Genomic DNA, 144,179 nt, shown 5'->3' with positions numbered 1-144,179 from the left:
TGTCCACCCAGCGCTGCGCTGTCCATTTATTGTGGTTTTTCCTCGCTGTTCGTTGCTTTATTAATTTATAATAAATTTATCTTTGTTAATCTTTAATCTGCCGTTGCATTTATAACACTTCCCACTTTTCTCACGTCGGCACTTTGGTTCCCACGGTGTCCTCCAGTTCCCACCTCCTTTTAAATAGGCCTTTATTGAACAGGACAGCTCTGGGGTGGGGGCCCGAGGGGTCACGCACCCACTGGACGTCACAGGAGAGAAGGATCTGGGCAGTTTTGTCACTAGGGCAGAGCTGAATCTTCCTTCCTCACGGGAGTCCTTACGAAAACTGCTTTACCAGCTCAGAGTCCAGGGGGGTCAGTCCTTTCCAGTTCTTTGAGATCATGGCGACCACTTCTAAGCAGGTTCAGATGGTGTAGGAAGATGGTCTTCCTTCTTAGTTCACCAGGATATGTTCTTTTGGTCCTTTATTTTCCTGTTGGCTCATTGTTGTTAGGGGTTTTTGTTTCCCGGCAGCACTCAGTCCAACCTCATTTGCTTGCAGCCTCAGGCGCCATTTTGGGGAGCATTTTGGAGTGGCGTCACTACTCAAGGGGAAGGGGATACAATGTAAGGGAAAAGTAACCATAGGTGACGCAGGGAGAAAACAACCAGGGGTAAAGGCACTAAAAACTCCAACAATTGATCAATCAAATATTAACAGCGACCACCTCCTAATTTAACAACTCATAACTTTAGAATTTCATTTCCCACCCCCCCACTCCCCCCAGGGCATTTAGTTTTCACCCGTGCTGTTCTGCTGATTCCTCATTTCGCTGCCACTGCCCGTATATCTCTTTCAGCTTCTTGCCTGTATCTTCCTCCTTTTCCCTGTCCTTCTCACAGTTTTTGTACAGCCTCCACGAGTGTAGTTTTGGTGATGCTTCCACTCTCTTTTTGCAGTTTGCAAACACCACCACCAGCCCATCTTTATTCCAAATTCTCTCCGTGTCACTTTCTACTTGTCTCCATCATTTTCTCCCAGATGGATGCCTGGACTGGAGCTTCAGGGACATGGCCTTCTCCACTTTCTCCACAGGCAACGAAATAAAGTGCTTCTACACTCACACAAACTTTTTGCCTTACTTCTCTAAATTTCTAAGAGGATGCTCATTGGAATGAATTTCAAGAGGATAGCTTAATTATGTTAGGGCAAATGTATAATCAAGACACTGACATGCACTTGATACTTCAAATTTATTTTCAGTGAAGATGTTAATTTTTTCTTCCTCAAGTTAATTTCAGAGTTTACTGAAAAATCCATTAAATAAAAAACTACAGCATACAAGCTGTGAAATGTACTATGATAGAAAATTGCCAATGTTTTCCCCTGGGTTGTTTATTTTAATTGGAAAAAAAAAATAGAGTAATCTCATTTTTCCTTTTCTTGCTACCAATTTATAATACATTTCCTCTGCTTCAGTACTTGAAGTCTTTTCAGTAATTATGTTGGAAGAAGTCAATCCACCAACTCAGGTAACAAAAACTTTTGCATGGGGAAAGTAATTTCTGCCTCTCTACGTTCTCTGAATTTATATCATCTTGGTGTAAATTACTATTTTATAGAACTTAGAACAATACAGAATCACAGATTGGTTGAGACTGGCTTGTTCTTCATGTGTCTGAAAATCCAGGATTTGTTGCTCCATAGCTTTCCCGTGGATCTAGGTGAGGCTGACTGGCCTGTGATTCCCTTGGTCCTTCTTCTTGCCCATGCTGAAGACGGGAATGACATTTGCTTTCCTTCAGTGTATTGGGAGTTGCCTTGCAGTGACTTGTCCCAGCTCCTTCAGCATTCATGGATGCATCCCATCAGGGCCCATGGACTCATGCGTGTCCAATTTGCCTGAGTATTCCTTGACCGAATCCTCTCCCACCAAGGCTGCATCTCCTGTGTTACAGCCTTTCTCTCTGCTCTCAGGGACCTGGGATTGCTGAAGGCTGGTCTCGCTTGTAAAGACTGAGGGAAAGGTAGATTCACTACGTCAGTCTTTTCCGTGTCCTGTGTCACCAGGTCCCCTGTCCCATTTGGTAGTGGGCTCCCATTTTCCCTCACATTCCTTTTGCCATTTCTGTAAAGAAATGCTCCTTTTTCCCTGTGCCACCCTTCACCAGATTAATTTCCTTTTGGCATTTCATTTTGACATAATCCCTGAGTGCTTGGACAGTGTTATAAGGAATCTTTTTGTTGAACTTGGGAGGTTAATTAAAGTTGTTATTGTTGGAGAGTTAATTAATATTATGATAAAAGTTAACTATGTTTAATTATGTTGTAAAGTTGTTAAGATGATTGTTAAGTATTTTGGAGTGTTCGGGGTTGATATTGGATTGGGGTCGGGTGGATAGAATGGGGGATTGGTAAGAGATATAAGGGGGCTTATGGGGGCCTGGAATAGAACATTCAAGATTATGATGTCATCAGCACTGCGAGAAATGATTGGAAGAAACATCCACCAATCATTCGATGCCCTGTGAAAATGATTGGACCAGGATGAACATGGCTGTGGACCAATTAGAGCCCAAGAAAGCAGCCAATCCTGAAATGGATCCAAAACGGACCAATCCAAGCCTAAGGGCGGGTATAAAACAGGGTGTTATGTGTTAGCAGGGGATTTTTCTGTTCAGGAATTTGTTTGGATATGCTGTTGTTGTCCCAGTTTGTAGCATGGAGCACACAGGACTAGCCTGTGTTCTCCTTTGGCTGCAGCTCAATATTAATAAACAAGCCAGGCTTTAATTACATCAAAAAGTCTTGACCCTCATTTATAACAGACAGTGTTTTTGCATTCCCCCCAAATTACACATTCCCTTCTTCCACCCTTCCTCTGCTTTCTTTCTAGGTAAACGGGAAGCTCAGACCCCATAAGTGTAGGGATAATTGCGTATTTCTTAATTAGATGGTCACAAAATTCTCTTCTCACAGGATGCTGCCTTTTTTCAGCAAATGAGCTGGTTTGCAATAGTCCATTTCATCCTCCTCACTTGATGTGCAATTTTCAATATATCATGTTGTCTTGGTTTTAGAAGACAGGTGTGTTATAAATTCAATAGCAAAATAAGGTTAATATAGACAGCGATTTATTATGAAACAATCACAAATGTGAGGAAAAAACCACAATAAAATAAATCAGCGCAGCGCTGGGTGGACAGGGGTCTATACCCAGAGGTACAGATTTACCCAAATCCACACGGAGAGTTGACTGTCCGGGGTTTTTATAGGGATTTTGTGTCCTGAGGCCAAACTCCAAGCAGTCACTGTTCCACAAAGAGTCTAGATGGTTGGTTGAATGGATTTCCTGGAACTGTCGAACTGAATCAATAGACAACTGGGCAGAGTCCTCTCGCATGTGAAAGGTTCTGATTGCTTCCTGATTGTATCTTCGGTTGGGCTCTCAGGGTGAAGTGTCCAGGTCCGGTGTGGAGCTGATGGGTATCTCGGCTGGGCTCCTCTCATTGTTTAGCCAGATTGCTTTTTCGGTCGGGGCTTACAGGGTGGAGTATCCAGATTCGATGTGGAGCCGGTGGGCATCTCGGCTGGGCTCCTCTCATTGTCTAGCCTGATTGCCCGTGTTCTGCTCTTTCTCTCAGGCTGATAAGCGTCGCCTAGGGTCGTTATCGCCTGAATAGGTAGTACTGCTGGCTCTGGGGAGGAATCTTTAGGCCACACTATATTTTTATGTGGTCTACATTGTTATAAATACAGTTATATACTTATTTATTCTTTCACGGATTTTTTCCAAAGTTACATTTATCACAGTCCCCCGCCTAATAATGTATCACATAAAAAATTCGTGTCATTCCATTCATTTCTAATGAGGGAGAACTGTGGAGTTTTAACTACATTCGTCCTCTTCCCAGTCTGTAAGTGAATTCTCACAGTATTCCTGAGAAGGGTTGTTTTTATTTTCAAGTTTCCTTAAGGCTTCAACTGCTTTCTTGTTCTCTCTTTTCTCCTCTAACTTCATTAGTTTGGAAAAAGGAGTGGGTTTCCCTTGTGCCTTTTCTGGGTCAATTGGAAGGGTGGAAATCTGCATTCCTTGCACAACAGAGTGGATTAATCTGATGAAGCAAGGAATCAAACATGGGAGGAAGATGATTCCGGCAATTGAACAAGATATAAAGAACACTAACTTTTTCCACCAAGCCCCCTGCCCAAATATTTGGTCCCACCAGGAAGCCTGCAGAATCGAGTTCCATTTTTGAACTGGTACATGTGCTACTTTCTTTATTTCGGCAGCTAGTCCTTTTATTGTTTCTCCATAATCATCTATTTCCATGCAACATTCGGATTCATTGTATTTACCACACACTCCTCCTTCCTCGGCTAACAAATAATCGAGAGCTAATCTGTTTTGGTACACAAAAGCTCTCATTTGCGAATGTTGCTTCGCTAGGAGTTCTAGGGCCTCTGAGGTGTGGTTGGAAACTACTTCTACTACCGCTTGTAACCTGATAAGCCTGTTGGGAAGGTAAATGGGAGTCCGGTAACCCCAACTGCCATCATTTGCCCAAGTGGCAGGCCCATAATACTTAATGATCCTTTCAGCAGGCCATTCTTCTTCTTTCCATTTCTGACTGCCTCCTGCCATTGGTAGTTCCCATTTTAATTCCCTCTTTTGTCTATTTAATGTTTCAAAGAGGGGAGCTCCCAGTAATTTACTTTCTGTTCTGGGTAGAGTAAAGAAAAAGGGCCTAATTATTCCGAGTGTGCAGGAGCCCTTCCATTTCTTAGGTAGCTCACTATATGCTTTCTTGCCACATATCCAGTAAATGCCGTCGGGAGCTTCCCAACCTTTGTTTGTTCTTGCCGGATCATCCCAATATTCTTTTAGGCTTTCTAGTGCATGGAAGGGATTGGCCCCGGAGTTTTTGTACCAACATAGTTCAATTATTTTGACCCATTCACAGTGATTTCCCCGTGTGCGACTCCAATAGCCCGCGGGTGGTTCAGGTTGCCACGTTTTTGATTTAATGTCAGAATTAAATGACATTTAATTCTGTGAGTGTGTTTATACACGGGGTATAACCTACTAAGTCTGTGAATTCTTTTCCCTCTCTGCTAATGCAGACGGTACCAATTATTCTTTGGTCTATCACCCATCCCTCGGGTCTTCATGTCGTTTTTGGCATTTTTGAGCCCTCCCATTTTAGGAGTTGCTCTGGGGTGAGTCCCTCTCCCTTCCAAGGCCACCTTTCAGCCGACTTTAAACCGCCACAGATCCAACAGTTAGATAGATCTAATTCTGTGGCTATTTCTTGCATTAGGTCTATGAAAAGATTCTGGTCGGGGGCTGGTAATCCCCAGTTACTGTATTGTCTTTCTAATTGCTCATAGTGCTTGCTAAGAGAGTTAAGTCTCTCTCTTTCTAGTGTCTTTTTCTGAATTTCTACTTCTTGCCTTTTTAATTCTAGGGTTAGTTGCTTTATTTTGCTTTCAGGGTCCATCCCTTCCTCATCTCTGGAGAAGCAGAACACTTGATCAAATTGTAAACATACTTGGTCATCATCACTTTTTAACAAATCAAGAATTATCGGTTCATTACTAAAGGAGGCTTTTTCTTCATGTTTTAAATTTTTACTTTCCCAATACAATTTTCCTCCTGTGGTACACGTTTTTAAGTTTGCTTTATTGTAACACAAAGGGTTGACTTTATAATATGCTAAAAAGGTGGATTGTCTTTTTCCTCCTATCCAGACAGTTTTGTTGCATTGGCTACAGATGGGAATTGGAGGAAGCATTCCCACTTCTCTCTTATACCTGAAGTGGGTAGCTTTGGTTTTTCTTCTCATAGGAGTCCTAGACTGCCCATCCTTAAAACCTGCCCCTGAGTGGTAACACCAGACCTCCCCCTTTAGTTCACAGAGATTATACTGAGTGCCGTTAGACAAACAAAGCCCCTTTTGTCATTCTAGAGGACAGTCAATTATTCGTCCCGTATCTGTGGCAGTTCGACACTGCTCACACTTCCCCAGGAGACGCTCCCCCGGAGGTACCTCGGGACTCATTCCCTCGGCCAAGCACACGGCTAGACTCAGGATGATCAGGATTCCCCACTGTTGTATCCCTCTGCCTTGCCCTTCACCCGTATAAAAATATACAGCGGGGATTACCATCTTCTTGGCAACAAGGATATTCTTCAGGGGCCCTTGTAGTCCTTATGGCGTACCTTCTCTTGAAAGTAGCCCACCGAGACGACTTGATTGTGTCTGTCCTGCACGGTACCTTAACTGTCTTTAGGCACTCAATTTCCAAAGCTTCTGCCTTGGAGTCTAGTTTACCTCTTATCCCTTTTTGAAAAAGCAGATACCACTCAGGAGAGTCAAGTTTTAAAAACCCTGCCCGGGTGGCAAGTATTAAGAGATGGCTAGTCTCCTCCTGTTCTTTTTCTAGACACTTGGTACACAATCCCTTAGGCTTGTACCCTCCCCAACAGTGGGTTACCCAGATCTGTTTACAATACGCGCACTTAAAATGTATAAACGGAAAACAGTCACATTCAGGGTTGATACAACTTATCTGGTCGTCACTGGTCATTTGTGATGACGCTGAAGTTTAATTTTCAGCTCTCCCGGAGGGGTGGTGACTTTCCACTCGGAGGCGTCGTAATCCTTTACTTTTTTTACTCGAGATGAGTGTGTCCAGCCCCTTTCTGCGGTCCAGACAGCTGTGTCTGTGGTCAGGAGAACGAGGAACGGTCCTTCCCAATGGGGGGTGAGGGGAAGCTCCTTCCAAGTTTTGACGAGGACTTTATCCCCAGGCTGTATCTGGTGTATAGCAAATCCTAGAGTGGCGCTTTGGGGAATTAGTCCTCGTTTTCGCAGGTCCTGTAAACTTTTGCTGATAGCAATGAGATAAGGTTGTATTTGCACATCCTCCACTTGAGGGTGTCCCACCGGCATTCCATGTTTGTATGGCATTCCATACAACATTTCAAAAGGTGACAGACCTGTTTCAGAATGAGGCATCGTTCTTATATTTAGCAGAGCAAGGGGGAGACACTTAATCCATGACATTTTTGTTTCTATCATGAGTTTAGACAATCGGGATTTAAGTGTTTGGTTCATTCTTTCCACCTGTCCTGAACTTTGAGGATGCCAAGGGGTGTGGTATTGCCATCTAATACCCAGAGCCTCTGAAATTTGTTTTATAATTTTTGAAGTGAATTGAGTTCCTTGATCCGAATCAATACAATCTACTATCCCGTACCTAGGGATGATTTCTTCTAATAAAATTTTAGACACTGTTTGGGCTGTGGCCCTTGCTCTAGGAAAGGCTTCCACCCAGTGCATTAGTTTGTCAACTATTACTAATAAAAATTTGTGTCTACCAATTTTTGGTAATTCGGTGAAATCTACCTGGATCCTCTCAAATGGTCTGTATGAGAGAGGACGCCCTCCCCAAACAGTTTGTTTGAACCTGGATCGATTCACCTTTTGGCAAACCACACATCCCTGTACCTCTTGTTTAGCAATTTCAAAGATCCCCTTGCACCCGAAAAATTTCAAGAACTGATCGGCCAGTGCCCGAGTTCCCCAATGGGTCTGTTTGTGTAGTCTTTGTAATACCTTCCTTGCCACTCCCTTCGGAATTAGTTCCCTCCCATCAGGTAACCACCATTTTCCCTGTTTCATGACTCCCCCTATATTCTTGAATTCTTCAATCTCCCTCTCTGAAGGGAGCACGGGGATTTCAGGCGATTCCTCTGGAGTTACCTCGGGAATACTTACAGTGAGCAGAGCTGCTCGCTTTGCCTCTTTATCGGCTAGGTTGTTACCTCGGGTTTGAAACTGCAACCCCGTCTGGTGTTCTTTTACATGGACAACTGATATTTCTTCCGGCTCTCGGACAGCCTCTAGAATCTGTCGAATTATTTCTCCATGGATTAAGTCTTTTCCCTTAGTATTTATTAATCCTCTTTCTTCCCAAATCTTCCCAAAAGTATGTACCACCCCGAAGGCATACCGTGAGTCTGTGTAGATGGTCCCTGTCCTTCCTTTCAGCCTCCGGAGGGCTCTCAGGAGAGCATAGAGCTCACAAGCTTGTGCGGACCAGCTTGCTTTCAAAGGACCCAATTCTACAACTTCCCCGGATGCTCCATCTATTATCGCATACCCTGACTTTCTCTTTCCCTCAATAACTTTCGAAGATCCATCTACAAACCACTTCTCTCCTCCTTCTAACTCCTGATCTTCTAAGTCCGGTCTTATTCTGGTCTGCAACTCCACGATCTCAGTACAATCATGTACTAATTTCTCTGGAGGTTCACCGAATAGAAACTGGGCAGGATTTTGTGCAGACGTGGTTTTTAATTCTAAACCAGGTGAGCTGATTAAAATGGCTTCATATTTCAGAAGCCTGGAATCAGTCAGCCACTTCTCTGCCTTTTGTTGCAATATGTTTCTCACATCGTGGGGAGTGTAAACTACCTGGGGAGCCCCAAAAGTTCGTTTCTCCCACCAACAGAGCCACTGCTACAATTGCCTGTAAACATGTAGGCCAACCCCGACTAACAGGATCTAAGATTTTTGAGAGAAACCCTATAGGTTTCCTTTTGCCTGCCCACTCTTGGGTCAGGACTCCCTGTGCTGTCTGTTCACTCACGTCTACAAACAACTGAAATTCCTTGTTTGTATCTGGTAGAGTTAGTACGGGAGCGGTCATAAGGACATTTTTCAATTTCTGGAAATTGGACTCATCCTGTTAAGTCCACTTCAGCCTGTCAGTCTTCAATCTTTCATACAAAAACTTCACTTTGTCACTGAAACCTTCAATCCATTGCCTGCAATATCTCAAGAGCCCTAAAATTTGTCTAATTTGCCTTTTTGTTTTCGTTGCAGGCAATGCAAGGATGCCTGCCACTCTTTCAGGGTCCAGTTTCTTTTTCCCTTGAGAGATCTAATGGCCTAGATATTTTATTTCAGGCTCTGTGAATTGCAGCTTGGATTTTGAGACTTTCAAACCGCTTTTTCCTAGAAAATTCAACAAAGCAATTGTACTCTTCCTCACACTTTCCTCCATTGATCCAGCTATTAACAAGTCATCTACATACTGCAGAAGCTTTGTCCCATCCTCAAGAATAAATTGGGTTAGCAATTGTTCTAAAGCCTGCCCGAAAAAGTTCGGAGATTCTACAAACCCCTGGGGGAGGACCGTCCACCTTAGCTGTTGCTTTCGGTTTGTATCTGGGTCCTCCCACTGAAATGCAAAATAATCTCTACTCCTTTCATCCAGAGGGCAGGTCCAAAAAGCATCTTTCAAATCAATCACACTGTACCACACATCTTCCGGTGAGAGTCTATTCAACAAGGTATAGGGGTTAGCCACCACCGGGAACCTAGTCCGGGTTCTAGCGTTTACCGCTCTTAGGTCCTGGACCAATCGAAAACTGCCATCCGCCTTTCTTACAGCCAGGATGGGGGTGTTACGTTGTGACATGCAAGGCTCTAGCTACCTCCTTTTAAGAGGTCATCAATTGCTTGTTTCAACCCCCTTCTCTCTTCCATTGGGATGGGATACTGTTTAACCCTTATAGGGTCCTCAGGGTTCTCAAGTTCTATTTTGATCGGTTTAATATATAGCTTTCCTACCTCTCCTTTTGAATGCCATACTTCAGGGTTTATTTCTTCTTCATCTTTAGGAGTCAGAATATTTTTTACTACTAATTCAGAATTTTTAATCATGATATTAATTCCTAAAGTGACAATCATGTCCCTTCCCAACAAATTGTAATCAGCTTCTTCTACTAGTAGCAAGTTTCCTAAGCAAATTTTATTTTCAGATTCTATTTCTACATCCTTTATTACGGGCACTTCGAAGGGGTCTCCTTTTGCACTGATTACAAAAACCTTTTCTCTGCTGGCCACACATCCGTACGGTAATTTCTGCAGGGTACTTCTCTCCGCCCCAGTATCCACAAGAAAACTTACCTCCTGCCATTGGGGGCCCACTTTTAATTTTATCAAAGGCTCCTTGGATGTTCTGGTCCCCAAATTAAAGAGCCCCCGACACCCCTAATCTTCCTGGAAAATTTTCTCATCTTTTATTCTTTTTCTACAATTCCGCTGAACGTGTCCTACCTGTTTGCAGTAGTAGCATTCAGGGGGTTCTTTCCGTGGGGTTGGGGCTGCCCGGTGAGAACCTCGACCTTTTCCGGGCAGTGTTTTAAACTTACCCTGTGCCTGCTCATGTTTCTGGACCTCTTTCACTGCAGCTACTAAAACCTTAGCTTGCAATTTCTGCTTCTCATCCTCTCTCCTCATGTATACCTTTTGAGCTTCCCTTAGGAGCTCTTGGAGGCTTTTATCTTGCCATCCCTCAATCTTTTCTAATTTTCTCCTAATGTCTTCCCAAGATTTAGCAAAGAATTGTTTTCAACAGCACCTCCCCCACAGGAGAGTTCGGGTCAGTTCCAGAGTAAATCTGTAAACTGCGCCTTAATCTTTCGACCCATTCAGTGGGTGATTCCTCTTTCCCTTGACACTCTCCAAAAACTTTGCTAATATTCTGGCCCCTAGGGACCGCTTCTCTTACACCTTGGACAATTATGCTCCTTAAATCTATCATATTCCGTCTGCCTTCCTCTGTCTGTGCATTCCAGCTCGGGCTTACGCTAGGCCATTTCTGGTTGCCTGGCGTCCCCTGTGGATTGCGTCTGTCCCAGTCTCTGATATCAGCTTGTTTAATCATCTCTCTTTCCTCCTGATTAAACAATGATCTTAGGATTGCCATAAGATCGTCAAAGGTATAAATACTACTCCCTAAAAATTCGTCTAACCTCTCAGCCACACCAAAAGGGTCATCCAACAACTGCCCCATCTCTTTCTTAAATGCCCTTACATCTCCAGAGTTAAGGGGTACATTCACAAAACCGATCACTCCTGGGGCCGTCGGTACTTCCCTAAGAGGGAACAACCAGTGCCCTTCTTCACTCTCTCCCCACTCATCTCTCATCATTCTCGCTCTCAAACGGGTTCTACTTGCGGGAGGGGAGTTGGTGATTGTGGGTTGCTTCCCCGTTATCAATTGTGGGAACTCTGCCGCCACCCGGTTGACGGGGGGGATCCCCTCCGTTATATGGGAGGGTCCTGGTTGTGGCGGCTGGACCGGCAAGGACGGATAGTGTGATCCCTAGCCTTGTGCAGGAGAAACCTCCGAAGAGGCTCCTGTGGCTACGGTGCTTGCAGGCGGGGAAAGGGGATGGGCTGCCAGCATCGCTGCCGGCACCGAGTCTCCCGCTTGAGACACATGCATCTTAGTGGGTTGGTCTCGGGGGCCCAAAGGTGCTGAAGGCACCACTTGATCTGCAGAGGAAGGCCCAGCCGGTCCATGATATGGGGGAGGTAAGTGGTCGAGGGGTTCCCAGGATTCAGCTCTTGACTCACGTTTTTCTTTTTGTTTCATTGGGAACCGCCCTACTCTGGCGTTTAACCAGAGCTTAGCATATTCCTTCTCCTCAGGATCCGAGGGGACCTTGTTCTCCACATAGGAGAATAACTTATTACACATCCATTTTTCAAATGTGCCTAACACTGGCCAAGTAAGGTGACTTCTCAACTCTTGTCCTCCCCAAACCTCCATACAGTAATGTATTAATTTTGCCTTTGATTTCCCCTTCCTCTGGGGACAATCTTCCCAGTGTTTTAACATCCACCCCAAGGGACTTTCCAGCGGGATGTCTAGTGATCCCTCCTCCTGATCGGAGGGATTTTTCCCTGTGCTCTTTGTTTGTAGCTTACTCTTTCTCTGCCCCATACTTCACAAATATATAATTTCTTACCTGTCTTCGACTCCTCTGTGAGTCTGTTTCTGTTTCTGCGTTGTGACCTTTTTCGCACCTATTCGAGGAATCAGTTTTTGCTGACACTCACCCTTCAACAAGCTGAGCTGAGGTCTCTTGTAATCGTCACTCTTGATCCTCTTCTGGACCTATACCTTGATCCATTAACTAGAAGCGTTTACCAGTTCCAGAGGCCGACAGGATGTATCCTTCCCCTTTTAGTTCCTTGTGATCAGTCCCCCGAGACACCCTTTGGTCTCAGGTTTTTACAAGTGTGTGTCGTGAAAAAAAAACTTTCACTTCTGGATCGCTTCCTTCACGGCCGGCCAATTCCCTTGCGGGAGGATGGAAACACGGCCTTGAAGTCCACACTCACTTCGTGATCAGATCACGTCTCACATACTCGCCTGATCAGCCACTCAACCAGCAGTACTTACAGCTATTTTCCTGCGTGGATGTCTTCGTGCACAACAGATGTTTTACGAGCAAAACAAGCCGCGGCTTCCCGAAGGCTCTGTGCCTTCCTGAGCTCTCTGCTCTGGATCCGTTTCCTTTTTATTGTGGTTTTATCTCAGTCTAAATTTAGTTCGGATGTCAGAACGAGCTACAGGGGTTCTCAACTCATCAGACCGCCAAAATCAGCGGGGGTACCCTTCCAGGGCAGTGAGATTCCCCGCAGATTCTCCGATCCGAGTCACGGCACCAAATCTGTTATAAATTCAATGGCAAAATAAGGTTAATATAGACAGCGATTTATTATAAAACAATTTCAATCACAAATGTGAGGAAAAAACCACAATAAAATAAATCAGCGCAGCGCTGGGTGGACAGGGGTCTATACCCAGAGGTACAGATTTACCCAAATCCACACGGAGAGTTGACTGTCCGGGGTTTTTATAGGGATTTTGTGTCCTGAGGCCAAACTCCAAGCAGTCACTGTTCCACAAAGAGTCTAGATGGTTGGTTGAATGGATTTCCTGGAACTGTCGAACTGAATCAATAGACAACTGGGCAGAGTCCTCTCGCATGTGAAAGGTTCTGATTGCTTCCTGATTGTATCTTCGGTTGGGCTCTCAGGGTGAAGTGTCCAGGTCCGGTGTGGAGCTGATGGGTATCTCGGCTGGGCTCCTCTCATTGTTTAGCCAGATTGCTTTTTCGGTCGGGGCTTACAGGGTGGAGTATCCAGATTCGATGTGGAGCCGGTGGGCATCTCGGCTGGGCTCCTCTCATTGTCTAGCCTGATTGCCCGTGTTCTGCTCTTTCTCTCAGGCTGATAAGCGTCGCCTAGGGTCGTTATCGCCTGAATAGGTAGTACTGCTGGCTCTGGGGAGGAATCTTTAGGCCACACTATATTTTTATGTGGTCTACATTGTTATAAATACAGTTATATACTTATTTATTCTTTCACGGATTTTTTCCAAAGTTACATTTATCACAGGTGTCTACTAGGGAGGGCAGGAGCCTCCCTTGGAATGAAAGAATGTAGACCCCCTCCCTCCGAATTATTTTAATTCTGAAATCAAGGGGCTTTCAGGCAGAGATCTGGGGATAGGAATAACAGTTCTTTACTAGTAGAACCAGGCAAACAAACAACAATAACTACAGCATTAGCAAGAAAACAGAACCAGGGACCCCGTGACAGCCTTCTCGGCTTAGGCGAGATGGAGGAGAGGCTTTGTTCCCCCTTGGGCGGGCAGTCCCAGTGCTCCTGCAGGGCTCCGAGGAACAGTCGGCTGGAACAGCAGGGATGAGCAGAGATCCTGGGCTGGTGGATGAGGTGTATTCGCAGCGGTGCCTGGCACTGCCACACGTCCCGGCAGGATAGGGGGTGTGAGGCCAACCAACAAAGAGGGAAGAAGAAGCAGCAGCAGCTCTGTCTGGGTGATGGCAAAATAATTCCCTTCTCTCTACCGCAGCAGCTCCGTGCTCCATAAAAAGAATGTCTTTCCCCCGAAGCTGAAGAAAGCCCGCCCAAACTGTCCCCACCCTCCTTTCCTGCCCTCTTCCTCCCCTGGGCCCGGCCAGTCTTTGTCCTTTGTCGAGCACCCACTAAGTACCCACAGTTAGGTTGTTGTCGTTCCCGTCCCACCCCCCCCCCCCCCCCCCCCCCCCCCCCCCGCAACTAATGGGTAAAAATTCCACAGGCAAGCCAGAACAAAAAAAGGACACCTAACCCCCAACACACCCAGCACATAGCAAAGGTGGTCACTGAGGGATGTGTAATTTGCCAAAAGGTAGATCAAAATGTCATGAGAAAGACCATACCTGGGAGAAGAGAATTGTCTCTTAGACCGTTTCAAAATACACAGATTGACTTCATTGAAATGCCTGCAGTCTAAGGCTATAAGTACCTGCTGGTGATAGTTGACCATCTGACACGCTAGGTCAAAGCTTTCCCCACAAAGCAGGAAACTGCGGAAGTGGTAGCAAAAATAATGAACAAGACCTTAAAAAAATGTAATAACTAAATTAATCATAGAAACTCACCTAAGCTGGCTCAAGTGCTTATCACTCGCCCTTCTGAGAATTCACATGAGACCACGAGCAGACATAGGGGTGTCTCCCTATAAAATGGGAGACCTACTCACCCCATACAGCATGGGAGACTATCTAGGAGAGGCCTTAAACTGCACATATCTGGAAACTATCAGCAAAACCTTAGAAAGTCTATGGAAAAGAGAGCATCTTCCCCAAACTTCTCCCCTTGATGTGGATGTTCATCAAATTAATCCTGGAGATTGGGTTTTAATCAAATCTTGGAACACCACCCCACTAACCCCTAGATTTGAGGGTCTGTTCCAAGTACTGCTGATATCCCACACCACTATGAAAACTCGAGAAATAGGCTGGACCCATATTACCTGGGTGAAAGGACTGATATCCCCACCTGATGACAGACTGAGCTCAGATGAATCACCAAAGGTTCCCTTTCAGTGGATTGCCACCAGAGATCCGACCAACCTTAAAGTAACTCTCAAGAAGCAGCCCAAGGTGGGCTGAGGAACTTACAGACTCAAATATATTAACAAGAGACTGAAAGACCGTTGTAACTGCAATTACAGTTGCTATTAATTGGGTACTACAGTTGTTGTTACTTGTTGCTATTTTAAGTTTTTATACTATAGTAAAAATTAGCTTCTCCCACCGAGCATTTCTTAACGGCTTACAAAAACTACTAAAAGTGGGAATAAAAAGAAAGGACTCCACCATCTTCATAAAAACACCTTGTCCATGAGGCAAGACTAAGGTGAGGCTAAGGAAGCGAGTGAGCCATGAACTTGCTGCAGGAAAAACAGCTCATACCGGACTCTTGGAAAGATTGGTGTTAAGCTTGCTTCTAGGGTATGTGAGAGGCAAAGATCTCTGCACAAAATGCTATCAACCCCTTTATGATGGGGAGAACCTGGGATCCTTAATGAAAGTCCATACAAATATAAATCCCACTTGCTTTGACCTTTCCCAGTTGAACACATGCCAGGAGGATGGGAAAACATATTGGATCACAAAAAACAAAGCTGTATTTAGGCAACGCCTACTCAGGCAATGTCTGGTTGGAGAAGCTTGGTTTTGCTTTAAAAATGAAGGAATAAGAGACATAATTAAGGAAAAACCTTATTTATTAATGGTAAAGAAAGATGTGGATGAACCTTTAGGAAAAAAATTGTTTATAGACCTGATTGAAAAGATTGGTAAAGACCTAAATTTAACCAATTGTTTGGTGTGTGTAAACATGCAAATGTCTGAGGTCTGGCCCTGGGAAGGAATGGGTTTAGGTTAGAAACCCAGGAGCCAGACCATAGAACAGCCCAAGAAGTGTACAACCAATACCAAAAGCTAAGAAAATTTTACTCCGAAGAGTCTGAAACCGCCAATTGATGCAGGTTTGAAAAACCTGATCAAATATATAGAGGGGGGAATTGTTATGAATAAAAACTCTCCCAAGAAATCCAGCCCAGTTAAAATATTGAAGTGTTTTAAGAGTTCTCTTATACCATGTACCTCTATCCCCTTTCCCTTACTTACCTGTCACTATGTAACAACCCTGCTCCCTACACTCCTACCTTCCTTCCCCCATCAGGAATCACTGCTGCTGCTCCCAGGGGGCTGTGCACCCCAAGTCATATGCAAACTAAGGTGTTGTGAAGTGCCTCAGGGAGGCAAGGAGTTAGTTTCAGATAAGCATTGTGAAAGGAGAGGAATGGCTGTAAGCCATGTGTGTGAATTTTGACCCCCTGTGTTGGGGGATGGACATGTTAGCCCTGGATGAAGTTACCCCACCCCAAACCCCTTGTGAGGGGCAGCCTAGGAGTTCTGATTGGGTTTAAGTCCCTGGGGGGTTTCTCCCTTGCTGTGTTTCTAGTGGTCCCTGACCCTGAACTCCACCCTAGTTCTGTCCCTCAAAAACCCCTGCTTGGCCTCCGTTTGGGGCTCTCTGTTCTGGATCTGAGTTCGTTCCCATGCTGAATAAATGGTTTCATGAACAGAAGCCCGTCTCGTTGATGTTCCATTCTGGTCCCCAGAACCCTGCGGCTTCTCTGGATGTGATCTTGCAGTTGCAGACTACAACACTAAGGCACACTAGACACTAAAACAACGAGCTAACAAAGGAATAAAAGGCCAAAGCAACACATCCTAGCAAGCTACGAAGGAAGATAGTCTTCCCGCATCACCTGAGCCTGCTTAAGAGGTGTTGCCGTGACCAAAGACGACTGGAAAAGAGTGACCCCCTTAGACAACGAGCCAGAAAAGCAGGCCTCCTGGCTACTCCTGTGAGGATGGTTATAGATGTACAAAACACTCGCTTGCGGTGAGAGACTTCTCCAAGTTCAAGCTGTTCAGGTATAAGCAATTTATTATATGGCTAGAGGGAGGAAGAGACCCATACCCACCGCCATCCTCAGCATACACATGGTCAGGGAGGGAGAGAGAGTGGAGCAGGGAGAGAGATTAAAGAGAGAGGGGGTAACAAGAGTAAGAGAGGGAGAGCAGGGAGAACAAGAGAGGCTTAAGAGAGAGGGGGGAGCGAGAGCCTAAAGAGAGCTAGGAGAACAAGAGCATTAAGAGTTTAAGAGAGAGAACACAAGAGAATTAAGAGAGCTAAGTTCTCATTACAATACATTATATCCTTTCCTATAGTGAATATTCCAATTCCCAGTAACCAATCACTACGAGACACACCCACTAAAGAATTTACATACAGCCTATAAGAACTACTACATTACCATACAGTGTTACATTTCAAACTCTACAAGCTTTACAAATTCTTCTCTTGCTGCTTGACCTTTGGATTCTCCATCAGCAGGACATTATTTCATCAACAGGGATTCTCCTTTAGCTGGCTAGGCTATTGTTCTTCAGTCTACATAGTAACTAGTACTCAGCATCTTATGACTCAAAGTGAGCTTTCATTTCTATTTCAATTCTAGGCTTCATATTTTCAGAATCTTTTGCTAAACAATCATATTCATAAGGTTCCCCTCTTTCATCCTCCCCAACAGACGGTAAGCCTCAGCTCTGTAGTGTGTGCTGCAAAGCTGAGTTGTGCCTCCTCCTTGGAGTTGCCAGTGTGGGAGCACCAGTGGTGTGAGCAACCCCTCAGGCCCCCACCCCAAGGCTGAATTCTAATAAAGGTGTAAAATGGGAGTCCATCTCCTGGCCCGCTTATTTCAGTAATTTATGGGATAGTCACAAACAAGCGTAGTCCAGGGTACCTAAATTTCACCTCAGAAACCCCTTCCTCAGCCACTCACGCTGAGCACAAACCATATCTTAACCAATAACTCCTATAGCACAGAGACCACACACACAACTGCACTGAACATATGTTTGCCTGTGCTACAAAACAAAAATGGAGATTGGCAGAGCCCCCATCACCTCCCTGCTTAGTCAGGGCAGACAAGGGTGAACTGTGAGCAGCCACAGAGGTCTGCGGGGAGCTGCAGATCAAACCCCAGGCAGAGTCTTGGCATGAGCAGCTCAGCTCAGAACTGCACATGCTGCCTTCCCCCCTCCAACATTACTCTTGGAAACGGCTTCACCCTTGAATTTCACAGCCATTGTCTGCCTTTGCAATCTTTTCCAAAGGGATGGTCTGTGCGCCACTGTGGGAGGCGCGATGGCAGGAAAGCTCAGGGTCAGAATGGCAACCTGGGCCAGGCTGGCATCAGAGGGGGGTCACCTTCAGGCAGCCAAGTAGACATATTTGTAGGGAAGAAGGGCCTTAGTGGTACCACACCAAAGATGGCAACCCAGCTGGAAGTGGCTTCTGCCAGCACAAAAGATGGTGACGAGGGGTTGGTGTCACATGATGCCATACCAAATATGGCGTCTTAAACATACCAAATGTACCAAAGATGGTGGACTAATCAGGTGGTCACGTGAGGCTACGCTAAAGATGGCGTCTCATCAGAAAGTGAATTCTGCCAGCACCCAAGATGGCGGTCTAAGGAGGAAATCACGTGATGCCACACCAAAGATAGCCGGTAGGCACAATGTTTATTTGACCTTCTGGAAACAGCTGCACTTTTTGCGCATGCGCCCCTGTGTAAGGATGAGAATGGTGCCCAGAAGGACCCTCTCGCCTCTCAAAGGTGTCTCTTCGATTGCCTGAACCCGACGCTGACTTCACTCTTTCAGCACAATTTTCTGCGGCGTTTCCCGGTGTGAGGACATGGACTCTGGGGCCAGCAGCACCGGGGGTGGGCAGGAGCCTGCGCGGGCAGCGGCAGGTAGCAGTGATAATGCCTCTGTTGCAGCCACGCCTCGCCACTATGCGAGCACTCCCCGAGGCCACATAGGGCCGGCCCGGGTTTCCCCCATACCCCTTGGCCTGGGGAAATGCAGGAAAACACAAAAGCATGGAGGAAAAACAGTCACCGGAGCTGTCTGAGCCATCTCCCTGCCCGCAGTCTAGCATCTGCCCAGAGCCAGGAGTACCCGGCAGGATGCAGCTCCTCTTTCCCAGGAGGTGAGAGCTGCGGGGGCCACAGCTGGGGAGGCAGGGTTTGCCAGGCCCTGTAGCAAGGACAATTCCAGCTCCCAGCAGCTCGCTGGGAGTACTGCATGGACACTGGGCTGAGGAGGTGGGAGGTGTGGATGGTGTTCATGTCCTCAGGAGCTGCTGCTGAAATAGCAACTGGCAGCAGCCTCATGTGAGCTGGGAAATGAACATAAGCAGGCTGAAAACAAGCCACAGAAATGGGTTAAAATGCGATGGATTTCTCCCAAGCATCTAAAAATAAAAACACTTTTTGCTTTTGTTTTAGTAAATCAACGCTGCAGTGATTCTTGAGTTGTTGGCATTTCTTTTGCCATAGTTTTGATGAGATGCTGCGTCCCTGCCTTTCTCCCAGCTGCTGTTGGCTCAGGAGGTGCCCCTGATTTCCCTGTGAGCTGCTGGTTTGTTCACTGCTTTTCCGAGCCCAGTGGTACATTGGAGACAGCTCATGGTGTTCCCAAGGCAGCGTTTCTGCCTGCAGGGACAGTTCTGGTGCCATTGGAGCCGTGGTGAGAAGCGAAGGGTCAGCAGTGAGAGGCTTGGGATGCTCTTCCTGTGAGTATGCACATTCCTTCATCCCAGGCAGGCTCTTGGCTTGGATTCTTCAGCTGTTACTTGCCAAGCACTGGAACGGTCTTACTTGTGCAGGGAAAAGAATATTTAAGGGGAAAGCAAAGCTTTCCATACAAAGGGTATGTTCTGGCTTCAGAAAGATCCTTTCACAGAAGGAAGGGACAGTGAACTGGTCCACTGTGCCAAAAAGAGCAAGTGGGATGTTAAGGTGTGGGACAGTCTGGAAGATTCCTTCTGCCCAAAGGATCATCTAAAGCTCAGCACTAGAAAAGTCTCAATCTTGGAGTGCCTTTTGTTGGCTTGTTGAGCATGGAAGAGATGCTGAGTGTGAAATTCCAATGGAGCTGCCATTGCTGCAGTGAGAAGCAGTGGAAGCTGTTTGCTGGCTTGTTGCCCACCTTCCCCTCAGTCCCCTGGAGCTCCTGGTCACCACGCATCACCTTTGCTTTACCAAGGGTTTTTATGCTGAAGGGTTTTTAAACATGGCCATGGGCTTAGCTGCAGCTGGATTTTATTTGTTTCAGGAAGTGTCTCCTTGTCTGGTTTGTGATTTACCACTTCCCATGCCAGATTAACTGCAGTAGAAGCAAGTAGTTGAAGCCCAGAGTCTAGACTGGGATGCTCCAGGCCCCTGCCAAGCACAGGGGTTGTTGCTTGGTGTTGATTCTCCGGTCCTGTCTGCTCAAGCCTTTTTCTGAACTGCTCAGCCATAAATGCCACTGCAAGAAGAGCAGAAAATCCCCTGACTCCTGTGGGTCACTCATCTGCATTGACGTTGTGCTGCAGCCTGAGCTGTGGGGCCTGAACAGCCTCCAGACAGCCAGGATTGCTCCCCGATGCCATCCCCCGACTTGACAGGGTTGTGTTCCTCCAAGCCCAGGTGCTGTTTTAGTGGTGCTGGAGAGATTGAGGGGATGGGAAGCTGTGTTTTGGCAGCAGGAATTCAGTGAGGAGGGGAGAGGGGAGATCCCCCAAAACTGGTTAAAGCAAATTCTGCTGGGTTTGGGTGCCCTCACCCCAAAAAATGATCCTGGTTAAAAGGAACATGAGGAAACAGTGGGATATGCTGGGAGGGCTGTGCTAGAAACCCCCAAACCCTGGTCAGGGATGCTGGGCAGTGTCAGCTCCATAGGGACACTATAGAGGGGCTCTGCTGGGATCCCCAAATTCCAGCCAGAAATACTGGGCACTACCAGCTTTTGGGGACACTGCCTGATCCAGAGAGATTTCCCATTATTTTCTTTCATGCTCAGCACCTGGCACTTCATTAGAGTCCCACAGGCCAAAAATCCCATGGGAGCAGCAGGGGACGTGTGGGTAGGTTAGGGTGGACCCCCTCCTCCTGACTGGGGCCCAGATGATGTGGGGGTGAAGCAGGAAGGGAGAGGAGAAAAGAGAGTATAGAGGAAATGAAGTACAGAAGAAACGTAGAAGAAAAGTACTATAGAGAGAAACATACAAAGAGCCCAGCCCAGCCACAACCTCCCACGCCGAGCGCCGAGGATTAAATGGTTGCAAAAGTAATTCCCGGGGGTTAAATCCCCTCGGCCCCTCCCCGCGCAGCCACTCTGAGGCCCCGCGCATCTGAGCCGGCCCCGCCCCACCCAGAAGTTCCGGCGAGTCCGCGCCCGCTCATTTTAGCGCGGTGTATGCTCAGCCCAGGGTGCGGCGGGATCGTCGCTCGGAGCACTGTGCGGAGCCCAAGGCGCTGAGATGGGGCCGACACTGGAATCCGGCCCCGGAGACCTGGGTCCGGGTCCCGACGGTGTCCGCTGGGGGTCCCGAGCGGAGCCGTTTCTCCTTCGGCGGGCGGGATGCAGGATTTGAGCTGGGATGAGGACTGGGATCGCCGCAGGCGGGAGGAGCCGCTCCGGGACGGGTTCCGGGGTTGAGCCCGGCGCTGCCACTCCTGCTTCCGCCGGTGCGTGGTTGGGGTACCGCTGGGGCTCCGGGTGCGGTCCCGCTGCTGCCACGGGGAGCGGGGCTGTGCCCGTGCCGGTGCCGGGAGGAGGGCAGTGGCTCCCCGAAGCAGGAAGTGGGCAGGGCGTGGCGACCGCCGGGCCCGGGCCCGGCCCCGGCCCCGGCCCCGCCGCCGCCTCCTCGTCAGCGCCGCCCGTCCCCTGGCGGGGCGCCCCCTGGCGGGCAGGAACGGCGAGCGCAGCGCCCCCTGGCGGGCAGGCCCGGCCCCGCAGCCCCGGAGCGCTCTGGGCCCAGCTCCGCGCGGAGCCGCCCCCGCCCCGGCACCCCCGAGGCCACCGCGCCCTCCGGACCGGGCAGCGCCCGCCTCCTCCTCCCCGGTGCCTGCACCCCCGGGCCGAACGAGCGGGGCTGGATCGCCGCAGGCGCTCCGGGGTTGGAGCTGAGTCCGGCGCTGCCGCTCCTGTTCCGGCCGCTCCCGCTGTGGGACCACAGTCCGCCGGGGCTCAGTCCTGCTCCAGCTGCTCATCCGACACCTGTTGGGTGAGACTTGACACTATTCCTGCTCTCCCCTACTTTCTATGTGCCTTGCACTCTCCAATGGAAAAAGCTGTGAGTTTAAAAAGCCAGTGAAAACTGTTTGCTCTTTATTTCCAGAGGACAGGAGGTTCTGAGTTGGAAACAGCCATGAGGATCATCAAGTCAAGCCAGGGGCTGCTCTGAACAGGCACCTGGAGATGCTTCAGCCCAGACAGACCCCACCCACACCCCAAAAATACCCCAAGGAACAGCTGGCATTACCTGGGAATGTTGGCACCGTGCATTTGCGGAGAGGCTTAGGCAGCAATTCCCAGTGCTGACCTCCTGGAGCTCCCACACACCCCCAGGTATGTCCCACCCACTCCAAATCTTTTCCCTTCCAGCCTGGGGACATCATCTATCAGCAACATTAAAGCCAAGAGAATCTTCCCCCATACAGAAATTAAACCCTTAGCAATAGTCCTCAGAAATGACTTAAAATAAAACGTTAGCATGGGATGAGGTTTTGTTTGGATTAAATTTGGAGTTTTTCAGGAAGCCAGCTGGACCTACAGAACTGATGGAGAGCTTTCATGGGGGGATCCCACTGGAGGTGTGCTGAAAGCAGGGATGTTCATCCCTGTCCTCAGGGTAAAGAACTTCCAGAGGCCACTCCAGAGGTTCTAAAATGAACTCAGCTTCTTCAGGGGGAGATGACCTCCCCTGGGCCCAGGAGCTGCCTCAGCACGGGCCAAGAGTGTGTGCGGCCACTGCTGTCTCCTGCTTTAAAATATCAACTGACCTCAGGGGGATGAAATTGGCTGAATTCCAGGGAACTCTGTCCAGTGTCCCCCAAGGACATTGGTGGGGCTGGGGAATGAAGGGTATAAATAGCAAATTCTATGGATTATAAACCTGTTTTTGTCCTGATCCCACTGAGCTTCCCTGGAACCGCTGCTGGTTCCTGACACAGCTGGTGTTAAAGTGGCAGCTCTGCATGGGAATATCCACATTCCATGAGGACTGTCAGGTTATTCCAGCAGGAATTTGGGGCTATGGGTATCATTCATCTGAACTATGGGTGTAAGACCTTAAACTGCACATTGTCCTGGGGGACTGTGACTGGGAATCCAGCAGGGAATTCATTGTTTTACAAGTATAAACTATTCCAGGGAGCAGCACTGACAAGGTTGGGAGCTGCTGCTTCACCACACAGTGTCAGCAAAAGAGAGAAAACACAAAATGTGCATCCAAAAACAAAGATAAAATGGTTCCTCCAGCTTTTGGTGGGACCAGGGTTTATTCTGCCGTGAAATGACAAAGAACTGCATCAGACCTCCAGAGACCCCTTGAGAAGCCAAAGTGAGGAAGGAAACAAACACAAACAAATAAACCTCTGCCTCTCCTGGGGACAGCACAGGTCCAGCTGTTCCTGGGGACTAGGAATGTGTCTGGAGCTAAAAGCAGCTTACCAGGCTGGAGGTGCTTTCCTAAAGCACCACCTCTGGGAAGCAAACTGTAGAAGTAAGGCCCGGTGCTCCGAAGATAACGGAATGTAACGGAAAGATAGTAACCCCCCCCCTCTTCGTTAGTATGGTAATGCCTCCTGCAATTAGCCAATAGCACCTAGCTGTGATGAAAGCAGATGGGAGTAACACAGTGACCCTAGGTTATAAAATGTCAAATTCTCCAGCAATAAACGCCATTCCGCCATCCATCACATTGGTGTCTGTGGGCAATGGACCGAGTGGCCGGGGGGAACAAGGAACAGCAAGGAACACCATGCTGTTCCTTGAACCAGGGTGTTTGCCTTGCTTAAAAGACAACATTTGGTGCTGAAAACCCAGGAAGAAGCAGGATTCAAACCTAGAAAGCGAGGATTACCTGGAAAACGAGAGCGGCGGTCAGGACTGGCTGGACTAACCCTGGTGAGGGAGACATCTCTACGAAGATGGAATCATTGATAAAGGTTGTATCTGAATTACATAAACAGTGGGGGGTAGATTGCAAATCTAAGGATTTTACGCTTGCTATCACAAGGCTTTTGCATATTTGGGTTATAGAGCAACCAGTGGACATTCTCCACCCTGAGGTGTTGGAGAAATGTACCAGAGCTCTCGCTAATGAAACTATAGATTCAGGTAGTATGAAACATTTTAAGTCATGGGGTAAGGTTGTCAAAGCTTTGAAAAAAGCTAGACAAAAGCAAGAGACCTGGACAGTGGCAAAAAACTGTCTGTTGGCCACCCCGAAACTGGGAGTCAGTGCCACTACACAAACTTCAGAGCCCCCAGATGAGAGCAGCTCAGCTGAGTCGAAGGGGACACAAGAGGGCGATGAGTCCCCTCAATCCCCAAACCCTGATCTGCTCTCAAACAAACAGCAGACAGCAAGAGATTTTTGGAGAAAGTTAACAGAAGAAGCCAGAGGTGTTGCAGACAAAGTCAGGGGGGAAGTATCCCCCCAGGGGCTTAAAAATGGTGCTGAGCAAAAAGACATACAGCGGGAAAGGAATGTCCTTAGGGAAAACAGAGAACAAGTGCTGGCATTGAGAGATGAGAACAGTCGGGAGGTTGGGAGAGATAAGGAATGTGAAGAAGGATGAGGGGGAGGTGTAAAGAGGGAGAGGGAAAAGAATGTAGAGAATAGGGGGAGCAGAGGGAGGAACAGAGCATGGAGTGAAGGGTAGAGCGAAAGGTGGGGTGAAAGGCGGAGTGGAGGGTGGACTGAAGGGCAGGGAGAGCCAGGAGGGAGGGAACAGCCTGCCCACAGGGGTGGTAGGCGGGGCCGGAGCCCAACAAAAAGGCATGGGAAACAGGAAGTAGCTAGCCAGTAGAGCTCTGACTGCGATCTGGCCGAGTCCTCAGAAGAGGAAACAATAAAGATAAACAAGAATATACCCCTCCACATCAAAAAAGAACTGAGAGAGGATACCCCTCTCACAGACTGGGGTCAGATAAGAGCAGAATGTGCCACCTGGGTCTCCCCAGATGCTCTAGTATTCCCAGTCCGTGTGTCTGAGCGGGGACAGAGAGTTTACTCACCAATAAATCCTAAAGAAGTTAAAACGATTGTTAAAGCAATTTCAGAAAAAGGGCTTAATTCTGCCATGGTCAGATGGTCTTTTTGGAGGTGACAACCTGCTCACTTTTGATATAAAACACACTTGCAGATTGTTTTTTGATGGGGCAGGGATGATTGTTTTTAAAACAAGAATGGGAAGACAGCTGTGCCAGATACGTAGCCCAGATAACTGGGGCAGACCATCTGCTACACGGCTCCAGCCTGCCGCGGTTAATGGGCACAGATCCAGCCATGGTTACACCTCAGGCACAAGGCCAGGGTATGCGGGCCCACAAAGTTATGACAACCACTCGTCGGCCAGAGAAGCTATTCGCTCGGCCTCTAGAGTTGTTGCTAAGCCATCACCATGGGCTACCATAAAGCAAAACAAAAGTGAGAGCTTTACACAATTTGTAGACTGCCTTCAGGCAGCTGTTGACTCCTCAGCCCTGCCCCCAGAGGCAAAAGGCCCAGTCATGGCAGACTGCTTGCGTCAACAATGCAATTCGATAACCAAGGAAATCCTCCAGTCATTACCGGCAGGGACAAATATCGCAGAGATGATTAAGCATGTTGCGAGGGAAGAACAGGTAGCTCTGATTCAAACTGCAGTCTGCACAGCAATCGCTAACGTGATGGCATGTTTCAAATGCGGTCAGGCAGGTCCACGTTCCTGCAAATTGTAAAGGTGGGGGGGCCATAGCAGAGCCCACCTCACAGCAGAACCAATTTAAAGGGCCATGCTGGGCTTGTGGGAAAAAGGGGCACCTTGCCAGAGAATGCAGATCCAAGGCTCAGGGAAACGGGAGGGGGAGGGGACAGCAGGGCCGCACACAGTCCTCTCCCACTTGGGATACGAGGCGGCCCAGTTATGCCAATCCTGCAAGGACCGAGGTGCTCCCAAATCCATTACCCTCCCGAGAGGCGACCACTTTCATGACTCAGCTGGTTACTCAGCCAACCCTGCCTTATTTGCCTCAGGGGCAGCAGGGATCACACTCGGGGGACATGACCCCAGGGTGGCCCTGGCAGTAAGGTGTGACAACCACCGTGGTGGTATGCGGGATCTGCACCCTTTATGACACCTCAGGTGATCAAAGTATCCCCTCTGGATCTATCAGTGTTCCTTTTCTAATTGATACTGGGGCAGATGTCATAGTCATTCCAGAGACAGATTAGCCTCTGCTCTGGAAACTAGAGGATGCCCCCATGGTAGGCGGGGTTGGGGGGCTGTCACGGGCTCGGAGAAGCGCACAGCTAATAGCCATTACACTCCACACAGAAAAAGGGCCAGAAAAAACTATTGCCCTCTTCCTGTATGTCATGACAGGAATCCCAGCCCTGCTAGGGAGGGATGCCCTAGCCTTGCTAAAAGCCAGGGTGACAAATTTACCCTAAGGGCCGCTGCCACCAATCAGGCTTTCTTGGAAATCATCCGACCCGGTGTGGATCGAGCAGTGGCCCCTGTCCAAGCCTCGATTAGATGCCCTTCTTGAGTTAGTTAACTGTGAATTATAACAAGGTCACATAGAGCCATCTACTAGCCTGTGGAATACCCCTGTTTTCGTAATCCCTAAACGATCTAGAGAAGGGTTTCACCTCCTCCACGATTTACGTGAAGTAAATAAGAAAATTCAACCCATGGGACCTGCTCGAACATTGTTACCTATGAACTCTATGGTGCTGGAAGGCCAACCCTGTGCTGTTCTTGATATCAAAGACTGTTTCTTTTCTATACCCTTACATGAAGAAGACAGAGAGCGGTTTGCTTTCTCCGTGGTGTTTCCAAACAGTGCCCCAACCTACGCTTCCAGTGGAAAGTGCTGCCTCAGGGGATGGTCAACTCGCCTACAATCTGCCAAATCACAGTCGATCAAGCGCTAGCACTGATCCGTCATAGCAACTTGACTGCGACCATCATCCAGTGCATGGACGACATCCTGATAGCTGCACCCTCGGGAGGTCAGGTAGACCAGTTAGTGTCAACAATCACAGAGACTCTAAAAACAAATGGCTTTGAACTCGCGAGTGCAAAAATAAAAAAGGGGCCATGTGTAACCTTTTTGGGGGTGGGGATCACAGACTCTTGCATATCCCTTCCCCAGATAAAGATCCGTCGAGACATCAAAATGCTCCATGACGTGCAGCAGCTGGTGGGATCCCTGCAATGGCTCCGCAACATCGTCTTAATCCCACCCGGGAAGATGGCCCCCCTGTATGATCTCCTGAAAGGGAAATATCCATGGGAACACAAAGCCCTGACAACAGAAGCAATGGACTCTCTTGAGTATTCTGCAAAGCCCCCTTGGACTCAAGATGCTGGCTGTTGTCGACATGGACCTACCACAAAAGGTCATGGACCAGGCCCAGCCAGGACCAACAGTCTTCACAGAAGCATCCTCGACAACCTCCACCGCGGCTGCAGTGTGGCAATCAGAGGATGAGTGGCACTGCGTCAAAGCGACTGATCGTACACTCAGTCCAGCAACTGGAAGTAGCAGCTGTGGTACTGGCATGTGGACTGTTCCAAACAGAGCATCTTAACATTGTAACTGATTCAATGTTTGTAGCCAAGCTTTGCCTGGCTATGTCAGGACCCGGCATATCGACATCTACAGCAGCTCTAATGCTAGAAGAAGTGCTTTCCTCTCGAAAAGGTACCATATCAGTCATCCGTGTTAACAGCCACAACCTGATCAAAGGGTTCTTCCAAGTCGGCAACGACAAAGCAGATGCTGCCGCAAAAGGATTGTGGACTTTACAAGAAGCTCATCAGCTACACGAAACCCTGCACATCGGAGCCAAAGCACTAGCAAAGAGATGTGAAATCTCAGTTGCTGATGCAAAATATGTAGTAGCTTCATGCCCCCACTGCCAAAAGGCATCACTGTGGTCCTGTGGAATCAACCCCAGAGGCCTAAAAGCCTCAGAGATATGGCAAACAGACTTTACATTGTGCCAGCTGTTAAAACCCCGAGCATGGCTTGCAGTAACAGTAGATAGGTACAGCGGAATAATTGTAGCCACGCAGCACCTGGAAACCAACTCCAAAGCAACTATCCAGCATTGGCTAACAGCCATGGCTTGGCTCGGCATCCCTAAGCAAATCAAAATGGACAATGGTGCAAATTTTTTCTCAAAGCCGAGCCAGGAATTCGCCTCCAAATGGGGTATCACTCTGGTGCAAGGCATCCCGTACAATAGCACAGGACAAGCCATTGTTGAGTGAGCAAACCAGACCTTGAAAGCCGAGCTAGAAGTGTTAGCAAAATCAAAATGCTTTAACAATTCCATTCCCCAGGCAGACCAGGCGCGCTTGCTAGCAACTGCACTGTTAGCACTGAACCAGTTCCCTAGGGGAGATGAAACTAACAGTCCCTCCCAAAAACACTGGGCAACTCGAGCTCTAGAAGAGGGCCTGCAGGTCATAATCAGAAATGAGTTAGGAGAGTGGGAGCAAGGTTGAAGATTAGTACTCACAGGGCGAGGGTATGCTGCAGTTAAAAGAGATGGTAAAGTGGTGTCCACTTAAGTCAATAAAACCAGACCTTCAAAATGAAACTGGCAAGAACTCTGAAGTTTTGTTTGCAGGACTGGATCATTGGGCGCCCGTGTGATGCGTATGCTCCAGTGCCAGAAAGACGCGATGAACCACCAGACAACCTGAAGACGCCCAAAACTCCTGAGCCTGTGAAACCCAAGCGACAACAACTTATGTGTGTAATCTTTTAGGACTTGTTAGCAGTGAGCAGGTTAGTGCAGAACATAACCCCCATCAACCATTCAGGTGGATCTTATGCCGTGGCTTGTACGAGATGATTAAAGAGGTAGTCACAGCAGGCACCCCAAAGTTCTTTGTGCTCATTCGAGACATTTTCCCTGGTATAGTAACTCATAACATCCACCCTCGCTTTGAGCTGTACCAGTCATACTGGTGTCCAGCTACCAACCCAGGCAAAGACTACTGCCGCCAGCTAGGGTATTGGTTTTGTGGCTATTGGGGGTGCGAAACAATAGTCCTGAGCAACCAGTGGGCACCACCAAAAGCAGATGAGTTTCTGCAAGTAACCTGGGGTCCAGCAGGCTGTATACATCCCAGTTTCAACTCCATAGGGCAAGTGTTTTATGGCTTTTATGATGACCAATCTAAAGTCTGTCATCAAATGATCATACAGGTCCTGCAGCCAGCAGATGTGGGTTGAACCACCGGAAGAATGTGGTCAGTAGTCTTGCACAAGCCTGGCAAAGATCCCGGTGAAGTAGTACAAATTATCCGACTCCCAGTCATGACACCTGAAGCAATTGGCCCCAACCTTGTGGTACAGGCTGAGAACCCACGATCTAATAGTCTATACCCGCTGCATAAGCGAGAAGCTTTTCCCCAAAGATCTGAAGTCACTGCTTTTGATTCGCTCTATCAAATGTCAGAGGCCACCTTTTTACCTCTAAATCAATCTAACCCCAATGCCACAGAATCCTGCTGGCTGTGTTATGACACACAGCCCCCTTACTATGAGGCTGTGGCCCTTAACAACCGGCTGATGTGGTCTAGTGCTGAGGCCCCAGTCCAGTTGCAGTGAGTCACCTTCTCGCAGAATCACCATCAGCCACATGACCGGGCGAGGGTTTTGCATAGGCAAAGCCACTGTTATTGACAAAAAAGTCTGTGCGACCACTGTGCAGGTGGACAAGTCTAAGAAATGGGCAATCGCCCCCTTGTCTGGCATGTGGGTTTGCAACTGCAGTGGGCTAAGCCCTTGCATCTATACCCAAAGCTTTAACTCCTCTGCTGACTATTGTGTATTAGCTGTTATCATCCCCAGGGTCCTATACCACTCCAGAGAAGAAGTGAACCAGTACCTGGAGCGAGCAGGCCACCTTCAGAAAAGAGAGCTGCTGACAGGAATGTCGGTAGCAATGCTGCTCGGCTTGGGAGCGACCGGTACGGCCACTGGTGTCTTCGCCCTGGTAACCCAGAGTCAGAGTAACTTCATCTCAGTTACAGATGACTGTAGATGAAGATCTACAGAGAATTGAGAAATCCATATCCTTTCTAGAAAAGTCAGTCTCCTCACTCTCTGAAGTTGTTTTGCAGAACAGGTGTCCTGGGTTGATTATGATGTTAAATTGTATCCCCATTCTTCCACCTAACCCAGACACAGGTTCTGTATTCTTAAAAGTCCATCTGAGAGTAAAAGTGAATGGAAAAGAAGCACCAAGTCTGTTATCAGACTGTACTTGCTCCCCCTGCATCGGGAGTTTTGACTACAGCACAGACAGACAACAAGACACAGATCGCCTTGGCTTTCCAGCTAGCCGGAGCAGAGAGGTCTTCCTGGACTGTTTTCTTTCCCTTTTTTTGAAACGAATCGAACCTGCTCTGGACTGGGGACTCGGGGGAGCACCGGGAGCTTGCACCCGTGGACTGCCGGGAGCCCAGCCTGGGCAGCGGCATTTTCCAGCGCCAGAGGGACTGATAACAGAGCAAACACCCCCAGGAAAGAGACCCTCTGAAGTTTGTCATCTCTTCTGAAGGGCGAGAGGTTTTGTAATTTGATATCATTCATTTTTGTGCTGGGTAGTGTTGTGCCTGTGAAATAAACAGGTTTTTTCCACTTCTCTCAGAGAAATCTCTTCCTGAACCGGTTGGGGGGTGGGGGGAAAGGGCCACGTGGGTTTGCTTCCCGGGGGGAGCCCCACTGGAGGTTTTCTCCCAAATTTGCCCTAAACCAGGACAACAGGCAAGGTCTCGACCTTCTATTCATGAAGCAAAGAGGCCTCTGCATCGCCCTGAAAGAGGAGTGCTGCTTCTATGCAGACCACACCGGAGTAGTGAGAGACACCATGGCAGAGCTATGAGACAGGCTATCTCAACGGAAGGCGGAGAGAGAAGCCAGCAAAGCTGGTTCCAGTCTTGGTTTGACCAATCTCCATGGCTGACCACCCTGGTGTCTACCCTGATTGGGCCAGTTGTGATGATTTTGCTTGTGTTAATCTTTGGACCATGTATTTTAAATAAGCTTGTGTCCTTTGTTAAGAGCCAACTAGAAAAAGTCAACATTCTGTTTATAGAAAGGCAACATATGCTCTAAAAATACACTTGGTCACCGCATGTGCCTTATGCTTACTAACGAAAAACTGCAGTATCTATTTTATAAGTTTTTAGCCTTTTAGTTAAGTATAGTGTACCCTATATTTTACTCAAGTTTATAATATCTACTTTTAAAACTTTTTATAATATAGATAAGTTAGACAAAATGTTTAGAGATAGATATATAGAAAATAACGTTAGAACTTTTTAAGACTAATACACCTTATATTCTAGCAAATTAATTATGCATAGAGAGGGGGGAATATGTAGAAGTAAGGCTTGGCGCTCAGAAGATATCAGAATGTAACGGAAAGATAGTAACCCCCCCCTCTTTGTTAGTATGGTAATGCCTCCTGCAATTAGCCAATAGCACCTAGCTGTGATGAAAGCAGATGGGAGTAACACAGTGACCCTAGGTTATAAAATGTCAAATTCTCCAGCAATAAACGCCATTCCGCCATCCATCACATTGGTGTCTGTGGGCAATGGACCGAGTGGCCAAGGGGGGTCACCGTGCTGTTCCTTGAACCAGAGTGTTTGCCTTGCTTAAAAGACAACAGCAAAGGGCAATGGAAGAAATGGAGTGGTAATTTACAATAATAATAATAATAATAATGGTATCAGGAAAGAGCAACAATGGGAGCAACAATAATTCCAAGGGCTCAGGGAGGGATGCTGAGATTTAAATAGTGTTTGAGTGAGGCAGCATGTCCTGGGAGTTGTAAAGCACAGCTCCAGGTCTGGGATTACAGGAGCAGTGCAAACTCCTACTGTCCAATCCCTGGATTTGCCTCCTGCCAGCACTCTGCACCTTGGGCATGTTGGGGTGCACGTGCTCCAGTGCTGCTGCCTTGAGGGACTGGGAAAATGGGTGTTAAACCCCTTCCCACAAGGCTGGCTCTGAGCTCTGGCTGGGGAAAACATTTGGCAACCCTGGCATTTCAATGAAATCAGTTTCCAGCGTTTTGGAGATACACTGAGTAAACCCAAGGCACACAAATAAACGTTTATTTGTTTATATTGTTGTATTCCGTAGGGACAGCCCTATGGAATACAAAATTATTCCTATGCCTGCAGCGAGTATTCCTCGCCAGCAGTGAGTTTCTGGGGAAAGACTCCAGACTCCTGTCTCCTTCCCTGGCTGTAAAACACTTGCAGAGGCTTTGGAGTTCATACAGGCTTGTCAGGATTTGGATACTTCATTTAAATTCCATTCATGGTAAGGAATTGGAAGTGTCCTAAGGGCACCTCCACTCATACTTGAATTTTAACTCAGTTGAATTTTAAGCCTTCTACCACAGATGAATTTGGATGTCCTTTTGTTAGGAACATCCCACCTCTGCTTCTTTAAGTGCCTCCATATGGGAGATAAAACAAATGGGGACAAAAGTTTTGTACGCAGCTTCCAAGTCAAGTTACCTGCTAGGAAATGACTCCAGCTCTCTGGTACCTCAGGTTGTTTAACCACAGCCTGGCCCTCTAGGACTGTAGACTCTGAGCTACACAACTTGGGAGCTGGCAAGTAACAGCAGCTGAGGCCTCATCCCAGCTGTACAAAAAAATAGGGATTGGGCTGCATTTGGATACATGCAGGCAGGTTTGGGCCACTTCAGAAAGCTTCAACCCTTGTTTTTCAGAGATTCCATCAGGGATAATGCCTTTTCACAAATCTCTTCTAAGGTACATTAGAACCTGAGTAGGAAAATGGACTCAATCCCTTTGATCCATTGGCCTCACACCCCAAATTCCAATGGGACAGACAAGCCCTCTCCTTGGAAGGCAATGTCTCCTACCTGGCCCTGTGCCTTCCCTAGCCATTGGTGGCTGTTGTCTCCATCCTCCCATATCTCCTCATCTTCCTCCTTGGCAAGGTTGGCTTCCTCATCCTGCAGAGCAAACACAGACATCAGCCTGCTCATCCCAAACGTGGGCAGCAGGGGTGGACTGGTGGGACTCTAGATGGTCGCTGCTCTGCTGGGCACCATCCCTGCTCCAGGGTCCGTTCCCATCACACAGGTAATATCTGCTTCCAAATGGATTGTTGGAACAATCAGGTAGATTTAGTCGTGCTCGATCCGTAACACTAGAATTTATTACAATGAGTTATTCTTGCACAGAATACTTGGTTGCAGGGATATATTCCCATTTTTCTTGCCCAGGTTCCCAGATTAAGACAGTAATGTCTTTCCCTGGAGCTATGACTTCAGCTTGTCCAGGAAGGCAATTTGGCCTTTGGCTCCATTATTAAGACTGGTGGATCCAAACTCTTTATCTCCACCAACAGGAGTGACTTGAGGTGGACCTCCTCTTTTCACAATTGTTTTTAAAACTATCAATATAAATAACTGTGCTACCCTGCCATGGGTTGAATAATCACATCTTATTCACTACTGTTCTATGTGGAAAAGTGTGAAAGGACTGTAAACTAGTCTTTGACACAGCATAAATAATGCACTCAGAGAAGGGTGTTTGTTGCTGAGGAGGGTCTTCTACCCATGAATGTTTAGAAAGTGAATTTTCTGTAAGTACTATACCTACTAGTAAGGAGGTATAGTACTTACAAGATACATATATCTATAGTACTTACTATATATTTTAAGGATGCGCTGACATCTCTCTATGGCACTGGGCTCTCATCTTGCCTCCTGTGGTGGTTAGAGACCACAGTTAAGAAGCTCCTCCTCTGCTCCTGAGTATGCCATCAGGGTTTTTTTTTGTTTCTTCTCCTTGGGGAATTTCATGGAGATGGTATGTGTCAAAGCAGATTTGGACGATGTGATTCAGTTTTTAAATCTGAAAAGTGCTTTCCCCTTTTCCCCTGAGCCTGTTCCCAACTAGCTGTAATGTAGTATATCCTACAGGGAAAGTAGGTGGGGAGATACACAGGGCAGAGTCAATTCAAGGGTTTGCAGCAAGTCATCAAAGATGATTTAAAAGTTGGAAATGACAAGTAAAGAAGGAAATTGTCTGAGCCACTGTTCAGCTCCAGTGCTTTCCTTAGAAAAGGATGTACTGGAATAAAAAAAAACAATCCTGGCCTACATGGTACCTACCCACAGGGAGGTCATAATTCTGTTCCTGGCCGAAGGAGACCTGCTGGCAGCTAAGTGGTTCAATACTTGGTTGTGTTGCAGCAACATGGAAGGGCTGGACTGGAGGCCTTCTCTCCTTGCCAGTTCTGTGAGCAGAAGCATTGCTGTCTTCAAGTGGTTTTTACCCAGAAGCTGTGTGTAAGAGGAGAGAGGAAGAAATTTGTCACGGATCAACCATAATAAAGATCTTTCTAGTGTTGCCCTCCTTTATCAACAGCAAAATCAAAACACTGACCTTTTCTGAATGATTTTTGCCTGACTCAATGCCCACCTGATCATTTACAAGACACTGGTAGTTACAGTATTACCTGAAGTTTCCTGAGGCCGTGGAAACAGCCAAACAGCCAATGCCGGCAGGATGTTATTCCCTGACAGCACATTCAGAGAGAAACAAAGTGCAGGATATTCTTGTCCAAGCGAGCAGTTGCTTTCCTTCACCTGAGAGAGCTTTGAGGTGCTTCTTGGAGCCATTTTGCTAGTCCTGGCAGCAGGTAAGGCCACAAAAATGTAATTGACACTCAAGATGCATTTTGGCCCCTTTTATATAGACCTGTTTAAGATAAAACCTTGGGAGGGTTCTGGGGGGTTGTTTTCCAAACAAAAGCTTTTCTTCAAAATAAACAAACAAACCCAAAATTACTTGTTTTCAAAATGCAGAAATGCAATATTAGGGGCTGACTTCAGAATGGTCTTCTCCTTTCTATATCCATAATTTCTGTCAGTTATGGTCTGAGCTTAACACTCCACAATGTGATGTTTCTCAACTATGTTTGTCAGTTAATCCATTCCCAAAGCCCTCTCTGAGGGTCCCTTGTCAAAACTTGTAGCTCTTAAGTGAGTAGAGTACACCAAAGATATTTAGTCCAGGGCCAACGAAGAAGCCATTCAGTCAGAGCCAGTAGATGGCAATGGGGAATAAGGAAAAAAATCAAACCTGTAATTGGGAAACAGCAGGTGGGTTCTTTCACTGCAGAGACTTTCCCCAAGCTGGTGCCATGCCCTTTTTCCATGCACAAAGGAATGGTTTCCTGGGGAGCCATTTTTGTCCTGTCTCATGCATTTTTCCCTGGGTGCTCTGGGCACACAGGAAACACCAGCCTATCTGCCCAGCAAATTCGTTTTTCACTGTTTAACCCCACAAAGAAGATTCCCTAAAGAGGAGTTGCAAGCACAGTACCCAATCCACAGGCAGGATCACACATGAGCTGCTGGAGGTCAGCTCCTCAGCACTAACTTTTGGGGGTGATCCAGAAGCTGCACAACAGCTGATGGAGAAAGGGAAGAGTGAAATGTGCACAGCCAGCTAAGGATCTGAGAACCTACTCATCCCCAGTAATGTCTGGGCAGCATATGGATTAATGAATTTTACAGAGAAAATCATCCTGGGACCTTGAGCCAGTGTGGTGGTTGAAGTCCAAACTGTGCACTTTGATACAAAGCCAAACCTTGGGAAGCAGAACTCTCTGGTTTGTTCTCCTCTCCTTTCACCTCAGAAATGCCCTCTTATTATCACATGTAGTATCATGCTCCAGCTATGACATATTTCATAGTTTTATAAAGTGCAAGGAAAATGAACACAGTTATTAAATAATAATCAATATTGTTACTGCAATTAAAATACATTAGAAGTCTAAATATATCATGTTGATCCTTTTTCTCTCTGTTTTACAACTACCACCACTTGAGAGTCTCAGAAAAATTTGCATGGAAAGGTCAAGTCCCACTCCCCCCTTAGAGTGGAGGAGCAGGGCTAACTTCAAATTTGGATAAAATCACTCAGATTTTCTTTTAGGGTTGAGAAATCTGATAAAACCCTGTAGCTGGGGCAACCAAAAAGCTCTTGAATGGCAAGGGAAGTCTCAGTCATGGCAGCTCTTTAAGCTATTCCCTGACAACCATCATTCAGTTCTGTGCCCATCACAGGCTCAGAATCTACAATCTACTGCCCACATGGTGTCTGACCTTCACTTTGCATTGTGCTTGTTTAAAACATAAATTGCAGTGTGTAAAGCAGGAATGCACAGGGATACCCAGACAGGTATTTAATACCATCAGTGTCTTGTCTCCTGTATCCAGGTTCTGTTCGCTCTGACCTGGGGAGGTGGCTTTGTTTGCCAGCTGCTTTCTGAAGTTTGAGGATCAGCAGGGCTCTGGGGGAGTGTTAAAAGTGAGCACCAGGCTAAGGTGTGGATTACAGGAGATCCTTGTGGATTATAGGAACCTAACAAGTTTTGCATTAGAATTGGATCTGCCTGAGGTTAGCTGACAGTGCTGGAACAAGGGCTGTGGCTGAATGGCAAATCCTATCCTTAAGGTTGGGTAAGTGCTTGGACAGCTGCAGGGAAATATCAAAGCCAACAGGTCTTGGTCTCCATTTATGTGCATTTATGTTTGTGTCATGTGGAAACAGAGCCATTCAAGCCTTCTCTGCAGGCAAAGTCTGTTTTATGGTTCCACCATAAGCTGCAAGGGCCTTATTGACTAATTCCTGACTTGGGAAGTGGAATGAGGAGGGCAAGGAGCAGAGATGGAATTGAAAGGTGGAAGAGAGCCCAGCAGGGCTGTGCTTCCTCATCTTGCTGTCCCTGAGGAAGATGGCACATTCCTGAGGAGGCTGGCATATGCTCCCCACTGGCACAATCCTCCAGTAAGCCCTCAAGTACAGAGCAGCAAACCTGGACTTCCCATGCTGCAGCAGGGGCAGGGCCGTGGCTGTTGCTGCTCACAGGAAATGTCTTGTTAGCATCTGAATATTGTAAGTGCTTTGTTTACTTATGTGCTTTAGTGAATAATAACAATTAAAAAAAGCACATTTCCTTATGAGTACTTTAGTGTTTGTCTACTCTAAAGGATGTGGCTGACAAGATGGAAAGGAAAAGAAAAAAAACAAAGCAAACCCAACTGAAAATAAAGCACCCTCAGAGTCAGTGGAAAGCGTTTTCAGAATTGTACCAGTGTGTTCTGGTCCTGTGACCAATTCTTCCACCTCATCTCAGAGTCCAAAAAGCTCAGCTACAGTTAAAGCAGAGTTGTGCTTGATGCCAACAGCTTGTAGCAGTGCCTGCTCTAAGGGAGGTAAGTGGCAGGGTCACAGATCACTCTTAGCACTGTGCAGGGCAGGACTATAACCTGCTCTCCAAAATTACTCTGAGGCAAATAATCTCTCAAGGCTTTTCAGACTCCATGCAAAAGATAAACAACAAAAAAACCATGAACTCAATCAAAAAGATTACAAGCTCACATCATTCAGGAATCAACACTATCACTACGTTAGGCAAGGAATTTTTTAACATGTCACAGGAGAGGGGACAGTTGGTACTAAATCAATTTAGCAGAATAATTTCATTCAACAATTTAAATACCACATAACCACTTAAGCTTGTAGAGCATAAGTAAAAACTTATCTTTACTAAAATTTAAAAATAATAAATAGACAATCCATATCAAAAATTGGATAGGATCTGTAACTGAGTCAAGATAATCAGTTTTTCAAAGTGTCATTTGGGGAATTTACCATCAACTTAAATGCACATGGTATATTATATTTACTTAGATGTGTCTTACCTTTAAAAATGTTTAACAAACCAAACGAAATATTCTCTGAAGTTGGTGATGTGAGCTATATTGTCTAGAACATGATGTGAAAAACAACGTTCACTGTTCTGGTAAATTTTAAGAGGTTTAATAAAAATAAAAAGACAATAGAGGACAAAGACAATAAACAAAGTGTTAAAATGGCGGGATGCTTGGGTGCTGCCAAGAGCACATTTGGTGTTGGGAACACTCTTTATATACCATTTCTACTGCATAGACTTTATGCATATTCAGACTTTTCCAGGAACTGTTTTGCATGGCCACTCCTTGGGTCTGCCTTTCTAGAGCATGCGCATTTCTTGGCTTTGTGGTTTTAATTCCTTTTTTATCATCCTTTGATTTGGGCTTTGGCTCCTTCTTTCCACAGGCAGTGAGTGTTGATAGCAGCCTGGGCCCCATCATCTGTTCACTAGAGGTTATCCTAACTGGTCAGGCAGTTAAAACCCACTATATTGACCTATGCCTAAATTCTTGCTAATAGCAGGAAAAAAAGAAAAAACTACATTCACACAGCAAAGCCATTCTAACATTATACATATAACATTCATCTTAATACTTGCGAAAAGCCAACATCACAATATGCATTTATGACAATGACTAATACCAAATTAATTAATTCCTGGGAGAGTTGTGAGATCAAACCTGCTGATGTTTCTGACTTTCCTTCATCTCTGTCTTTGCAGGTCAGCCAGGCTTCCCTGCAGTGTTATGGAGTTCTCTGTGCCTGAACTGGTTCTGTCACACTGACCCCCTGAGAGTGGCAGCACACAATGTGCTAATGATACCAGCACTAAAATCCTACCTGGCAGCTGCTGTGACTACAAGGAGAGACAGATCTACTTGAGCAACCCACCTTAAAGAGTCTTGCATGGGGCTGAATTCAGTACAGGGGAACTGTCTGAGGCACTCCATCCTCAGGATTTCCACCACCACCAGGTGTGGGTGGTACTTTCTAATTCTTTTCTGATACCAATACAGAGAAAGCATCACAATGGCCTTACAGAACTAACTGGTCTCTTAGACACAGTGTGAGCAAATTACAGGACCTTGCAAAATACCTCCTCTGTCATAGGCCCTTTCCTTGATACACCTTCTATCCCATTGCAAGCACAAGTTTTGGTTTCCCCTCCTCTCCATAGACTGGGTTATCCAGCTGTCTAAATAATCAATTCCAAAGCTTTGCCCCCCAGCCTCTGCTCTGCACCACCTTCCATGCCTTAAATACAGCAGATTCATGACCTCCCCCAGCAGCTCAGAAGCCCCAGTTCTTAGTGATCTCTGGGGAAGTTGTTCAGGGTTGTGACACACATCACTGCCAGTCCTGGCCATGCTTCCTGAGGCAGCCACAGAGGAGAGCAGTCCCGAGCATTGGGGCTGGGATCTCTGCTGGAGCATGTGCCAAGTGCTATCCCCATGCTGGACACTCAGTGGGACAACCCAGAAGTGTCCCCTGGAGCTCCTGGCTTATTTACAGGAGTCAGGCACTAGTTATCCTGGCAAGGATTCAAGGATTTAAAAATTAACCAAACCCAAACTCAAAACCAACCTAACAAAAAAACCCCAAACCAAACCAAACCAAAAAACCAAACCCACGAAAGAAAAAAAAAAAAAAAAAAGTGGTACAATCTTGCCATTTAACTGGAAGTCAACATCAGAAAAATAAGGTGCTGCCACTGCAGCATCCTAAGACCCTAAAAATGCATCTCTGGGAGTCATAGGCAAGTAACTCCACAGGAGGGCTGGTTCCTCTGTCTTTGCTGACCTTATATCTCAGGAAGTGGTACCTCTTTGTCTCAAGCTGGGATGTCAAAAAGCTGCTGCTGTTCAAAGCTACATCTTGCAGGCAGCCCAAAGGTCTCTATCCAGGCAGCCAGAGGAGAATGAGCCTATGGCTGTGCTCAGAAATACACAGTACCTCTGTCCTAAGGCCACACTTTGCAATTTAACTTTGTGGCTGTGCATGCTGGACAGATTCCTGCTGCAGACTGAAAGCTCAGCTGATTGCTAGGAGAGGAACTCTGGACAAGATGGAATGAAAGCATTTCTGTGTGTGAACTGGAAGGAGTTCAGCAGGTTCTGCAATCACATAGCAGCCTCTAGGTTGTGGAAGACAGATAATATAGAGAATGGAGAACATGAAGGAAGGGATGAGCTGGTCCATCTCCAGCAAGGAAAGGGCAGTACTTACAATTCACTGGCTGCACTGCACATTGAGTAAAGAGAAAAAAAGCCCAAAATAAACCCAAACAACCAAAACACAAAAAATACCCCAAACCACTCAACTTGCCTTCTATGGTGGCTGTGGATTAGGCACCGAGTGTTCTCTATTTTGGTGAGCAATACAGGTCCTTACCCAGACCCAGTAGCAAACCAGCATTATGAGCAACACTGACTCCCCTGGCCTGATACCGTTTATGTCCTAAACTCTCACCAGAGTTTCATCTTGACAAAATCTGTCCAAGACCCACAGATTCCTTCCCTGGTATTCATGATATGTTGTGCTGTCATTTTCTTTGCCATGAGAATGAATGCCAATTTTTTCAAGACATTTTGGAAACACCCCCCATATCCTATTCTCCTCCTAATGGTAATTGCCCAGGCCCAGGGCAGAAGCAAAGTGGTCTAAATAAAGGAAGTCATCAGAACAAACTGTGAAAGATGATTAATTTTTCTAGGGAATAGAGGTGGGTCTCTCATTCTTCAGCAAGTTTGTGATTTGAGTGGAGTGCAGGAAGAGGGAAGGCACAGTGAGAGAACAGCAGCAGTGGTGGGAAAATGGCCTACAAGTGCCCCTTTGCCAATTATACCTCAGTGTGGCAATATCACATCTTGGTGGTGGTTTCCAAGAATGGCCAGAACGCATCTTCGTATTCCCAGAGCACAGGGAACCCCTTAAGAATTGTTTCCATATCAGCTGGTCTGACAAATAGATATGTGGAGGAACACTGTTCTATGTATATGCTCAGAAACAAACACCTGTGAAGTGCAGCCTGCCCTGCATTAAGAGCCCTATAATCATGTGCAAATGAGAGCAATTCACTGCCAGAGTGTGATGTTTTCGGTTGCTGGTTTGCAAATCAAAAACCAAGGGCTCTTAATTCATACTAGCCCAGAACACAGTTCCAATTTGGTACGACGATTTCATGTTGTTATAAATGAGTAGCCGATTTGATTAATAAAAAAGAATTTATTAAAAAATACAATTGTGAAAAGCCATAAGCAAAATTCAGTTCAACACTGTATCAGGTGAACAGCATCAGATGAGACAGGGAAGGGCTTGCTAGCACTGCTTCACCATGCTTCACTAACTGCAACTGTCCCAAGGTGCTTTTTATGTTTTCAGGGGTTTTTTTGGGGGTCTCTTGGAATACACTTCTTGTAGACAAATATTCATGTTGTTTTGGCTGTATGTGTTGTAATCTTGTCAGGTTTCTTGGAAATACACTTCTTCCAGATGAATATTCATAAGTTATAATCTTGTTGGACAGACGTTTCTTGGAAATATGTTCCTTGCAGACCCATATTCATGTTGGCTTTCCTGCATATCACTATAACCTCATCAGAGAAGGTTTCCTGGAAATATTCTAGGATTTTTATCAGACAAGATTATAACTTCAGCACGAATTTATTTATGCTATGCATTACAATTGTAATATATTTTGGTATAATTTGTGTTTATTGTACACATATATAACTCAAGTATAATGGATAAAACATGAACAACTGGGGATTGCAACAACGGCGACTGAGAACTCAGGATTTTTGCAACAGGACAAAGGGAGCACCAAGAAAAGAGATGGATCCACCCAGATAAGACGAGCCACTAATGATTCAGCAATCAGCGCATGATACCGATCCAGTCGACCATGCATCTCAATGTTCATTTCTGAAAAACTACTCAGACTCCCTCTCCTTCTGGGAAAAAGTCACCATGCTTATACATCTCAATCCCATTTCCCGAAAAACTACTCAAACTTCATCTCCTTCTCAAAAAACTCATCAGCAGTTCAACAGCAAAAATATGAATATGTAACAACACATCTTGGAGGAGAAAACTGAGACTGCATAGCCTCAGGCTGAAAAAGCTGTATAAAACTCCGACAGACAGTTTGTGAACTTGGGGAAATCAGTGTGATAGAGGCTGGTTCAGAGATCACCAGATGCCAACCCCAGGCACAACGTTGACTTTAGTTGTGGCTGTTCCAAAATTTGATTTTACAAATTTTTCAATAAAATCCTTATTGATAAAATTTGGCTGAATTTATTTATAACACAATGATGAGGACAATTAGACATTGGAGCAGTTTGCTCACAGCTGCTGTGGAAACTCTCCTGGGAGGTTGTCAGCAACATTCTGCAACCTGTTCCAAGTTCAGTGTTGAGCCGGAGATGGGACTGAAGACATTTGGAGGCCCTTCCTCCCTGACTGATCCTGTGCTAATCCTCCCTTTTCTGCACAGCCATTCTGAAATGGAGGGGTCTTCCTGTATTATTTGGTGGATACACATTTTTTGGGCACAAGGACTGCTCTGTGAGCTGATGAAGCACAGGCAAGATAACTTTCTCCTACTCTCATCTATCCAACTGCCACAGCAAGTCTTAGGCTCCTGAAGCTAGCCAAGCAGCCCTGCTAGGGCATATTAAATACAAGGGAGAACCATTTGGGATTATCTCCTGAGAACAGTCTGTTCTTTGGCTGATTTGGTAACCAGAAATTGGCACTTGAATCTGCCTGGAGTTAAGTGGTATTACAGCTTGAGTGGACATCTACTTTTTCAAAGCTTCAAAACATTTGCTGCCATTTCCAATCCTCAAAGCTTTTAGTTCTATAAAATTCTATCAGTGCTGTTTGCCAGTTATTAACAAGCCTCCTTCCTTGTTTGCTTTCTCCTTATGGTGCTGCTGGGAAATGGTGGGATATAGGTACAGACCCATGTCATGCCAGCTACATCTTCACTGCTTTTCAGTGCCAAAGGGTCCCTTAGGTAAGCACAAATTCTGCTTGATGCCCTTCGGAAAGCTTGGTTTGTCTAAACAAAGTTTGTCTCTGCTCACAGCTATGTTGTAAATATGTTGCCTCATTGTCGTGGTTTTAAACCAATAACTAAGAAAATTACTTACTTCTTGCTGTGAGATATGGATTAGAACAAGAGCAAAACAGGCATACAACTTAAAAGGGAAAAAAAAAGAAAGTTTATTGACAAACCACAATAATAAGAACACCAGAATAAACTTCCAGAAAAACCTTTTCATCCCCTATCTACCCACTATTCCCTTGTTCCCATGACAACAGAGACAAAAACTCTGGAACTTTGATGGTTAAAACAGTCCCAATTCTTGCTAGTCTTTTCACCAGTCTTTATAGAGAAACAGAAGTTTCTTCCTGTTAATTTATGGAGTTTCTCACAAGAAAACTATTTTTGTTATAGTTTTCTATTGCCCTAATGTTAGCTGCTCAGAGCTGCTATTACTAGAGTTCACTCCTCCCATTTTCACATCACTCTGAAGTATGTATGGGCCATGAGTCTAGAGATAGCATTTTTAAGGATAAGTTATTCAAAGGCAAAAAAAGTCTTCTTCATCTGTTTCTGTGAGCTTCACCAGAAAACAGTTTTCTCATTGCCTCTCAAGGCTTCAAATCTCCCAACAGTTTTCTCATTGCCTCTCAAGGCTTCAAATCTCCCAGCACTTCACTATACTATAATTACTCTTTACTCAAATTTACACTTTGAACACTATTCCTCTCTAGATCCTGTATCATGAATTAAAGGAGTTCTTTTCAGGACTTCATTGTCCATCTCCATAGTTTTAACAGAGAGATATTTCAGCTTAATTAAAGCATCTTCTTAATTCTCTACCTTTCCTGAAGCTTCTTTTCTTTCCTGTCACTGGTGGTTTATAAAGTCTCTTTTCATGTTGATCTCTCTCTCTCTCTCTCTGGATAAAAAGATTAATCCGCAAATCTCATCTGGGTAATGAAAGAGTTAAAATCTTGCCCAGGCTTTTGTAGATGGTTCGGAGATCTCTGCCGAACAGGAGCTGGAGCCGTCTGCGATGGAAAGTTCCTCATGGCTGCTCTGGAGCGTGTAGTCGCTGCTCCAACCCGCTGCAAGTCCAGGGCCTCCCTCTTTCTTCATTCGGCAGTTTCTAGTGAATGTAGTTACAGCAAAACCTGCAGCCGAGCCAGAGATCGGCTCGGCCCGGCCCGGGCCCGAGGAAAACCTTCCCCAGGCCCCCCCATCTCCCGGCCGGGAGACGGGGCAGGCCCGGCCCCATCCCCGCCCGGCCGCATGGCCTGGGCAGGGAACGGGAGGCCTGGAGCTCCGCCACCCTTCACAGCCAGAAAACAAAGAGAACCCAGAGAGCTCTTCTTTTACATTTTTAAGGTAGGGTTCACAAGTTGATCTCACTTTTCAATGGCCTAAACTGCTGTCAATTCCCAGCAATGACCGATAGTTGGTCAGGAGCAACTCCAAGCACTTCCCAGCAACTCCAACTCCCTTAAAGGTAAAGTAACTCCATGACACTCATCTGCAACTGCAGTTCATCAGGCTTCAGGCCAGCCCTCTGCAAATGGTAACCTCAAGGGCACAGCAGGGTCACAGATGTATCACTGCAGTACAAATAATTCATACAGAAAAAAGCCTTCACTGGAAGAGAAAGCATTTGTAGTAAAACATTTTAACAGAGTAAAAGCATGATATTTTAGTAAAAGCCTGTCTGCACAAGCCAGCCTTTGGTGTATAAGTGATGATATTAAAGGCAGTGTCCTTGAAACTCTCCTGAAGCAGTGAGAAAGAAAGAAAACCAATAGCCTTGTGTATTGGGGAAAGAATGTAAACCATATGTATTAACCAATAGTAACTTGCTAAGCCCGCGGATCCTGTCCAACCCTATAAAAGTGTGCTAAAGATAGAAATAAATGACGTTTGCCATACTTCTGTGAAGACTTGGTGAATAGTCTGGTGGTTTCTCAATATCTGGCGCTCCGATCAGGGACCCTTTGCAGGCAGAGGGATTTGGAAGGTCTGGGAGCGGAGAGACGGAAACGCAGGCTGGTGGAGCGGATCTGTGCACGGGAAGACGCGGACATGGATCAGTACTGGGTAGACGAGTCTGTGCCCGGGAGGATGCGGACACGGGCCGCTGGGGGAGACCAAGGCTGGAGGAGCTGGGGTGAAGACCAAAGGCGAGTGTGCATCGGCATCCAGGAGGAGGGGTTGCTCCCCTCCTCCCATCCGTGGCTGCAAAGAATGGATGGGTTTGTGGCAGCACAAACTGCTTCTAAACGTTGTCATTAAACAAAGTGAAGCAGTCAAGGATATGGACCTTGGAAAGCTTGTTTTATGGGCTAGAGATAATAGGTGCAGGCATCCCCAAGTCCTGCTGCTGCCTTTTGTAGCAGAAGAATGGAAAAACATAGGAGATTTGTTGTGGAAGACAACGATTACAGGGAAAAGGAAGGACAATCTGACTCTCGGTCCAACTTGGCAGATTGTAATTAGTACCTTAAAAATCAGGAAAGTGAGATATGCTCAGGCTGCGAGCGCCATAATTCTACCTGCGTCACAGCAGCCATCTCTACCTCCCACTGCTGGGCAGCATTCCTGTCTATGCCACACTTGGATAGAGGGAGGGAAAGAGAGAAGAAAAGAAGAAAGAAACTCCACAACAAACGCTGAAACAACGAACAGAATCTGTTCAGCAACGGAAGGATGTGATACATCCTGAACTATTTGCTCCACCTTTGGAGACACTTTTAACACCATAATCTTGATTCAAGTTCCAACTTTACTACCCTGGAAGAAGAAAAGATACATGTAGATTGGTTTCTACCTGAACCAGGGGCACATGGGGAGAGCACTGAAGTGTGCGCAGAGAACAAAGGCATCCCCAGGGCAGAGGCAGTGCAGAAAAATCTCCAAGGCCACGCTGGACAAATATCAGCAATTACAGAAACAGTTGAGCAGAAACAGGTGGCTCAGACAGCTTCAAAGAGAGACAAAATACCCAAAAAATCGCTAACAATATGGTAGCCAGTTTGAAATTCATCACTGTAATTAAAAGTTGATAAGCTGCAATGGTCACCTTTGTTACCACCTGGCCCTGAGAGGCTTTTCGTGTAACATTGCTTGTTTTTGTAAAATCGTGCCCTTTTTCCTCTATCTCTGAACAAGAGAAATATTGAAAGAAAGAACTGCAATTGTTAAAGTTAAGTTTGTGAGGTTTTTTTTCTTCTCTCCATTTTTTCCCTCTGCAAAAGTATGTGGGGGATGTGAAGAAAGATAACAGCAGCAGAGCAGGAGCAAAGTGGGCAGTTCACCCTCCCCCCCACTCCCTCTCCAAGAAGAGTCACTGGGATAGTACCCAGTTTGTTAAAAAGTCATGATTCATTGGTTTTTTAAAATGTTTTTATATACCCTGTCAGAGTTAATTTTGTGTTTTAAGTAATTATGAATTTATGCAGTTGCAGTTTTTTAGTTTTACTAGAGAATTTATTGTGATTCTTTGAAAGTTCAAAAAGCCCCTTTTAAAAAAGTGTTTAAGGTGAATATTAACAGAAGTAAAAGCCACCTTGCAATAATTAGTTTTAAAACTTAATGTTAAAATATTGAATGATTTACAGTTGCTAGTAAAACAACCTTCCAATTAATGTTATCTTACAGAAGATATTTATGGTTTAAAAAATAATTAGCTAGTAGAACTTTACTGTAAAAGACAAAGTTAAGTTAAAGCATATATTACACATTTGCTTGTTTTTTCCACAATTTTAATAAGGTAATTTCAATGTGAGTCCTTTTGTTATAAAAAACATATATAACAGCATATATACCAATTTGGATTTCAGATTTTAATTAAGAATTAGACTTGATGTTTCTAAAAAGTGCTACAAAAGCTGAATGGCAACTTGCCAAATCCTGTGTTGTTGTGGTTTTTCTCTAGAAAAACTGCACTTTAAAATCCTAACCAACTTAAGCATATACTAGGCAAATTCCTGTTACGAATAAGTATTTTTAATAGCATTTGCAATTATTGTGTATTGTATTTTTAAAGCCAAATGACATAGAATTGTCATGTATTTGTTACATTTTTATAGTCTTTATAGTAAATCCATGTTACTGTTATATTGTGTTTAAAGAGTATATACCAAACATTTAGTTGTCTTTTTGTAGTAACAGAGTAAAATTAAGTTATGCTTTTATTTTATATAGATTAAGTGTTAATAGAATTAAGCAAAGTTAAGTTTCATTATGTTTAAGTTTGAATGTTTTTAAGTTTTATAACTTTGATATTCTTTTAAAGTTAAGTTTTATTATTTCCTTTTGTCATAATTAATTTTTACCAGGTTTAAATATTGTTTAATTTAAACTGTTTTATGTTTTATTGGAGACACTTGTTTAAACTGCAAAGTATGGTTATTTTCCTAGAGAGATGAAGATGACTACAACTGAAACAGCTGTGATAGAACACTAATGAACTTGATGTTCCACTGAAACTGTTTGTGGATAGAAGTGAATGTAGTCTGTGACACCCCTGATTTCATTGGGAGTTCTATTGTTTGTTGCAATCTCTGAAGTTTTTGTTTTTTATAGCTTTATTATTTTTCAGTGTTTCCAGAATTCCAAGAAAATGTACCATCACTGAGGGTCAGCTGCCATGGGAGAGGCTTCAGATTAAACCAACTGCTGCATGGTTTAATTGGTCTGGTACCTAAGGCTTCTGATCATTTGATTTGTACAAATGCATTTTAACAGTTTGCTGTGCTGTAAGCATCTCATAGCTGCTACTGTTGAGAACCTTGTTTTAGAAATGAGTTAAGAGGCATCTTTCCAGTTTAAAGCCTAAGGCCCTGACCAAGCCTTGACTTTACCAGGACAGAATGTTTGCCAAGAGATCCAGATGTCTTCTGTACCAAATCAGTATTCAAGTCACTTTTTTGACTCCGCAATTTGACCCTATTAATATGACAGCTGGATCCATTTTGAAGCAGGCTTGGAGAATCATTTCCGGAGGTGGTCATCCAATCCTTCACTGATTTTGTTGTGTGTTTGCAGACTATGAGATGCTGGTGCAGTGTGTATCTAGTGGTTAATGATAGTTCTACATTACATATGTTATTAATTATGTTTATTATTTGATTGATTTTTTGATTGATTGATTGATTGATGCTATAGGTTTTTATTCATTGTGTATATGGTTTTGTGTTGATTTTGATGTGTACGACAGAAGTACATCTCATTAATTTTTTTTTTTAAAAGGGGGGAATTGATGCCCTAAAAGCATTTGATTAGTGTAATATGTGTATTAGAAATTTGGACCACAATAATGAAATATTTATATTGAAAGTTTAGAAAGATCATATAATCTAAATTTACAATTGGGTGTACCACAGCTAAGCCAAAATGATTCATTAACTTTAATGGGAGAAGTGTCTGTGTTTTGTTAACAGGTTCAAAAAAGTCACCTGTTCATCTGACCAGACTGTCTGCCTCTGAAAACATGAGATCCAGGGAACAGAGAAGTCACCACACAGCTCTGAACATCGATGCCCTCAGTCAGTCACCGATCAGCTGCCAGCTGACATGATAGGAGCAGCGGATGTTCCAAGACTGAATTGCGTTAAATCATTGTTTGTAAGAAGAATTTTGTAGAAGATCTGAAAGAGTATAGAGACTCCATCTAACTGTATATAAAAGCAAATTGTAAATGCATTTTACCCTTTAAGCAAATTGCTTTCACATTTAGATTGCATAAATACCAGAGCACATGTGTTAAAAGTAGTTATAGTTTAAGATTAAGAGTTTAGCTTGTGTGATAATTGTTATTTGTAGGTTTTTGATAAGTTTAGAAAATATATTAGTATAAAGTGTAAGTATTCCCCCTTCAAGAGTTAAGGTTATAAGAGCATATTTGAAAGTTCATTTAACTTTAAACCTTAAAGGAATTAATTCAACAAATTATAAAAGCCTGATTAGCTTTTAGATTCTGCAGGCATGGTGTTATTTATGTGGAACAAACTGCTTATAGTAATTGTGTTGTGTATAGTCCCGACCAACTGTCTGCTAACTAACATCCAAAAGCGACAGAACATATGGGTCACTCTAGCACACTAGGCAGGCCAAAAATCAGTGTGTTTAAGCCTAGCCACACCTGGAGATCCCTTTTGCACCTGTCTCATAGGAGTCCCTGAATGGGATCCTCAAGCATTTAAAAGTTTAGTTATCAATGAAACTCGATTGAATGAATTGGCAATGTTATGAGAGTGCAATCGCACTGTTGGCTTCACGTCAAGACAACTTGAAACCTGCTGACAAACAAAAATTATTGAAGTTCTCAATGTTAACATAGGGCCCCCAGAAGAATTGGACTTGTTAGGCTCCACCAATACCTCAGGTGGATGGATAATGTTTAAGCCCCCCTCCAAAAGCCACTCCAACAAAGAGATGCAACACTAAGCTATAGTTAACTCTATCGTTGATCTCATTACTAACACCGAAAGTAAAGCTTTTTATTCAAGGTGCAATCTCACAGGATGATCACCAGGGTGATTACCTAGTTCAGTAGTCTTAATCTGTGGAGATAAGAGCATGGAATGGAATTCCTGCTAGCCCACATGGAGGACCCTGTTATCTTAGGAAACTTACTTTGTTCCATCCTAACTTACACCAATTACTGAATATAGCTGGTAAAATAAAAAAACATCAAATGGTCAAAGCAAAGCCTGAATGAATTACAATGTGATGATGTTAGAGACACAGACTTTTAGGGTCGTGGTATAATATGGCTAGCCTCCTTTTTACTCCAGGAGCAGCTGCTGCTAAAGGCTTGTCAACTCTAATTTTGCTGGATCAGGAAAGAACTGAACTTAACATCAACAATGTTAAGTGAACTTTCAGCTGATGTGAGTGGTGTACATCACGCCGTATTGGAAAATCAAGCTGCAACTGATTTCTTGCTCTTAGCACAAGGACATAGTTGTGAAGTTTGAAGGTATGTGCTGTTTGTAATACACAAACAACTGAAACAGCTACAGAATGGGTTACATGCCCTGAAAGAAGATAGTGACCCCATTAGAAGTTGGTTAGACAACTGGGGCATCACTGGATGGTTGAAGTCTCTTGTGCTGAAAGGGGAATGAATTTTACTTAGGTTATTAATAGAGATAGTTATTTTAAGTTGTATGTTATCTTGTGTCTATAAAAGTGTAAAATGAATCACGTCTAAAGCCTGGCTTGTGCGAAAAGAGAAATGGGGAATTGTAGAGAAACATTTTAACAGAGTAAAAGCATGATATTTTAGTAAAAGCCTGTCTGCAGAAACCAGCCTTTGGTATAAGCGATGATATTAAAGGCAGTGTCCTTGAAACTCTCCTGAAGCAGTGAGAATGAATGAAAAACAGTAGCCTTGTGTATTGGGGAAAGAATGTAAACCATATGTATTAACCAATAGTAACTTGCTAAGCCCACGGACCCTGTCTGACCCTATAAAAGTGTGCTAAAGATAGAAATAAATGACGTTTGCCATACTTCTGTGAAGACTTGGTGAATAGTCAGGCAGTTTCTCAATAAGCATTCAAATGCTTCTCCCAGCACATGGAAATGAAGTTTTGGATCTACATTAAAAACCAGTTGATGAAACCAGTTCAACTTTTTTATTTAGTACTAATGCAGTGATAATATCATGAAGCATAACCACTTCAAACAGGTGAGGTTTCATGGAGCTCTCCACTCTTGGAAGTGTCTACATCCTAACACCGTTGCTCAGTGCAAAGCCAATCTCTTGTTATATACTGGGATTTGCAAGCAGCAACTATCAGTTGCGTGAGGATGCTGTTTGCACCAGCAGTGCAGGGGACTTGCAAAGCTCCAGCTGCATCCCTCTGCAAAACCCACCTGCATTTATCACGTTTTATCTCTGCCTGGGCAATCAGATTTCAGTGTTTTCTGCATATGGATTCTAGAAGTGTCTATCACCACCACAGTACTCCACAATTGATCTGGTTTTTTACCTTGCAGGAGATTCAATGTGTCAAGATGATCTAGCTGAGGTAACAAGTGACTTGGATGTTCAATGAGTTCTTGCTAATGTCCCTGATCAAAGATGAAGTGATCTGCTATGAAAATAAATGAACATTTAATCAGTTACTGACTACAGTAACAAAAAGTGGGAGGATATCTGTGTGTCCCCAGAGGGATTCCTGTTTGGACTTGTACATTTATTAAATGGTTAAGTAGAAAGAAGGCAGCTGATTATTTATTGATTATTTAATAAGTTACTTATGATCACAGAAGTGTAAGACAGCTGCAGAAGTACCTTACTGGGTTTGATAGGTCTTCTTGCCCTTGGGGACAGCTCATTGCCCACCAGGACCCCCAGGCCCTTCTCTTCGGAGCTGCTCCCTGCAGGTAACCCCCAGCCTGTCCTGGTGCCCAGGATTATTCTTCCCCAGGTGCAGGACCCTGCATCTGCCTTTTCTGTATTTCAGACAGCTCCTCTGCCCCCATCTCTCCACCCTGCTGAGGTCCTTGGGAAGGGCTGTGCAGCCTCTAGGGGGACTGGCTCCTCCTTCCAGCTCTGTGTCACCACCTTCCCCTCACCCAAAGCACTGATGAATGTATTAAACAGTTAATACTGGTGGCCGCCACTGGTCACAGGCCTCTGATTAGGAACCTCTGGGATCTGCTGTTCAGCTGGTGTTGATGGGTAAGATGAGGTAAAACCCTCAGCCAGCTGTCACAAACAGAACTGCATTAATCACTGCCAGTCAACAAGAAAACTCAAAAGGCAGGAAATATTCAGATACTGTATTTAAAAAGAAATAAAAACTTAGCTGCTCACCCAATCTATCTGAGACTTGACACCACCGCAGACAGCAGCATTACAGTAGACTCTGCATACCCATAAAAGACTTTCCTCTTCCATGAAGATTTTGCTGGAATGTTTTGCCAAGAATTCCTGTGCATGGCACCTCCCTTTTTTGCTAATGGCACACTGCCACCCATGTCACACTCCTGGTTTGTGGTTCTTTTACACAATGCAGATTTTGTCACCATGAATTGCAACGAAATGCATAGATTATTTTTTATAAGACTATTACGACATACATTAAAATAGTAAAAGGTGCATTCTATGTTTTTAAGAGATTAACAGATTTTATTGTTTTCTAAAGCATTTAACAATACAGAGACCCAAACCAGTAATTCCTGACAATTTTAGCAACTGTCTTGTGGATGAACAAATATGTTGGTAGGTTTTTGTTGACAGACAAGTACATACATCCACTTTCTAAGCTTGCACATTTGGATTCACTGAAAATGATGACTAAATATATCTATAAGCTCAAAAAGAAAACTATAAAGTCCAAGATTACCAACAGTGTTTTATAGTTACCTCAAAAAAGATTTGTTAACCTCATTACAGTGTAGCTTCCTAATATGGCATATCTACTTACCTGATACTTAGTTTTAACACAGATCTGCTGTAGTTTTACAACCCAGTTTTCAAGGTCACAAATGCATATTTGACACTAGTACAGATGGCCAAGTTGTAACTGCAAACAAATATAGATTTTACAGTGTTTTGCTACAATAATACATGTTTGGACTAAAGCTATTTTATATTTTGACTCATTAATTTATCCACAAATACTGATTTTGAGTACATTAGTGTATTTACTGTACTTTGAAAAATCTAATCACAGAATACTTTGTCTATGGTACAATAATGAATGTGGCAGGAAAACAGATTTAAATATACCTATCATTTAATCTCTTAAAATAGTCTCAATCTTATTGACACTAAAAGGCTTGATAACTAATAGCCATGCTCTTCATATTTTGGAATATCAAATTATATGTACATATACACAACATAGATAGGCTCTTAATAAAAGCATTTAGTCTATTTTACAATCTTCTCTGTTCAAGATAATCAGCCTTCACAGATTTAACATTTCAAATCACCCAAAAATCATTAGCAGTTAAAAGGAGATTATTTTTTTCCTGCAAACATCTGCTGGAAATAGCCACTCTTCTGGGGCTTATGCATAATTCATATTTCTTTTGAATGCCACTTAAGATCTAGATGGAAAATTCTTAGTTCAAGTGTCAATCTATGTAAAGAACATTTGTAATAGAATCCCAACACATGACACCTGCAGATAGCTCTGCTACAAATAACCTTCTGTAATAGACATTTATTAAATACAGTATTTTGTTTTACAACTCCATTTACAACTTCAAGCCACGCTGACAACACAGAAAGATTGCTACAACATGGGAAGAGCTTTCATTCAGTCAAGTGGTGACTAAATCTATGTCATAATTTAAGTATTAATTGATAAAGCATACAAAAAGGTGCTTAACTACATGGCATTTAAATAAAAAAATACTGCATCTTTCAGACATTGGTAAGAACAAATAAAAAATTAACTGTAATAACCTTTAAAATTCAAGTTGCAAGTTACTGAAGGTCACTTAAAATAACTGATTAAACAAAAGTGAGCGTAAGCCACATACTGGGGTAGGATGTGGCATAAGCATAGAAAATGCAAAAAAGTTTAGGATCCACAATAACAGGCCATATAGGAAGAAAAAGTTTAAAAAGTGTTTTTCCTATCATGCTATTTTTTCAACCTAACTCCTTTCCTTTGCATTGTGTAAAAGTTGTGAAAACAATGTCAAGGTTTTGTGTTTCATTCAGCCTTATTTCAGTATCAAGCTCTCATCTTCTCATTAAAATATATACACTCTATATATCCATTCAGTTTTCTCTCACTTCACCTAAATACACTGTACAGGCCTACAGAGCTCTTGTGACACTTCTGTGTTTATTTTGTCCTTTGTCACTGGATTGGTTCCACATAGTTTGCTGGGTATAAACCGACTTGTCCATTGTCCAGGCGTCCTTTGCACCAGCCCTGCTCATCTTCATTCTCCATTTTGGTTAACTCATCCCCTGAAGAAAAGAAGGAACATTTTGCCCCACTTAGTGCAAGTAAAAGAAATGCTGCATTAGGCTTAGTTCTTAAGGTTTTAAGGGAAACATGGAAGAAAATGCTACAAAGACTAAGTAACTCAGAATTTGCTTGCTAACTTCCAGACTATCCATTCAGACATTTATGAACTATAAGTTCATTTTGAGAAAAAAAACACAACTTTGAGGGCCTGCAGTCTCCAAGATGCTCCATAGCAGCAAAGGAGCAAAGGCTCCACTTCAGCCAGGCATAAAAGGCCGCATTGAGTAACAATTATTTCCTCCTGTCCAACTTCTTTGTGTCAAATGATTTCCCTAGATAAAACTGATTTGTGTTTTGTCTTAGCAACAGGAAATAGATGATGAAGGTATTAATCACTTATTATTAAGTGATTAATAATCACAATAAAATAAGTCCCAAACAGAGTCTTGGTATGATTTAGGAGAATATAAACTAGCCTAAGGAATTTAAATTCTTTGGTAAAACTGGACAAGCTTCATATTAAATCTTCTCAAGACACCTATCTTTTTAGCTTTTCTCTTAAGATGGGAAGGTTAAAGCTGCATCTCTTCTAGTTTTTAAGCTTATCAGAAAACTAGTAAATACCCATTATGAATAAATGTTTGGCATTTCAGACTCTACTTGGTTTATAGAGACATTACAATTTTCCCACTTTTTCTAGTGCTGAAGAATTAGGGTGTACAATTTCAAACCTTCCATTAAGTGTATGTTAATAAAGAGTGAAAACAAAGACTACTAAAATTCACTTTTCAATGACAGTATGCCCTAACAAATGCATTTGTATCAAAGCTTGGGCTGGAAACTCAGTGATCCTGGAGATCTAAGAAAATATTAACGCTTAAAGTGTCATCTGCACAGCAGTTACAATGAAACCACTGTGATGATAAAACTAGAACATATAATAACTTATTCTGACAATATTTCAGAGACAAGATTTACTGTCACTATTCTCAGCCATGGAGGGCCACAGAAGGGTGAGACAGATATATTGTAAATAATTATATCCTGTCCTTTTACCTGCTTATAAAGCCTCTCATAAAATATGAATAAAGTTATTCCTGCTGTTTGGAAGCCTCCCACAGCTGTTTGCCAAGAAACAACAACAACAAAAGAAATAAATCAAAAAACACCAGATGTAAAGGTACTCCACTAAAAAAATGAGTTTCATGTATTAAAGTACATTTAATGGACACTGTGCAGAGCATATATTCTGGAACATGTATTTAGAAGCATTCTGTAGGTAAATTCTTTGAATACCCAAATTCCATGTACATTTGAACAAGCCCTTAATATGCATTAATCGTCTGTTGACAGCTGCTTAGAAACCTAGGGATATCTACAGAGGAACACAAGATTGGGTAAGTTTTAAATTGGCTCCCACCTGACCTAGTGAGCTCTTTTCCTTAGTTTTTTTTATGTTCAGTGTAAAGCTAGTCACATTAACACTTCTGCCTAAAAACTAAGCACCCATCCTATTAATTCAGCATCTGTAAGGGGATTCATAGTCTAGCACATCATCCCTTTCCTACAATTGTATCAATGCCATAATTTGGTGTTGTAACACTCTTTAATGCTCTTCCTTCAAAGTACTGAACTCTTCTAAAGTGAAGTCTGTGTATATCTCACAGTTCATACATCTTCTACTTTATTTCTACAGACCTCACATACTGAGAGCCACTTGGTTCAATGGTTTAATGCAAGTGAGGCAGCTGGTACTCCAGCACAGAACACCTAACTTTGTATTTTACCATTACATCTGTATATATAAACATTGCATAGTTTTGCCAAGGAAAGACTCATTAAACCCTTGCTGCTTCACAGGTACCATAGATGTATTTCAAGAGGATTAGCATGCTTCCGTCCCCTGCTGAGAAGAAAAGGAGCAGTAAAAGTCTACAGAATGAGAAGTAACTTTTAGCTTGTGTGCATTCCACAGAAAGTACCAGATGTTTTGTTACTATATACTTCTGTCAGGGCACAATTCAGCAAAATTCACAGACAAAATAACCTATCCGTCCACTCTGGGAGCTTACAATACTTGTCTACAGAGAAGAAAAGTTAGATGTTCAGTGTTTTCACTAATGAAAAAGGAAGGTGGTGAGTTAAAGGCAGAGCACCACCACCTGGGCTGGGGGGTGTTTTGGTTCAGAAAGCAGAAACTGCATTTAGAGTATGACCTGGGGACACACTATTCTGAGGACTACTCTTCTCCATCAGCAGAACAGACATCCTGCAGCTCCCTGATTAGCTACAACATGGACTGGTTTCCTAACTTTTAGCCCTAATATCTACCTAAGAACCTCAGCAGGTGGTAGAGAAATAGCACACTTCTTACTAACCCCAGCAGAAAGGAAGGCAGAACCAAAAGCTTCCTGGAGTTTCTTTTCAACACTTGAATACTGTTTTTCTATTACAATTAATCTGGGAATTACAGGAGATGGTATTAAATGACAAGCAAATGGGAAAAGAGACAAAAGAGTATCTATCTCTCTCATTTGCACGAAGTGAAGTTTGCTTTTGCTAAACTACTCCTGCAATATTGTTCTGGACTTCCTGGTTGGGAAATGTCTCCTGCAACTTTAGGCAAGACAGTTGAACAACTGGCTTGAAAGTCATGAACAGTCATAAACAGGAGGTAGAGTTCAGCTGGAGGCAGCTGCATCTGTGGTGTGCAGCCATCACACCCTGATGGCACCTTCCTGTGTGTGGAAACAGTGTACGATGGGTCTCCCCCCATCTGCATCACTTCTGCTCTCTCCTGTAACAGTGAGGGGAAAAAAGGGCTTAGGGCTCAAGGGAGATACAATGTCTGAGGAAGGAAGAGGTGTACTAAGTGTACCCTAATATGAAACAGGACTAAAAAAAACAGGTGAACACATTTCCTGTGCTTAACATACAGTGAAGAGGGTTGAAAAGAGACAGTTAAAAAAGTATCTGTCCATGAATATTCAAATATTCAACCCTAAAATGTTAGCATTGCAGAAAGTTGGATGCCAAAAATTGGATGCTTTCCATTTAGACAGAGAAGCTGTCAGCTGATTTAATAGAGTTTCAAGATTAGCTGCTGTAGTATTTTCCTTTAAAAAAACTACTCTGTAGGGTTGGCATTTCCAGACAGCTAAAAAGCAGCAGCTGTTACTGTCACCCAAGAAGAAGAGGGAGAGAAAGGATTTTCAGTTCTGCAGGTCATTTTGTTTCACTTAAGATGATATGAAAGGAATATCTCAGAGGCAGCCCAACACATTCCAAAAAGCTTAGGAGTCAGTGCTGCCAAACAGGGAATACCAAAAAGCGCTGTCAGGAGGGATGATGGTTAGACAGGATCCTGTACGTGGAGCTGTAAATCCAGAGAAACAGGTAACTTCACAAAATAAAAGCTGAAGAAAAAAAAAAATCCCCTGCCTTTCTCCTTCCTGACAAATATTTTAAAGTAAATGTTGCAAACTTACCAGCTTTAAAGCTGAGCTCATCTTGCTCCTGGCCCTCATAGTCATAGAGTGCACGTACTCTCACTTCCATGGCAGGAGGGGTATCTTCATCAAAGGGATTGGTGTCTCCATTTGCATCAGTGGAAGAGAAGGGGTTGTTGGACTCTTCATCAGACCAATCTGTAGGGTAGCTTTGGTTTTTCTCATAGCTGCTAACACTGAAAATCAATGTTGAAATTATTCTTTTCTGCTCTTAAAATGGGGGACTAGAAATACCACTAAATACCCCTAAATATGCTTAAACTCCACTCTAAGGCCCAGTTTTGAAACTTTCTTTCTGGTATCTTCCCATCTATCTTTAACTGATAACGCCTCACTAAAAAAAAAACCAACAAAAAACAAAACAAACCATTCTTGCAATGCATTTACAAAGTTACAAAAAGGCAAAACCAACACACATCAATCTGCCTACAAACTCAAAATACTTCTCTATATATTATATACTATATATATAATATCTATAATATAATCCATATAATCCATGGGACTATTTACTCTGGAAAGGTGAAAGGGATGCCATAGTCAATGAGAGGGATTATCTGGTTTAGGTAAAACATTTAAATTTTTCAATTTGCTGAACCTTCCTCCCAAACCTCTATGCACCTCTACAATAACTTCCAACACTTTTTCTATATTGCAATCCACCAATACAAAACTTCATTATACTGCAACAACTTGATCATTTAAAGGTAAGTTCATTGTTCAGCATGCACATGCCAGTTAAGAGAGTGGAATAGCCCTAGAGTGTACACTGAAGCAACAGGCAGCTGCTCGAGAAGGTCCTAAACAAAAAAAGAAAGCATCTTAAAAGCAGATTTATTCAGTGAGAAGACAGAGAGCAGTAAAGCTCCAGAAGCAGTTTCACTAGAAAAACACATCAGTTGTAATGTTTTATAAGAATGGGAAAGGAAGGGGAAAAAAAGCAACAGCAGTTCTGTTAGCAACTGCCAATAACCACAGTAGTTTGAAACCAAAAAATCAAGCAACAGATAGGGCATCTTCTAGGAAAGACAAGTTAGGTTACAGTGTTGCTTACACAACTGCTTAAAAACACTTCATGCACTGACCAGCATAGTGTTATAGAAACCAAAAAATAGAAAACCCTGGATAGACAAAGTGGAAATGTGAAAACAATTAAAAAACAACGTTTCACCAACTTTTTGATCTTATTGTCCTCCTTTTCACTGACAGTACTCCCAGTATCTTCTTCATCTTCAAAGGGATTGTAACTTGATTGTACTGACTGCACTGTGTTACTCTGGACACTAAGACTGCTAATTTGGAAAAGAAAAAGCATTATGGTGACCCTATCTGTATGAGAGAACACTGTCATTGGTGTCCCATTAAGCAGTTTCTTAGCAGATCCCTCCTTCAGCCAAAAAAAATAAATAAACAACTAAACAAAATCAAAACATCTATCAAATGCAGCATAAGGCTCAAGAAAACTTGGAAAGTCTCACATATGGAGTATTCCTTCACAATTAGAATATCCTTTGTGGACCACAATTTCTTTTTTCCTATTGCCTGCAATAAAACAAAATGCAATTTTTCTGGCCAGCTTCATTCCTTTTTAAAGCAGTTGATGTTAACAGTTTTGTATTAATCAGATTCAGAATTCTGATGTGAATAAATGTTTTGCAAACTAAGATTTTGAAGTATTATTGTTATTTCTGGAGATGGGAAGGTGGAGGAGACCACCAGATCAGGTACAGAAAGTTCAGTTTCTCATGAAGCTTTGTTTCTTTCAGCTCCCAATGGAAAGAGAGCTATAAAATAAAGAATAATTCCCAAATTAATTTGTGAAGTGCAGACATCTCTAAAAATGTTCACAGATAATTATCATTTGATTGAACAGTGACTTTGATCCTGTAGAGCTTATTTGTATTATGTGTATTTGAAGGCAACAATCTTTTCCAATTAGTGTTTTTAGGCATAAAAAAAACTACCTGCTATGTTTGTTAGGCTGTGAAACTTGGTCTCCCGTCTGATTAATACCAGTCAGAGTCACTCCATCAGAAGCCTTCTTCTTTTCTCTTCTACTAAGAGTGCGATTCAGGTCTGCAGACCACTCCTACCAATGAATGAAAAACGTGATTGAGAAATTCAATTGAACAAGTAATTATCACATTTAATTCACATAACCGAGTTATGGAACATATATCTATATAGACAACACTACCAGTAATTACTAAAGATGAGTCACTCTAAATGTTTCATTTATGATTCTCATCTAGTTCCTACTCCAGCAATGCTGCAAACAGGTATCTGTGCTACTCACAAAATCCCAAGGTTACCTGTACTTCCCTGTTTAGTATTCTAAACCCCCTGAAAAGACTTAAAATACCAGACATCTGGCACACAACTGGAGAAATCAAAAGAGCTGGCCAGTACAGATATTTAAAAGATATACTGTGACAGCTCACAGTTTCAAATAATGCAATGATATCTGGCTTTAAAAGGTAACTAACATTCCATTAAAAAAGGTATTGTAAGACAGGGCTTAATTCTCAAGAAACACTCTCAGATGACTTACAAAGAAGCAGCTAATTTAAATATGTGCCTAAGACTTAAGCCCTTAAGGTACTTCACTTTGGATTTAGTGAAATTCATTGTCCTAAAAAGCCATCTATAGGAGTTAAGGTTCAAATTAACACAAGTATTGACAAGACAAATGATGTCACTTGTAGACCCTCCTTGATGTTTTGAACCATTCAGAGGCAGATGGGGCAGGCATGGTGAGACCTAAACACAACTCCTGCATCAAGTTAAGCTTTGATTTCCTGTTATACTAAATACACCTGATAAATACAAAGCAGGAACCAAGAGAAAACAAACTGGAAGCAAGCAAATACCCTATGCTGAGACATGTTTCCTCACAGAAGTCTTAAAGTTAAAAAAAAAAGTCAGGAGAGAGTTTGCTATACAAAAGATGGCATTTTGAGATCAATATTTTTATCAGGAAATGGAAATTTTCAGAGTTGCTATTACTCCTATGTAGCACAGTCAGTCCAGTGTTTTCTGCACATTCTTCAAATACCTCATTATTTTAATGTTGTAAAATACACATTGTACTTCTGAGTTACCACAGTTTAAAGACCACTGACCTATACATATTTGCAGTTTACAATGCAATTTCATAGTCATTTCATCATGACTTTTTTACTTACGTCATCCTTGTAGCATGTAAACGAGAAAAAAACTTGATTACAAAAACAGTAAGAGGAACGTTTAATTTGTTAATTATAATGTTTAAGAAAAAGGATAGTAATTTCCCCACACAGAAGTAACTGCACTTCAGTGTTTCAGGCGAAGCAATTCTACGGTATGGTAATGAATCTTCTTCCTCAAACATCTAATGTAAAGTTAAACAGTATTTTAAAAACAAGTGCTATTTTCCTTTATGGTTAATAAGGGAACAGCAAAACACTCCAGAGTTTATGCTTCCACTCCATCAATTTAATCTCTGGAACTTATTTCAACTAGACTCATGATGCTGGTCCAACTCATTCCACTTCCAGCTATCATACACAAATAGTATGATCTGCACTGACACCTTTTTGTGCATATTTATTGTAGGCTATGTTTATAGAACACTACTTAGAAAAACTCCTTTCTTCTGAAAATGGCATCCAGCAATAAAATGACCAACTGGGTAAAGGTGGCTTTTTAAAAACTGAATTTTAAATACCAATTTTCAAATTTTGACTGTTTAGTTCAGACTTTTTCAGCATCTTTGCAGCATACACTACAATTATCTGCTATGAGCAATGAGATTCAAATTGAAGTCTGTCACCAAAGGGAAGAAGTAAAACATAAAGGATAACATATACAGGTGTCAGAGATGTGTCAACTAAACAATGGCTAACAACTTCAGCAATGTCTTAAGCTTAAAAAAAAGTCATTGTAGTTTTCTGGTTTACCCATTTTCTCTTTAAACAGGTACCCAACATAATTACCTTCAAAAGTTGCGGGATGAAAAGAGCCCTAATGAAAAGTGAGATAAGAAAACTACTATGTCTTGTAAAACAAAAAGATTCAGTGTTGGAAGCTTGAAGTTAAGAATTACACCAGAAAGAAATATTACAAAAAGTAAAGAGGAAAAAAATAGACAAAACAATTCTGGGGCTTAAGTACTGTGATCTTACCTCAAACTGAGGCCAATTCATTGACATCCCTGGACCTTGATTAGCTCTAAACCACCGCAAGTCTTCAACAGCATCTGCTGTTTTGATATTCTGTTCCAGTTCACGGTAGATATTTTTGTAACTGCAAAACAAATTTGTCTTCTAATTTAGTGTAACATTTAGAATCATGGCAAATACCTAGAATTTTTTTTTTTTTAAATATTTGAAAGTTCACAAGAGTATTGAAAAAACTTATAGCAAGATAGACTTTTAAAATCTGACAGACCTGTTACTGCCTGTAAAAAGGGAAGAGTAGCCCAACAAGTAAACTTGCTGAAAGTTCACTCCACCATAAAATCTTTGTTTACCAGATTTTAAAACTATGACTCTTGTGTAAGTTAATTGACTGTCATTAAAAGAAATGTATATACATAGGACTGTATTTAAACTACTGAACTGCAGTCTCAAGGTTTCTTGAATTTCAAAGGTTATCTACAAGACAGTAGAAAGTGGTTTTGTGCTAATTCCCTAGGACTCTGTGAAAACTTCTCAGTAGTCCAATGAGAATTGTAAGCAATAATAAAAACAAAACCCCCAAAGCTAAACCAGAAGTGAATGGGTTACACATTTTCCTATGCAGGTATAATATCTGCTAACTGCTTTTACTAGTTTGGGTATTCTCTGATTTTACTAATTGCACCATTTATATCAAACACTGAAAAAGAACCTCACTACTTTTTCTTATCTCTTAAGTCTGCTTGTTTTTCATTAAGAGAAGTCATGCTCTGATCCCCTGATCCCAGTCCATTCACTGGAATGTGAATCACACTGGTAATGCGCATGACTGTACATTTACAACAAAGCCACCAATACGGTGCAATATGGAGTACAAAAAGATCTCAACATAATACTCACAAGGCTTAAAATAGATGACACAGAACTGCTATGATATTATTTTATATATAGTTAAGATGTTATTATACTCAAGGTAGAGAATTTGCAAAAATCCTTCCAGACCAAATCATACAAAATTTAGAATAAGAATTCATTAGTGCTACATTGTCAAGGAGTCAAACTTTCTGAAATAACACTTCACCATTTCTCACTTTCTATATAATACTTGAGTGCTTTAACATATACATAGTATGGGTTTTTTCCTACACCAGCAGTCATTTCAATGTATTTAAGCAATAGAGAAGCATGTATTTTGAGAAAGGGAATACATCATTTTGAATGGCTTACTAGCCATCAGTTAAATCAACAGTAAACTTTTGGTCTACATCTCTGGAAAATGTGTCAGGCTATTTTCTGGACTGTGCTCTTTAGCATCATTAAATTTAAAAATCAAGCTATCTCTCTACTGAAACTGGCAAAGATAAGGAAATAGATAAACAGCTATAGCTGCTTTTCCCCTAGTTTCACCCTAATAGTTCTGGTCTTTGTTTGCACCTTATTATGACCAGTCCTGGAATTCTAAGTATCTTAAAAGGAAATCATTGCCTCTCCACTTGGTCATTTTCTGAGGTCTTCCCCCAACCTCATCCATTAAGTCAACTATTTCTCATTTATTTCTGTTTTGTAGTTTCCTTTAATCTGATGAAACTAAATTAAATGGGAAGTAATTTTACCATCTATCTACTCTAAAAAGTAGTAAAAAGAAAAAGAGTAAAAAGAACCTAACTCCCACAGCAGTTCCATAAGAGTTTCGAAGCAACCCAAAATGGCAATGATGCCAAAATAAATGGTTTTGCCCTTACCTATTGCTTGCTCTGTTTTTGTTCTTGCCTCTATGTTACCCCTTTCTCTCATGCCAGCATTAACATTTGTGTGACAGCATAGTAAGCCAGTTTGGGACACTGTTCAGGTTAAAACCAAATTCTGCTCTTCCTTTTCTCCTTGCACTTGAAGTGCTAACCACAGTGCACGTGACCTCTGCTGTTAGAAGTGGGATGTAAAATACCACCATGGTTACAGCACTCATTGTGCGTATTCCTGTGTCTGGAACTCCCTAGCAAGAGTTTAGCTTTCTTGGAATATGTTGAAGGCTCACGCAGAAAGAACAAAATACAAGGCATGCTTGATACATATGACAGTATAAAGAAAAGACTTTGAAATACAAAAGTTGAAATTAAGACGGACAAGAGTTCAGCAGTGGTTAACTTATGGATATTAAATTTATCCCCATATTAAGGTAATTTCATTACTGAGCTCTAATATTTTAACAATAAATATATTGACTATAAATTTCATGCTGTCCTGCACTAATAAATTCTACTTTGTTCTCCAATAAACATACAAGACACATAATACACCAAAACCCTCTTTTCCCAATCTTTGATCCAGCATTTTTTTGTTCTAAGCACTGAATCCTTTCTAACTGGAACATATTTGATTATAAAATACCACAAGAATGAAGGTTTGTTGGTTCTGGCAAATGTTAGAGATAGGTGCTAATCTCATTTTAGACAAAACAAAGCATTAATCTCTTTCACTTACGCTTTCAAACTGAATCAACACATTAGAAAGAAATCAGAACTCTGATCTACTTGAAGCATTTATTACTTTTCACCGAAAAGTGTATTAAGCATTAATTTTGAAGTCTTACAGTTTTACCTTGCAACGTTGGACAAATCAAGGTGTTTCTGAACTTCCAGTAACACTTCTCGGAAGAAACGCAACCGTTTCTCCTCAAACTGCTGGCACTGTTCAAATACCTGCTCCATGTTCTCCATATACTGAGGAGTAGCATTATCTAATTCTTTCAGTGATTTTTCATACTTTTCTTTTGTCTGGGGGTACAAAAACAAACAGCAATATATTTTATTACTGCCTTACAATATACACTTATCAATGCAGTAATGACCAAGGTTTAGACAAGAAGTTGCCAAGCTCCAATCTCCTCTCACAACCATTGTACCCACTTTAGGGCACAATGAGATTTATCTAAGTAAACTGAGGAAACAGTTCCAATAAACCTCCAAGCCTCTTCTTTGGCATTTTAACAGAAACCATGACAAATGTTAATGTAACATTAAGGTAAAAACCAAAGGAGCTACAGAGTAAATCAGAGCAGAAAGTCTTTCAGTTCATTGAAGGTATTTGGAGATCTTTTAAAGCACTGTCTTTCTTTAGTAATTTACACAGTGCACTGTGAGTTATGACCAAAACCCCAAACATTGTGTACATCCTTGTGAATATAAATTGCACACACTGTGAGCTCTGCTAACAGATACAACCTCAGACTGCACTAATTTACAGAAGTAGTCCATAGGCAGAAATTAAAAGATCCCAGCTGGTGGAACACAACATTCCAGATCCCAGAACAGCATTCTCAAAGGAAAAAGACATCCTTGAGGAATCACACATTAAAAGCCTCTCAGCTGCAGCCCACTGAAGAGATAAAGCAAATTGTGCAACAGAACAGCATTTATTTAAGAGGATTATATCAGCTTCATTTTTTAAAAAAAATGCATTTTGCATTAAAAAATGACATATTTAGTTGTCAGCAAGTTTTAGGCATCTATCTCTCAGATTCTCAAGTGAAATAGCTCAGCTCTCACTAGTAAATAAGTAGAACTCTGCCCTAGAAGTTTGTTGGCTTACTGTGCTTAGTTTCCTTTCCGAAAGAACTTAAATTAAATAGAGGCCATACATTATTCATTTTCAGAGAAGAAAAATTTGGCAAGAACACATTCTTGGAAGAAAACTAAACTTTGGTACAGGACTGGAACTGACAGATCTATGCAAACTGGTGCTCATAGCATATTCAGGAGGAAAAAAGAGCTTAAATATGCACAAGCTACAGGTTAAAAAAACATCCAGTATACCTTTAGTACATCTTGTTTGCTTCTCTCCACCTTGTCTTGTAATTTCTTGAGCTGTTCAGGATTCAGTGCTGGGTCAGCTTTGCTGTTTGTTTCTCTGGATATAGCCAGCTTCTCCTCCTTGCAGGCAGCATGGTAAGCTTTCTTTGCAGCTTCCACCTACAAAAGAGTTTTAAGTCTTTGCATCTGGAACAGTCTACAGCAACCATAAAACCTTAGCCATAAAATCATGTTGCAATGAAGAAACTGTCAGGGTTTTTTTCAGGATGTTTTCTTTTTTGGGTGGGAAATTGTTTTCATTTAGGCCAAAGAATGAACAACACATAAGAATCAACATAAGGAAATTTTTGGAGCATTTTCACCACACAAGAAATGTCACTCATACAGCTTAGAGGAGTACTGAATACTTAGAGTGAGTGTTGAACAGTAATACTAAGTGTTGAATACACTTAGAGAAGTGACCAATAAAAGGTTTATAGAAAGTCCCGACTAAACGCTTTTCCCTCGTGCTCATGTTCACCTGCACCCCCTTCTTCTACCAACCTGTTACTTAAGAATAATGTTATATGAGAGGGGAAAAAACCCACAAACACATTTACCCTCATTTATTTGAGCAACTTGTAACTTTCAATTGCATGAAATAAGATACTGTTAAAATGACAGCTTAAATTCCACTTTTTCCAGATTTTCACTGAACTCACCAAGATTAGGAGAGATCAAGAGAAAAATATTTATTTTCAGAAGAGGACAGAAAGCAAGAGATCTTTAAGAGAAAGGAGGGTCCAGCAGAAAGAATAGGGAGTTTACTCCCTTACAGAGATTTGAAACATTAGTATATTATAACACAGGAAATCTAATACATAATCTACTGCTGTACCTCTTTCAGCTTTTTTGCCCAAGGTTTCTGAGCTTTCCTAAATCCATCTTCTGCTTCTTTGGTTTCCTTAAATCCTCCCATCATTTGTTTATGAAAGGCTTCCTTCTGCCAGTTCTTGATTTTTTCAAAATCTTCATTCATCAGTGAACCTTTTACTTCTAGATGTAGTTCACTCACTTTTTCAGCTTCTGACATAAAAGCACACCAAGCCCTTTCTACTGTTCCATACTGTGGGCCTAAACACAACAAAAAGTGTCATTCTCAGTAACCATCACTCCCATGGAACTTATATTCCCAAGAAACTACCTGAAACTATTGACTTATATTCACTCATAAACAGCAATGGTGATGCAAACCTAGAAAAGGGAAAAATTTCTTTTTGTATCAATTTAGAGTATTACAAACTTTTAGGCCAGAAAAAAATAGTATTCATTTAGTCTGGAGTCCTTACCCCCAGTACCACAATTCTCAGTATTCCACATGTGAGCTCCCCTTTGAACTGCCTTCAGTTTCTCAACATACTTTTTGAAGGGTGAATAACCATGGAAGTACAAACTACTGCAGAGTATATTAAATAGCGTCAGCTTAGCCTTCCATTAGAGCAATGCCTAGATCTTTAATTACTAGTCTTTCCCCCACAGTCACTGCCCCCTTGTTATTCAAACTGTACTGGTAATTATCTAGAAACAGACAGTTCTCTACTACTCAGTAGATCCATCTGCTTCAGCAAGAAACAAGTAAACTTGCAAAAGAGCAGGGCTTTGCTTGGTTCAGTTTTTATCAAAAAGTTCTTAGTCATTTGTCACATTACTGAGCCTCTTGCAAAGACTCCATTTTAGGCTAAAACATACTGTATTTCTGCTTCGTACTTACCAAAACAAAGATACACAGAAACATTTTTTTCCATTTGAGAAAGTTGTCAGAGTTCAAACTCAGCATTACCTTTCTCCACAAGTTGCTTCCACCTTTTAGCCCATTCTGTGAGCTGCTGAGCATAGACCTTCTCTATCCGTGCCCGCTCATGAATACAATTCATAAGATCATTGCAAAGTCTGTGGCCATCATCGATCCGTTTTACTGTTCTCTTGTAATTTCCAACCTACCAAGAGACAAAGACTTAATTTCTGCTTGAAAGGTCTGAAAACAAGACAAATCTCTAAGTAACATGAATACTGTAAACTAAGAGTAAGATAATACAGCAGGAAATAATCAATTATTGAATCAGGTTCATTTATCTTAAATCAATTAATCATAAAACCTAACTGCAACAACACAACAAAGGCTACAAGTTCCCCTGTAAAAAAAAAGTCATTAATTTAAAAAGTGAAAGCTATATTATATTTTATTGAGTGTGCAATGTAATTATGGGCAGTCACCACAATTGTTCTGCATTATTATTTCTTGGTAATGTTCTAGATAGTGGAGAAAATTAAGAGAAATAATAGAGTATATCTTTCCCTCTTCAATGTTTATCAAGTACCTAATACCTTAATTTTATGCTGTATTCAATCTTTCAGGATTAATAAAACTGAACAGACTTGCAAAGGAGCATTGCAACATCTCTATCAACCATAATAACAGCTTTTAAGAATGTGGTCACTGCTGACAAACCACACAGCAATTATTTCCAAAGCATACTCTAGAATTTAGTGTGGGAAGATACTGACAGCAATGACATGGAGTTACCATACTTAGAATTGTAAATACAGAAGAAAAAAAACCCCACGGTTGCTCACGGTACAAGCTACAATAAAATGAGGACATGGAGCAAAATGCACCCTATGTAACAAACATCCATTATATAACTAACACTCCCTTTTCACTCTTGTGCACACACCAACATGGAATAACAAATCTAAATGTCTGAAAGGAAGAGAAGCCTTACACTGCTCCCAGAGTAACATTTCCACTGAATTCAAGGTCACTCAGGTTGGCTTTTGTAAATATTAAACAAGATCTAAGAGCTCTGTTAAGAGAACTAGCACAGCCTATAAAATAACACAGCCAGTTTCTTATCTGCCATAAGAACCTGACTGAAAACCAAAGATTAGTAGCAAGACAGTAGATTAAATATTCAAATACTCAAAGTGCATTAGTTGTTTTTACATATGAATCATATCTGTTTCACATCTGACCTAGAGAAAAACATCCAACTTTTAGGTTCCCGTTTATTCAGAATTTTTTCAGCAGATGTACATGCAAGCCATTTGTTTGAGAAAAATGGTATACAGGGAAATACTATTTAAAGGGGAAAAAAAATCCCTATACTAAATGCTGGAGGAATAAATGACTATACCAATAAATACAGACATATGCTAGTTCTTCTCATTAAATCTGGGCAAAAAATAAAATCAAAGCCATCAATGACATGACAAAACCATTTCTCTTAGACAGTGGCTTCAAAGCATTCATCTGAGAATGTTTTTTTTTGTTTGGAATAGATCCACTTCAACAGATCAAAGTAATTTAGTTAGCATCTAAGTAAGGCATTAGTTAGCAGCCACTGATTTGCCTAAATCATGTAAACAAATACATACACACAGCCCCTGCACATTTAAACATAGCTACAACATAACTGAAGAGAAGTAGCTACCAGAGATAGTCAATACATCCATGTCAACTGATTGCATCTGTTACCAAGAAAGCATGAAAAATAACCTTCTATTTTCAGGAGAAATGGAAATGGAGAAGTAGGCAGTTATAATACGTCATCAAAGTGTTAAGGGAATTAAATACCCCCAAGAATATCTATAGTCTTTGTAATGAAAGACAAATCATTCATCTACTCAAAATTACTCCAGCTGTAGGTTCACAGTCAAGCAGACTTTCAGAACAGGTTATGTTAGCTTACCGAAGCCTTATATTAACATCAGTTTGTGTTTCCAGTTAGGTGCCCTGGGATTTATGTGTCTAGCACAAACATTTCCTTTCATAAATTTTCACTATTAAATTAGCATTTAAATTAGCATTTAAATACTAATATTGGATGAGAGCTGGCCGCCTTGTGGTATATTTGATCCTTTCATTTTGCATTGTCTGGGCAAACTCTAACCTCATGGCAGCATTTAGCAGTTGCCAAATTTCAGGCGGGTATTCAGAGAACCGAACTGAGCTTACTTGTGATGGTCCATTCGCTGCTATCACATAAGGGCACCTTTAAAGAGCTGCATGCACACCACAGATAATTCACCCAACCTCCTCCTCCTCCTCCTAACAGGAGGAGTGAAGGAACTCAGCATCACAGTTTAGAATGAAGAGGAACTACCAAGCTTGCGATGCTAGAAAATAACCAAGTATTGCAAAGAAAGCCTTTTACACTGAAATTTGCCCTATGAGGAATTTTGGAAATACAGCATTTTTTCTGTGTTCTATGGCAGAGAACATAACTTCTATAACTTGGCATGTAACGTTGAAAACCTAGTGGTTTCTTTTAAAAATTGCATTTTAAGTTATGGACACTGCAATGATACATTTTAGAAATGTGGGATGTGCATCCTGCCACTGTAGGACACAAGATTTGAGACACAAGGTCCTTAGGCCACAGAGCCAAGTAAAGTGAACAGAACTTCAGTCTTTATGTGGCCAAGGAACTACTAGATTAACTGTAGATAGGTTGAAACAATAAATGAAGAACTTAGAAATACACTCAAGACACCTGGAACTCTGAAAAACATGATGTTGTACATTATTTATTCAAGACTCTCTTCTCCAGTTTATGAGGTAAAGGGCAAACATTCTGCAAGACTTCCTCTTTCCCCTTCACAAGAAGTATTTGAGGAAATGAAAAATGAAGAATTATTTTATTTGTAGCAACTGACCAGGAGCCACACAAACAGAAAATTCTGTGCTCCTTTATTTCAGTCAGAGCCATATTTACATAATGCCTGGAAATTTTCAGATTTCTCAATTAGCCCTGTACAGTGCATGAACATAGATGATTTTGCTAGTTAGAATAATTTCCTGATCATTCTGAGCATTGGGCTACTTCCTCCTTAACAGACATCAGACGACTAAGACATGAATGAAGTTATGACGTGAAGTTAAAAGTTTTCATGTCCTACAAATAAAATGTTTGTTTCAGGAAAGTGAACTGTAAGATTACAAACTTTCTTACAATTTCAAAAAGTAAAATAGATATTTAAAAGCTATATCCCACTTTCATTTTAACATCAAAACTACTTCCATCTAAAACAGATAGTTTATTTCACAATATCAAATTCAGTTGCTGTTTACTCTTAGATGTCAGAAACACTTCAAAATAACCAAGAGTTTGTTTCTTAAGAAGACCACTATAATGATCACTTTTTTTTGATGCAATCAGTACATTCTGGGAAGATTGTAATTCAGTGTTGTTTCACTTTCCCTACCTGTTCTAATTTGAACTAACCATCAGTTTTAAACCTTTTCCACTGCAAAAAATACTGAGTTATGCTACTAATAAACCTCAGTTGATCTTATTTTGCCCCATTTCTCTCTTACAGGTCTCCATTTAGCTTAAGCAAGGAACCATTCCTTCTGATTTTACAATTTCCTCTCCGGCATGAGCACAGCAAAGGCACCTCAAATTGTCTGCCAAATCTAATATTTAGGGTATCTGTTAACATCCAGAAAAAACACAGAGGCACCCTGTGATGAGGCACTGATAATCCTATAGTTGGCAGCGCAGGCAGCTTTCCTTGGACCAAGGGAGCCAAGCACTGTCACTGATAGGAACTTCAGTGGGGATATCTAAGAGTTTACAACCTCATTATTCTACAATTTTGCAGCACTAAACACAAAGGGAGAATCTTGAATTATGTAGGCTCCTTTATCTTTACTGTTAGACTCTTAAATTTTAAGGCATATTCACAGAGCAGCACAAAAGTCTGGAGTGTTAAACACACCTTGCAGGTTTTTCTGATACACTGAGAAAAAAGAAGAGTACTTTCATTTATTAGCAGTCCAGAAGGTGGCAAACATTCAGCTATTGCTAAACTCCTGTTAGGTAATTACAGCATGCCATGATAAACAGCATACCACAAATACTTCAGGAGTTTCAAATGTCTGAAGATAGATTTGATGTCAACTCTTTTTCCAAGCTTACAGATCTTATTCATAGCAAGTCAGCCTTTATGAACTGGAACCATTCAAAAGAAAGTCAGCAAGGGTATTTTTAGGGGCAAATACTCCTTGGCACGAAACAGAATAATAAGCTTTAAAGGTTCATAGTCAAGCCCACACATACCACTGGCCAACATGGGGATACACACTATTTCCAGCACTCCATTTAACCATGAGTAAAATTTCTTTCCAGCTATGTCAAACAGGAAGCTTCCAAACATTTCAACCAGCAATAACATGTATAACCACTATGTGGTTTTTATATATAAGAATAATTATCTTGGTGCACAATTAACACATACAATCCAAGTACATATGAGCACTAGCTCTAAGTAAGTTTAAGTTTATGCATATAAATCCACCCCTGGTTACAAGAAAAATTCTGAGGAAGCTCTTAAACACACAAAATCTTAAGGCAAATACACCATTAAAGCAAATACTGGCAATATAAATGAAAAATATTCCACTGCTCAAAGTTAGGAGGAGATTTAAAAAACAACTATGTGACAGGAATCTATCATTTCAGAGCCCAAGTATTTTTTATCCGGAGTGTTACATTTGGGCCTTGCTTTGGTTGGGTTTTTGTTTTGGGTAGGGGTGTTTTTGTGGTTTGTTTTGTTGGTTTTCTATGTGGTTAGGAGGGGGCAGGGGACAATAGCAATGCAAACAGAAGCCAAATTTGATTCATCCATACTACACAGGGGATCAGCTTCCACTTTATGAGGCTGAAAGTCTTATATTACTAATGGATTCTCAGCAAATCCTTCAGAAAGCAACGGAAGTCCTGTATTCAGCACTTCAAAATGCATACCAGGTCCTGTCCTCCAAGGGAATTACTCACAGGGCTAAAATAATCCCAGCTGCAGGTTTAGCAGCTGTTCGGCATAACCATTTCTGTTTGGGTAAGTACGTGTTTTAAACACCCCTGCAATAAATGGGCTCCATACTGCTGATGTTAGCAGAAAAAGTCAGGGAGATAAGGAAGCACACCTAGGGGATAAGGAACACACAGACTCTGAGGGACCCAGAGCTCAATTAAAATAAGTGCCTCCACAGGCAGGGTAGCTGCTCCTTTTGATGTCTTCCCTTGCAAGATATGCATACACTTTCACTTTACCTCTAGGAACACTCACTCACTGGCTTTCTTACCTTCACAGGTATGTAACTGAACAAGACTATTGGTCTCATCTTGCCCAAGGCATTTTTCATTTAATATATCCCCAATAGTGATATGCTTCATAGCATAAGGTTGGAACTTAATAAACAGAAAAGCAAACTTTATTATACATTTTGTTAATTATTAATATACTAAAATCTTTCATGGGCACTCCAAAATGTCTAATACTCCTGAAAGAGAAGGCCAATTGTCCTCATGCCCATTTCTCATGTTTAACTAAAACAATCCAATATTGGAACTAACCAGTTTTGCCACAGTCTATTTCTGGATGCAGAAAGTGCCCTAAATGATAATGATGCATTTACAGCAGTCATGCAAATGTTTAGACTCCATATGATAAATGAGGACAAAATAGAAAGGCTTTTAAATTGTATATTTTCCACTTTCCCTTGGAAAACCTGCTGCCACCCAGCTTCAGGCTATCAGCAACAACCTCTGATTACCCAAAGCACATCAGCCTTGTCAGCTACGTAACACAGATGAAGCAATTCCTACTTGGAGCTTATAAAAAAGATTCCTCAGTCTCTAGCATTTCTGCACCCAGAGAGAGTTATGAGCTTAACCAGACACATCAAGGCACATTGAGGCTTGACAAAAAAAATAAATTAGGAGAGTGAAATTTCCATTTCTTAGGTAATTTAAGACACTACTACAACTGAAACTTTGATGAAATCCTCCACTGCTGTTGTGGGAAATATTCTTCAGAAAGCCTTTTCTTAGTATTTTGCAGTTCTTTGCTCTCTAAGCAATCTATTTTAAAACATCTACAAAATCCTCTGACTCCCAAAGTACTTCTATTAAGTAAACACCTGAAGAAATTAGAGGGGAAAAAAAGGTTTTGTTCTACTGAAAAGGATTTGTCATTCTGCTAGAAGACAAAAAAACTTAAAGTTTTATCTTGGGTTTACCAAATATGAAAAAACCACTTCAATTTAATTATGAAAGCTGTTGCTTTCTTTGGCAACTGTTGTTGCCAAAAAACAACAGTTTGGAAAGCTGCTGTTGTTCTTTGGCACGCTTAACAAACGTGTAATTCTGAAAGCCTTTTTCTTTCAGTCATATTGGCTGTTCTGATTCAACATACTACCCCTGCCTAAGCCTTGACCTACCCACATTTCTTGACTCCCTGATCTACAGTAAGCCATCAATATGAATACAAGTCCAAACAGCAACTTGTCCAATTCCCTTTCAACAAGACAACAATTTTCCAACCACAAAGCAGAACCTGATAACAATATCTGTGTTGTAATAAAAAATACTAACCTTTAGAGGAAACAAGTTACAATTTGTATTGTATTTCCAGCACTGAACTTAACTCTCAGTGCTAGAACTGGAAATTTCCATGAACAGTATTGAAATAGCAACTTAATAAAAAAAAGCTTAACAGATAAAGTAACCTGCTCCATGGACAGTCTGAACATATGCAACCAGACAAGGTTAGAGTAGTAAATCTAGTACCAGGCAACTACAAACACTAGATTCACACATTTTAGTAAGAAACCATAGCAAAGGCAATGACAGTTCCAAAAGAAACCAAAGCCTTCTAGAGTCAGAAAACTGATAAAGAAGAAAGTGTTTCATGTCCTAAAGACAATGAAATTTCTGTCAACAGCAATGGCAAAAGCTTTGAAGTTCACTTGTCAATATTTCAGCAGGTACAGATCACATCAGCTCAACAGAACAAACAGCTTTTAACAACTAGAAGTGTTTTAGTTTCAATAGATATATAGTCAGCAAAAAACAGCTTTTGCAGTCAGTTTTTCAGCTAGGTCCCACAGCCAGCTTCTTTACTCTTTCCTAAATGCCTTTACGAAAAAGATGGGCTTTGCAGCACAGTCCAAAGGTACACAAATCTGAGCTATTTTGGATGTGAGGGAACCTGAAAGCTCACCCTACCAGACTGTCACTTCTGTACCACAAAGTTCAAATGTTCAAATACATTTATTGCTTTCAGCTGCGGCAGCAAAACATAACAAGGTGGATTTTAACAAACTGCAAGCTGACTTTAAAAACAAAGAAAAAACTTACTGTGTCAAAAACTTTGAAAAACCTCTAACAAGAGCATAAATATCAGAATCTGTAGTAACAAAACAACTTTCAAATTGATTAGGAGTTTTTTACCTCCCGTGACTAAGGCATGAAGCACTCAGCTGGCATTCCAGAGGCACCACATCTTTTCTACTCAAATCAAGCAAAATACATTGATCAAAGCTGTTTAACCCTTTTGAGAAAGATTAAGACCAAAATTCAAAGTTGCAGTCTTCAGAAACAAAACAACCAATTCCGAACATATAATAAAAGATGAGTTTTAGACTAAACAGCAGTCAAATTTAGTTTGGATAGATGACTCCAAACCAGAAGTATCATGGAATGGCTTGGGTTGGAAGGGATCTTAAAAAATCATCGTGTTTTAACCCCTCCTGCCATGGGCAGGGACACCTTCCACCATCCCAGGTTGCTCCAAGCCCCATCCAACCTGGCCTGGAACACTTCCAGGGATGGGGCAGCCACAGCTGCTCTGGGCAACCTGTGCCAGGGCCTCAGCACCCTCACAGGGAACAATTTCTTCCTCATATCCAATCTAACCCTGCTCTCTGTCAGTGTGAAGCCATTCCCCCTTGTCCTGTCACTCCAGGCCCTTGTTAAGAGTCTCTCTCCATCTTTCCCGTGGGTTCCCTTTAGGCACTGCAAGGCCACAATGAGGTCACCCCAAAGCCTTCTCTTCTCCAGGCTGAACAATCCCAATTCCCTCAGCCTTTCCTCCCAGCAGAGCTGCTCCATCCCTCTGATGCCCTTGGTGTCCCTGCTGTGGCCTGGCTGCAGCAGCTCCCTGTCCTTCCTGTGCTGGGCCCAGGGCTGGATGCAGCCCTGCAGGGGGGGCTCAGCAGAGCCGGGCAGAGGGGCAGAATCCCCCTCCCCTGCCGCCCTGGGGCTCTGGGTGCTGCCCAGCACAGGAGCATTCTGAGTTGGGGCATGTCCTGCTCTCACCCATAGTACTCCCAAGCCCATTCCCACCTGGATCCATCACGCACAGGGATGTGCCCTACACAGGGGCAGCACCAGCACTTGGTCTGGTTAAACCTCATGAGACTCCCATGGGCCACTGCTCGACCTTGTCCAGGTCCCTCTGGATTGCCACTGCACTCTCAGCCTGGTGTCATCTGCAAAGCTGCTGAGGGTGCCCTCAAGCCCTCCAAGCCATTAATGAAGATATTAAATAACAATGGTCCCAGTATGGAGCCCTGAGGGACACCACTTGTAACCAATGTCCATTGGGATTCTGAGCCACTGACTGCTTCCCTCTGGATGTAACCACCCAAGTAATTCCTTTTCCATCAGCAATCCACATCTCCCCAGTTGGAAGAGAAGGATGTTGTGGGGGACCATGTCAAAGGCTTTTAAATAAATAAATAAATAAATATTTTAAATAAATGACACCTGTATCCTTTTTCTTGTCCACTGATGGAGCCATTCCACTGGAAAAGGCCACAAGGTTCGTCACACAAGATTTGCCCTCGGTTGTCCCAAATCACATTCCTGTCCTCTTTATGCCTTATCGCAGTTTCTAAGAGTCTGTCCTATGATACTCCCAGGCACAGAGGTGAGTTGGACATGTCAGTAATTCCCAGTCTTCCTGGGAATTCCTTTTAAATTTAAAATTAAATTTAAAATTTAAATTTAAATTCCTTTTAAAGACAGGTACAATGTTTCACTCTTTCCTGCCACCTGGAACTTCACCTGATTGCCATGGCTTTCCAAATATCCTTTTAACTACAAAGAACAATATTTGTGGTTATACATCAAAAAAGAGAAAGCATAGAAAAATCTATAATGAAACCAACTGATTGCTATACAGAAGCCTAATATTTCTTTATCCAAGGATAAAGAAAGGTATGCTCATGCATTATACATTAGTCTACTCACACTGCTCATGAAACAGACTGCAGTCCTGACCTTTTGGAAAGAATACACTGACAAGTCCAAAGAAACAGACTTAAGTAGTAGTGTTTACAAAACAATGTAAAATAAGTCACCAAGACCACAAACACAAATAAGCCACCTATAATAAGCATCAAATACATTTAAACAAATCTTCATGAAGGTCCTCTTTTAAGTTAATTGCCATTTCTGATCATCCCTTATTGGATTTAATTCTTTGAGTTCAAATTTGTCCAAACATAATCATCCTAGTTTACAGAAATTTTCATTCTTATTCACTCAGCTTTTATGCTTCCAGACATGATTATCTGATGGAAGGCAACAGCTTGGTACAGGAACAGCCAGCCAGAAATCATGTTCTGCTGCCAAGTATACGATGCCCAGCAGACATCTTTTCATCCAGAATTCTTTTTTCCTGACTGCCTCTTTATTTCATTTTGAAACAATTCTAGCAAGGAAGCCTGCTCAGGAAGTTGCCTCAGCATAAAACAAACCACACAGCAAAATTAAGGTTGGAAGGACCCTCTGGAGATCAGGTAGTCCAATCTCCTGCTCAAAGTAGGTGTGATATCTCAGATTGCTCAGGATCATAGCCAGTTGAGAGACACCTCCAAGAGCAGTAGTTCCCAGAGTCATCATTCCCACCCCTTTTAAAGACAGGTACAGTATTTTACTCTTTCCTGTCACCTGGAATTTCACCTGCTTGCCATGGCTTTCCACGTATCATTTTAACAACAAAGAACAATATTTGTGGTTATACATCAAATGATCCCACAGCCTGTCTGTAGTCATGCTACAGAGTACCCCTACAAGAGGGGTCAAAGCTTAGAATACAGTGATTTTAAAAAAACTTCTTTATAAAGAAGACAGACACTTAACATAATAGTAATTATATCTCCTCAAAAAACTGTAGCTATCTGCTCAACCAGAACCTCACTAGCATTAGGTCTTTTAGAAAATATATTGTAAAAACATGGGAGATCATGGGAGATATGCATTAAAATGTAATATGCTGTCACCACAAACAGCACAGTTTAGTGGTCTAGAAAATCTTACATTTCAAAGGAAGTACAGGTCACCAAAATCAAGCTGTCTATCATAGGTCTCTGGTAAATCCAGACTCCCCTGAGCTGTTTTCATGTTTGCTATAGTTCAAACTCAAAAGAGCTCCCTCTCAAATGGTAGAAGTTTGTCCTACTGAATACAGCTAATTTGGACAGTGTACTTACCTCCAATTGTGTCAGTACTGACACTGCCAAACTTTTCTTTTTACTTAAAGAAAAATACTTGTTTTTGTAAAAGTACTTCTGCTTTATGAAGCTTCCTTTCTTTAGAGCTTAAATTATCCCAGCATCTGAAAGTCTCTGTCACATTGGGGCAGCATAACTTGCTGATATTACAAAGTACTTTATATTATCTTTCATATGTATACTTTTACACTGAGACAAGAATAACTTGTCTCAAAAAAGTTTATACTTATATCCAGATACAAACATGAGACAGGCAGTATATCCACACAGTATCTGTTGTAATTTATGTACTCTTACAGTAGCTTGGAAGAGTTACTTCATATTTAACTTTGATCATTTTAAAAGCTACTAACACGTGGCCTTCCTTGACAATAAAAATTGGCAAAGGTTCAATTCTGAATCCTGTACCCTACCCAACTGGATGATCCTCAAGTTTATGCCCATTAAAGCTCTCAACAGAAGTAGGTCAAAATCCAAAAGGTTAATTTCTACCCTGAAGGCTATTTCTGCAGATCACAATAATGATGGTGGATTGTATTGCAGCTCTCTCCATAATTCACAGTGCACAAAAATCATATTTTCAACAATACGAGTAAAAAATAAAATCAAAATATTAAATAAAACATATGGATTACCTCCCAGAAGCTATCACTAGAAACTTCTACTCCAACAGAATCATCATATGAGCCAGACATTGCTATGTATGAAGAGCTTGGAATTATTCAGAGCTTAAACACCTTCAGAATCTGTAGAAACAGAAAAAAATCCACATTTATGAGCATTAACAATGAAGTGGAGTTATGAAATTATGAAAATACATAAAGCAACTTCATTCAGTATTTTGATATCTAGATATTTTGATATCCATTAAATAAAAACAAGAGGTAACCACAAAGAGCATTTTGGAATAGAAAACTTCTACCACACAGTTTGTAGCTCTTATCATGACATTGGTTGTCCAGAAACTACTCAGTGCATCTGCTTACATCATGTTTCACTAGTCTCTTGAGTTTATTTAATGATAAAATTTCCTATCATGATCAAAAAAAAATATTGAGCAATGAGATGCTTACTCATTAACTACTCCACTTTCAAAGCATTCCTATGAGACAATCAGCTGATCTTTGCTTCAGCAGCAATAACCTGCACTGATTTCTATTCCTTTTCCACTGGAAATCTGTTATACAATGAAACCCACTGGAAAGGCCAAAATTCGTTGAGTTAAAGAAAAATAAATGTATTCTTGTCATTGCTCTATTTTAGCAAAACAAACAAACTGAAAACTCATCAGCTTTGAATTCTGAGCTTTATTAAAAAGTAAGTCATTACTTTAACAATTCAGGAATTTTCACCTTTATAGACGCAGCTGCAAGGAAGAAAAATATAATCTATCCTCATCGAAGCAGATGACTTAATGAATCACTGGGTATGAAAAAAGTTAGGGCTACCTTAAGCTAACATGTAAGATTAACATCAAAAACATTACTGAGACAAAAAATCCAGGCACTTGCATCCACAAATGCAGTTTGTGGGCTGGAGACCAAGAGGTAGGAGAGAAAGGAAACAGCTGCCTCCCAAAACATAAACACACACACAAATCCCTGTCCCATTTCTGCAGATATTTCACCAGGTTCTCCGGTTTGGATGTCTCCTGCCAAGTTTATCTCTAACTACTACCAGGGATACATACAGGTAAACAGATTTTACCACCCTTTGTGGGATGAATACCTTCATCAGACTGTAAGTTGTAGCTCCCTCTCTTTTTTTTTTCTGCCTTGTCAATCATGCTTCCCTTAAAATACCATGGGCCCTTCAAAAGGGGGCAGAAAACATCTCCAAACCTGACCTTGCTGCCCAGTGATTATGACAAGCTGATGAGAGAAACAGCATTGAAAGCCTCCCAGGCAAGGAAAATTCAACACTAAATTAGAATTTCTGGGATATACTGAAAATAACTGCTATAAGGGTAGGCACTTGTTCATAACAAAACCCAGCTACTTAAACGAAACAGTTCTTTGGACAGTTGCAGCACAAACATAAAAAAAATACTCTGGCTGGGAAGACAAGATATTTCTTCTTATCAGTTTTTCATCCAATTAATTTATCTAATGCAATTCACAAAAAGCTTACATTAATGCTGAATATGGAACTAAAAACCACAACAGGAACATCAATTGTTACAATTTTATTTTTAAAAGACAGCCAAAATATAAGAAGAGTTCTGCAAAATGGCAAACTAGAAAGGAAAATCATATAAAGGGAAATTATTTTTACATGTTAGTGCAACAATCTTTAAATTACATAATTAGTAATTACAAAAAAACCAGTTTTTCCATCTGTACTTTCACTGAGCCAAGAGGGAAAAGTTTAAACACTATTCAATTGTCAGGTTCTCTAGTAGCACATCTTTGCATGAAATGTGTTCTTTCCAGAAAAAATTTGTCCCTTGCAATTTTTACAGTTAAGGTAAGCAAAGATCACATTTCTAAGTGTATTTTTTCACATCCTTTTCTAGACAGCTAAAAGCAGCATAAGGAGGAAACTGAAGTGCAACAAAGCTTGCAACTAGCAGGACCAATTCATAAAAATAGTTTAAGATTAAACAGCTGAACATGCCATGCAGAACGAGGGAGGAATGCAGTTCTGAAGGTCATCAGGAAGGGTTAGGGCAGTTCTCCTCCACTACACCCAACCTTTCAACCAAAATGTTCACTGCCATTTGGAAGACGTCTGGCAGACAGCTGTAGAGTTCAGCATCTTGGAAAAAGAAACCCTGAAGTACAAACTTAAAGGAAAGTTTCAGCCCATCCCATCCAGTCATCCATCCCACTCTCCCAAGCCACACCAGCAGTATTTTTCCCCTCCAATTACAGATAAAAAAGACAATGAAAGTGTTCTGATGTAATAATACAGTGTCCACTTACCTCTAACAAAACAGCTTAAACTGAATCATTCCTGCAAATTAAGTCTGAAAAATTACATAGAAAGATCGAAAAAGCTCAAACACAGGAACATTTTCTTAAATGAAGGAACAGGTTGTGGTAACTGTGGTACCTTTTATTCCTCCTCAACTAGAACTACATAACACATGGAGTTATCCTTTTTTTCCATAGAAAAAATGATCAGCACTCAGGAAATACTGATGGAATTAAGGTTTTAATATGCTAAATACTATGCCGTGAGAAAGTATGAGCAAGCGTATTTAGGGAAATATTGTGAAGTCATAGCAACAACTGGTACAGAAAAACACTATTTACACAGTCCTACTTAAAATAAACTGTATACTGAGATAGGAACATTAAGTGGTGTGAGTCATGCTACCCTCACAAAATAGAATTATTATAGCAGCCAGGCCTTTAGCACATTTTTTGTCAAGGTTTGGTCATCCCATCCTCCAAGTGAATTTGCAGAGGTTTCACAAGTTCATTGCACTTTTTGTTTTGCAGGGTCTTCCATTTCTCTCTAAAAGTAAGCCAGTGAACAACTACAGCTTGTTACGTAAAATCTAGAAAATTTAGATGGAAACAACAAGAAAGATGAGGTCTGCGCAGACTATCCACAAGTGATCACATGCATCTCACAGAGCTGGGGGTTCTTTGGTTAGCTGGATTGCAGCAGAACCAATAACTCCATAGAAAAACACAGTGCTCACACACACTTCCTATGTTACCACAACAGTTTGGCTTCATCCACTCTTTTTCTTCTCATTCCACAACTCCCAGGCCCATCTCTTTAGCACCTTTTTCTTGTCCCCCAGCTTCTAAGCAAACAGTAGCACAGTGCTGTAGCTACCAAAAACAGCAGCCCAAAGAAAGCCTTACCAGTTGAGAGCTCCTGCTACCTTTTGTCACAAGCCACAAGAGCTTATATAGGCTAAAAATAAACCACAAAGTACAACTGCAGAAAGTAACTCCATCCTAAACAGTACATGCTGTAATAGCCAAGGAAATGATGCAAACAAACAAGGCTCCAGTTTCTTGGTCCTGCCTTTTAAGTAATTCTTGTAAATTAGGATACATTGATCTTTGACACAGGAAAACATACCTTAATAAATAAATGTGGCTTTTGTTTTTTTAAAGCTTCCTCTTAGGGAACATTCTAGCCATGCTTTATGCTAAAGACCTTGAATTTCTTCCTCACAGCTAGTGCCCCACTATGTGAAAAGAAGTGCTATAAACATCCTGAGGGCTTAACACACAAGGATTTTAGAAAATATTAACTAATAATGAGCAAGTAGACCTTCAGATACCAAACACAAAACCAGCTGAACACAAGATGCTGCCTCTGCTCTCATAAGTTGGTTTTGATATTACTTTGAAAGCAATTTGAAAAATTCCTTGCTCTGTTCATGCTGAAATACTTTGTTGTTTTTTGTGGGTTTTTTTTCTGTGAAACAAATGCAGACTATTAAGCTAAAATAATGCAGAGGATCCCAAAATTTCTTCTAAGGCATTTTTCAACAGTAAGATGGGGAAAAGATTTAAAGAAATCCTGTTGTTAAACCACCTCAGGGTTTTAATAACAAATAGCTTTAATGAACTCTTACTGTGAAACAGGTAGGATTGTTTAAAGTGAGATTTTAACATTCTGATTTCTTTTGGAAGATTATGCCTATTTTGAAAATATATTTCACTATACTCAAAAAGATGGCATAAAAAAAAAATATCTAATTACAGTCCCATGTACTGTAATTAGCTGCTTTAAAGCATGGCAATCACTAAACTGTGGCCCTAGGCAACAAAATAGTCCACAACAGAGAAACATCCTAGAATCACAGCAGGACCAGCCCAAGCTTCTAAGCATGATCAGCCCAAGTTGTTCAGGGCTTTTATACGGATGTATCTTATAAGCCACCAGGGATGGAGCTGGCACAACTTCTCTGTGCAACCTATTCCAGTGATTAACTATCCTCAAGATGAGATACAGAAGAAAAAAAAAGTAATCCATATTTAGAAAACCAAATGGTGTTGCCATGCATTGTCTCCAAGGACTCTACAGATGAAAGCTGAGACAGAGACAGTCTATCAGCATCCGGAAGAGAAAAGCACCTGGTCACACTACCTTTTGAACTTATTTTTGGATTGACAGCATTTGTCACCATAGATCTGACTTGTCAACAAGATTCCAAGTTTCATGACTAAGAAATGAATCACTTACATATAAGGACATGACTCAACTTCAATTAGCTGCTTGTAAGAACTTTCAGCTGTAATATTTTTCCTTATTATTCACTGAAGACTCAGGTTTTGTTCCACACAAGATAGGAAAGAAACAAGACTTGTACAGAAATAAATATAATCTATGCTTTAAGTATGAACTACTGTGGTTGGCTACCAAGTGTACCTGCCATGAATATGCTCAATCTCGTATTCACTGGTTAAATGAAGCAATTTAGATACTACTTTCTCTTAACTTGCTCTATAAGAGTTTCCAGTTTTCAGGGTTGCAATCAGTTTACTATTTACATAGAAAAAAGTGACATAACTTCTTTAGCAATATGTGAAATCATGTAACAAAAGCTGTTAAGAATCACAGCTACTGACACTGCAAAGTCCATAAATAAATATGAAAAGTAAATACAGGAAAAAAGAATGCTTTGGTTTACACATTCAAGTGACACCAAAAAATTCCAGCCCCTGGGTGCAGGGAAGAAATGCATCAAACCATGATTAATCACTGCTAGTCAATGCTGTAAAGTCTTCTAATTGCAATCAGTAGACATGACTGCATTTTAGCAATAGAGGGTAGGCCTTAGATTTTTAAAGGTAGAGGCTCAAATTGATGGCTTGGACCTAGTTCTTCTTCAATCTATAAAAAAGGGAGAATAGCACCCTCCTCCACAGGGATCTAAAATAATCCCTTAGTCTCCACTAAGAAAACAACTCCAGCAACAAACACCAGAGAAAAGTCCGTAAAAGGAAACTGAATCACTATTTTTGGGGAATTAAGCCTCTATGTTATAGTTGGCAGAGCCATGCACCAAATGATATTTGGAAAGAAGTTTACAGCAACCTATTTGGTGAACCGTGAGCACTAAAGGAAGGAATCTAGGAAATGCATGCTGTTATAGACTCGGCAAGCTTATTTCCTACCAGGCACACTTCTCTGAGACAGAGCAGTGCTTATTTCCTGGACTTTCTAGTTTGGATAACTGAGTAATTTGCCACCTAGACATTTTTCAGTTAGCAAATAACATAAATTGACATTAAATAACAAAAAGCTATCAGATCATAGTAGTCATTCATAACCTTGAATAACAAGAGACTCATGGCTCTACTCAGTTAAGGAAATCCCCTTTGTTCAAGGCTGCTTGGTCCACAACAATCTCGTTGGTATTGGACTATATTAGCCATGCCCATGTTTGTTAAATGCTGAATGTGAAACCACTGAAAGTAGCACTCATTCACTGCCCTAAATATACAAGCCATGAACACACATTCAAGCCATAGTTTCAGCACACATCAGAAAATCACTAAAGAGATTAAACTTCCATGATAATTACACATGTAAAAAAATCCCACACAAATAGTGAGGAGAAAGTCTGTAAAATTAAACTCTTCAGGCGCATTAACACTGTGTATTGCAATCTTACAGCAGATAGATCTCATAATAAATAATAAAAAGAATAAGAACAGCCATTTATTTCATTAAATAAATGAAACTTATAATTACCGATCAATTTGATTAACACACAGCACAAGTGTACCTGAAACACGAAACAATGACCCAACAAACTCAAAAAGACTTAGCCTGCACATTTTGTTTCATCCATGTACAAATACTACCTCACTATCACACTCCAAAGAAGACTGGCAGAGCCCTGGAGTTAGCAGCTCTTATCTCCTGTCCTCCTTCCCCATAATTAGTGGCCAGACATGCTGGTTAGACATGTTGCTGTTACACATGCTGGTTTTTTGCACACTCACAACCTAACCATCCCTATGAGCTCCCACATGCTACCAGCACAGCCTCCCTCTAACTAATCCAACTAACCAGGAGATACCTGAAATAGCAGAACACTGACTTTGAACAAAAATTCATTTTTAGTCTCAGCTTGACAAGCCAATGCATGTAGGTGTATTATTTTAATTGTGTAATTTTTGTTCTGACCAGGAAATCTATTGTCTTCAGAGGCTTTGCAGGAGTTTCTATTTGTAGTTAAAAAGACACTGACCATAGAAATTATTGCACACTGCAAAATATATGCTTTAAATTGCATAAATACCAGCTAAGATGCAAAGTTGATTAAGTGATGTGGGGCGCTTTAAAAAATTTGCATCTGTTTAAAACAAACCATAACATTTTCAGACCATACTTTTTTTTAATCTGGAATTATGAGGGAAAAATCTACACTAATGTTTTCTTCACTGCAAAGGAAAAAGTGCATAAAATTTGGCTTTGAGTAAGTTTTGCCAGAAAACCAGCTGAAGAAGTCACAATTATTTGTCAATTAAAATAACATTAAAAAATATTCTTCGACTTTTCAAATTGAAAGTTTCCTACTGTTTAGGAAAAAGTGATTAAAATGATAAAGTGCAGGAAGAACCTTAATTTAATTAGAAGTGCTCACCTCTTCCGAATGTTAATTTTTGTAATGCCTGTGACATCACACACTAATTTATATGTCCTGTCAAAGTCTCCTAAAATGAAATTTTCCATAATATCTTGGCATCCTTCCTAAATAAATAAAATCAGGATAAATATGCTTTTAGGTTTGTTTCAAAAAAAGCATGAAGGGGGCAAAAGAACACATCTTCAACTTGCAAATTATACTTTGTAAGCATTTAGTTAGAAAGAAACCTTTTTAAAGTGTCCAGATATTTTAAAAATTAATAATTGACCTTTTATCTAGTGGAATTAGATGACTTGTTATATACACTCATAATGAAAACTTATTTTCATAAAATGTCAAGGGAAATACCTAAAGCATATACAGTTAATATTTAGTTTCAGGAGAATTTTACAACAGTGCAAAATCAAGGACAATGCAGAGGAGTGATATTGGTGGATTCTTCAGGAGAGAAACCATGAAACAGCATTTACAGCTGCACTGACAAACAGTAGCAGAGAGCAGTGACATGTACACAACTGTTCTAAAATGGCATTAATTAAGAAGCAAAATAGAACATTACAAGAAGCACTGCCTCAGACATCAAAACTTACTTATGTAACCACCCAGCACGAACACTGCTCTACTTCAAAACAGAAATCCCACAAAGGGACATAAATCAAAAGCAATACAATAACCAATCTAGAAATAGATACATGTTGTGGACAGCAGGCTGCATGAGCCCCGAACCATCAGTCCAAACATGATAAACAAGCTCCCTTACATTCAAACAAACATTGCAAAATATCACACCCAGCCAAAAATACTTTTTTATCAGCTGTGTCACGGTAGAGTACATTTTGGTAGGAAAAAGCAACTATGACAGTTGTTTGGAAAGTCATTCCACATTCTGTTTACAAGCTATTTACTTAAAAAGGCATGCCTTAATTTACTTGTATTTTTTCCAACTATTGAGCTGGGCTGCGTAACTGCACAGATAACCACAATACCTGCACAGCACTGCCTGACCTCCATTTCCACAAACACAATTCTCTCATCAGTGTGTACTTTAGCACTTCCTGTGGGCTGATGAAAACCTTGTAGCTCAAGCTAATGTCTTGTTTATCCTCCCTCCACAATGCAGCACTCAAAACAACACTGGGTTTTCAGTCATAATATGATTCTGTATAGTTGCAAAGCCGAATATTCGGTGTACTATACCAAATACTATACTGTACACCTTTAGGAAAGGTCATGAGTAGCCCATTTTAAAGGAAAGTATTTTCAATCAATACAACTGGCTTCAGTGGAGGAGAGTGTTTTTAAATATCTCAGTGAAACACGTAGGCACACTTTGCAGATGAGTCACTTAGGAAACAGATGTGTTATTTCATAGTCAAAAGCCGTACTTTTCCATCCCAGGAAATACAGGGATGTAATATTAATTAATGAAATACTGACGTCATTGAATAGAAGTAGATCTAAACCCTTAAATGAAGGTGAAACAGGGCAGTCTTCTTGAATCTGAAGGTTGCACTGAGGAGCTACTGTTCTTTACTTCAGGAGAGAACCAATTCAGATACCTCACCTGAACCAAATTGAGCCTGGTCTTTAACAAAGACTTGTTTCCAAAGCCTAAATCACTGTTAGAAACTAAATCTGTGCAGTAACAACACATCAGAATTCCCCATCCTCTGCTCATTTTAGAGAGATACAGAGATTGGCAAAAACTAGGAAGGCTGACTGGGGCAGGGGAAGCTGCATGGGTGAACCCAGGAAAATCTGTGCACTCTTCAAGTGGATTTTTCTGTCACTTTTTGGAGCTATAAATAATAGGAAAAGGGGAAGTGATGATTTCCTTACCATGGATAAAGAAAAAGCATAAAGAAAACAGACCTTCCTGTAGAGTGTCTCAGAAGGACACTGCTGAAGGTGAAAGAGAAGACCCCCAGACACAGTAAAATAACAGACTGCAACGTACTCATGTTATACTTCATATAAACTACAGAGACATCACATTTCCACACAAAACTCCTTGGGGCTGAATGGATTTTTCTCTAGTAAGCAAACCCAGCAATTTTCTAGGCTAGATCCTCAACACAAATAGCCTATGACATCAGAAATTATTTGCTAGTATAGCTTCTGCTCAAGGGATAGCCAAAGCTAGAAGAGAACTGAACCCCAGGACTTGTACCCTAAAGCAGAAATTAAATGACCACTTCCATAATGGCTGGCTTAGATCAAAGCTGTGAAAAGACTCTAAACAGTAGTTTCCATAATTACCAAATCTTTCTGCATTTATTATCCCCTCACTGCCATAGCCCTGCTGACAAAAAGCAGGTCAAATCATCATGCAACATTCCTCAACTCACAAAATACATTAAAGGGTAGTTCAGTATTTGAGGAAAACACTATCAATGTAAAAGAAAGATAGCCTTACAACTTAAAAGCAACACTTTCAGCTGTGATAGTCATCAGATTATGCTCCATTTAATCTATTTCTGAAGCCGAAACAAAATGTACAGACCTCTGCAGAATACAATTCATAAATGCAGAAAAAAACAACCACAGACACATTTAACTTCAACTATCCTTCTTTACAGTAAGTCAAATAAGTAATTATTCATTTAGGAACAATAAAAGATCTGTTCAAGTGTTTAAAAATCAATGCTATACTGTAACAGTATAAAAGACCATGTGACTGCATTTCATATTTAAGATTAAATAAGATTAATTCAGATTTTTAAAGCAAACTGAATGCAGCTTCTAAAGAACTATTACGAGAATTTAAATTGCTTGCTTGTGTTAAAGTTGGAGGGAAAATTACTCAATACTTAGTTTCATTAACATGGTCACAGAAGAAAGAGACTCTTGAATTCTATTTAAACAGATTTTCAGCTCAGTGAATCTGAGGTAAACTTTAGCCAGGACTTCTCATGTTTCTAGGCAATTAGATTTTCTGATCCTGAAATGCATTACTGCATTATTGCAAAAATGTCAGAAGACCTCTACTTACAGCTTACTAAGCTAGACAACATGGGCTGCTGACTAAGTAGAATTAAACATTCCCTAAAAATATGTAAATATTTTTTTAAATAAATACAATGAACTAACTCCTTACATATACTAAACTCACTGGTCTAAGCTCTCTGGAAGTATCCTTCTTAAATATGAGGACCAGAGATCATATTTTACCGCTTTCCCTGTACATGTAATTTGACAAGGAAAGACAGAAGGGGGTGGAGGTGGGGTGGTGCTGGTTCTGGTTTGTTTGGGCTTCTTTTTAAACACATATCATACACTTACACCTACTTTAACCCTAATGTAACTGAAAAATCAAGAGTTTTCAATGTGCAAAATAAAGTGCTGCTTTAAAAGAGGCACATGAGATTCAGGTTAGGTAAGAGAGAAGATGAAGGTTTCTCTTTGGTTTGCAAAAGTTTCACTAATCTTATTAAGGGTATAGAAAAGAAAGCACAGCAGAGCAGCCAGTCTTGCCCATGATTTCCAGCAATCTGGATACATGTTATGTGACCTTATACAGCTCTCAAACACACAAATCACTCAAATGTAGAATCCCTAAACATAATAATGTGAAATGAATGCTTAAGTTTAATTAAATAACCTCACAAAGAGTAGTCTTTTCTACTCTGCTGCCACTTCTCAGGAAAAGCATTATGTCATTTTAAATTAATCCTTGACCAAAGTATAAGTAGGTCAGCCATCTACTCTGCAACCTAAATTGGACAGAAGTTCAAGCAAAGTGGGACAAGAGGCCACATGAACTAACAGTTCTTGCACTCACCATCACCATTATGTTTTTGCAGTTAATAAAGCTGTGCCATCACTGACTGTGAAGCACTGAAACAGCTGCAAGTAACCTGAATTTGGGGAAAAATCAGAAGACAGAAAAAAGAAAGGTACATAACCCAAACCAAATTCAATTTAGTGCTCTCTGAAGGGCAATCTGAAAAACTGCTGTTGAAAATTCAAATACACAAGACTAATATCAAATAAGACCAAAAAAGATCATGGTTTTGAAACAAAGTCTTAGAAAAAGCAAGTGCCTTTTTTCTCATATATGCTGCTAACTAGCTAACTAGCATTTTAAATGGTTACATAAGGATTCAAAATCAATTGCTACTACAGGTACAATAACACACCTTTTTTCTTTTTGAATTTAACTTAACTCATATGTCCATAATCCCTACACTCACAAAATAGCCATATGATAGTCATAACAGCTGAAAAATGCAGGCACAAATAGCTTCAGAATAGTGATCAAATTTCTTTAGCTATTTAGTTTACTGCAAATCATTCTACACATAATCATAAAACTGCTGAATGTCAGACTCTAGGAAGTCTGAAGTCATTATATTCAAATGGAACATCATCTTTTAAGTGAAAATAGAATTCAATTGATATTTTTGCATGATGTGTAATAACATGAAGTAATCTCAGTAGAAAAAAGTTAGTATCATGTAATAAAATCATTCTGGAATTAAACATCCAATTTGCACACACTCAAAACAAACAGCTTGAGCTGGATGCCTAACATGTACTTTTTGCATACACCACATATATATAATGGTATATATGCACACAAACACATAAACCCAGATACAGGGTTTTAGCCTAGAGCTATGTTTAACACGTTGGGATTTTCAGCCATCTTATAAAAGGCACTACCAGAGTCCACCTCCAAGAGATTTTACTACTTAGTAAGTGATGTCATGCTTCTGAGTTCAGCTTGAATTTCTCACTAGATTCCATCCCACATTTGTCTCCCAAGGTTTGTGTTTGAGCCGACAGCTGGAATAGCCCCACACTCCTGTCCAAGACCAGGGCGGGGTGACAATGAACACAACAGAACTGTACCATGACCCTGCAGGCAGGGCTCTGTGTCCCTGCTCACAGTAATATCTCAGCCAGTGCTTTACAGTAGTTTGTGGTGACTGAAACAAGTCACCTGTCTACATATGACTGCCATTATAAAGTTATATCTCCATATGGCTTGTCAGTTAAGAAGCTGAGCAGCAAAGGAATCAAAGGATTAAATGGTTCAACAGCTGAAACAGCTGCAAGATGAGAGCTTCAATTATACAGAAATACCTTTCAAGTTTAACTGAAAATAAGATTTCTATTTCCCCAAAAATAAGAAAACCAAGTAATGTGCTTACTCAACAATAAATTTCATATTTAACTATCTTTATCATATGGTAGAATAAACCAGATATATAAGACTTTGAAATACTGCAGAAAAAGGTATCAGACAATGAAGAAAACATGACAGAAATTGAAGATAGAAAAATATTATTTATAATATTTTACATGCAATACATATGATGCTTTTCATAATCACACTCTTTAGCATCACAATTCAAGTCAAGTGCATTTCAGCTGAGATTTCACCTATGAAACTTAAGTACAGACATTTCTCACTTCTGGTTCTGAAGGCTTAAAGCCTTAATATAAACATTATGAGAAAAAGTAGGCCCACCTCTAGTAGATCTCCTAAACCCACAAAGCTAATGCCACCTCTAGTAACCAACAGTACCCCTGGTAACTCCTTGGTCACTTTAAGCCTTCTGGAGAAAGTGAGAAGTTTCTCTAACCTATGAAGAGAATCCCTTCAGTAGCTCCAGCCATGAGCTCATTGACATTTGTTCCTAATAAAGGCAGCTCAACAGCTGAAGAGTCAGGGTCACAAGGAACTTCACACAATCAAGTCATGTCTCAGACCACAGCTGTTTCAAAGTTGCTTTGTCCTTACTGCTGAAGCTTAAGGGCACACGAAAGAACAACTGTAAAAATTATTTTAAAAATATACTTTGCAGTATCTACTAAGCTTATCTCAGAATAGGCATAGTCATGTTCAGATAAGTCATTTAAAAAGAAAAGACTAAAAACACAAAAGAGATGGTGAGTCTAGCTGTAAGAGTTTTCTTGTCATTAAGTATTATTAACCTGTGTTACAATATCTAAAGGCTACACACAAATATACTCCTATAGTGGTTTCGTTCTTTCCTTTTGTGTTTAACTTGAAATTCATTTTATACTGAAAAAACTTGTGCAACTGTCCATATCTGAAAGATAAGAGCTGCTTCACTGAGGCAAAGTATCTAGCTGATAAATCAGAGTCACCCAAAATTATAAAAAAAATATCAATACACTTAAAAAACAGATATATTTTACACCTAAAAACCAGCATTAGTAAGGAATGTGCTATGTAGAGTATTCAAAAGTTTAATAACCTTGATTTATTAGACAACATGCATTTATTCTCTACCTTGTGAGTTATGAAACTGAAAATGAAATGTCCAACTCTTGGCACCTTCCAGCAAATTGCCTACCTTTTCCCCTTTTTAGAGCTATGAAGAATTTGAATAGTCAGTATTTTTCATGGGAAGAGAAAATACTTTATCATCTACTTCATATTTGTCACACTATCTGAAAAAGCCTGTAGCCATAATTCCACCTGAAAAAGCCAATTTCAAACCAAGAAAAGCTAATGTTTATTGATCCTGTCATGGGCCAGTGACACGTTAGCATTGGAAATTCTGCTCATTTGAGTCTGACAATTGATGATCTAGTTAACTGTGACAGTGAACAGTCTAGCAGACTTTGCTTCCATCAGGAAAAAAATCCATTACTTTTCAGGTCTACAGAAGATAAATGTTAGATATGTTTGCATTTTTAATGCAAGATTTTAATTGTGAAGTCAACACAATAACTGATGAAATTGGGAAAAGATGAAAATTATGGTGAGGGTCACAGGACCCTGAAAACAAGTGCTGGGAGCAGATGAGGCTGGACTACCCAATATATCTTCAAAGAGTGTTCAATAGCCACACTTTGCTACAGTAATCATATCCCATAAGAAATAATTCAGCTGAGTATCTGTCAAGTTATAACAATCACAGAACTGTGCAACAGCCTGACCTCTCTAGTCCAAGCTTTCATGTGAAAGGGAGCCTTGGTGAGATTATCTAGCACCCTGCCCAGTCACAGCTTGAAAGTGTTTAGTGGTAGGGACTCTACAATCAATTACCTACCAATTCACAAAACATGACCCAGCTTCTTAAAGAAAAAAGCTAGAGTCTCATTCTCATGGCCAGTTACATTTCAATTTCTTCTTTACCTTCTGCACACACACAACTCTAGTGCATTTTTCTTTTTTTTTCTTACGCTGAAGCACAAGGCTACACAGTTGAGTCTTGCAGCCAAAGCCATTCACTAATCCTTAACCATGAATTCTAATATGTAAAGAAAAATTTCATGGTACTGGTACAATACAATAAGTTCAAACTATACTTAATTAATGTAATGACATAGGTTTTTAACTGTGGTCCATTTTGCATGGCATAAATTGCAGATACTCAAGTATTTAAGCTTGAAAAAACACTCATTTGGTGCACACACACTTAACCATTAGTCTTTGTCTTGGCCATGGTATGTGCTGGTGTAACTATCTGTTCCTTATCATATGAACATATTTTTATTGTAACATCCACTGGTATTAGATAAAGCTCTAAATCCGAACTATTTCAGACTTGCATTTACACCACTGACACCTAAAACTTCTTTCAAAGGAAGACAGCTATTCTTTCAGAAATATTTGTGTATCTATTCTTATTGATACACAGATTGAAGCATTTTAATGACACCAAACCAGTCTAGCCAACGTTTTGTTAAAACTAACATCCACCTGCAGTTCAGCTTTAAGAACATCTTCTAAAAGAAGATATAGTAGCTGCCACACAAATCTTCTGGTGGTCTTCACTCTGAAGCTCTCAATAATGATGCCTCATACCAAGTGGAACAATTTAGAACTGCAGCATAATTATGCAGCAGTTATGCAGCATCAGAAAACTTCTAAGGTTTTTTCAAAGTTCTCTCTGGTTGCTTGTATGAGAATACGTGAACTATATCCCTACAACGTTCAGCGAATAAAGAAGTTTCTAAAGATAGCTTCTTTAACCTAAAAATAGAGTAGCAATAAAGTAGGCCATTTGAACAGGTTTAGTGCTGGCTCACATCTGTGACTAAGTCCTAGCAAAATTAGCCTTAAAATTACTTTACTAACTCCTCCATGGTTCAAACTGACAATCAAAATGCTTCACCACTACCCATTTTCTTGTGTCTGGGAAGGTGAAAGTCAATGGAAGATAGCACCAGCATAGATAGGTTGGAAAAAAGTTCCTCCTAATGTCACTGATACAAAGTAATCAGGACACAATGATACAGAAAGGCCTCTTTTACCTATGGGTAAAATTTTAGGGTTCAAGGGTTCCATCCAATATATCCAAGAACAAAGCCAGCACTTTTGCCTATAAGATAAAGGCCCTGAAAACTCACCCAAATTATAAAAACCTCTAAATTCATATTTTACAGTCCTCTAGTTAAGCATTTCAACAGTAAAATTCTAGAACATATTCAGTGACTTCAGGATTTGGAGGCAAGTTTTTGCAAGGTTTTCTTAGCTTAACACAGATAACCAGTAACTCTGCATCAAGTTCTGAATTCTAGACAAAGCGAGAAGAAATCAAATAACAAATTGTTAAATGATTTTTTCAAATACCTAACTTCCTGCTTAAATATTTAAGTTTCAGCAGCCTAGTAAGTTTCAGCAGCCTAGCTCTATATAAAATTCCACCAGCTGCTGCATTTTCATTTTACGTATTTGACATATATATGCCAAATCTCTACTAGAACTTGTCTTTCACCTGAGATGATTTTTTTCCCCACCCCCTTAGGACAGAAAAACAAGTGGGAAACAAGACATCAATTATTGGTGTTCAAAATGCTCGCTCACGGTGAGAGACTTCTCCAGGGTCAAACTGTTCAGGTATAGGCAATTTATTATAAGGGTAAAGAGAGGGAGAGACCCGTGTCCGCCACCAGCCTCGGCGTCCACGTGGTCTGGGGGAGGGGAGAGAGTGCAGGGAGAGCAGGAGAGGGACAAGTTAAAGATGGGGAGGGAGGGAACAAGAGCAACACAGGGAGAGCAGGGGAAACCAGGGAGGCTTAGGAGGAAAGACCAAGAGCTGTGAGTAGGGAAAAGCTATGAGGTGGGGAAAGGGGTAAGAACTAAGAGAGGGGTAAGAAGTAAGAGAGATAAGAGCTAAGATACTGAAGTTCTTGTTACAATACATTATATGCTTTCCTATAGTGAATAATCTAATTCCCAGTAACCAATCACTACGAGATACACCCACTAAAGAATTTACATACAGCCTAGGAGTTAATCCCCATATTAACATACAGTGTTGCATTTTAAACTCTAAAAGCTTTACAAGTTCTTCCCTTGCTTCTTGACCTTTGGATTCTCTATCTGCAGAAGGACATTGTTTCATCAGCAGGAATTCTTTAGCTGGCTAGGCTATTGTTCTTTGGTTACATAGTAACTAGTACTCAGCATCATGACTCAAAGCAGGTTTTCGTTTCTACTTCGATTCTAGGCTTCATATTTTCAGAATCTTCTGCCAAACAATCACATTCATAAGGTTTCCCTGTTTCATCCTCCCCAACAATGTCTTTTAAAACTTATGTAGTTAGACTTCCAGCAGCCTTTTCAGTATTCACAGCTACATAAATTCTAGTGTCAGAGCCTAGGTGCAATATGCTATTCTTTGCACATTCCAATAATCCTCACAAGCCACTTCAGCAGACTAGAGAAACTAGAGAAAGCAGCTCAAATATAATTCATTCTGGGAAGCAACATGGAGATCCCTGGAGGATTGTAACAACAGTTGACAAAGCAATTTAACAAGACCTGTAAGTTCTACATTGCTTATTTCTCCTCACTTGCAGGGTTGAACACTGAACAAGTTAATTGCTACTGCATTACAAAGAGTGTTTCACAAGATTTTCATAAAAGCTTTTTTTTTTCTGAAATGAGATTACATAACTTTGTTCTCTAACTATTCACTGCAATAAAAAAAGTAAGGATTAATGTGATACATTTTTCCTTGGCAAATTCAAAACATATTTTGAGAAGCATTTTTACAAAAAACTTCATCTTTAAAGAGTCAATTTGTACAACAGATTTTCATGGTATTTTTCCTACCTAATAATAAATTGCATTCCACTGAGCTAGATAAATTAGATGCTTTACACAACCCTGAAAATTAAAAAAAACCCAAACACTATTGTAATAAAGAATTGGGTGAATAAAAATTCGGAAGAAAAGATTTAAATAAAGTATGTGTAATTATAACTAATGAAAATATGGAATAAGGAATTCTCCTCCAGGTCGAGGTAGAATTCCTTTTCCAAAGTCACGGATTGCAAAAGAACCCCCCCCAGATAACAAACCTCAGCAGGCTCATCAACTCGGAGGAAAGGACAGGACAAAGACCATCATAGAAACAAAAGAACTAGCCTGAAAGTCTACCTCCGGACCAAGGCAATGCCCGGCCGATTTCGGCAGGAGACCATCAAGCAAGACAAAAGGGACGAGCCTCAGGAAAATGGTCGTTGCCAGAATTGAACACCACACCCGCCAAACCTATGCTAAAGTAACTCAATCAAGAAGGACAAAGAAGAGACTACTCCTCCGAGATATCCATCGGCACTAGCCCGGATCCCTCGACTCTGCTGTGATGAAATATGTTAAAATACATACAGACTCACTTTGCATTTGAGGAGACTCTGCCTCTTCTAAAGACACTTACTGACTCAATGTTCTAGGCCAGGAAATCCATTCACCCGACAATCAGGGACACTTGGTGAATGGAAACTGGTTGGAATTCTAGCCTGGGGACATAAAATCTCTATAAAAACCCAGGCCAAAGAACCCTCAGACGTGGATTTGGGAACACCTATACCTTGCGTATAGACCCTGTCCACCCAGTGCTGCGCTGTCCATTTATTGTGGTTTTTCCTCGCTGTTTTGCTGTTTTGTTAATTTATAATAAATTTATCTTTTTTATCTTTAATCTGCCGTTGCATTTATAACAGATTGGTGCCGTGACTCGGATCGGAAGAAACTGTGGGAGAATCTCGCTGTCCAGGGGGGTACCCCCGCTGATTTCAGCGGCCTGGGGAGCAGAGACCCTCCGCAGTTCGCTCCGATTGCCGAACCAAATTTAGGCTGAGGAAAAAACCATAATAAAGAGGAAACGGATCCAGAGAGCTCGGGAAGGCGGGGAGCCTTCGGGAAAGCCGCAGCTTGGTAGCTCATAAAAAGTCATACGTGCACGAAGACGCCCTCGCAGGAAATTGCTGTAAGTACTGTGAGGTTGAGCGGGTGATCGGGCGAGTTTGTGAGAGACGTGACCTGGTCACGAAGCGAGTGTGGACTTCAAGGCCGCGTTTCCATCCTCCCGCGAGGGAATTGGCCGGCCGCGAAGGAAGCGATTCTGTGTGAAAGGGTCTCTCTTTCCTTACTCGTAAAGCCTGAGGCTAAAGGGAGTCTCAGGGGACCGATCAAAGGGGGGCTGAGAGAGGAAGGAACGTCCAGTCGAGCTCTGGAACTGGTAAACTCTCTCAGCCAAAAGATTTAGAAAGTCGAAAACACCAAGAAAACCCCGGTACAGCTAACCGAGAGGTAAGTATTGGTGCGATCTAGGACTTTCGGAAGCGAAAAAAGAAAGACGAACACAACGCAGAGCAGGTAAGAATCGTAAGAAAATGGGACAGAGAAAAAGTAGAGTGCAAAAACTAGATAACGAGAAAAGCCCATCAGAGGAATCAAAACAAATGCTAGACATCCCACCGGAGAGTCCTTTAGGGTGGATGTTGAGAAATTGGGAAAGTTGTCCCGAAAAACAAGGGAAATCCAAGGCAAAAATGATTTATTACTGTGCCGAGATTTGGGGAGGACAGGAATTAAGAAACTGTCTCACTTGGCCAGTATTGGGGACATTTGATAAATGGACGTGCAGGGAATTACTCGCACACATAGAGAAAAAGGTCTCGTCAGACGCTGAGGAGAAAGAATATGCCAAACTCTGGTTAAATACCAAAGTACGGCTGTTTCCAGTGAAACAGAAAAACGAACATAAAACAGAGACCTGGGAACCCCTGGATCACTTACCCCCTCCGTACCGCGGGCCAGTAGAGCCTCCGGTGATGGACCAAGTAGTACCATCAGCACCCGAGGGTTCCATGGGGCAACTAGCAGAAGCACGCTCCCCTCAACCACCGGGAGTAGTGCCGGAAACCCTCACTACCCCCCCACCTGCAGAAAACCCAGCCACCGCACCCTCTTTGGAGTCGGTGTTGGCGCAAGGATGGGGCTTACCCCCTCCACAAATCCCGGTCCGGCCACCACAGCTGGGACCACCGAAAGTATCAGAAGGGAACCCTCTGAGTCACTTAGCTGCGGCAGACATCCCGCCAGCAATGAGGGGAAAACCTCCCGCAAACTCCAGTTCCCCTCCTGCAAGCAGGACTCGGTGGAAATCAAAAATAGGGAACGGAGAATGGGGAGAGACAGAAAATGGGCATCGAATGTTCCCTCTCAGGGAAGTGCCAACCGCCCCCGGAATAATTGGATTTGTAAACGTGCCCCTTAACTCAGGGGATGTACGAGCATTCAAGAAAGAAATGGGGCGACTGCTAGATGACCCATTTGGAGTGGCCGAAAAATTAGACGATTTTCTAGGGAGTAGTATTTACACCTATGAAGATCTCATGGCCATCCTGAGATCCCTGTTTAGCCAGGAGGAGAGAGAAATGATTAAGCAGGCGGGCATCAGAGATTGGGAAAGGCGTCACCCGCAGGGAACACCCGGCAACCAAAAGTGGCCGAGTGTGAGCCCGAGTTGGAGTGCCCAGACCGAGGAAGGAAGAAGAAGTATGATAGATTTAAGGAATATCATCGTGCAGGGAATAAGAGAGGCGGTCCCCAGAGAACAGAACATTAGCAAAGTATTTGGGGAATGTCAAGGAAAGGAAGAATCCCCTACCGAATGGTTAGAAAGGTTGCGGAGAAGTCTGCAGATTTACTCCGGGACTGATCCCAGTTCCCCGGTGGGGGAGGTCCTGCTTAAAACGCAGTTTGTGGCTAAATCATGGGAGGACATCAGGAAGAAACTTGAGAAAATTGATGGATGGCAGGAGAAGAGTCTCCAAGAGCTTCTAAGGGAAGCTCAAAAGGTTTATATGAGGAGAGAAGACGAAAAACAGAAACTTCAAGCCAAAATATTAGTGGCTGCAGTAAAAGAAGTTCAAAAACAAGAACAGAAACAGGGTAAACCGATACCTAAGAAACAAAAGGGATCTCAGAAGGAGGAAACTCCTCCTCGAAAGGATCCTCCAGAGTGTTTCTACTGTAAGAAAGTAGGACACATAAAAAGGGATTGCAGGAAACGGATGAAAGATGAACAAATATTTAAAGAAGATTAGGGAAGTCTTGGGCTCTTTCAAATGGGGACAGTCACAGCAAAAGAGCCCTTGATAAAATTGAAGGTAGGTCCCCACCGCCAGGAAGTGAGCTTCCTGGTTGATACCGGGGCTGAGAGAAGCACCCTGCAGAAATTACCTATAGGGTGTGAAACGAGTAAAGAAAAAGTAATTGTAATTGGCGCAAAGGGAGATCCATTTAAAGTCTCGGTAATCAAGGAGGTGGAAATCGAGTCGGAAAATAAGATATGTTTAGGGAATTTGTTGCTTGTGGAAGAAGCAGACTACAATCTATTACGAAGAGATATGATCATAGCTTTAGGAATAAATATCGTTGTGAAAGATTCAGAGTTAGTAGTAAAGGTGTTACATTTGACTTCAAAAGATGAAAAAGAAATCGACCCCTGAGTATGGCACTCAAAGGGGGAAGTGGGAAAATTAGATATTGCTCCCATCAAAATTGAAATTGAAAATCCAGAGAATCCGATAAGGATCCGACAATACCCCATCCCAGCCGAAGGGAGGAAGGGTTTGAAATTAATAATTGACGAGCTGCTCAAAGGAGGCACTCTCGAGCCCTGCATGTCCCCACATAACACCCCCATCCTGGCAGTAAAGAAAGCCGATGGGAACTTCCGATTGGTTCAGGACTTGAGAGCTGTAAATGCTAGAACCCGAACCAGGTTTCCGGTGGTAGCAAATCCTTACACTCTACTAAACAGACTCTCACCAGAGGATGTATGGTATAGTGTAATTGATTTAAAAGATGCATTCTGGACATGTCCTTTGGATGAAGGGAGTAGGAATTTTTTCGCTTTTCAGTGGGAGGACCCAGATACCAATCGAAATCAGCAATTGCGGTGGACAGTCCTTCCACAAGGATTCGTCGAATCTCCGAACTTGTTCGGACAAGCCTTAGAGCAACTACTCACTCAATTCACTCCAGAGGAGGGGACAAAACTATTACAATATGTAGACGATTTGCTAATCGCCGGAATCATGGAGGAGCAGGTGAAGAAATGCACCATTTCCCTGCTGAATTTTCTGGGACAAAAAGGGTTGAAAGTATCTAAATCCAAGCTGCAATTCACAGAGCCCGAAGTAAAATATCTTGGGCATTGGATATCGCAAGGGAAAAAGAAATTAGATCCCGAGAGGGTGGTGGGAATTCTTGAACTTCCTGCCCCACAAACCAAGAGACAAATTAGGCAATTTTTAGGGCTCATGGGATATTGCAGACAGTGGATTGAAGGATACAGCGAGAAGGTGAAATTTCTGTATGAAAGGCTAAATACAGATCGATTAAAATGGACAGGGCAAGACGAAATTAAATTTCAGGAACTAAAGAATGCCCTCGTCACTGCTCCAGTTCTAACATTACCAGACATAAATAAAGAGTTTCAACTGTTTGTTGATATAAGTGGACAAACAGCACAGGGAGTTTTGACCCAGGAATGGGCAGAAAAGAAGAAATCCATAGGGTTTTTGTCCAAAATCCTAGATCCAGTCAGTTGGGGCTGGCCTACGTGTCTACAAGCAATTGTGGCAGTAGCACTGTTGGTTGGGGAAGCCAAAAAAGTAACGTTTGGAGCTCCCCTGATAGTTTATACCCCACATGACGTAAGAAACATCTTACAGCAAAAAGCAGAGAAATGGTTGACAGATTCAAGGCTTCTGAAATATGAAGCCATGTTAATGAGCTCGCCAGGACTGGAATTAAGGACGACCTCTGCACAAAACCCTGCACAATTTTTGTGCGGGGAACCAACGGGAAAGCTACTACACAATTGTATTGAGGCAGTAGAATTACAGACTAAAGTAAGACCCGATCTGGAGGATCAGGAATTGGAAGGAGGAGAAAAATGGTTTATCGATGGTTCCTCGAGAATGATAGAAGGAAAACGTAAATCAGGATATGCCATCGTAAACGGCATAACAGGACAGACTGTAGAATCGGGTCCCCTAAAGGCAAATTGGTCAGCACAGGCATGTGAACTCTTTGCTCTCCTAAAAGCCCTCAAAGGCTTGAAGGGAAAAAGGGGAACCATCTATACCGATTTGAGGTATGCATTTGGGATAGTGCATACCTTCGGGAAAATTTGGGAAGAAAGGGGTCTGATCAACACTAAAGGAAAAGGATTGATACATGAGGAAATAATTAAACAAATTTTAGAAGCGGTCAGAGAGCCACAGGAGATATCTGTGGTTCATGTAAAAGGACACCAGACCGGACAACAATTCCATACAAGGGGAAACAATTTAGCAGATAAAGAGGCGAAAAGAGCGGCATTGTTGACCGTAAGTATTTCTGAGCTAGTCCCAAGGGAACCTCCAGAGGTTTCAGTGCTTCCTTCGGAAAAGGAGCAGGAAGACTTCAAAAAGGTAGGGGGACATTTCAAAGAGGGTAAATGGTGGTTACCTGACGGGAGGGAGTTGGTCCCGAAGGGGATAACAAAAGGAATAATCAAAAGACTACATGCACAAACCCATTGGGGAACCAGGGCATTGGCGGAACAATTTTTAAAATTCTTCGGGTGTAAAGGAATCTTCGAGCTCGCAAAGCAAGAGGTACAGGGATGCGTGATATGCCAAAAGGTAAACAGAGCGAATTTTCGGCAAACCAATTGGGGAGGTCGGCCACTCTCATACCGACCATTTGAAAGAATCCAAGTGGATTTCACAGAATTACCAAAGATTGGTAGAAACAAATATTTGTTAGTTATAGTAGATAAATTGACACATTGGGTAGAGGCCTTTCCCAGAGCTAAGGCTACGGCCCAAACAGTGTCTAAAATTCTACTGGAAGAAATAATTCCTAGATATGGTATTGTAGACCATATTGATTCGGACCAGGGCACACATTTCACCTCAAAAATTATCAAACAGTTGTCCGATGCATTAGGGATCAGATGGCAATATCATACTCCTTGGCACCCTCAGAGCTCGGGGCAAGTGGAAAGGATGAATCAGACGTTAAAATCACAAATATCCAAATTGACAATTGAAACAAAAATGTCCTGGATCAAATGTCTCCCCTTGGCATTGCTGAATATAAGAACCATGCCGAACTCAGAAACAGGACTGTCCCCCTTTGAAATGTTGTATGGAATGCCGTACAAGCATGGTATGCCGGTTGAACATCCTCAAACAGAGGATGTGCAACTCCAACCTTATCTCATTTCTATAAATAAAAACTTACAGGAGTTAAGGAGAAGAGGATTGATTCCTCAGAGCAGCACGTTGGGATTTCCGATCCACCAAATTCAACCAGGGGACAAAGTACTGATCAAAGTGTGGAAAGAGCAACCCCTCAGTCCTCACTGGGAAGGGCCATTCCTCGTCCTCCTGACTACAGACACCGCGGTTCGTACGGCTGAAAAGGGCTGGACACACTCTTCCCGAGTGAAGAAAGTTTTGGTTCACGATCCCCCTGAGTGGAAAATTGTAACCCCTCCGGGAGAATTGAAAATCAGGCTTCAGCGGAACAACAAATGAGCAGCGAAGACAGGATAAGTTGCACCAATTTTGAATGTTATTGTTTTCCTTTTGTACATTTTAAGTGTGCATATTGTAAACAAACGTGGGTGACTCATTGTTTGGGAGGGCAAAAACCAAGAGGGTTGTGTGCCGCGTGTTACAAAGAGGAATTAGAACAGACCAACCTTTTTCTAGCACTTGCTACCCGGGTGGGCATCTTGGAACTCGACTCTCCGGAGTGGTTCCGATTTTTTCAAAAGGGACTACGAGGCCATTTGGACTGTAAAGCGGAACCTCTAATAATTGAGTGCCGCCGAAACGTAAAGGTACCGTGCAGGAGCGGCACGATCAAGGCATCTCGGTGGGCAACCTTTAAAAGGAGGTTTGCCATCAGGACGTCAAGGGCCCCTGAAGACAGTCCTTGCTGCCGAGAAGATGGTTATCCCTGCCGTATGTTCTTGTACGGGCGGAGGGAATGGCAGAGGGATGCGATTGTGGGGAATCCTGACGATCCTGAACCTAGCCATGTGCTGGACCGAGAGGATGGGCCCCGAGGCGCCTCCAGGGACGACCTCCCTGGGGAAGTGTGAGCAGTGCCAAACTGCCACAAGAACCGAGCCATTGATCACTTGCCCTCCGGAATTGCACGCAGGAGAATGCTGGGCAAATGATACCCAAATGGACCTGTGTAAGCTGGAAAAGAAAATTTGGTGCTCCACCCCGGGGATAAGTACTGGAAAAAGGCAATCCCATATCACAGGGGGAAAAGAGGTCCAAGCGACCCATCTACGAAGTAAGAGAGACATAGGAGGGGTTTCCCCAATCTCGGTCTGCGGGCAGTGTAATAAAACTGTCTGGATTGGAGGAAAGGAGCAGTCGACGTTCATTGCGTATCACAGAGTCAACCCCTTGTGTTACAATAAAGCAAACTTAAAATATTGTACCATGGGAGGGAAATTGTACTGGGAAGGGAGGAACCTGAAACACAAAACGAAAGTGTCATTCAGTAATGAACCGATAGTTTTGGATTTACTGAAAAATGACGATGACAGAGTGTGTCTACAGTTTGATCAGGTGATCTGTTTTGCAAAAGACGAGGATGGTTCAGACCCTGAAAATAAAATAAAACAATTGACTCTTGAACTAAAAAGGCAGGAAATGGAAAATAAGAGAAAAAGACTCGAACAAGAGAGGTTAAACTCTCTCAGTGAGCAATACGAACAATTAGAAAAACAATACGATAATTGGAAGCTACCTAGCCCTAATCAGAATCTATTTATAGATCTGATGCAGGAAATAGCTACCGAATTAGGATTCACTAATTGTTGGATATGTGGCGGCCTAAAATCAGCCGAAAGATGGCCATGGAAGGGAGAAGGATTAACCCCGGAACAATTACTTAAGTGGACAGGATTGAAATTATCCAAAACAACCCGGCGACCAGAGGGGTGGGTGATTGACAAAAGAATCATTGGAACTTTTTGCGTCAGTCGGGAAGGAAGGGAATTCACTGAGCTAGTTGGTTACACCCCGTGTGTAAAAACTCTCTCGGTAAATTCAGATAAAAAGACAAAAATCTGGCAGCTGGAATCACCCGAGGGCTATTGGAGCCAATCTCGGGAAAATAATTGCGAATGGATAGATCTAATTGGTTTATGTTGGAACAAACAGGACGGGGCGAATCCCTTCCATGCCTTTCTCGGCCTGAGGGAATATTGGGAGGACCCGGCAAAACTTAACAGAGATTGGAAGGCACCGGATGGGATTTACTGGATATGCGGAAAGAAAGCATACAGTGAATTACCCAGAAATTGGAAGGGATCATGCACACTCGGAATAATTCGGCCTTTCTTCTTAACATTACCTAAAGATGAAAGTAGGTCTTTAGGTGCTCCCCTCTTTGAAACTCTAGCCCGACAAAAGAGGGAATTAAAACGGGAACTACCAATAGCCAGAGGTAACCACAAATGGAAGGGGGAGGAATGGCCCGCCGAAAGGATCATACAATATTATGGACCGGCAACATGGGCAAATGATGGCAGTTGGGGATACAGGACCCCAATCTACCTCCTCAATCGGCTCATTAGGTTACAGGCTGTGGTAGAAGTTGTTTCAAATCACACTTCAGAAGCCCTGGAACTCCTAGCAAAACAACATTCCCAGATGAGAGCTTTTGTATACCAAAACAGACTCGCTCTCGACTATTTGCTAGCTGAGGAGGGAGGAGTGTGTGGCAGATATAACGAGTCAGAGTGTTGCATGGAAATAGATGACTTCGGAGAAACTATAAAGGGTCTAGCTGCTGAAATAAAGAAAGTAGCCCATGTACCCGTCCAGAAATGGAATTCGATTTTACAAGCTTCTTGGTGGGATCAAATTTTTGGGCAAGGGGCATGGTGGAAAAAGCTAGTATTCTTTATAGGATGTTCAATTGCCGGAGTCATCTTCCTACCCTGCCTAATTCCTTGTCTGATCAGACTGATACATTCTGTCGTTCAAGGAATGCAGATTGCCTCTCTCCCAATAGACCCAGAAAAGGCACAAGGAAACGCTACCCTTCTTTCAAAAATCATGAAGTTAGAGGAAGAAAAAGAGAGCAGAAATGCGGTTAAAGCATTGAGAGAATTTGAAAACAAACATATGTTGTCCCCAGAAAATGTAGAAGAGTGAGACAAAGAGGAAAGCGACATTATCTAAACCGGTATTCCTCTGAAAAAGTATGCAAACACGAATTTTTAATGTGGTCAAATGATTAGGTGGGGGACTGTAATAAAGAATTGGGTGAATAAAAATTCGGAAGAAAAGATTTAAATAAAGTATGTGTAATTATAACTAATGAAAATATGGAATAAGGAATTCTCCTCCAGGTCGAGGTAGAATTCCTTTTCCAAAGTCACGGATTGCAAAAGAACCCCCCCCAGATAACAAACCTCAGCAGGCTCATCAACTCGGAGGAAAGGACAGGACAAAGACCATCATAGAAACAAAAGAACTAGCCTGAAAGTCTACCTCCGGACCAAGGCAATGCCCGGCCGATTTCGGCAGGAGACCATCAAGCAAGACAAAAGGGACGAGCCTCAGGAAAATGGTCGTTGCCAGAATCGAACACCACACCCGCCAAACCCAAACTACAGAAACTCAATCAAGAAAAACAAAGAAGAGACTACTCCTCCGAGATATCCATCGGCACTAGCCCAGATCCCTCGACTCTGCTGTGATGAAATATGTTAAAATACATACAGACTCACTTTGCATTTGAGGAGACTCTGCCTCTTCTAAAGACACTTACTGACTCAATGTTCTAGGCCAGGAAATCCATTCACCCGACAATCAGGGACACTTGGTGAATGGAAACTGGTTGGAATTCTAGCCTGGGGACATAAAATCTCTATAAAAACCCAGGCCAAAGAACCCTCAGACGTGGATTTGGGAACACCTATACCTTGCGTATAGACCCTGTCCACCCAGTGCTGCGCTGTCCATTTATTGTGGTTTTTCCTCGCTGTTTTGCTGTTTTGTTAATTTATAATAAATTTATCTTTTTTATCTTTAATCTGCCGTTGCATTTATAACAACTATAAACTTCAAAACTGAAATACTAACATCATTCACAACTCAGACAAATCATATCGAAAGATATTATACTGGGATAGCAATATTCACTCAGAAAATATAGTATTTTATCCATTTGTATGAAATAACCCATATGTGAATAAATTCTGCATGTGCAAAAAATAAAACACATAAATCCAATTAAATACCTTTAGATGTACTTGAAAACTTTGAAACCTGTTCATCCCTTTCATGATGCACAATAAGATACCTTTGTAGTATAGAAACATCTAAAATTATTACTGTAAAGCCAGTAATTTTGTTCAGCCACACATTAATTACATGCTAAATTTAGCACTACTTTTCCTTAATTACACGAAGGGTTTCTGCAATGCCTAACAGCAAGTAGAAACAAAGGTGCTTCCTATCCAGCCTCTTATGCAAGAAAGGGAGAAGGGCTAAAGGGGAGATATCCAATAACAGTTTTAATTTCTGTACAGTGCTAGTAAAAAACCCCAGCTAAGTGGATCTCATTAGAAAGAGAAATATCTTCATATTTTATCAGACTAATCAAAGTCTAAAGCATAGAAACTACAGGTTATATTGCACAGCCCAAAATAAATTCAGAATTACTGTATCATATTTGTTTCATCTATTCAAGATTCTCAGTTACAGAACTGTTTGGGACTGACCTGACAACAATTAACATTGTATAGCACAGATTTTACTCATGACACTACATACCACAGGATTTACCTTCTACCAGAAACTATGGAAGAGCCTATGCTAAAACCACAGGAATTTGATATAGACAAAACACACATGTTACTCACTGATATAGGGATAAAACAAGACAAAGCAGAAGCAGCTGCTTACACACTACTTTGGACAAAGAATTTCTTAGCCAAATTTAAATCAATTTTAAGATCAAATCTCATTTCAAATAAAATTTAAGGTTCACATACAGATAATTTAAAACTATACGGATTGTCCTTTAATCTCCTCAAATTTGTGTGTATGAACATAAACAATAAATTTGGTCCTAGCTTAATAAACAGACAAGACAATCATGACATCCCAGGCACCTTTCCCAGTGCAGATAACAATTAAACAAAGAAAATCACAAAATGTTCTGCAATACTGTTCTAAGATTTCTCTGCTAGCCAATCTAAGCACCTGCCTAAAGAAAAATAAATCTGGTGGAATAGTAATTCACTCTGAATAGTCAAGAAATCAGACTGGACAGTATCACAGAACAAAAGTAATAAGAATCCAACTAAATCTATTCTTGAATTCTCGAATTCCAATAATTCTAAAAAAAATGAAAACCAAACACAACCAACCAATAACAACAACAACAAAAAATCCTAAAAATCACCCCAACAAAACCCAAGCAAAAAACCCAAATGAACAAAAAAACCCTCACAAAACCAAAAAAGCACAAAAACGAAACACCCAAAAACAAAGACATTTCAGTAAGGTAGGGAAGCAGTTTTTCCTTTCTCAGTCTAGGAAATTATAGCAATGGCATGGGGTTTTTGTACACTTAGATTTTACCTGAGGAAAAGGAAAAAAAATGGAAAGAAAATACTATATTAAATTTGATCCTTTCAACAAAATTGCATCAATTTTGGAAATTAAATACTGAATTGAAATTCAAATCTACTTCTTCAAAACTTGGTTTAACAATAATGTGCTAACAGTTTATAATGTGCTAATCTCAGTCATCTGCTAAGAGTTTCAAAACAATTATTTGGAATCACTTTTTTTTTCTATAAATACTGTATTTCATTACATAAGAATAAAATACCAGCATTAAACCTTAGAAACACCTATAGTATTTACAAGTGAATGTTCTAAAAGTAATTTTAGATTACTTAATTTTAGATTAATTTTGGCTCCTTTCTATTTGGAACTTTAGAATACTTCAGAAAGTATTTCAATTGTCTTCTGGTTACTTCCACTCCAAAATATTTTAATCATAAATTCAAGAAAACACTTACAAACACATTTACCTTTAAAATTATGAATTTAATGTAATTTTATACTTGTTTTCTAGTCATCCATGCATTGAAAATTGGTAAAAATCAAGAAACAAGGATATGTGCAATTCCCTTAACCATAGACAGTGTAAGGGCTGAGTCTCAGTGAAGAAGTGTCACATCTTTCTCGGTTGTATTTCAGCTGCCCAGGTAGCTTCAGCTGCCAGGGCAAACAGCAATGTTGCATTTATATCCATTCCATTTCCCTTCCTTTATTACACCCGACCATCTTTGGCATGCATCTGATTTTAAAAGCACTTATACAGAGACTTGTTTACATATAGGTCAACTTTACAGTAATTATTCACTGCACTACACAGCTCAGTGTACATAGCCTGATCACTTGGTTATCGCATAAATTCATTCCACTGACAGTTACTGATATTGTTTGTGCCACATCCCCAGTCATCCCTCCTAACCCATCCCTATGCCATCGGTTTTGTTTGGGAAGTCAGGTGCAAAGCTTTATCCAGCTGAAAATGACTCTGCAATAAAATAGTTTCTTGTTGGACCAGAGAACTGACCCCAGACACAGCACAGCCAGATAAACACAACCACCACGGAGTACATAGCAAGAACAAATAGCTGAGCATCACTGAAAAACTGTGATTCTCTGTTTTAGTCACAATACAGACTATCACTGGTTTTGAAGTAACACTGTGAGTAAAAGCAGCAACAAACTTTGGAGATAGTTTAACATGCTACGAAATGTTATGCTAGCACAAAGAATAAGCAAGTACACAGACCACACCCAAGATACCCTTCAGGAAAATGGCTGTCACCCTGAAAGAAAGGCAGAAAGATTTTTTCATTGCTTATGTGTAAGCAGTAGGCATACAAGTAAGAGATCATATTATTGCCTTTGGGAACATAAGTCAAGTCTATTTAATAACACTGAAACTTCACTGTACATGTCACACAGCTGAAGAGTTTGTATGTGGTTATGCAGGGAGAGAAGACTGGTCAAGAAGGGAGTGGCGACACTTCTGCAATATTCATTACTCATTTTAAATATTAGCAACTTTAAAGAACACTTAACACTCCACAGTCATTCTGCACCACATGAGCACTGACTGGTATTTACCAGAGGTCACTAATGCACACTAAACAACACAGCACACACAACTCCTTCTGCAACAAGCTGCTGTGGGAAGGAGAATGGCACACTACTGTGGGGCCCTTTGGTCCCACCCATGTATGTTGCACGTTTCACCTTCCCTACTCCAAAATTTGTATGTGATTTATAGGTGACACTGTCCTAACTCAAACAGCACATTGCATTCACCACGGAGGAACTCCATGCATCCATACCTCAAAAGAGAAAGGATGACAGAACTACAAGTGACTACATGTCCTGAGAAGCTCAGCTTTGGCAATCTGATAACATAATATTACTTCAGTATTGTTTTAGTATTATCATGCGAGAATAACAGATAATCACTCAAAACCTTTTTTAATAGCTGTCCCCAAAGCCACATCAGAAGAAAATCACATTACCCACAGAAACCTCTATGTGAAGTGGAAAAGAGGGAAAGTTCACAAACAAATATATATATATATATTTATTTATTTATATTATATATATTCTATTATATGTTGTATATATTATATAGAACAAATATAACAAAAGCTAGGAATGACAGAAGATAGCAGAATGAACACAGAAATTGTTGTATTGGTAGACTGCAAATATATTTAAAGCTCCTTTATTATCCTTACTGTAACAATCTTCGCAACAATGCTATCATTCACTTTAAAGTAGTAACAAAGGCAGAGAAGATGAATGTTGACAAATAATCTTATTTGCGTGATGTGATTATTAGCCTTCAAATGAGAAATCAAAAGGACTTAGAAGCCCAAGCCAGCTTTTGTTCAAGAATTTTAATATATAATTTGGGATGCTCTAGCACGCCCAGCACAAAGAAACACCCTGACAATGCCCAGGCATTCCCTTCTTCATGCTCCTAAAGGGAGCCTTTCCTCCATTCCTGGAAAATTACCTGAGGTGGTACAGAATAACCTCCAGGTCTTGGCCGTGCCCCTCCTGCCTACTGCATAAATTAACCTGTCCTGGCCAGAACCAGAACAAGTCAATTAGAACAAGTGAGATTCCATCTGAGCACACCAAGTTGATAATTATTACACAGTAAAAAGGAAGATACTATACAACCAAATTCTTAGCATAACTTTCTTTTTATGAGGACACCACCCTGAGTGACAATGACTATGATATGACTATAGTGTCAGCATTTCAACACAGCACTGAACTTGCTTTCACAAGGTATTCTGATCAAGATACTGAATAATACAAGCTCAGTATGATATTACATTTATTTTAAGCTCTGAAAAGACAGAGTCAAGAAACCTTACAAAGCTGGATGTGCTCACCAAGCTACTGCTAAGCAATCTACCATTATTATTGGTGACCTGTGAACAGATCAGCAATCATGACTGATCTACTGCCCAGACAAGTTTGAAAAAAGCCTGAGGAAATATAAGACCAAAAGAAGTGCTGATAAACCTATCTGGACTGTTTGCTGAAATGAGCACAACCTAAAGATCCTAATTTTCAATTCACATTGGACTCTACCAAGACAAAGTTTAATTTCCCTATCTCATAAATATGAGCTAATATTTTAAGCATCAAGTTTGAGGAATTCTGAAGTAGAGAGAACATTCAGCTGAACTTGCTCAATGAATTGTAGGATATAAGTAAAGTGCTGTTAAGTAGGCAGCTGGAAGTATATATTATCTGACTATACATCAGAGAGATTACTCTGCACAGAGATTACCCTATTAGATGCAGCAGGACTAATTAGCTAGCTAGGCACCTAAGAGGGTAGTGGTAGATTCTACATCCATTTTATCTAAATGGAAATTTTCTTTGTGGATGTATCAAATTCCAACAGGGATTCATTCACACAAGTCCTATGGATGGTCTTTTTCAGAAAAGATCAGATGATTACAAATGGTTCTTTCCTGGGTTAAAATCTATTAATCATTCTTTTGCATTTCTTCTGCAATATCTTAGCAATTGGATAATCAACCTAATTACGTATTTTAAGAGCAGCAGCAATTAATATTTGTTTAATCAAATGATAATTTGTATTCTATAGACATCTTAAAATGTCTATAGAATGCTAATGCATGATCCACATACCCAAACTGACTATTCATTTAAGCCATCTCCAACACACGCTCCTGAGGATACGGCCAAATTTGCAGCCCAAGAAGGACCCCACAGTGAAGCCATGAAAGCTCAAGGAAGAGCTGTGACTCCACCATGGGAAGCCCAGGCTGGAGCAGGCTCCTGGCAGGACCTGTGACTCTGTGGTTGACACACACTGGAGCGGGCTGTTCCTGAAAAACTGACCCCCTGGAAAGGACCCACACCAGAAGAGTTTGTGAAGAACTGTAGCCTGAGAGAAGGAACTCATGTTGTAGAAATTTGTGGAGAGCTGTCTCCTGTGGGAGGGACCCCGCTCTGGAGTGGAAGAGTGAGTTTCTTAAGATAAAGAGTGTGAGGAGTAAAGAGTAGCTGAGATAAATGTGTGAAGAACCGTCTGCAGCCCCCATTCCTTGTCACCCTGTGGCACTCAGGCAGAAAAATCAGGAGTGAAGTTGAGCCTGTGAAAAAGGGAAGGGTTGGTTGAAGGTGTTTTAAGATTTGGGTTTATTTCTCACTAACCTACTCCGACTTGATTTGCAATAAGTCAGATTAATTTCCCTGAATCGAGTATGTTCTGCCCATGATCATAACTGGAGTGTGATCTCTCTCTCTGTCCTTATCTCAACTTGTGAGTCTTTTGTTATAGTTTCTCTGCCATGTCCAGCTGAGGAGAGTAATAGAGTTGCTTGGTGGGCAGCTGACTCCAACTATGGTCATCTCACCATAGGCAATCAATGACAGTTACAGAATAAAACTTTTTTTCACTTAACTTTCCGTTTAGAACTCTGTTTGCTTAAGACATCATGGAAGTGTGCTTTGGGAAGTGGCACTGTGAATCAAAAGTTATTGGTTGATCATACTTTATCCATATGTGCAGGCTGCTACTACTTCCAGTTGCACCAGTTTTCAAAAACAACAAAAACCTCATTTCTGAGAGTCCCAAAATAATAATTAGTGGGAAGGCAATACTCCCAGGTGTGGGAGTTTTGTAACAGTTTCTAAGAATTTAATTGTCCAAAAGAGGAAAAACTAACCACTTAATTTATTTCTGTCTGTATCTGAGACTAGACTGACATAATTCTTTATATTAAGCTCTCTAACACACAAAATCTAAAGAAAAGTTGTGTAAAGGAAATAGTTGCCCAGTTTCTCCTATATAAAACAGCATGTTCACATTTTGGAATGGAACCACAACCTCACTCAACAAAGTAAGAACTTAGGGATAATTTCCTTCAAATTAATTCAAATTAATGCTGCTCAGCAGCTCCTGCAAGTTAAGCACAATTGTATGTTGACCAAATAGATATCAGATTACACTGAGTGCTCAGATTATTTCAGTTAACTGAAAAATGAGTTTTGAAGCTTTTATCTTTAACTATCAAGGGATGAAGAGAACCTGAATACTTTTGAAAAAATGTTTTTAAGAATATTATTCAAGGATTGTGGAAGTAAGCATGCCTACAAGCTGACATTGCATACATGTGGTTCCATTAAATAGTTAATTTAACAGATCTGTACCTGTTTATTATCCATATATCATTTCTCCCAAAAAGAAAGCAACATTGTTCCACTCAGCAGGGAGGTAGGTATCTGTCACACTGCCAAGAAAGACTCAATTAAGGGAGAGGATGAGAGGCATACGTCAAACCAAAACCATGTCCCGTTTGTCCTATGACTCACTGCAGATTTTTTATTGAAATCTGTACTTCACATTACCCCTTTTAAAAAGGGCATATTAAGCATATTCACCCTGCACCTTTTCTTTAGCCTATTAAGTCAAAAATTAGAAAAAACCCCAGCTTATTATATTCTTTGTCATATTATTCTAAAGTTAATCAAGTATGGCTGTGCATCTGCTACTGAGAATAATAAAAAAAAAAAAATTTAAAAAATTCTTATCTTGATATTCAGCTACTATTACTATGCCAGGTAAGAAGTTCTGTGCAAGTTGGTTTTGTAACCCAAAACCCTGGCTGTGAGATGCCAGGCACAAAAACTCTGCTAGGCCTTTCAGAGCCCAGTCAACATACACATTTTGTTGCTACAATCACCAGGTAGCAACAGATTTACCTAGTATATGGGAGATATTAATGTAATCATACATGAAAGTCAGTTTATGAGCCCTGTTTGTGCTACTCATGCACAAAGACACAACAAAATAAGACAGAAAGAACACCACACTTCTACAACAAGGACTTCAGGATGAACAGTACAGCAACAACAAGGTCAGCCAGCAAACAACTTATTACTTTATATCAAAAGCTAAGAGCTTGCAAGTACATCAGGATTCTGTGGAACATTAATTACAATAGGCATGAGAAGATACTTAGAACATACTTGTGAACTCCTCTGAGTTTGCAGTAACACAGTCTGAGTAGTGACCATTTTCAGGGCATATACTATGTTACATTTACAAGTTTATGCCAAAAGATGATATAAAATCCAGTCTTTATGGTTTCAGTAAAACTCTGTCAAATATTTAATAATACCATACACACCTCTCATTCTCACAATTTCTGTTGTTTATACTGTTGTCTGGTTTGTCATTCACTGCTCTAGGGTATGTGACAAAAGGCAAAGAAGGTTATTCAAAAATTTTGGTCTGTAGATGCCTTGGAATTAGTTCTTAAAGCAGAGTCCTATGCAAGTAAAAAAGTTAAAAATATGCACTGCCCAAAGCCAAAAAGTTTGAGATACAGGTTTCCAACAATAGCAATATATTTACAATACCTTGTGTAAGCTGGAACAGTTTTTAAATATTTGCATAATCTAAAAATTTGAACCAAACCACCTTACTTAAAGCCTGAGAGACATTTTCTTTTTGCCTTGTAGCTCTTTACTGTGCAGTGTCAGAATAGCCATGTTAGTTCTACCCCTATTTACTAATTAGGGCTGGGAACCTCCTCAAATATTGACACATCCTGTCCACCAAGATCCACAGGATTTTAAGCAAGTACACCAGTGGCTCAAGAAGAATCTCTCCCACTCCAAGGAGCATTCATCAAGGCAGATTCTAGACCAGTATCATTAGATAAATTTGGATTATTCCCCTCCCCTATGCAAGGCACCATAAAGGATAACACATAAATAAACAGCATTCAAGTCTTGTAACAAATTGGAACTACTGAGGCTGTGAACCAACCCCAGAATACAGCAGCTGCTTTACTGTCAACTCCAGGGTATTCTTCTCAACCCCAGTGAGCCAACCAGCCATGAAACAGTCATATTAATTACAGCATTCTAGTCAATCACAGAATACTTAACTTGATTTATCTCAGCACAGTTACATCACCCTTTTATTTCCTACTTCTTCTTTTTCATCTCCTGGGAACAGTTCATCTTTACATTAAGTCAAAAATCAGTAACTGAATTTAGTTGAAAGGAATAATGTCACCTCTTGAAGTTCTGGGGATTATGACAGATTTTGAATTAAATCCCATGTTACAAAGAAGCTGTTATTCTCACAGACTAGTTTTAAATTCAAGCATTAAATTCACTTCATTCCAGGTCTCAGGCAACAAGAAATTAATTAAATCATAGTATGTTTTAAAAAAGCAGAGATTCTAAGAACCAAAAAGGCACTCATGTATTAGTTGATAGGGACGTTTAAAAAAATATATTAAAAAAAACCCAAACCAAACCAAACCCAACCCCACCTTCAATCTGCATCTACTCTTCTCCTGGCTTAATGTATGAGAATATAAAGTTTTTCAAACAGCTACGACGCTAAGAAAACCAGGTATCAACTCAGAAACAGAAAGCTACTAAGTATTACAACACAGATTTGTACAAGCACAGGCAACTTTTGACTGGTAGCACAGCTAAGAATTTCATACAATTTCTGCAACAAGCACGAAATTTTCTAGGCCTGCATTTATAGCCTACCCATTCAACCCACAGTCACCTTCAGGCTCATTTTAACCACAATCAGGGAAGCACAGAATTGACATATGGACATCTTTAAGCACATAGCTCACTTAGCTCTAGAGCAGGAAAAGGTGCCCATATGCTCCACAGATAGACCAGGAGAACAAAACTTCTCATTCCTGATGCTAATTCATCCAAACATGTCACCTGGTAAAAGTAACAGGTTCAGTGATTTCAGACCAACATTCAAGTGGCTTGTCACAAGAAAAGAAAACAGACATCTACCCACTAGAAAGATATATCCTCTAGGTATTTTCTGAAGGCACTGTTTAAAAACATTCATACACCATAATGATCTAGACCACAGTCAAAATGCCATTTTATTATAACGGCATTTCAAAGGCATAAAAAAAATTTTTTTTTTTTTTTAATCCAGATTTGTAAACTACTCCCCAAGGGTGTTTGGAACACTTGAGCACAGAACAGTCACATCAAGGTGGCACCTGCACACCTCTCCTGCTTGCCACACTGATGCTGTGGTGTAGAGAGATCAGAGATCTCTAAAATGATGCTGCACTCTGCTCAACAGACATGCTCCTTATGCTAATACATGCTCCTATTTAAGCTGATTCAGTTATAATAGGGAGAATATTACTACTATCTTAGAAGGCAAATTGCAAGTTTGACAAAATATAATTTCAGGCAGGTACAGGTATAAAACAACCAGCACATGAGCGCTTGGTGTTAATAATCTTAATAGTAAAGAATGTAATTAACAAGTTTTGACCATCTGAAACACAGCTGGCAAACTCTTTTAGTTACGGCTCACCTTTAAGCAGAAATAAAAGTCATAATGTCATGTGTGACCACCCTACCCAAGAAAGCAACGAAGTGCTGCTTTTCCAGTGGTCTCATCACAGACATATGAGAATGATCCTTATGTTGCACTAAATCCAGAATGAAAACTCAGCTGCTTACATAATGCAGCTTTCACTATGGCTCTTGTAATAATCCACTACTAGTCATTTAACTTTTAAAAGCAGGGGAAAGATTTTTGGCTTTAAAGAAGAGCTGAAAAGATGCTGGCATTAAATCCAAATTAGTAAAAGGGAATCCTCACCCACTCCCCAATAGCAAGAGAGAAGTCTCGTGGCAGCCTTTTAAGCAGGAGGTAATGGAGCACAAGAGCAACAAAAGTGCCTAGCACACCCACGGCTCATTTTTTTCCCCCAGTCTGTGTGAAATGATCAAACTTACACAAACATGTACAGGAAACTTGAGCAGTGGTGTACTGGTTTTAAATTATCCTACCTAATTTACGATTTTAATCAAGTAATCCAAGCGTTTAAAACCACAAGACTGCATTTAGTTTTCAAACTGTTCAGTTTACAAAGCACAGCATATGGCACTTGAGTCCTTCTGGCTTCCTTTAGTGCTCAGGCAAAAGGATGACGCCTCAGAAGACTGAATCTATCAGCTTGAGTCACTCCAAGCAGAGAGAGCTGAGAAAGACAGATATAGCCAGCCAAGCAGACACTACACATCCTGTTCTGTAACCAGGTAGCCTCAGTGCACATAAAGAGATGTCTGTCTCTCACACAGGCATTTTGGGCTGGCACATGAGTAGATTCTTTCCACGGGCCAAAAAAGGGAAAGTCAAGATAGAAGGAGGCAAGGGCAAGACCAAGAACCTTGACTGAGCTGGGTCATTACCAGTACTCAGGAGGCCCTGAGCTGTTTAAAACTTTCACTCTTCCCCGTAGAAACACCTCCTCCCACCAAATCAGCATCGTTACCTGCCATCATCCGAGGCGCCGGGATTTCACAGCCGGGAGGGAAAACCCAGCTGCTGAAGTTTAGGACTCCATCCTCGCTTTCTTTTCCTCCCCAAACCAAAGTCGCCGCCACCACCGAGTGGTGACCGAGTGGGTCACTAAACTTCCCCGAGCAGGGAGCTCTCCCCTTCTAGAGGAACCGAGCCAGTGTCGTCATCCCTCGCAAGCCCCAGCCCTGCCCTTCCCCGCCTGGCGCCGTGCAAGGAGAGCTTCACCTTCCCCGCGCCCGCCGCAGCGGCAGCCCCGGAGCAGCGGGGGGTGGACGGCCCGCACCCAGCGGGGTCCTCGGGGGTCGTCCCCCGGTCCGACTCCCTCGGCCCGACCCCAGCATGGGCAGCGCTGCCGGCGCAGCGGCAGCAGCGGCTTCCCCCGCCAGGACCCATCGCCCGCCATTGCCCAACGGCTCCGACGGGGATCCCAACCCAGCTCGAGCCTCTCCCTGGGGCGCGGAACGGCCCTCACCTGCAACGCCAGGACCTGCCCGTCGCCAGTGTCCGGCGGGAGTGGGGGTGACGAGATGGCGAGAGCGCGGCGGAACCGACCGGACCCCTGCACTCCGACCGCCGCCCCGCCTGCCCCCTGGCGCCCGCCCAGCCGCCTTCCCATTGGCTGAGAGCCCGGGCAAGCTCCCGCTCCGCAGCCGCCTATTGGCTCCCCGAGACTGCCAATCAACGCCACTTCCTCGTCGGAGGCAGTGAGGGGTGGTGCGCGTGCCCGCGGCCGGCGCGCGCTCCCCGGCGGCGGTCGGGGACTGCCAGAGCTATGCGCGTGGTACCGCGTCCCCGGACCTGGACCCTACCCGAGCTCACCCTGGGGGGCTCCGACCGCCACCGGACCCGGCCTGGGCTGGGCTCTCCCCGGGGGCACCGGCTGCCCGGCCAGTTCGGCCGCAGCGTTAGCCAGATATCCGAGTGTAGGAAACCGTGGCAGGAGCACGGCGGAACGTGGCACGGCGCGGCGGGAGTAACACTGCGTTCGTGTCCCGTTTCCACTGCGCGGCACCGTGAACAAGCAAATGCCATTTCCCGAAGCGAAATGTGAGTGAGCTGACAGATCGCGGGAAGTGTCGGGGACTTTTCCTTGCCTAGCAGCGGTGCAGGCGGCGATTCCGCTCCGCACAGCGCGGTGCGCTCCGCCGGCACTCTGGCACCGGGAGCGCCCGCTCGGGGCCGGGCTGGGTCGGGCTCGCAGCTGCCCCGCGCACGGGATCAAGGACAGAGCCACCTCTGGCATGGCACTGCTGGTTTGGTTACACCGCTCTCCGCGGAGCTCCGCGGTTCTCGCCCAGTCTCAGACCTGTTACTCTCGCCTTCGCCTATCTAAATCGGATTTATTTGTTTTAGACAGAGGACTGTTTCAAGTTCCAAGCAGCAGCCACCACGGTGACCTTCTTTCGTCCCTTCAGCCTTTGCCTTCTCCGCTGCTAGTTTCTGCATTTCCCTCCCATCTGCCTTTCTCATCACTGCTGTGCCTCCCGCGCTGGCCTCGGGGACAGCCTGGTTTGAGGACAGCAAGAGCTCTGGATCACTAAGTAGGGCTGCAAAACAGTCCTAAGATTACTTTCCTCTTGGCCGTGTTTCTTATACAAGTCCGCATATAATCAGATCGATGCCAAGTCTTCCTGTACTCGTTCACTCAGTCTGTGACTCATTAACTTCAGTTCACTTAGACTAGTTCAGTAGAATTGCAAGACCATAGCACTGGCATAAAATTTATCTTCTGAATGTCCTGGACCAATAGATTTGAATTAATTGCTATTAACATTACTGTGAAATTTGGTCAGGCTGGTAAGCTTCCTAAGATTGAACATGATTTCTCCCTTCCCTTGTCTCCCTTTCTTCATTATCCTCTGTTAAAAGCTAACAGTTAACATTTGAGAGGAGAAATCTTGTAATTTGTTTCTTAAACTTCTGACTAGAGCTGCACTTTGGTTTTCTACAGTCTTATTAATGTGAGATAAAGCTTTCTTTACAGCACACTACAAGGGACATATACAATCATAAATAGAGCTCTTTCTGTAAGGAATTAAGCTTCCATTTTGCCTAGAGCATTGTCAAAGCTGGAAATTCTCTGTGCCGGAACACTTAGACTTTCTTCAATCTAACATCAAAACATCTCTTTGTTTGCTCTGACTTGTTCAAAGATGGAAGAAACAGAACCGGAATTCAGTGTAAATCGTAACAGTCCCTGGCAGAACAGAGTTCATACTGTGATGAAAGGGAATTCTAGTTTGGCAGAGGACAAAACCTGCAGCCTGGAGCGGACTGATGCAGAAAATCCCCAACTATTCCACGCAGAGTTCATTGAATGCCCACCACCTTGTGCCCCAAAATCACCCCACTGTGCACAAACCCAGTGCTGATTGCATCTGTGCTACTCCCTGTGAAAACCAGAATCCACGTTCTTATCTTAGGCCAGTTTTACAATTACTGTAAAAGGAGTAAGAAATGTATCTTCAAGTCCTGAGTCTGGTGGCACAAACTAACAGTCAGTCTTTTAACAATGAAGAAAATACTCTTCAAATCAGCTATTCCCATGTGTTGACTTTGGTAGGCTGATGTACTGCTTATACATTTAGATACATATAATAACATATAATTATATATATTACATTATAATAAGTGCATGGAAACTGTTAACAATTTATTACTCTATTTACATGTATTTTACTGCAGTTCCATATATGCACTTACTATACCTTTTATATATATAATATAGAATGCACACACACATATAGGTACAATAAATTTAGCCCTTGTGACATAGTGGAAAGGCAGTGTGTTATTTTGGGAGTTGTCTTCATATGGAATTTGGACTGGTTCTGGCTTCCAAGGGAATGGAGATTGACCAAAAGTGAAAAATTTGCACATTTTTGTACAGACAGCTAGACTCAGATTTTAGTACAACTCGAGAAATAACAATTGTGTTTTCCAATGTTTCACTTAAACATCTTTATAATTCAATTAGCATCTTTATAACTGCTATGAAACATATTTATAAATGCTATGAAATCATAATTTTGAAGATAAAAAGTCAGATTATTAGCTGGAAAAAATAAAGCTTACCAAAAGGCAGTTTTTACAAACATCTTAACTTTGGAGGTTTCTCAAGGCACCACTTTAGGGAATAGTATTTTCAAGCTGCTGAATATTCTTTTCTGCTTGCAAGATGTTTTCTATCCTTTTGACACTTAAATGAAGAATGCCTGGACACTTTTGGAAGCCAGTAAGACAGTAACTGTTATCAGAGTTTTGAAAACACATTTTTAACTGCCAAGTTTTTACCCCATTCCAAGTGTGGCATTTGAAACAATTTGGAAGCAACATTATTAGAGCCACCTTAGCATACTTTTGGAATCAGCACTATTGCTCTTCCTGTGAAGAAAGCAGAATTTGCACTGGGGTTAATTCACATGCAAGTACAGTAATTTGACTATATTACTTACAGTAATACAGTTTAATGTCAGCATAAATATATAGAGGACTTGAGGCTACATGCACTAAGTAAATACATACATGTACTCGAAAAGCTGCTTGGGCAAATACACCTCAGTGGTTAATAAAGTATTATTTTCTTTCAATTTATCAAATGTAAATTAGTTTTATGTATATTCAAAGATTAAGTTTTTCTCATAGTGAATTAGAAGTGGTCTAATTATAGCTATCATCAGGTGATGCAAGATCCCAGCAAGATGACAATATTATGATGCTATAAATAATTTACTTATGTAGAGAATCACACTTTACCATATTAATAACTTTAATTTTAGTATTTTGGTTTTTTCCCCTAAGTATTAAAAAGCAGTTTTTCTCTGCACATTTTCAGTTATCTTAAAAATGTGACATCCAGTGAAAGATTACCAAAATCTTTTTCCTTAGAAGAACAGCTGACAGTCTATCCAGCCCCACTGGTAAGCATTTGATTCAGACTGTTAGGAACAGGACAGGAAGTTTGGGGGGGGGAAATAAAATCCTCCCATTTTAGATAAGTATCCCACGGTTATTTTAATTTTAACACAATCTGTTTTTATATATACTTCTTGTTTCTTCTGCTGTCCTCAAAAATTCCATGTGTCCTTTAGGCACTGGTACTTTCCCTGTAAAGAAATTCTGTCTCTTGCCTTCACTCAGAACAAATTTTGTGTTTCTTGACTGCTGCCACAACATTTCAGCATTCTCTTCAAACCCTTTCTCTCTTGTTAAGAAACTCCATATATTATAACCTTTATTTACACTTTAAATGTAAATTTAAATCCTGGACCATATTTTGATTGCAAATGTAATGCTGTTAGTGACTACAGGCCAACCAATGATAACAAATTTCAGATTATTAAATTTAATTCCACTCAAATAAATTAATTTCACCTTTTCACTGCCCAACTTTTTTTTGAAGGGAAAGAACCTCACAAATAAAAGCCATGTTCTTGTCTGCAATATTTCTTGTTGTCTCCTCATTTTTCACACTGCTGTTTTTAATTACTGTTTCATACTGTCCAAGTTTTCTATTTGACAGTTGTGTATGAGTACCTCATATGTGAATGACTGGCTTTTAATAGGTATGAAACTGGAGAATTATGAAGGCATAGAAGACTTTCTGCCAATAGTAAAGGTATCTATGTCATCACAGTAACTGGGAAAGTTCAAGTATGGACAGCTTGCCTAGGCTTTGATGGCAACTTAAAAAAAGTGGAAAAACATAAGAGTCTAGCCCACACAACTTCCTACAACTCAGTATAAACCAACCAGTTTTTCTAATATGTTCCTATTTCCTCTTAATAATAAAATTTTTACCAAAACTGAGGCTGCAGTCAACTTCTCCCAGCTATCCACACTTATTTTCTGCAGAGAAGACAGTAATAAAGTTTCTGGTTTTGTTTGTTTTTTTAATTAAGAAGCCCTTCAGGTCAGCATGAATGGATACCTCTGCACCACAAGACACAGAGTCCTTCCCACTGACCCAAAACCTAGAGTGAACTCTTGTCATAAAGCAGTCACAGAATGTCAGCTCCCTTCTGTAATTTCCATCCAAATCAACAGAACAGCAACTGCTTGAGCAACAGCACCAGTTCACAGTGACATAGTAAAAGGCCTTCCTTTACCACAGATAAATGAGCTCTGTCTGACATTTCTGCTGATGAAATGCAGGGCTATATATCTTCTGTGAAATGTCTATTGTTTTGCAGTTTATAGCAGGAAGTGAATCAGGAGACAGGTACATTTTAGGCAAAAGTTCTATTGTAAAGCCAACAGTAATGAAGTAGCTTTACGAATAATACTGTTTTCTTTTATACTAATTAAGTTCCTCAAGCCATGTACAGAAGCTATTCTCTTGGAATCTTATTAATTCCTTCCATGTCAAAGAATTAATAGGGAGAAAGGTTAGAGCCCAGGAAACAAGCCCCACTATTCAACTCTAACAATAAACTCTTTCTACAGTGATGCCATTACAACAATTCCTGTAGCTGTTTAGAGCCTGTCCATTTAACTTTTCATGCAATACTATCCTTACGCCAGGGAGCACTGGAACATATAAAGAACAGTATTTTAGAATTAAGACACACACTTATATCAGCTCTGCCTAGCAAGTTATTATACTAGCCAAAGTCAGAACTTTTGAGAACTGTTATTTCTGATTTATTTTGCTCCCCTGAAAGCCAACAGTTTTTTTGTGAAATATATCTGAAGAATGACTGGCCCAAGGCCACAGTTAGTTACTTAGTTCTAAGAGCTTGTCTGCTCACAGTCACTCAGATTTAAGCCCTCTCAGTCAGTTGAAACAGGTTTTTTGGAGAATCAGACTCCAGCAAAAAGAGCTACCTTACCTCTGAATGAGAGCATCCACAAGAGGTTTGTCATCTTTTATTATACATGTCAGCTTTACTCCTGTAGTCAATTCCCCTTAACTCCTGCAGCAGACACCTGCCTCAAGTGAGGAACACATCTTCCTCATCACCTCAGTTCCAGCTCTTAGCAGAACATGCCCCAGGCTCTCACCAGCCTGGGCACCACTTGATTCCATTAGTTCTGTCCTATTTCAGCAAGATATTTAGTTAAAGATGCAGAAGAGAAAAGATGAAGATTTTATCTCTGAGTAAGCAAATTTCCTTTCCAGTTTCTCTTCCTCCTAACTTGATTTTCAACTTTACCTTTCAAGACCAGGCACAAACCAGCATCTCACAGCATAACATCCACATATCACCCTCTTCCTCCTCCCACAGAACTATTAGCTATGACTACTTTTGTTTCCTTGGCAACCTACAAGTCTGCAGAAAAGCTGTTTTATGCACACTCATCCCAGCCAACACATTCTTTCCTTACTCATATTCCTTCAGAGAATTTTTCAATGAGTCTTAAAAACAGACATTATGTAGCAGCAGAGCTTCCTAATTTTGAGTTTGTCAAGAACATTTCACTTGCATACACAAGGTCTCAAGTTCCGCATAGAAAAGGAAGAATTGCTGCTCACAGTTTTTTTTCCTGGGGTTTGTGTTGTGGCTTTAAGCCCAGCTGGAGATGAAACACCATGCAGCCACTCACTTAGCTCCCTCTCTTCCCCTTCCCACACTGGTGGAGTGGGGAGGAGAACTGAATTAGAACTTGTGCATTGAGATAAGAATTGTTTAATAATTGGAAGTAAAATAAAATGCAATAATAATGGCTAGTAGTAGTAGTGGTAGTAATAATAATGATAACAGGGAAAAAAAGCACAAGTGATGCACAATACAACTGCTCACCACCTGCACACCCCCTCTTCCCAAACCCAAATCAGCCCTGTTGAGCAACTCCCCCAGTTTAGAGACTGGCCATGACATTTCATGGTGTGGAACATCCTGGCCAGTTCCAGTCACCTGTCCAAGCTGTGCTCCTTCTGTGTACCTCCTCGCTGGCAGAACATGAGACAACACAAAAAAAATAGTCCTGGACTTAGGATAAACACAACTTAGTAAAAACCCAAAACATCAGTGAGTTATCAACACCATTCTTATTCCAAACCCAAAACAGCACTGCAACGGCTACTGAGAATAAATTAACTCTATCCCAGTTGAAACCAGGACAGTTTAGTACTGATAATCAGAAAACCAATCTTAGTATACTGAAATTCCATGTTACTTCAGTTTTGTTCCTTAAAATTCCCTTTACATACATAGGTTTTTATATGTTGGGAGTGAAAATATAATTAGGCTTCAAACTTCAATCTCTGCAAAAAGCCTGTCAAGAAAAGGAATGAGGAGAAAGCAGTCTGATATATATAATCACTAGACTATTGTTTTTAAAAAGAAAATGCAATGTGATCAGGAAGAGAGAGTCACTGCATTTGCAGTGTCTTTGAATTCTTGCTCTTTAAAGGGAACATTGCATGACTAAATCAATGTTTGGGTCAGCAAGATAAATTACTAGTAATACATTGGTTGGAGATAAAACTAATATGTGGTATCAACATTTGAAATCTTAATTCTAGTTCTGAGATTGTTTACTACATAGTCAAAAATTCCTAGCAGGTTTTTATTTTCTGGTTTTTCGCCCTAGTTAGTAATGTTTCAATGCTTTTATTTTGAAGTAGTACTGATAATTTACTAGATATTTCACAAAGATGTTTCATCCTCAAGGATTTGAAATATGCTCTCCCAATACTCCACTGGGACAGAGAGAAGGATTTGAATGTTTAAAACTGATAGGTCTGCTGCAAAAACATTTTCCATATAAATTGCTTCTTTACAAATACTTTATTTTACTGAGTGTCTCTGCTATACACTGGGACAGAAATCTTTGAAAGCAACTGCAAGATTTCCAGTAATGACTTTTGAAATACTGAATACTGAGGATGCAAGTTTAAATGAGCTGACCCTTTCCAAGCCAGCAGAAACCCCCTCAACAATTAAATAAGAATATTCAGTATTAGTAATATCACAGATAGTGCCATTAGTATTTTGTGTTGTTAATGTCTATGCTCTGGAGGCCCTGATTCAATTCACTGCCTACCTGCAATAACACCACTGGGGTGAGACAATGTAACCCTTTGTCGTCCCTGAGGCACAGTGCCACACCTATGTTATGTTATGTTACCTGTCAACCAAAAATAAAATCATACTACAAAATACTATATACTACAGGTCCACAGTCCCTAGGGCTGTTCTTACTTCCCACTTTATCCCTAACAGGTAGTTAGGGGTAAAACTAGAAACATCTGCCCACTAAATACCACATAATTAAAACAATACTACTGATGATTAACACATCTAACTACACCTTTACTTGTAGTAGCTTGCCTGTCAAGGCTCAAATATACAAGCAAGACTCAGAATTAGGAACTGTGAAAAACCAAATCAACCCTCCACCACCACCACCAATAAACCCCACACCAAAAAACCCAAACAGAAAATCCCAACCCCAAAATATGAGACCTGGAATTTAGGTGAGTTTTACCATTCTGCAGTGATCATCTTGCCTTTGCCTTACTTATTTCAAGAGTCAACTAGAGTATGCTTTTGTACTGGCCAGTGTGAAGATTCAAGTCTGATGAAGAGAGAATCAGTTAGATTTTATTTTAGTGGAATATACAAGATCAATGGAGATTATGCTCTGAGTGATTCAGCCTACACATTTCATTCTTACTGCAAGCTTAAACCCCAGATTCTGTGTAAGGGTATTGGTCAACCCAGCCCACATCTTCCCTCCTTCCCCAACACAAGCTGCTTTTGCCAGACTATGTTCAACTGTCCCAGAGACCACTGTTTGGTGCCCTTTTCTAGGAAGACCTTCTAAAGCAGGTGAAGTGGTGCAGTTGCAGGTGGTCTTCCAATATCTGATGGAAAGTCAAGTGGAACAAACACACCAAATCACAGACCCCACTAATTTATTTATACACTTTGCTGTTAGAAGACTGAATACCCATTTTTATCTTTTGCTCCTTAGTTTTGCATCTCAGTTTTGGTAGCTAATCATCACAAATTTTCTTATCATAGCTACCAACTTGCCATATGCAACAGTATTTTTGTTAAATAAAATATACAAAAATATGCAGGTATTTGACGTATGTACATGCATAAATACACTGAGACATTCTGGTGCAAATCAAGATTTATCATCAGCTTCAAGCAGTGAGATTTATCACAGTATCTGGTTGTTCTGTCTGTTTTCTGCAGACACGCACTATCTAAAAATAAAAATAAATGGCTAATGAAGCAGTCCATCAATATACCATTGAAATACTCCCTCAGTCCATAAAACTTCCTACCTTTAAAGAGTTAGCACCTCAGAACACTTAAAGGAAATAAAAACTCCCAACCCTCTGCATACAAAGACTTGCTTTTCAATTTATTAATACTAGTTATAAATCAATAGCTGCATTTACTGGCAATAACCTCAAGTACATGTACTGCTATTTTTTTCTAGTTGCTCTTCTTTTACTACAAGAACCTGAACCATCACTGTGAAAATATTAATACTTACCACCATCACCCTTTTATAGAATCCACAGCTCATTTATTACAGGCAGGAAGGGATAGGCTACTAGAGGAAATAAATACTATCCAGAACAGCAAGGAATTTCTTTCAGAATGCACATTTTGAGTTGCCAGCTTTATAATGAAAGTTCTTGATCATTATTGAGAATTAGTTTATACAAATTGTATAAACATAATTGTATAGATATACACACTCTATATGAATTGTAATAATTATCAGGTCAGTGTATGTCTAATACAGTTTCTGGGTTTTGAGTATTTGCTTCACTTTTCAAAGGCTGTTTTGTCTTTTTCTACATGCAATGTAGCAAAACACAGGAATCTATTCCAAAACTTCAAGTTATTCTTGACGTCTTCCTACCAAGAGTGCAGCTGTTTTTTCTGTCATCACTTCCATGTGGTCAGGACAGGCTTTCCTGAATCTCTTGCACGGCTTCCTTTGACCCCTGTGGACTGTCCAGGACGACCCCGTGGGTCACGATCAGTCCCATCGCTCTGTGCCATCTCTTCATCATATCTGGAGGTAAGGAAATCCCTTCAGTGCCTTGCCCTGCTACACAAACAGCAGTGGGTCCTGTATATTCTACTTCTACATTCTATTCTGTTTACTATTTAGAACTGGAGTTTGATACCAACTGTTCACACAGCTTCATGCAGGCATAGCAAGACATGCAACTGTGATTCTATGAATCTATAATTTTACAATACAGATCATCTTAAATATCCTTAGCCTCTGTTTGAAAGAAACAAGTCATCTGGCAGCTTTAGCCAAATTCCTGAGTTTTTAAATTTCATGACTGTGAAATTCCTCATGTACTTCTGCAGGTCTGTGGTAAAGCAGAACATCATCCAGTTGCCAGTTTAAATAACTCCTGAGTTATTGCTTCTAAGGAAGGATTGTTAGCTGCAGCATTAAAACTCCAGTGTTGCATCACAGAGAGAGAAGGGAAAGAATGAGGTGAACTAAACAGCCATGTGATCAAACAAAATGCATTTGATGTATTTGGCGACACAACCACAGTGATGAGTGATTCTATAAATATCTAAATCCATTATAGCCTCAGATAACCTTAGAATAAACTGACATTTCAGCTGCTATGCAAATTCCAAGCAGAATTTGGTTATAGATAAGTAATTAAGAAAAGATAATACTAAAAAATGTTTAGGAAAATCATAATATATACTAACACTGTTTTATAGGTATTCATAGCTACCATGTATATAACATTCATTAAATCTTAATTCCTAATTCAGACCATTTATATTTAACTGCTTTTACTACTATAGAGAAAAAATATTTGAGTATGCACATAGTGGATCAGCTATGTACATAAATGCATTCCTGACATACTGAGCAATTGCACCACTAGTTCTAGAGAACCTATCCAAACATTTTCTCAAAAAAGATGAGAAACTGTGTCAGCAGTATGGTATTGAAATATCAGTGTTCTTCTGCATAAAACAAATCAATCCTATATAAATTTTGCAGACACTCCTATATAAAAAACTCATTTCCTTTATTTCTCTCTATATAATACAGATCAAGGAATTAAAAAAATATCTGACCATTTCATTATTTATTATTACATTAAGAATTACACGACTCAAGAGGTATCACTTCTATGAACTGAGAGAAAATTTGCATGGAGTAACTTTTAAACCAGAACCAACTATTTTAACTGTTTAAGTACCATGTATATATTAGGCTCCATTCAATTAAAGTTCTGCACATGTAGAAGACATTCTCTTTGCTTCTGTCCCTCAGTTCTAGCTGCTGGAAGCTCAGAAGCTGCACCCAGGGGCTTATAAGACAACATTCTCTCTGGACATGAGGCAAGGGAACTCTGCTTTAATGTGCTCCCACCTCCAGTGCAGCTCCAAAGAATTGAAGTGGAAGTTTGTGCCCATTTTTCATATGAGAATGAAGTTCACCGTATCTTTTTGGTCTACATTACACATCAAAAAAAAGTGCGGTGACAGAAGAACAATGGCCTTTAGATGAAACACTGACAAAACTTACAAGACTTCATAATTGCCTAGAACCTCTTTTGGTGGAGATTTATTCCATTTGCAGTCAGGAATTTCCCCATTAGGCACAGCAATGTTAAGCGTATCATTAATAAGATTATACTTCAAGATGCGATCATTAGCAGTGCTGGAAGTAAGAGATGGCGAAGCATTAACCTACAAAAGGAAAAAAAAAAATCCCATCAGTTTTTAGAGTGTTATCCAAACAGCATGTGTGATGTCTGTGTGTACTGTAAGGGAAATTGAGCCTTGGTGGCCCAAAGCACATCTTTCAGTTCCTCAGGCACTGGAAGGAATTCCCCACTTTTTACTTAGACAGGAAAGTACCACCCTGTTAAGTGTCTGCCGTGTCAGCCTGAAGATTTCTGTTAAAATGAGATTCACCAGGGTGAATCAGACAAGACAGAATTTTTGTTTAATTTTCTGTTTACCTGATTACAAACCCCATACATTAGAGTGCTTAAAATTTTCCCACTTCACATGAACAGCTGTTACACACAAAAGTCTGTGGCTCTCTTCTGGGTAAACAACTTTAAGTTATTATCTGAGTTCTCCTGTTATATTGTGAGCTGGAGGGGGCTCTCTATTCTATCTCATTTAAATTAAACCATTTAACATATCTTTATTCCACACTTATTTTGGAGAAGTAGTATCAGAACAATAAACAAGTAACTTATTTTTTTATGAAATTTAGATTTAGATTGAGAAGGAAGAAGGATGGATAAAATTTATATTGAACATACAGATCTAAAGTTAATACACCAAAGAGAAATTAATGTAAAAAATAAAAAAGCTTTCCAAATATCCTAGATTGCCTTTGTATGCCCCTTTTGTTTCCTCTCAACCTCTAACATTAATGCCGTGACAGCATTTAAAAATTAAATTTGATGTTAGGCTCCATCAAGTCAATGCCCACTTTCCAGGTACTGATCCAGTATTAAACAGGGCTGCTAACATTCAGACTGCCTCTGAAGTGCAGTTGTATGGATGCCCTGTATTTAGAAACCAAAGCAGAAAGCCACAAACAAATAGAAACAAAATAAAAATAGGAAAGAAAAGCACATGCTAGCTTGGTCATCACATGACTTATCTCACTTTCCAATGTTTTTCTTAATTCACTTACCTGATAAACAAAAAATATTATTTAAAAAGAGGAACACTGAAGAGACTACATTGAAATCTACTTAGTTTTGTTTGTGAAATTAGAAGGAAGTTTTTTCCTGTATTTTATAAAAACTTACCTCAATTAGCCAGGGCTTAAGCTTGTCATCAATGATAATGTCATATCCATAACACTCAAAGCAGTGTTTATCATTATTCATCACAGGCTGGGGAAAAAGAAAAGACAGTAATATGTATTAAAATCTACTCTTCAGTAAGTAACTCAATTACACACTTTCTTTGCTACAAAACACATGTGATAACATCAATCTTTTACAACACTTTTCAGTGCCGTAAGTCAAATATAAGCTTGCTAACTAGTAGGTTGTAGCACTGCATCTTATTTTGAGGCTGTGTGCAAATAATTAAGTACTAATGATTACATTGATGCCAAGTATTAAGTTAATTTCCCATTATGATTCCAGAGTGAAAATAAGTCTTTTTATGCTTTGCTGAAGTAATAAGTATACTTAAAGCCTGTGTGCATCAGGAGAAAACAGAAAGTTTGAAAATTTACAGCTTCATATAATTGTGAATTCTTTAAACTTTAGAAAAGCAATTCAAAGATCTTTCTTTTATTTTGCTGCTGTAACTATGCAGAAATTTTAGGTCAAACAATTACAAAATACATTTTAGAATTATAATTACTCAAGGAAACTACAACCCCAAAGCCAAGAGAGACCAAGAATCAAGTTGCTTAGATGCACATCCTCTAGAGAACCAAGAGCTTTCCAGCAACTGTTAAATATTTGCAGTATGCATGGTATAATACTTCTATGTGAATCTCATCAGATCTTTTAGAGAAAACTTTATGAAGGTTTCTGAGATGTTTTCCCCATGACTACTAATGAAGCTTTTCATTTCTTCATGGACTGCAAGGGGGAAGGAGGAACAAGAATCTAATGACATGTGCCATTGTAAGAAGGACAGAGGAATGGCAGATTTCATCCTCCATCATTTTCATCACTTTTCCTCTTCTAAGGTTCTGCTAACATTTGAATATATCCCTTTTCTTCTCCCAGGTACCTTCAGATATGATTGCACAGCAGAAGCCAGGTTAAGCCATGCTTCCCCAGCTCCCACTGAGCCTAGCTGCACGACCTTGTCCCTGTTTTTCGAGCTGATTCTGGTCTTCATCTGCTCCTTCCATGACTCAGCTCTTTCCCCTGGCAGAACACCAAGCCATCAATAAAGCAAGGTAGTAATTGTCAGTGCTCAAGTGAGCTGATTCAGCTCTAAACAGTGCCAGCACAAGCCCAAAAGAGATGACAAGACAATGTACTTAGGACCAGGAGAGTCCTTGTCTACAGTGAGCTCCTCAGTTACGCCAGCTGACTCCCAAAGTGACACCTGCCCTGTAATGTGATCATAGAATACTACCCAAACACTAGAAAGTCACTCAAGCAGAGAACTGGCTACTGCTTTTTTTCATGATAACTCTGTTACTTGTGTATAGAAGTGGTGAAAGTACATTATGTAACTCTGATGAACTAATAGCCTTAGGTTTCCTTTGATAAATTGTCCTCCAGAGATCTTTTTTTCTTTGACACATTTGTTATTGCTGGAATGACATCACACATTTTGGCAGAAGCTAATACTATTCACAAAGGCAGTATCAAGTCATATTAAATCATTTACAAATCCCTCAAAGAAAAAGATTCACTCCTTCAAATATCCACAGACAACTCAACCTCCTCACTCACCACCCAAGATTCAGTTCCCTCAAAAGATATCAAGAAATCAAAAGATAAGAGAGCTGTAGAAATCAGCATCAACACCATCATTCAAAGAGCAGAAAATAGATGAAGGGGTTTGAATGGCAAGCTCACTTCCATGGTTATGGGAAGCCTGCATCTGGAATGCTATCGCTGGCAGCACTCCAGGAACAGCACTCACCGCAACAGCCTTCAGGGACTGCACAATTATCCAGTGGATTTCATCAAACAATTTGTTGGTGACTTCCTTTCCACGGGTGCTCTCCAGATACAGGCGTAAGTTACTCACTGTCCACTTGCCTCCATGGATATGGTTGTAATCATCCTGAAGAGTTAAGGAGTTCACTCAGTATAAGATTTTGAAGTTGTTCAGTGTTGGGGAAGATGAAATAATGATACCTTATGAATATGATTGTTTAGCAAACAATTCTGAAAATATGAAACCTAGGATTGAAATAGAATTGAAAACTGGCTTTGAGCTATAGGATATTGAGTGCTAGTTACTATATAATCGAAGAACAATAGCCTAGCCAGCTGAAAGAGAATCCCTGTTGATGAAAACAATAGCCTCCTGCTGATAGTGAATCCAAAGGTGAAGCAGAAAGAGAAAAAATTGAAAAGTAGCTTTTAGAGTTTAAAATGTAACATTGTATAGCAATGTAGTAGTTCTTATAGGCTATATGTAAATTCTATAGAATGTGTGTCGTATATTGGTTGGTCACTAGGAATTAGAATATTCACTACAGAAAAAGATATAATGTATTGTAACAAGAACTTCACTCTCTTAACTTCTCTTAACTTCTTACCTTCTCTTACTTCTCTTATTTCCACCTCTTAACCGCTCCTACTCTCTTATTTGCTTGTCTCTTACTCTCTTAAGCTCTTCTCTTGATTTACTCTCTTAACTTCTCTGCTCTTACCTGCTCCTCTCTCAACTTCCTCTGCTCTTAACTCGCTCACTTCCCCTCTCTTAACTTCCTCTCTCACTCCCCTCTCTTACCCCATCTTGCCCCTCTCTCTCTACCCTCTTAATTACCTTCACCCTTCATGCTCCCCGACTCCTCTCTCCACTCTCTCTCTCCCTCTCTGACCATGTTTATGCTGTGGCTGGCAGCATAAATGGATTTCTTCCACCCTCTGCCTAAATAATAAACTGCTTATACCTGAACAGCCTGACCCTGGAGAAGTCTCTCACCGTGAGCCTGTGCTTTCTACACATATGGTTCAGCAGGTTTCTTTCATCCCCAAAGTCCCCTTATACTTACAAGCACTGGTCTAAAAACAAACCTGGCTAATTGCTCTTCCAGCTTTATAAAGCCCTCGGCATAAACAACTGCTTTTATTATAGCTCTAATATGCTTGTATCATACATTGCAAATTAAGTAATAAATCTTTCATAGGCGAGAAAAAAACAACAGATACTTTGACAGTTTTATAGTAAAGAATGAGTTATGATTTGGAAATAGAAGTTTTAAAATGTGAAAGGAAAGAATTGAATGTTTTGCTCCTCTGGGGATAAAGAAAAAGCAATTAATGAGCAACCGCAGAATTTCACTGAAGGTAGCTGTTGAAAAATGTTGAAAGTGTTTGTCTGTGTTTATTTATTTAACAAATACAAGTTGTCTGTTCCCTGGTATCTTCTTAATGGTGCTACTGATAAGCTACATTCAAGAACATAGTGAAATTATACCTGAATTGTTTTTAAAAGTTTAAATTTTCAAGTAGTTCAGTAGAAAACTTCACTAAGTGTTACTGAAATTAAACAAGGGGAAACAGTAGGTTACCTTATATTGTCTTTTCAGAGGCTATCAAGGCTCTGCATTATTTCTCTTTAAATAGAAAGATAAGAGCAAAGAGAGGGTTGTTCATACTGATGGAAAGGCATACATTCAGCCCTCAAGGAACTCTCAGGACAAATGCTTTGTCCCTTTAGAAAGTGTTCTCCTCAGAGCATTTCTGAGAATTAATGATTATAAATTACAAAACACCGAATGCACAGAGCAGAAAAAGGTTCTCAGAAGAACAAATTCTGTCGTCCTCTAGGACAAGGTCAGAGAAGCATCTATCTTATTATTAGGCTTTTTCCTACAGCATTAGTAAATTTGGAAAAACTGCACAGTACAAATAAAGACCTGAAACATGGTTCTCAGGATTTGCTCCATGGAAACAATGTCTTGAGACCAGATTCCAGCAAGTGAACAGAGATCAGTTTCAGCCCTCTTTGCCCTTCAGAACAACAGATTGCAACAACATAGAGCTTTACACAATCACAATTGTTTAATTAAAGACATTAAAAAAAAGTAAAAAGAATTATGTATAAGAATTATTGTTTTGTTTGTATTACACATGCATTTTCCAGCACTTCATCATAATTTGTACAGATTACTGACAGCTCAAATTAGGTACAGTTTTAGAAAACTAAAACTGTACAGTCTAAATGCCTCCAAAGTTACAGGCACATTTAAAACAAATAGGATGGGCAACATAGCTTTACATTAAACTTTTCTTCTGCCTTTCTGCAAAATTGAACAGGTATCAGTGGTTTACAATTTACAAAAAGTTTTTCAAACATTCCAGTAATAATCCTGCATTCTTAGGCTGCTACTTCTATATTCATTTCTGTGGTCCTTTATTCTAAGTGACCTCACCACCACAGTCACTTCTCTTATTTGGGAAAAATCTTGAAGGCCATTCTTTAACTGGTAGAGAAGATGGAAGGGTGAATAAAAACAAGGCAGGCAATGTACCATGTGCTTCACATTTTCACTACTCAACAGCACCAGGATTTTTTCTCTAAGTTATATAGGACCTGCTTTCACAGTAAGTAATTCTCAGTGTGCCCTGTCAAACCAAAATGTTTGAAGCACTTTACAAATCTGAACCTGAGCAATAAAATGTTTGTAGTACTGAAAAATGGCATATTTGACCACTTTCCCTGGTTAAGAAGTACCAACATTATCATTCACATTCGTTGTTACAGCAATATCCAGACAAAAACAGTTCTGCTATACTGCACATCTTATGCAACAGTAGCAGAGAAGGCACATTAAAAGCAAGGTTTCAGTTTAAGATATATTGCATATATCTTGTGTATGACTGCGTGTGTTTACCTACATTAATATAATCAGAGCGTGCGTGTGTGTCCATACGTATTTTCCTAACCATTAAAATAAAGCTTCTGGCATTAGGAAGTGCAGCAATAGAGTTTTAATGACTGTACTGGAGGCATGGTTTGTGAATCACAGACATCCGCTAAAAACACCAAGGGGACAATCATTATCAAGTCAAGGGGACAATCATTATCAAGTCATTCCCTGAAGGAACAAGGCTTAGGAAGTGACACTTTATGCCCATCTGTATCACCCCTGCCCCACTAACCTTCCCTCCCCACTGCTGAATTTCAGTGTATTTTGACGTAAGTCAAAGCTCTCATGTTTCCACATGAATATCAATGGCAAATTACAGGACAGAAGTGTTCTGCAGGCAGAGCTCCAGCTTTGTCCATGCAAGAGGAAGCCACCAGATGGCCAGGCAGCACTTATTTATCTCAAGTTTGCAACTGCACATTCCTTTTGTTTCCCACAGAAGGAAGGCAGGGGCAGGGGGTTGGGGGAACACTGGAAGAAGCTGGAAAGTTCTGTGATGAATAAGTGCTGGAAATAAAAAATTGAATTAACTGCATGCCAGAGAGAAAGGGAAGGGGAAATGAGGAAGGAGATATTAAGCCACTATTATAAAGTACACATCCACATGATTCAAGCTCATTAATTTCACTGTTCAATTCATACGCAAGCAAATTGGCTTTTCAATGAAAGGAGACCTCTGCTCTCAACTACTGTGAGTCAATACTGAAAATGTCACACTCTATTAGACCTTCAACTCATTATCTTGACTTTTGATTTGTGGTTTTCTAAAATTTCTATATTGTATTTGATTTGTGAGTGCAAGGTAAAGTATTTTAATTGCAAGATGATGAAGAACATGACAAAACCTTTTGATTCAAAGTTTTTGGGACAATTTAAGAAAATCAGTCCTGCTGCAAAGGAATATCTAAGCAATCAGCACACTTACCCCATGTTTCTGAATGGCAACATTTGTAAGATGTACAAACATGTTATCCAGTTCACTTGTACTTGGTGTGTATTTCACTGTGCAAAACCGGCAAAATCCAAGCTTATACCTTAAATGTAAAAAGTTATTAAATTGTGTTAAATCCCTGTAAGAAACAAGGAAGTGAGCATCCTAGGATATCCTGTGCAGGTTATGTGTCTTTGTCCAACATTATTTTGACTACACTGGACATTATGTCTAAACAAAACACAAAGACATGTAACCTTACATGTAACATCTCAGTGGACGATAGGTAGAGACCAAAACATAGAGACGAAGATCAAATTTCTTTCCACCAATTAGTAAGGGATTGTTGATGTAGAGTGAAATCACATAGGCTTCTTTGGAAGACTGAGACACAAACCTGAAAAATGCAAACCATGCCTCACAATATGATATTTGCAACAATACAACCCCTGAAGTCTTTCACTTCTTTAGAAGTGTTCTGTAAATTCTGAGTCAACTAAAATCTTGTTTATTTCGCTAAGACAATGTATAACGTTGGGGTGGTTAATAATATTTGTTATCAGGCCTTATATACAAAAAAAATTATACTTATATACCATAAAAAAGCTGAAAATACTGTACAGATGACCAAGATCAATTACCCATTTAAACTCACACAGCAGCTGATCAAGCTATTCAGAATGTAGCCAACAAGCCAGCCTTTTTCCCTTGAAGAGAATTTAGAGCTTGGCAAGGTCCAGACAAGCAAAAAGAATGTAGTGCAGTACCTTCATTATTCAGGGTCTTGTACTACTGGAATATTTGCATATCTGCTTGGTGTGCAATTGCAAACCACTGTGAAAAGTTAATATAACTTTCAGATTGTGACATTCTTCAGATTCCAAATTCAAATGAGGGGAAAAATACTCAAATGATATTCAGACAGTCACTTGATCAGAGGAAAAAACTTTAGTTTTGTGATCAAAACTCCTAGTCAGAGAAAAACATAAAACTGCTAACCTATTTCATCTATTTGTAAGGAGATCATCAAGACGTATATTATTTTGTGTTCCAAAAGGAAAATACATTTATTACATAGAAATGCAGTCTTCCTTTGTACTAGTTTAAAAAGTGATTTAATATATATTAAGCAATTATTGAAATTGCTGAAGGGAAGATTTTTTCTCTTGCTTCCTGTTATTTAATACTGTGAAGCAGAACAATTTCCTTCTGAGCAAGTTTTTCCCCAACAACACCGAAGGCAATTTTATTAAGAATATTAACTGAACAGTTCTGCCTACCTCCTCATACTAAAACAAGTTGTGTTATAACCTGTTGAAGGAGGAAGCCAGGTAACAACTGAAATTAAAGGCAAACCTAACTATAAAATGACAAAGCAATAATAATAATGGAATATTTTTCCCATGCATCAGACCATCAGCATGTTGATATAGTTTGCCCAATTACAGAAAGTACGGTAAAAGGTTAGGTTTTAAGAACTTACGAAGATGTTTTGCTGTCTCGAGACCATTTTTTAATTTGGGAGAGTTTATTGATTAGAAATATTCCTTTTCCTTGAGCTTTGCCACAAGGTTTCATAATCCATGTGCTGGAAGGATTCTTTCTGAATTCTTCAACAAAGAGATTATAATCAGCAGGAAGCATAAAAGTCACAGGAACAAAATCTGAATTAAGAGGGGAAAAAACAGTGCACAATTAAAGAGACTCTATCCGAAACGGCTCTTGACACAAAGACTGAAAAGTTCTGTATTTTCAGTTTTCCAGTCTGGCATGATCCATCTTCATTAAGACCCACGTTGCTTTTTATCTTATTTACATCCTGGTTTTTACTAAAATAATTGAAAAATGTTGCACAATGCTAACTTCATAGATTCTAATTCATGTTTATTATCATTATATATATCATTACAATTATCATGTTATTTATTAATTCAATTAGATTTTCTTCTTCCATTGATATGCTGTACAATTAGAGTATTAGCTACCATTCCAACTAAACAATTAAAATGTCTCAATTTGCTGTATCAACTTTGACCATTCTTTATCATTCTCTGTGCAGGCAAAAATCCCCTTAGGCAGTGTAATTTTTATTACCATGTGACTCCCATTATTCTTATTTATTATATCTTATTCTGAACTCCTATTATTCTTCTTTGCTCCCACACTCAGTTTTACCATGATTACTGAAACCTAAAAAAAAAACATTTTTCACTTGTTACTATTAAATTATCTTTGCTTCCATCCTTAAAGAACTGCCTTCTTACACAGATGAAGTGTTTTCATTTCACTTATCCAAGATGTAATTCAACTCCACATATCCCACTCTGTTTTACTTCAATACTTTCTGATCATCAAACCAACTCTGCTTTCCTCATTCCTGATCTATTCTTCGTTTAATTTTGGGGTTTGGGTTTCTTGGGTATTTTCATTTTGTCTAGTTTGCTTTTTATTTTATTTTCTAGCAGTCATTATTAGTTCCTCAATTTCTTCCAAATTTCCCCTCTGAAGTGTTTGTTTATTCAGTTCTGCCTAGAGCCTTTCTGCAAGAAGTTTCAGGTTTTGCTCCAGTGTAGTATTTTCACATAATGTTTTTTCACTTTTGAACTAAACTGCAACCCTCTTTCATATGAAGTAGCAGAGCCTTTTGGTTTCACTACAACCTAATTGCAAAGTATCTTAAACCCACCGTTTTCCCTCTCCAAAATAATTTTTGGGAAACTCCAAATGAAGCAAACCCAAAAGATTAACAGAGCACTTCAAGGTAGCCACTTTAATGTCATAACACTCCAGAGGTTCAGTGCTTCATACACAAAAAAGCTGATTTGATTCCAGTTATTGACTCCGTAAGACAGAAGCTGAAAGTTGATAATAAGAAAATCATACCCAAATAAATATATTTTCCATTTTCATCCTTTTCTGCAAGAGGACTTCCTTCTTTCTCAAGTTCTTTTCTGTATCTCTTGATGTTCTTTACCATCAAATCTTTTCTGGTCAGTTCATAGTGGTTTGGGAAATGATTGACAATTTGGTCATCAGAGAGGCGGTATCCAGTTTCCACACTGAACACATTTCTGATTGTTTGGACACTCATCCTGAAACCAAAGCCATACCAAATTATTTCTCTCAAGAAACACAGTTCAGGAAGAAAAATTAGAGATATTTTCACTCCAATTTCCTCCTCTTTTCTCTCTCTCATTTCTCTTTATATATAATATTTTGCTGCAGTGATAATCCAACATGTCCTGAAGTTCTATTAACAAACCAAATGAAATCCTACTGAAGGTGTAATCAGTCCCTCTATCACTACTGAAATGGGTGCAGGAAGTGAGGACAGAAAGATGAAATGGATCCTACTGGACTCTGGCTTGTTGATGGTCAGATCAATCCCCAGCAGGGCCTAAAAATGACTGATGTGCACCCAAATGCTACAGAATCCTCATTGTAAAACTGTTAATTCACATTCTTGAAACTCACCTTTCCTCTTCAAAAAAGCCACAAATCCAAACTACTACTGACTGCCTTGCTACTTGGATTACAAAGGAATTCAAACATATGACTTGAAAACTGGCTAAGAGAGCTTGATAAAAACACCTGTGATGTTTAGTTATATACCAGATGAAAGTGTTGCAGTGACAGAGTAATCAAATCAGTTATCAACTACATTTTTCACAGAAGATAAGAGCAGGGGCACAGATGTAAAGAATTTCCCATATTAGATGTCTCAATGTGAAAATTTAAGAATATTTCCTGAATGCTACCAATCTGCTATATTATCATTTTAGGAAGAAATGAAGAAAACTAACCCAAAACAATACAACCACTCACCCAGCAATTTCCGTGAGTGTTTCCCCACACTCCCAACTGCATCCCAAAAGCATGAGCAATTTATTAGATTCCTGTCCACTTAAATAAGTGGTTCACAAAGGGTACATTTGGCAACACAAACTGCCGTTCTGATGTATTTCAAAGAAACCTCATAAATTGTTTGGTTTATTTAAAGAGTACTGTTTCTGCCAGTTAATAGAATACTACATTCGAGGACAGCAATTCATGGTCTTAATTATTAGACAAACACCAAATGGGAAGTTTATTTACTCTCCTCCTTTTACCACAATCTTATCTAATTTCACATTCACTCTCAGTATTGAAATGTTGAATAATTAGCCCGAATATAAATCATTATCACTAAGAGAAGGAAAGTACAGTTTATTACAGAAGTCTGGACTCTGGTAACAGGGTAAGCCTCCATAACATTGATGAAAGAAATTGGTAATTGTAGCATACTTACCAATAAAAATTCCAGTCTTCATTTTCTGCCACCTGAATCCATCCTCTTTTTTCAAAGTTGTTTATTAGAACAGATTTTTCTATGTCAGTTACCCACTTTACTTTTCCTGCCATTATCCTAAAGCGGAATCAACCTGTTCGTACAGAAAAGTTTAAAGTTGAAAATAGGGGAGGATACAGGTAAGTAAAAGCAGAAGATAAGTGGCACCTAGACAACACTTTCACATATGTTTATTAGTTTAAAACCCAAGGAAAATAACATCTAGGCTCTGACTGATGCATTTCTCAGCTGGACAACTGCACACAAGGGTATCGGTTACAGGGACTATTCACACCCACCACCTTTTATAAATAGGCACACAACATCTGTCTTCCCTTAAATACTACTGACAGAACCCCCTATTCTACACTGGCAATGTTTAAAGAACCAAGAGTGGAGCACAGACATTGTTTCTGACTTATGAACATGTATTTTTGCTTTGTTTTGAAGCAGGAAAGTTCATCTGGATCACACGGTGTCTGTAGACTAAAACCCCATGATTCCAAGAGAAATCCCTTACACTCTCTATGAATAATCAAGATTTGCAGTACCTCAGGTGAGGGAACTAAAGTTACTGACTTTAGTAAGTAGAAGTAAGTTCAACTGATATCATTAAAACCTCACGGGAGGATTTCCTCAAACACTGGGTTGTTAGAAGAGTGATTACAAACTGCACTTCAGCTCCTGACACCAGATGTCACTTTCTGCATTAGATCTCTCACTTGCCCCGGTCAGCTTTTTGTTAGAATCACTTGACCATTCTGGCAGGAAGGGACCTCAGCAAGTCCCCTGGTCCAGCCTCCTGCTCAGTGCAGGTCTGGACAGCTTGCTCAGAGCTTTACCCACTTTTTGAAAAGCTGTAAAGATACAGACAACACAGCTTCTCTGGGCATCCCATCCCACTACCTCACTGACCTAATGGGGGTGGGGGTAGCGAATGTTGTCCCTATATTTTTATTATTTCCCTTATATTTGTTATTTTTACTTACATTACTTTCCCAAGAACAAAACTCACCATACAAAGGAGTGGGAGAGAGCTGGGTTATCACACACCCACAAGCAACACCATCTACTGCCCCATTTACATACAATTTTCCATTGAAAAGTAATTACCTTTACTAAAATCACCTTCACTAAACATAGCAACGTAATTAATAATGTTAATGCAATTTAATGTTAATACAATTTCTGAAAGTAACATGTTGGACTGGAATTCGAGGGGGGGTCTTCATTTTCCAGGACTACATGTGAAGATGTACATTTGCCTCTAAGCTCAGGCCCCTACAGTTTCTTTCTTTATATGGGAGGTATAACCCATATAATCCCACATAGACTATTTATCCTGCTAAATCCTACAAGGCCAAAATGTTTACTAATAAACTTCAATTTTAGAAAGTTTAAGACACACATTTTTTTATTCATGTCGGTAAAGCAATTTGACATCAAGCTTCAATAGAAAAGAGCATACAAAGGCTCAGGGTCTGTCTTCTTGTGTGTGCTTTTATATAACCCCTAGTTCTACAAGGTCATGGTCTTTCTCTGGGCCTTCCAGATATTAGCAGAACAAAATTAAATGAAACAATTAATTTATTTGTATTGAAGTTTGTATGACTCACCATCAGTGACTCATTAATACCACACACCACCTTGCTGTTGGTTTGAAAGTTCAGGGATTAATCTGCTTGCAATACGATTGTCCCTTCACAAGGAAATGCACTAAAGGCTACAATGGTATTAACCAACCACAATGTAAACTTTTCAAAAGGCTTTAAACCAATGTCCTTCATATCTCCAAGCTACCCATGAGGTTCACCAAAATGCAAACCTAACATTATACCTGTTTCTCTTACTCCTTGATCAATTCACACACAGGAAGGTGAGCTAAAATTAAGCCAGAGCTGAACACCGGAGACAGGTTCTACCAGAAATCAAAAGAAAAATTACAAGAGTGCAATTCTTTTCCTGTTTTGGGAACTTGGTGCCTCACAGATCACTCCTGCTACAGGATTGAAAGGATAGTAATACAACAGTAGACTGAAAATTCCTCCTTGGTTTCTGCAGAGTTTGATCAATTTCAGATGATGTTTAAGTGGCCTGTAAACAATATCTTCCTATTTTGTATAAATGGATTACCAGAATGCACAAAAAATAATATCATTTTAATACAATATAATTTTCTAGAAGAATCCTCTAATCTGCAAATAGGTATTTCTAGATAACACTATGAGACTGCGTAAGATAGCTACACATTCAAACTTCTGGTCGGCTGAGATCCTTAGCTTCACAAAACCACAAAGAAGAGCTGCATAACACAGCCATAGCCTGCATATTTGTAGTAAGTCAAATCCTTCACAAAACACCAGAGCTCCTACTCAAGATATAGTAGGTATGTGACAGAGGCACAGCAGGCCTGCCACTTCTCCAAAACACTGCCTTTCCTTCCCAGACTGCTCCCACGGGCAGCAAGGAAGCTTGGCAACAGCCTAACCCCCAGGTGAGACCTTCTGCCCTGGTACAAACTGATGAACCGCGATCCAAAAGAAGCCTGGTTGGCACTACTGCCACTATCAGAAGCCAGTGCTGCTGATGGCAGTTTTCACACCACAAAATATGGTTGAAGCTGTGCCCCTGGCACCCGACCCAGCAACCTCTATTTCCTTCTAACAGTACAAAATGTAACTTCATTATTAAGTTTACTACTGGAAAATCCAGTTTGGCTGTGCAATTAGAGGAGGCCAGCAGGGCCTGCTGCGAGATTCCTTTGGTGTTAGGGAGGAGGAGCCCAAGCCTGAAAGAGACACATGGCTGCGTCTGCGTGGGCGGGGGGGGTGTTTGGTGTGATGGAGGGGCGTGTATGTATGTGTAATGTGTGGTGTGGCGTGTCTGTGTGCATTTGCGGGCTGTCTGTGTGGGGAAAGAGCGGGTGTGTGTGTATGTGTGTGGGGAGTGTATGTGTGTGTATGTGTGCGGGGTATGTTTGAGTGGGTGTATGTGGGACAGGTATGGGGTTGTGGAAAAAGGGGATAGGATTGGGGATGTGTGTGGAGGGGCTGTGGGCGTGTAGAGGGCATGCTGGGGAGGGGATGGACACCCACAATCTGCCCCACGCCCCGCGCTCACCTGCCGGCGGGACCGCGGCCGCTGCTCCCCTCAGACCCGGCCGTCCCCGCCGGACGCCGGCATCGCCCCGCCCGTTCCGGCCGCCGCCCGGGGGCGGGGCTGCTCGGAGCCGCCGCCGGCCATGTTATGTGCGGGCCGGGGCGGAGAGAGTGGCGAAGCTGGGACCTGCATTCCGCCGAGGGATAGGAATGTGCGGCAGTCCCGACGGGAAAGCCCCGAACTCCTCCCAGCCATCTCAGCCTCACCCCCTGCTGTTTGGGACGTTTTGGTCTCTAGCTTCCGCGGCCTGGGCCTGCCCCACCGTCTAGGAACAAGTCCCTAACAAACATCAGGCCATGAGTAAATAGGGGTTTGTGAAAGGCCATTGGGGGAAAAGCCTTCCTGGATGTTACCAGAATATAAAAGCGCCAGGGACACTCAGCTGCCAAAGCTCAAGTCCGTGTTTGAGCCCATAAAGTGTTAAAATGCTCATAACCATACAGCTGCAGGAATATCTGCTTTTGTACGGATACTGTTCAGAGGAAGCAGGCAAACTTTCACCCAAAAATTTCATCACAGAACCCCAGACTGGTTTGTGTTGGAAGGCACCTCACAGTCCATCCCGTTCCACCCCCTGTCGTGGGCAGGGACACCTGCCAGTATCGCAGGTTGCTCCGGGCCCCATCCAACCTGTCCTTAGACACTGCCAGGGATGGGGCAGCCACAGCTGCTCTGGGCAGCCTGTGACGATGACAACAACAACGTGATCAACAACTCTAATTCACAGTGAGAGCTGAATGAGAAAAATAGTACATACATGACAGTTTTAGTTCCTGTGCAGAGAAGCCTGATTTACGCATACAAAAATCCTTCCAAACAGAGATTATTAAGACACCTGCCATATATTAAGGTCACCAACATTCTGTGATAGGCTTGATACAAAACAATAAGATACTACATAGTAGACTCTAGAGATCTGAAAAGTCTGAGGGAGACACTGTAAGACAAATTACATTTAATACTTATTTAGTCTCTGTAAGACAAATGACTCATTAAAAAATAGATACATTAAGACAGTAGCTGAAATAAGCAGTTTGCAGTATGTTGGAGTACAGCAAATTCCTAAGAGCCTTAATTCCCCAAAGAATCTGAGTACAATAAATATGCATTGTAATTTACCAGGTGATGCTACAGTAATAGGCTATTTCAAGGATGCAACTACAAGGAAAATATTAATTTAATAATTCATATAACTGGGGCTATTAAATATGCCATGGTTTAGCTATGAAAGCAGCTGCAAAGTGCAGTGTCATGTGCATGGCCACGTGCAGTGGAAATTTCCTAGCACAATACCTCTGGCAGGAGAAGAGAGCAGCCTTCATAGCCTTCTTTCAATCAAGAAGGTATGCCTGCCATGGCAGCTGACAGCAAGAAAAGTGAGCTTGAATCTTCATGCTGGTCAACCCTTTCTTGTTCCTGCAGCCATCAAACTTCAGAAGAAAGCTGAAAGGAAGTTCACTTTTTAAATGTATCAAATGTTTCATGAAGGACAGAAACAGTTGGTTTGGTTTTGGTTGTGGTTTTTTTTGTTGTTTGTTTGTTTGTTTAATTTAATATAAGATTGTTTTAGCTAAATTCAGCAGATGTTAATTGATGTTACAGTTCCATTGTATAAAAAGATGTTGTTTTCCTGTCTGTCTGAAATTTACGTTGACAGTATTCATCACAGCTAGTAATAGATACTGTAGTTTTCAATATTAAGCCATCTCCACTTTTTAACATTATTGTTAAAAAAGGGAAGTGGGGTGTAATTGGAGAGTAGCTTGGTGATGCTTACTATTATTATATCAGGAAATGTAGTGGCTATCTGGTATGCTATCTTTGTGACAGAAATTACTCCTATGATGACATTTGTGTATTTTATTTTAAGCTTGAGGCAACTCAAAATGTTACCTGTATGTGCAAAATTCAGCCTGGTTTCAGGAGAGGAACTATTATTGAATTATTATTTGAAGTGGTAAATACAAGAA

General features: G+C 40.9%; 3 protein-coding genes and 3 long non-coding RNA genes across 19 annotated transcripts; 2 read left to right on the top strand and 4 right to left on the bottom strand.

The window, feature by feature from the left end:
* Positions 1-18,292: 18,292 nt before the first annotated feature.
* On the bottom strand, positions 18,293-21,054 carry LOC147653701 (uncharacterized). The gene is made up of 2 exons (XR_015285736.1): positions 20,846-21,054; positions 18,293-20,105 (listed from the first exon to the last, which is right to left on the bottom strand). It is a non-coding gene; the product is annotated as an uncharacterized LOC147653701 (long non-coding RNA).
* LOC111929426 (uncharacterized) lies at positions 20,098-23,542 on the top strand. Its single transcript, XM_086885223.1, has 2 exons — positions 20,098-21,846; positions 21,961-23,542. Exons 1-2 carry the CDS (start codon positions 21,220-21,222, stop codon positions 22,024-22,026), a joined length of 693 nt encoding a protein of 230 aa, XP_086741349.1. The 5' UTR covers positions 20,098-21,219; the 3' UTR covers positions 22,027-23,542.
* Positions 23,543-51,795: 28,253 nt separating this feature from the next.
* Positions 51,796-117,010, bottom strand: PACSIN2 (protein kinase C and casein kinase substrate in neurons 2). Of its 11 annotated transcripts, none has more exons than XM_086885194.1 (11): positions 116,742-116,915; positions 78,074-78,184; positions 66,915-67,071; positions 65,973-66,208; positions 65,099-65,254; positions 63,885-64,060; positions 61,293-61,413; positions 59,094-59,218; positions 58,305-58,421; positions 57,109-57,305; positions 51,796-53,619 (listed from the first exon to the last, which is right to left on the bottom strand). In XM_086885194.1, exons 2-11 carry the CDS (start codon positions 78,131-78,133, stop codon positions 53,507-53,509), a joined length of 1,458 nt encoding a protein of 485 aa, XP_086741320.1. In that variant the 5' UTR covers positions 78,134-78,184; positions 116,742-116,915; the 3' UTR covers positions 51,796-53,506. The 11 variants fall into 11 exon arrangements, with proteins under 11 accessions (XP_086741320.1, XP_086741324.1, XP_086741321.1 ...); XM_086885198.1 differs by having other exon boundaries at positions 58,305-58,418; positions 116,742-116,902; XM_086885195.1 differs by lacking the exon at positions 116,742-116,915 and adding an exon at positions 116,241-116,739.
* On the bottom strand, positions 92,156-108,456 carry LOC147653700 (uncharacterized). Its single transcript, XR_015285741.1, has 2 exons — positions 105,251-108,456; positions 92,156-95,810 (listed from the first exon to the last, which is right to left on the bottom strand). It is a non-coding gene; the product is annotated as an uncharacterized LOC147653700 (long non-coding RNA).
* LOC111929383 (uncharacterized) lies at positions 116,973-132,953 on the top strand. Of its 2 annotated transcripts, none has more exons than XR_002864685.2 (2): positions 116,973-117,316; positions 117,623-120,712. It is a non-coding gene; the product is annotated as an uncharacterized LOC111929383 (long non-coding RNA). The 2 variants fall into 2 exon arrangements; XR_015285734.1 differs by lacking the exon at positions 117,623-120,712 and adding an exon at positions 129,954-132,953 and having other exon boundaries at positions 117,011-117,316.
* Positions 125,116-142,255, bottom strand: TTLL1 (TTL family tubulin polyglutamylase complex subunit L1). 3 transcript variants are annotated; one of them, XM_086885219.1, is made up of 12 exons: positions 142,146-142,172; positions 140,888-140,968; positions 140,667-140,773; positions 139,012-139,144; positions 137,607-137,815; positions 136,207-136,387; positions 134,986-135,120; positions 134,718-134,826; positions 130,828-130,971; positions 129,012-129,098; positions 127,763-127,926; positions 125,116-126,259 (listed from the first exon to the last, which is right to left on the bottom strand). In XM_086885219.1, the coding sequence occupies exons 4-12, from the start codon at positions 139,122-139,124 to the stop codon at positions 126,130-126,132; spliced, it is 1,272 nt and encodes a 423-aa protein (XP_086741345.1). In that variant the 5' UTR covers positions 139,125-139,144; positions 140,667-140,773; positions 140,888-140,968; positions 142,146-142,172; the 3' UTR covers positions 125,116-126,129. The 3 variants fall into 3 exon arrangements, with proteins under 3 accessions (XP_086741345.1, XP_023782713.1, XP_023782703.1); XM_023926945.1 differs by lacking the exons at positions 140,667-140,773; positions 140,888-140,968 and having other exon boundaries at positions 125,116-125,432; positions 126,104-126,259; positions 142,171-142,255; XM_023926935.2 differs by lacking the exons at positions 140,667-140,773; positions 140,888-140,968 and having other exon boundaries at positions 142,171-142,255.
* Positions 142,256-144,179: the final 1,924 nt, after the last annotated feature.

The sequence above is a fragment of the Cyanistes caeruleus genome, chromosome 4 (genome assembly GCF_971803275.1).
Source record: "Cyanistes caeruleus chromosome 4, bCyaCae1.hap1.1, whole genome shotgun sequence".
NCBI classification, from domain to species: domain Eukaryota; kingdom Metazoa; phylum Chordata; class Aves; order Passeriformes; family Paridae; genus Cyanistes; species Cyanistes caeruleus.
The sequence above is the reverse complement of the archived record's forward strand: the minus strand, read 5'-3'. Positions and strand labels throughout refer to the sequence as shown.

Coding starts and splice junctions, on each gene's coding strand:
- LOC111929426 (XM_086885223.1), top strand. CDS start 21,220: ATGAGGACTGGGATCGCCGCAGGCGGGAGGAGCCGCTCCGGGACGGGT. Junction 21,847..21,960: donor GCTCATCCGACACCTGTTGG/GTGAGACTTGAC, acceptor CTTTATTTCCAG/AGGACAGGAGGTTCTGAGTT.
- PACSIN2 (XM_086885192.1), bottom strand. CDS start 116,885: ATGGGAAGGCGGCTGGGCGGGCGCCAGGGGGCAGGCGGGGCGGCGGTC. Junction 64,061..65,098: donor GCAAACAAGATGTACTAAAG/GTATACTGGATG, acceptor TTGTACCCCCAG/ACAAAAGAAAAGTATGAAAA. Junction 59,219..61,292: donor TGAATTGGCCTCAGTTTGAG/GTAAGATCACAG, acceptor ATTCATTGGTAG/GAGTGGTCTGCAGACCTGAA.
- TTLL1 (XM_023926935.2), bottom strand. CDS start 139,124: ATGGCAGGAAAAGTAAAGTGGGTAACTGACATAGAAAAATCTGTTCTA. Junction 130,972..134,717: donor TTGCCATTCAGAAACATGGG/GTAAGTGTGCTG, acceptor TTAACTCTTCAG/GATGATTACAACCATATCCA. Junction 126,260..127,762: donor CTAGGCAATTATGAAGTCTT/GTAAGTTTTGTC, acceptor CCTTACCTCCAG/ATATGATGAAGAGATGGCAC.